Here is a 112,831-nt window from a genome sequence, read left to right as displayed (position 1 = left end):
CAAGAAAAATTGAACAGGAAAGCGCCTAAAACAGAGACATAAGTTCTCGGTTTTTATTTTTCTTTCAGGGTTGTGAAGGAGGAAGGGATTTACGTACGGATAGGGCGTAGGTGAGAGCGGAGAACCGCGGCGCCGAGAAATCGTATGCCTGTCGATCGTCGTCGTCATCGCCGCAGTACTCGGTTTCTCCTCAGCAGCCACTTCCGTCTCAAATACCAAGGCTTTGTTTGTGAGGGAGTCGATTTCTTAAGCTTTTTCTTGTGCTTGGAGAAGAGGAATTAAGAGGAAGATCTTTGGGGGTTAATGAGAATGAGAGCGAGAGCCGAGAGGGAAATATATGAGGTGGAGGAGTTTAACGTTCGGGTCTCCAACGGTCGAATTTTTTTAATTTGGGGAGGAGCGCAAATCCAACGGCCAGGATAGCAACGCTTCGGATGGGTGCGTCTTCGCCGTCTTGTTTCTGATGGATCATATTTCATGGTCTGAAGTTTGAACGTCCTTAAACGGTATCGTTTTTTTGGGATAAAATTTAGACCATTATACAAGAAATAATCTTTTTACAGGTCTTCTATATCTATGGTACATTTTTTAAAATTCAATCATTAGATCTACAAGGCCTACACAGATTTAATTGTTAATTAAAAAAATGACAAAAATTAGTTCCAAACTGGTTCTAAATTTTAAATATAGCATAATTGATTTTTGTTTTCTACTCTTAATTTCGGTTTTTTTTTTTTAATTTTTCTTACTCAAATCCGTAGCACCCAAGTTTTCCAGCAATCTGTGTTCAAGCGCATCATCCTTGCGCTCGAGCCCTTCCCTGCCAATAGTACGCTGGAGCGCACTCTGCAATGCAATCGAGCGCACCAATATGCTTAATTCCAGCAGCTGCAGCATTTGAATTCCAACACTCCTACAAGTTGTTTGTGAGTTTTTAGTTTCTGTTTTTATTTCTATTTTCTTTTAGTTTATGTTGGGACATCGTTCTTTATCATTGCATTTAATTTCTTGTGACCCCGACATTGAACGCACTCTTAGACAACTTAGATTCGAAAGAAATTCTGATTTGCTAGGAGAGATTCCCACTGAGACTATGGGCGACGATAACCCTATGACTGCCTTACTGCGTACACTTTTCCCACATGTCTCAGACTGCCAGACATTACGGCAGCTCACTATGAGATTAAGCCTAGCACTATACAAAGTTTAACATCTTTCTTAGGACTTAGTACTGAAAACCCTTACAAATTCTTCGGTGAATTCCTAACAATCTGTTCTACCATTAAATTGACCGGGTTCATCAAGGACGCCCTAAGGATTCGCCTCTTTCCATTCTCCTTTAATGAATGAGTCAAACATTAGTTTCATTCCTAAGCACCAAACTCCATTACTTCTTCGACTCAATTGTAACAAGAATTCCTTAATAAGTGTTTTCCCATAGGAAAGACCAATGACTTTAGGAGACCTATCACTAGTATCTCCTAATACGAGGGTGAACAAATGTATGAGACCTGGGAAAGACTTAAGGACTTACTTAGATCATGTCCACACCACACTGTCCTGAAATAGCAGCTAGTGCAAAGCTTCTAAGAAAGCTTGACCGAGCCTGATAGATAAACAGTAGATGCATCTTGTGGGAGGACATTTATGATAAAACGTGAGGATGAAGCATGGACCTTGTTTGAAAACTTGAGTAATAATTCTATTCAACATGCATCCATTAGACGTAGGGCACCTAAAGCACCAAAGACCGAAGGTCTTTTTGAAATAGGGCATTCTTCGGATGTAGCTACCCAAATAGTTGATGCTATCACTAGGAAGTTATATCAATTAAATGTTGCTGGTTTTGCTCCTAATTCTGCTCACATACACACAAAGCACGAACCATGTTCATTATCTTCTAGTCCTATGCATCACGTAAATGATTGTCCTATTGCTATAAATTTTTTTGATGTTTCAAATGAGCAAGTCAATGCAGCATTTTCACGTCTGGGTAATGATCCGTACTCCAATACTTATAACCCAGGGTGGAAAAATCATCCAAACTTCTCATGGAAGGCTCAAGCTTCAGGTAACTCAGCCTAGGGATACACAATCAAGCTCAATCTAACAGGTAGCCCTACCAACCTTATTCCACATGCCTGTCATCCCTAAGTATGGATTATCTAATTCTTTGATAGGATACATACAATCAATAGAATAGTATAACACATTTTCGTTTGGCACGGACCGTTTTAGTTTAAAGGTATTTTAGGCATTAACTAAACAAATGTCATGATAATGCACACATAAAAATATGCGGTAATATTACCTATCTATGTTTAGAAAAGCATTAGTAACTATAATAAATTATTTTGAAACCAAAAGTGGCAAAAATAATAAAATAATCTTCTTAACATTTTGTACTAATTTATTATCGCATGAACAAAACTATATTGCAATAACTACGTGTGTGGGAACTCTTTGGAAGCAAGAAACTGTAAGTATAAATTACTTACTGAGTGTGATGCTGATTTCCATAATGAATTGATTGCATATTTGTTTTTTTATGTGTGTGAATGGAACATTACATATTATACTGTTGTGACTAATGAATTTACTAATGACAAAGTTGGAAGTGACAGTTGCCAATGAACCAGGGAGTAACAGTTGCCTATGCCAAAAACAATATTAAATAAAAAGTTGGTAGTAACGGCTGTCAATGTACTAGGAAATTATGGCTACTAGTACAAAAAGCTAATAAATAAGACAGGGGGCTCAAGTTCCACGACAATTAATAAGACTAGGGGTTTTAGTCACACTGCAAATGGTGAGGGAGTAACGGCTCTAAGAAATCCACTAACCGGAGTAAAGACTCTAAACGAGAAGAGTGCAAAAAGGAAAATAAATAAGACTCTACATATAAAACTGTCATTTCCTTATATCATTACATTATGTGTTTCTAAATAAATCAGTAATCGTTATATTATTGAAAATAGTTGACTCACTTATTTGTATATGGGATTTTGGTAATTCCCACAATCTTATAGATGATTGTCCAGAGGTGGATAAGGAAAGACAGGACTGTCAGGATCATTATGCCGATCCTAATATTTATGGATGAGGCTATTTATTGTCTCTTTTGTATGATAGACTATTTAGTTTAGTCTATCTTTTATATATGCTGAACTTATCTTTTATACGTTACTTTAATATGTAATATTTTTACTTGATGTTTGTATTAGACCAACATTATGGTTACGTATTATCAATACCGCATGTGGCACATGTGTTACTACTTTAGTATGTATTTATTATGTAAGAACACGTTCATTTTGATTTATATTGAGGTATTTTAAACAAGTTCTGATGTGTTATAAAGGAATTGTCCCTCTCTTTAAAAAAAAAAAATAAATAGATATAAATATTTTCCGCTGCTAAATTTATCGTCTCTGATATAATAATGTGACGTAGTTGATCAGATATAACCACTTACGCCTTTCTTTGTAAAAGATAGGGCATTAAGTTACACAATGCACCCAAATCCCATTCTTCCCGTAGTTGAATCTAGGGCAGCATCCCAGATAACTTTATGAACTCATAAGGGTGGTGGACTCCATCTACTACCCCAGATGAGACTTGTATATCACTTGGTTCTCGCACCACAAGATAGCAATGCTTCGGATGGGTGTGTCTTCGCCGTCTTGTTTCTAACGGGTCATATTTCATGTTCTGAAGTTTGAACGTCCTTAAACGGTATCGTTTTTTTGGGATAAAATTTAGACCATTAGCCTACCTTTTGTACAAGAAATAATCTTTTTACAGGTCTTCTATATCTATGGTACATTTTTTAAAATTCAATCATTAGATCTATAAGGCCTACACAGATTTAATTGTTAATTAAAAAAATGACAAAAATTAGTTACAAATCGGTTCTAAATTTTAATATAGCATAATTGATTTTTGTTTTCTACTCTTAATTTCGGTTTTTTTTCTTTTTTTTGTTATTTTTTTTAGTTTTTCTTACTCAGATCCGTAGCACCCAAGTTTTCCAACAATCTGAGTTCAAGCGCATCATCCTTGCGCTCGAGCCCTTCCTTGCCAACAATACGCCAGAGCGCACTCTGCAATGCAATCGAGCGCACCAGCGCCAATATGCTTAATTCCAGCAGCTGCAGCACCTGAATTCCAACACTCCTACAAGTTGTTTGTGAGCTTTTAGTTTCTGTTTTTATTTTTATTTTCTTTATGTTAGGTCATCATTCTTTATCATTGCATTTAATTTCTTGTGACCCCGACATTGAACGCACTCTTAGACAACTTAGATTCGAAAGAAACTCTGATTTGCTAGGAGAGCGTCCCACTGAGACTATGGGCGACGATAACCCTATGACTTTGAGAGATTACGATCTCCTTACCGTGTACACTTTTCCCACATGTCTCAGACTGCCAGACGTTACCCCAACTCACTATAAGATTAAGCTTAGCACTATACAAAGTTTAACATCTTTCCCAGGACTTAGTACTAAAAACCCTTACAAATTCCTAGGTGAATTCCTAACAATCTGTTCTACCATTAAATTGATCGGGTTCATCGAGGACGCCCTAAGGATGCGTCTCTTTCCATTCTCCCTCAATAAAAGAGCCAAACATTAGTTTCATTCCTAAGCACCAAACTCCATTACTTCTTCGGCTCCATTGCAACAAGAATTCCTTAAGAAGTGTTTTCCCATAGGAAAAACCAATGACTTTAGGAGAGCTATCACTAGTATCTCCTAATATGAGGGTGAACAATTGTATGAGACCTGGGAAAGATTTAAGTACTGAACAGTGTGGGTTCATGCGCACACCACACTGTCCTGAAATAGCAGCTAGTGCAAAGCTTCTATGAAAGCTTGACCTAGCCTAATAGATAAACAGTAGATGCATCTTGTGGGAGGACATTTATGATAAAACGTGAGGATGAATCATGGACCTTGTTTGAAAACTTGAGTAATAATTCTATTCAAAATGCATCCACTAGACGTAGGGCACTTGCACCTAAAGCACCAAAGACCGAAGGTCTTTTTGAAATAGGACATTCTTCAGATGTAGCTACCCAAGTAGTTGATGCTATCACTAGGAAGTTAGATCAATTAAAGGTTGCTGGTTTTGCTCCTAATTCTGCTCACATACACACACAGCACGAACCATGTTCATTATCATCTAGTCCTATGCATCACGTAAATGATTGTCCTATTGCTGGAAATTTTTTTGATGTTTCAAATGAGCAAGTCAATGCAGCATTTTCACGTCTGGGTAATGATCCATACTCTAATACTTATAACCTAGGGTGGAGAAATCATCTAAATTTCTCATGGAAGGCTCAAGCTTCAAGTAAGTCAGCCCCAGGGATACACAATCAAGCTCAATCTAACAGGCAGCCCTACCAACCTTCTTTCACATACCCGTCATCCCTAAGTATGGATTATCTAATTCTTTGATAAGATACATACAATTAATATAATAGTATAACATATTTTCGATTGGCACAGGCCGTTTTAGTTTAAAGGTATTTTAGGCATTAACTAAACAAATGTCATGATAATGCACACATAAAAATGTGGTAATATTGCGTATCTATGTTTAGAAAAGCATTAGTAACTATAATAAATTATTTATAAACCAAAAGTGGCAAAAATAATAAAATAATCTTCTTAACATTTTGTACTAATTTATTATCGCATGAACAAAAGTATATTGCAGTAACCACGTGTGTGGGAACTCTTTGGAAGCAAGAAACTGTAAGTATAAATTACTTTCTAAGTGTGATGTTGATTTCCATAATGAATTGATTGCATATTTGTTTTCTTATGTGTGAATGGAACATTGCATATTATATTGTTGTGACTAATGAATTTACTAATGACAAAGTTGGGAGTGACAGCTGCCAACGGACCATGGACTAGGGAGTAGCGATTGCCTAGGCCAAAAACAATATTAAATAAAAAGTTGGTAGTAACGGTTGCCAATGTACTAGGAAGTTATGGCTACTAGTACGAAAAGCTAATAAATAAGACCGAGGGTTCAAGTCCTACGGCAATTAATAAGACCAGGGGTTTTAGTCCCACGACAAATGGTGAGGAAGTAATGGCTCTAAGAAATTCACTAACCGGAGTAACGGCTCTAAACGAGAAGAGTGCAAAAAGGAAAATAAATAAGATTCTACATATAAAACTGTCATTTCCTTATATCATCACATTATGTGTTTCTAAATAAATCAGTAATCGTTATATTATTGAAAACAGTTGACTCACTTATTTGTATATGGGATTTTGGTAATTTCCACAATCTTATAGATGATTGTTCAGAGGTGGATAAGGAAGGACAGGACTGTCAGGATCATTATGCCGATCCTGATATTTATAGATGAGGCTATTTACTACCTCTTTTGTATGATAGACTATTTAGTTTAGTCTATCTTTTATGAATAATGATTCACTGCCACCTAAAGATACAACTTTTCACCACCTTGCCACATTAGCAAGGTGGTCCCCCACTACTTTTTGAATTTTTTTTATTTTTTAAAAATAAATTAAGGTGAGGGACCACCTTGCCACATAGGCAAGATGGTAAAAAGTTATATATTTAGGTGGTAGTGAATCATTACTCATCTTTTATATATGGACTTTTCTTTTATACATTACTTTAATATGTAATATTTTTACTTGAGGTTTGTAATAGACCAACATTATGGTTACGTATTATCAATACCGCATGTAGCACATGTGTTACTGCTTTAGTATGTATTTATTATGTAAGAACACGTTCATTTTGATTTATATTGAGGTATTTTAAACAAGTTCTGATGTGTTATAAAGGAATTGTCCCTCTCTTTAAAAAAAAAAAAAAAAATAGATATAAATATTTTCCGCTGCTAAATTTATCGTCTCTGATATAATAATGTTACGTAGTTGATCAAATATAACCACTTACGCCTTTTCTTGTAAAAGATAGGGCATTAAGTTACACAATGCACACAAATCCCATTCTTCCCGTAGTTGAATCTAGGGCAGCATCCCAGATAACTTTATGAACCCGTAAGGGTGGTGGACTCCATCTACTACCCCAGATGAGACCTGTATATCACTTGGTTCTCGCACCACATTATCCTGAACCAGAGCAGCCCGGTAAGCCTCTATGGAACTAGACGCAGCAATGATCAAATCGTTGGGTTGTAGGAATTCCCCTCTATGGCTCTATGAACAACCGTATTTCGTCTAAACCGGAGAGCAATTTCTGCATTTAAAAAAAAAAAAAGTACATATATCCTCCTCAAAACCACTACTGAATTGTCAATGTCCCTCGAACTACCAATTGTGCCAATGTCTCATCTCAAACTAACAAAAAATGTCAATATTTCTCCTAAAACCAACAAAAATACAAAAATGATCCTAAATTTTTTTGAATAAGACAAAAATGTCCTTATAAATTAAAAAAAAAAAACTAAAATTAAAAATGAAATAAAAAAGATAAAGAAAACTAAAAAAATAAAAATAATAATAATAAAAACGATTTTTTTATTAAAAAAAAATCAAACAAACAAAAAAATTACTGAAAATTATTAAAATGATTTTTTTATTAAAAAAAAAAAGACCAGTTTTTTATTTTATTTTATTTTTTGTATAAATTTTTGTTACTTTATATTTTTTTTAATAATCTTTTTAGTTTTTATTTTATTTTAATAATTTTATGAAGGGTATTTTTGTCATTAGGGGGACATTAACATTTTTTGGTAATTTAAAAGTAGACATTAACATAATTAGTAGTTTGGAAGAGACATTGACAATAACATAGTAATTTGAGGGGTTATGTGTATTTTTTTTCCAAAAAAAAAAAAAAATGCTTTTCTAAATCTAATATTTTCATCCCATATTATATATGGCACTCAGTGTTCGTCCTAGAAGAAAATTTTATAATTGAAATTCCTTTCTTTCTATTTTAATTTGTCAAATCGAAATTCCATTTGTAAATGTTTAAAAAATGTGGAGATGCCATTCACTCTAAAAAAGGAAAGATGCCAAAAATGAGCGGCTTTTAAAAAGGGCAAGCTTCTTGGAGGAAATTTCTGTCCTAATTGGCTCTAAATTTTATTCCAGAAAAACGCCACCGTTTAAGGACGTTCAGACTTCAGAGAGTCTTCGGACCATGAAATATGACCGTTAGAAACAAGACGCACCCATCCGAAGCGTTGCTAACCTGGCCGTTGGATTTGCACTCCTGAGCCTCCCCCGAATTCAAAAAATTCGACCGTTGGAGATCCGAACGTTAAACTCGTCCACCTCATATCTTTCTTTCTCGCTCTCACTCTCATTAACCACCAAAGATCTTCCTCTTAACTCCTCTTCTCCAAGCACCAGAAATTGTTAGGAGCTTAACTATTTGAGAAACAGAAAAAGCTTAAGCGACTCCCTCACAAACAAACAAAGCCTTGGTGTTTGAGATCTCATATGGCGGAAGTGGCTGCTAAGGAGGAACCGAGTACGGCGGCGGCAATGACGACGACGATTATCGACGAGGAGTACGAGTTCTCGGCGCCGCGGTTCTACGACTTCGTGAAGGAAGAGACTGAAGAGGAAGTGCGAAAGGCCGAGCTCTGGTTCGACTCCGCTCTCGCCTACGCCCCGTCCCGTACGTAAATCCCTTCCTCCTCCTCCTTCACAACCCTGATTAAAGAAAATTAAGAACAGATAACTTGTGTCTCGGTTTTAGGTGGTTTCCTGTTCAATTTTGCTTGAATTTACTTGTACTTTTAAGTCGGTTCTTGGATTCTGTCTTGGTAGGGAAAGTAATCGAGGATTTGCCTCTCGGTTTTTCTCGTTTTTCTTTACAATGTAGGAGCGCTAACTTTCTTGACTCTTGTTTTTTAGGGTTTTTATGCTTAATTCTTGGATATGATCCTGCTATGAGATTTTGTTATGTATGTGTGTAATTTTCTTCGATTGTTAGGATTTTTTTACTTCGATTTGACCGTAAATAATGTACTCTGAGTTCTTCATTTAGGTTTGGTTTGGTTTGGTTTGGTTTGGTTTGGTTCGGTTCGGTTGGAATTTGGGGGTTTCTTTGTGGATTTTCGTTGTTGAAATTTTCCGCCTTTTGCATGGGGTTTTAAATTCGTAGGGTTTGGATGTCATTTCTGTATGCAGAAATTTCTTGCAATTTCAGGATTTGTGTGATCCTTTTTGGAACTTTCTAGGGTTTTGGATTTGCGTTTGGTGATTTGAATATCATTTTCCTGTGGTAATTTCACCGAATTTTAGGGCTTGTGGAAGTTGGAAATGTTGGAAATGCATTGCCTCTGTTTGGTTACTGTAGGTTTCAACGTATATCTTATGGAAATTTGTTAGGCTCTGTTTGGCTGTCGGGAAAATTGAGGAAAAGAAACGAAATCCGAATTTTTGAAGCAATGCATTTCCAAAACTGAATTATTATGGTCTCTTCGGGTACAATGTTGAATGTCTGTTTTTCAGAATAAAATGGGTTCAATCAGAGAGAGAGAGAGAGAGATCTGAGTTGGTAGTTCTTGTGATCAACATACTGTTTGGTAGGTGAGAAAACCTGAAAGGATCTTCAGGTTTTTAAATAAGTTCTATGTTAGTCTACGAAAAATTAATGCAAATTAGGTGATGACGGTTTGAAGTAGGATCAGATTTTCCAGGATTCCAAACGATAAATAATGTAGCAATGCAAAGTATTCATTCCCTTCTTCTGTCGTTCATTCAATTGGCATTTTCTTTTGAGTTGGATAGGATTTTAGATTTTGGATTTTGCTTGCTCCAAACTCTTGTTGGATTATGGATTTTCTTTCGGCTCTCAAGGCCTGTAGGGTTGTATCAATGAAATAAAGTTGTTGCAATTATGATATGAGCTTGAAAATCTTATGTTTGTTGCCTATTTTATTATTCCTGGTTCAAAATGTTTGATTTTTCTGGTCTTAAAATGCAGCCTGTATGCCTAGAATCAGGACTGGTAGGTCTTTTACAGTTGAGAGCTTATGCAATTTCAATGAAGCAGACCAAATGCAAAAGGTGGTGTGATCTTTTATATATTTCTCATTCCTCTTGTTCAAACTTGGCTTACTATAGCTCTCTGATTTCATTGGCTGTTTAACTTTTTCATGCAGAAATCAGAGTCATCAGATACAGAAGCTACTGATAATAACTTGGAAACTAAGCCTAGACTGGAACCTATGCCTGCTAAATTCAAGGAACAAGAAGTGACACCCAGTGAGGCCAAAGAAGAAAGCAATGCCAATGTGGTAAATTTTCTTTCTTAATCCAAGACATGTTCAAATTTTTCAATTGCCTTCTTGCTAATTCAAGCATCTCCCAGGTTTCTGCTGATAAGGTTACAATTGAAGATGACAAAGGGCAGGGTGCATGCACTGAAGAAAATGGAAGTTCAAGCATCTGCCAGGTTTCTGCTGATAAGGTAACAATTGAAGATGACAAAGGGCAGGGTGCTTGCACTGAAGAAAATGGAAGGTTTGCTTTTACTCAGTCTTGACTAGTTGGCAGTGCATAGAATTCTACATGCTAACACTGATTCTCATTCTCTTGCTTGTTTGCGTTTATTTTTTCTGTGATTTCAGGGTTTCTGCTGGAAGAACCTCTTCCAGTGTGAAGATAGTAGAAGTGAGTGACGATAAGTTGAATAGCAAATCCAATTTTCATGTAGGAACCGATGCTTGCTGCACACCTAAGCCGACAATGACGTCTCAGAAGGGAGGCCGGGTGACGGATTCCAAGAAGCACCAGACAGCTAAAAAGATAGCTAGTTTGGTTAGGAACCCATCAGCGCTGAAGCCTAGAAGTCAGTTGCCGTCATCGCAAGTCAAAAGCATCAAACCATCAAGTGTGAAAAGGTTGGTTTTTTTCCCGAAGTCTGATGTGCGTTGAAATTATTTCCCCGAAATCTGATTGTGCTACTAAAAATTTATAGGGACACAAATGTGAAAACTGGGACTCCCAACCTAGCTCAAGATAACCAGGCCATTAAGCGGCAGAAGTTGGAAGGAGGAAGAACTAGACAGGTGAATGTTACGTTACAACTTCTCTGCTTAACTAATGCTGTTTCCTTGGTTTGTTATAATCTTTAAAGCGTTCTTCTTATTTCTTTTTCTTAAAATTTCAGATACTAAATGTCAAACCTCAATATTTTCCCCACAAGTCAAAACTTGGTCTTACCAGTGGTACTTCCAACTTATGCTCTTCAACTGCTAATAAAACTAATAAAGAAGACAGAAAGGTTTGCTCTCAAACTCCGGAAAAATTGTTAATGTTTTCCCTACTTCAGGATGTCTAACTCATTTGACTCTTTTTTCAATCAAAAGGTTTACGTACGGGAACCAGCAAAACCATTTGTTTCAATGGCAGAAATGATGAGGAATTTCCAATCAAGTACCAAGGACTTGTCACTGCCACATGTAAATGACTCCTATATTCTCCAGTTACACAAAATTCTAGTTCTCCCCTAATTGCTTCATTTCCTATTTTCTCCACTTCAGGGAAGTTCCCCTAATCCCTTCCATACAAATTTCAGGTTGATGCTGCTTCTAAACTAACATTGACAAGGCCTAAGGAACCCGAACTTGAAACTGCCCAACGGGTTCGCTCAATTAGGGTAAAAAGTACTGCGGAGCTTGAGGAAGAAATGATGGCGAAAATTCCAAAGTTCAAAGCTCGACCACTAAATAAGAAGGTAGAATTTTTAGCCATTTGTTTTCTTTATTATTTCATCATGATTTCTATATATGTAAACACAACTGTTTTTATATCTGTTTGCATTTTCCTTTTTGTTGCAGATTCTCGAAGCTTCAACACTACCCACAATACCAAGAAGTACACCGCAGCCACCAGAATTTAAGGTACACTAGAGGGCTAGATTGAGGAATGGATGCTTTAATGCGATATTGGAAATTTGGACTAATATTTCCTGATTGCTGCAGGAATTCCGTTTGGAGACCATGGCAAGGGCCAATCAGAATGCAGAATCAGCTTCTGTAGCTTCAACGGAAGTGTCCCATCAGGTTTGGCGTACTTCCAAAATTTATTCTGTTTACTCACTATATACTTTATTGTTTTGTGTACTTACATTTCCTTGTGTTCATAATAGAATAATCCATGGAAGCCTCATCTGACTACACCTAAAACCCCTGTACTTCATACATCATTGAGGGCCCGTCCCCCCAGGGTGAAAACCTCTTTTGAACTTGAGCAGGAGGAGCTTGAAAAAATTCCTAAATTCAAGGCTAAGCCTTTGAATAAGAAGGTATGAATCCACCTTTTTTGTGGACAATCATGTTGGTCACATTACAAACTTAGGTATATATATCCCTAAACAAATATGTTTATTCCTCTTTATTTAGATCTTCGAAAGTAAAGGGGAATTGGGGTTGTTCTGTCATGCAAAGAAACATGTAACAATACCTCAAGAATTTCATTTTGCAACGGATGAGAGGATTCCACCGCCTGCCGCTGTTGTTGATTTGTTTGACAAGGTAATCATTTAAAGGAAAGTGTATCTTTTTTGTTTTCTATATCCCTAATCACAAACAAATAAAAAATAGGGAGGCAATTGCAGTTTTTCAAATAATTCTCTTTTGCAGCTTTCTTTGAATTCTGAACATTGCCATGAAAATCCGATTATAAGAAACACTACTCCAAATCCATTCCATCTTCACACGGAGGTGAGCTTGTTAATTTATTTATTTATATTTTTTTTTATATGGGGATCAATATTCATTTGAGTTACATTTATAACAAACTTTGTTGTGGCTTTATGTTATTAGGAAAGAGGGGCCCAGAAGGAGAGGAGATTTGTTATGGAGCTCGTGCATAAGCAGTTGGAAGCGGAAAGAGCTAGGATTCCAAGGGCTAGCCCATATCCTTATACCACTGACTATCCTGTGGTACGGAACTTAATTAGTTTACCTCTAATTTCAACTATGATAACAATGACGAAGATGGTACCATGATAACTATTCATCATATATGCAGATTCCACCAAAACCAGAGCCCAAGCAATGCACAAAACCAGAGCCTTTCCAGTTGGAAAGTCTGGTGAGGCATGAGGAGGAAATGCAGAGGGAAATGGATGAAAGAAGGAGGATAGAGAAAGAAGCAGCCCAGATGAGAATTTTCAAGGCGCAGCCAGTTTTAAAAGAGTAAGCAGCAATTGAACAAACACCACCTTCCTTGCATTTGTCTCGCTGAAGAAATACGAGTGACTCATTCCTTGGTTTTCATTCATGGCTGTCTCATGCAGGGACCCTATTCCAGTTCCAGAGAAAGTGCGCAAACCCCTCACTCAAGTTCAGGAATTTAATCTCCATGTAGATCATCGAGCTGTGGATAGAGCAGATTTTGATCAAAAGGTACCTAAAATTATCCAAATTTTCCTGGGACAATAAAAGACATGGTATTTTCAGTACTGATAAAGTTTATTTACAGATTAAGGAGAAAGAAACGATGTACAAGAGATACAGAGAGGAGAGCGAGGCAGCACGGATGGTAAGAATATATATAGTTGTTAGTGCGTTTGCAATATTCTTGTTGTTAAAGGGGGATAGATAATAAAGCTGAAACTGTTTCCAGATTGAGGAAGAGAAAGCCTTGAAACAACTGAGAAGGACATTGGTTCCCCATGCAAGACCAGTTCCTAGTTTTGATCGTCCTTTCTGTCCCCAAAAGTACGAGAATAACCTACTTTCTACTATTTCCTTTTCTTTGTTTTTACAGCCTTCTTGATAGATTGGTTCTTCTTCTCTACAGGTCTTCCAAGGAAATAACAAAAGCAAAGTCACCAAATTTGCGTGTGCTCCAGAGAAAAGAAAGGCGTAAAGTGGTCAGAGCCGTGGCTGATGCAGTTTCGAGTGCCGCCTCTCATATGAGATGAATTCATGAGGGGGGGTGGGGGGACAAGTGTTCAAGAATTCTTGAACCCCTGTATAAGGTCTATACAGGTTTTAGGTACTCCACTTTTGCCAATATGTACCATTCATTCAGATAGATGTATCAACCTTGGAAAGAGAAAAAAGGTCGTTCCTATTGAACAATTCTGGTAGTAAAATAGGATTTTTTTTTAAATGTGTGAAATAGTTCCTTACCACATTTCTTGACAATTCCCGTCCCCAATGTACCATTCATTCAGATATAGAGAAAAAAGGTGGTTCCTATTGAACAATTCTGGTAGTAAAAATAGGATTTTTTTTTTTTTAAATGTGTGAATTCCACATGTCTTGACAATTCCCGTCCCAATTTTCATGTAAACAATTCATTTATTTTTTGGCTTTGGCAGCGCCATATATGGAGAGAATGCGTAAATAGATTACACTACGAGAATTATGATACTCTAGAATTCTTTTCTTCTTCTTTTTTTTCTGAAAAAAATTACCTTTCAAAGGAGGTAGTTGGCCGTCATTTTCCCACTGCAGGAGGATATTTGCTTGGCCAGCGATTTTTCGGTAAAATTACTACAGTCCATCTTCTGGCAATTTGTATTTGCATGTCAGGTTTGAATCATGTTAAACCACACTATATAGTATTTAGTCAACACGCAAAGCTAATAATATATATAAGTCAACTCTAAATGTCACCTCCAATAGGATTGTGTTGGGTCACAAATCAAGTCAAAAATTGCACACCGTCCTGCGTTTTGTATGTCACTGAAAAGAACATTTGAAACAACAGTAGTGCTGGAAATTACTTTGATGGCCCTTGAAAGCCGCTGCCTAACGAAATAGTGAATGATAATTAATTAATAGACAAAACACGACAAAATGTCTCAAAATTTGTGGTCAAACGAACCCACGAAAAAAATAAAAATAAAAAATAAATAACACTATCTAATAAAATAAGCGGGGTACATCAAACTGTTATGTTTTTTGCATTCTTATGGTCACTACTTCACACTATATAGATTTACATTATCGACAATACAATAGGAAAAGTGCTTCAATTAGGTTCAATTCCATCCTGTGACCTCTCTCCTTGACCATCATCTACTGTGAGCTCTCTCTATCAACAGCAAATGCAATGAACTTTCGATTTTCTCCAGAATGCCAATGGCAAGTCTTTATGAAGTTGTTAACCAGTCTCCTTCCGCCGGTATACCAGAATCTGAAAGAGCAGAAGAAATATAATTTCAGTGAATCAGCGGAAAGGAATTCTGTATCAATCTCCTGAGAATCTAAAATGGAGTCGTGTCCTTAAACTCTTTGTAAAAAGAACATGAAGAATTTACAGTTTTTCTCATAAGCATGTGAATATAAATGAGTTTATCTCAGTATTTGGTAAAGTAGACTGCCATATGAGAATATTTTCAATGCTTACTCACCAAATGGTTCCTGGTGGAAATGCAGTTGGCTTTAAGCCCTGCCAAAGTTTCTCTCTCTTCCAAAATCTGCAGCTGGTCCTTACATGGATCAACCAGCATGGGCACACGATCTGGATCATCTGCTGCATCTTCCAAAATGTGATTGGCTTTAAGCCCGGCGGTGGCCTCTTGCACTTTTAGAGCTAATATTTCAATTTCTTCAGTTTGCAAAGGCGTCTGTCGAGCAATGTACTGTATCATATGCATTAAAAAATAAGACGAGCACCACAAAAGTTAAGGAGAGACAGCTGAATGTGTGTCAAAGAGAACATAAGGAGAATTATGCTAACATTGTCATGTGAAGAAAGCTTTAGAAGTGCTAATATGACGAAATTAAACAAGTGCATGTCATTACAAATAATATGCATATTAGAAGCGGGCAGACCTATCATATGCATTAGAAAATACTTATAATCTAGCTCAAGCTTGGCCAATCACAAAAAATAAAAATAATAATAATAGTAATAATAATAATAAATAAAAAAAACCGGAGAAGTTTCAGAGGTGCATAGTTGGGGTTAAGGGTTAGTCAGCAGCTATAAGCCATGAATTGCTTTGTGGCAAGTTTTGAACTCCCTCAACTAATGCTGTGACAGCTGCACAGTTATGGTGCTTGCCAATCATCTATTATTGTCGAGTTAATCGTTTTCTTCTTGTTCCCAGTTTGGGGAGGTGGGCAGGGCTAATTTTTATCTATATATATTGATAGAGAGGGTCTAACTCGTGTCAAGCGTATCTTGGACCTAAATGTATCCCACTAAGCCTAGGCAAAGTAGCAGTAGGGTCAGATTTTACCTGCTTTACATAAGTTGCTACTTTCTTTGTGGCAGTATACTACTACAAATAGAGAATGCATGACATCAAAATGAAATGAGGCATGTCTAGTGAACTTCACAAAAAGCAATTTCTCTGATATAAATGGAAGGGCTTTTGATGGTGTTGAGCTTTCTTGGCATGCATTCGAGTCCTTATTTCAGATACAATTATATGATTGGATGACTACTTTAGGCAGTATCCATTCCATGTCTTTTCTTGATTTTTTAGATCTTCTCAACTGTAAATTGCAATTCTTTTAAGAGTTGTTCCAATATACTAACATATTTGGGCTTCCTCCTTTATCTAATAAATTTCTTTCATTTTCAAGAAGTATGTCTCATCTCAAAGTAGCAAAAGTTTTATACGATCTTTTTTTTTTTTTTTTTCCTTTTGATAAGTCGCCAAAATTTTATAGGATCCTAACACAAAATTTTCCTTTTACAAACTACCAGTCTAGAAGTAAGGTACTGAGACAGAAATCTTACTTCACATAGGTGTTTAACAGACAAACTTGGTCGACAGCAGAGGTGTGGATGCTGCAAACTTGGTGTACTTTGTTTGTCCAAAGAAATAAGCATGAGATGAACATCTAACTGCAAACAAAGAAGAGCTTTAATAATGGATGTGAACCAACAAGAAAAAAGTAATAGCAGCCCAAATTCGGTCATTAGGTGCTCAGTTGAAAGCCAGTGACTTCACAAAATTTTATTTTATCACTTCAACTCCAACCTGGAAGCTAGCACTTCCAGACTCCCTGGATGTATTGTTTAGCAATCCATGGGTGGCACTTGACACCCATGGACCTGTACATGACTCAAACAAACAGTGCAACAGACCCTTCTCTACCTCATTGTTGTTTTCCTCTAAGCTCCGGAGATAATCAACCAACTTGGACAACCGAGTATTTTGGGAACTCTTACTGTTGCAACCACTAGGATTGCCATGCCGTGTGTGACTCCGGGTACCAGCCCGGCCCCAAGCAAGCAGTTCAGGGTTCCAAACAAGCCCAGGAGATATTCCTCTGTTTTCTCTGCTGATTTCCAAATCATTTTCAATGCATCCACCATCTGAATTGGCTGCTGATGAAGAAGGCCCGGACCGGGTTCCTGCCCGTCTCTTGCGCCTTCTTTGCCTGACTTCTGTACATCTTTCATCAGCAGAAGATGAATCTTTATTATCATTTTCATCCTCATTGTCCTCAGATCCTTGAAGTTCATTGCCTCGGCAGTTTCTTCTCCTTGAATGAGTAATTCGATTATTGCGCTGCAATCTTGTCATAAATGGACTCGCTGCATCTCTACCCAGTGTGCGTCTTTTAACTAAAGCTTCTGATTGTCGTTGAACAATTTGGGCAATTGAGGCTTGAATCTGTTCAACAAAGCATTAGAACAACACATTGATAACAAAACTATGAACTGATCCACCTATCCTGAAACAGCAGGAGGCCTTTTTGGAGTCCATTTGTCCGTTAAAGTACGCTTAAAAGTAAAATCACATTATCAGAAAGTGAGATGGACAAAGAAAATGTCAAGCAGTGAACAATAAATGTTTGGCAAGGTCAGTGTCTACTGTCTACAACTAGATGTTCCTTATAGAGAGAGAATAAGGGCAAGGTTTTTAATAAGTAGAACATCCATGTTACAAGAAGCACTTCTCTTGTGATCCAGAACTGATAATCTCAGCAATAATTATATGAGTATGATCAATGTGGAAACCCCATTTAAATATCCACACAGAATCTGCAATAAGTACTTTTTCCTCAATTTAATATTATTGATCTACAACATGTACTCAAGCAACACAGCAACAATAAATGCACATGCATCTGCAAGCAAGATGCAGATATACATTCACCAAGGAATCTGACCTGCTTATTGCGCGTCTTCTCCTCTTCATGAAATGCTAATTCCTGTGATTAGATACTCAGCAAGTTACTGCTAGATTTGGGGAGAAAAATAAAAAAGAATAAAAAAATCTATCAGATACATTCAACCACAAAGTCAAACTAATAAGCTGGTACCTCCTCTTCATACTTCTCAATATCTGGATACAAAGCTGCAATGAGGGTATCATACTTTGGATCATCTCTCAATGAACGTCGACTGGCACAATGTGTGCGGCAAGCAGGACACTCATTATTTCTGAAAAATAAGCATCAATTTAAGCAATACTATCTCTACCATACATTTAAATGTACAGTTACTTGCAAAAGGAAACCAACAGAGGCATGTCAATTAATTCCGGACGCTATTACTACCATGAATCAAATAAAGATGAGACTTACTTACCCCAGTCGCATTGATTTGTCAATGCATTCCCGGCAAAAGCGGTGAAGGCATTCCATTACAGTCCGTGTTTTCTTAATAATCCCTGCCCAGACAACAGACATGCTTAATGTTTATTTTACCAGATTAAAAAATAATCATGGATGATAAAAAGAAAGTAGAATTTGAAATCTAAGGATATAATGAGCTACAGAGGTCATGGTTTCCTTCTTTAACAAAAACTGGCTGCTCAACCAGAATATAGCATGCAAACCAGTAACACAGGAAGAAAAAAAATGTTCATATAGCTGCTGAACTTCAATCAGAACTTCTATAACAAGACTCCAAATAGATACACGAATAGTCTTAAATAAGTTATGAAGGAAATCCGTGTGAGTATGAAACTAAACTAGCATACCCTTTTAACCTAGAGAACTCCCCGTTCTATGTATTTTACTTTTTCTTCAGTCACCTTTTCCTTTCTTTCACTTTATGCTAATTTAAAATCTATCTCATCACATTACCACTTTGAGCTTGGCATGGATGATTAGAATTTCAGAAACACATCCATTTTATACATATTTTGAATAAAGACACTAAGCAAGATTGAGGAATAGAACTATGCACATAATGGATATGACCAATCGCTACACAGAGCACATTCCCTCAGTTGAAAATTTGATCTACAATATGAACAATCTCCCAAACACCTCCTTCACATGATAACATTAGGTTTTCACTACAAAAAGTAAATAGACCCAGACTTTCTTAATTCTCTTTATATATCCTCGCCATAATTCTTGGCCAAATTCCCTCGTGAATTCCAGCTCCAACAATCCTCCACCCCACTGCTTCTATGAAAGACTGACCTCATTTAAGTTCGACGACACTGACATGAATCTTCTGCAAGCTGCTTAACTAAAAGAAATTTATTCCTAAAGATCCAACATAAAATTCTCACAAATTTTAATTATCTGGAGTTGAATGCTCCTGTTTCTTAAATTATTTAACTGAAATTAGCGAATTTGTCAAGGACGAAATATCTTCTTTTTATGAGAAAGGTCTTCATGAATTATTACTCTGTCAATCTGCTCCAGGAAAATTGAGAAACTACATTCTTCTGTTAATTCTTCTCTGAAAGACCAAGAAAGGTCTTTTTTCTTTATTCTGCTTTAGAAAGCAGTGTAGTTTTTCCTTCCCTTGATATAGTTAATATTGAGCAACTTGAGTGACAAAGAAAACTTAAAACAACTCAAAAATATCATTTGATTCGTCGATCCCCCAAAAAAGAAATAAGTAAAGTTTCATTCTTTCTTCCGCGAAATGAAAATTAGGTAAGGCGAATAAAACGAGAATTTCACATTCCCTTCTTATGCGTATATAATTCACATATAGAAAATTGAAAAGTATAGAAAGAGGCAAGATTCTATATTTTTTGGGAATCCCCAGTTTTTTTGGGCAACGAAGTATTTGAAATACGGGAAAGAAATACCATTAGGCAATATTTCCAAAGGAGTTGCAAATGGATCTGCAGGTTCACCAATCATTGATGGTTCTAGAACCGCTAAGCCTATGTTACATGCAATAGTGCCTAGAATTACTACTGGAAAAAATATATAAAAGATCACAAAAAACCAAGATCTATGGTAATGAGATAAATAAGTGAAAAAGCAGGAGCAAAGGAGTAAGACTGCCATTCTGACTTTACACACAGACCAATCAGAGCTGATCAGTGGCTGTGGCTGCTTCCAAGTGGGTGAAGGCGCAAGTAATTGTCAGGTTTTGTGTGTTGCATGTGTTCTGAGCCAGTCCAGGAAATCATAAAACCTTTCAGTTAAAAGGGTCTCTTCATTGAAATTTTATACATAAATATATTAATAGAACAGTTCCCAAATTTTGTTCAAGGCAACTACAGTTCAAATATGTCAAAAACCACCACCTTAAACTTCCTCAATCTCTTAGACCTGCAAAATAAAGTTTAATATATACTTCTAAAAAGTAACTATCCTGAACTTCTCCAAACATGATGTACCACACAATTATGAGTCAGATCTCCACTTGGATTATCAACCTGACGTGGGTTTTACAAATTTCCAATTGAAAAAGGAAAAACATATAATTAGCCAACAAAAATAAAAAGAAGAGAAAAGTCCATTTCTAGATTGTTTTTAACTTGATTAAAAAAAAATTTAAAAAAAATAATAATAGACTTGAAAAAGGGTGAAGAGATATGAGAAAGAAGTCCAAATCATTATCTTACCTTTCAAAATTGTTTCTGATGACTTATGCTTGGGAGGTCTCCATTGTATAATGCCTATGTACCAGGGAAGACCGACCAAACACTGCTTCTTTCAAGTTCATTTTTAGGTGACTATATGCTTTAAAGATTAATCTATAGTTTTCATTCTCTTTTTGAGGGGTCTCCTTGCATACTTCCCATGTACTTGGGATGCACCCCTCTCTGCTTTGCCATACAAATTTATTACTCAAAATCAAAGCACAAGGTGGCATCAGAGATAGAAGGAAAAGCCAATGGCCTTTGGAATAAATGGCATCTCCACAGACTCCACCCACCATAAGAATTGAGTGGTACTGTTGCAGGTTCAAGTTCCATGGGGTGCTTGAGTTATTGACCTATCAAAAAATAAACTAGGGGTAATTTCTGCAAACATCAGGCCAAGCACAACTAGGGTATGCAGCACAAAGTCAACTGGAGGGTGGCTCGGGGAGAAGAATAAGCGCAACTAGACTTCCAACTGGAATGGGATACAAATTCATACCAAATTAGACTCAGTTCATCATTACATCTAACTAAATAGAGTAACTCAAATTCTAACACCATAAAGTTAGTTACAATCTCCCTCAACTTTTCTGTTCTGCCAAGGCCACACACACTTGGATCTTGCCCTCCCCCATAGATCCTACAACTCCTCCCTAAGATCTAGCCTTCCTCCCTTTTATGTAGCTCCGCTCCCTTAGATCTGCCACCCCCTGGCCTTCCTCTGTCTCCCAGGGTCTAACCTCCCTCTTTTGGTTGTGTTGTGACTGTGCCCAAGCTACAATACCAAATCTCAATAGGGCAAACCACTGCCCTTTTTGGACAGTGGCAAATAAAATATATTTTATTCTATTTCTAGTTTTCTTGTCTTTCTGCATCAGCCGGTGTCCTTGTCCTTAATGTAAAAGGTACCTTTCATTCATGACACCCCTTTTGTGGTAGTTTCCCCTCTCAATGGCCCAAGACCCACTCATCTTAGTGCGGCCAAATCTGTTGCGATGAACAAGCTTCTCTTGCTCACTCCTGCGGTGGTCATTTTCTCCTCCAGCAATCCAACTGAGGATCCCATCCATGTGCTTTCAAACCACTAGTTTCATCAGCGGCCTTGTTCTTGGCCTTCAGGTCAAGAATTTTATTGAACCGGGTCTTTGCCCTATTTCTATTTGTTTTGTTTTTCACTGACATTGTACTTGCTGGTTTTCCTATCCTTATGGTATGTCTTACTTTAATTATTGTTATCATTTTCTTTCTCACGGTATCAAGTCATGCCCTAGTTGGCCTTTCACTTGATTACATATAAAAAGAACCATACGATTCCTTCTTCAAGTTAGTTTTGGTTTGAGTTAAACACACTTCTACATTCAACTTGAAATTTTCCAACCAATGTTTTTGAATCAAGATCATCCTTTACCATAAGCATGGTTCACTGTAGGAATGGTTGTGTATACCAAAGCAAAATGATTAACCATATGGTGGGCACCAAATGGTTGCACTAGATGAACATTGTACTTACCTGAATTTGTCCTTCACAAAGTGGTATCTTAAAATAGGAATCCAAAACAAGTGACCATTGGCTACATATGTAACTTTCATTTGCCACAGAGGCTGAGAATGATTCTTTTTTTGTGATCGGTAAAATAAAACTTTTATCAGAAATTAAATAATAGGGGAAAAGACACTTTGCCCCCCTGATTTATCCACGTTGTGGCAATATACCCCCCAATGTATAAAAATTTAGATATGACCCCCCCGAACTTGCCAACACGTGGCAAAAAATACAATCCGTCCATTTGCCCATCTGTTTGGACGGAAAGTCGGTCACGTGCAACGCACATGACCGTTTAATGCATTTATCCTTCCAAAAATACCCCCATCCCATCAGCTCTTAAATGAAACGGTGTTTTGATTTTAAAACAACGTCCAACAAAGACCACACTCGCATGGCACTTTCACAGAAATGCTTTGGATAAAGCTCCATCAATGGCTTCCTCACTCCGTCAATGCTTTGGGTGAAGATTTTCGACCCAGTTGCTTTGCTTCCTTGTTCGAGAAAGCCACGGATTCTATTGGTTCATTGCAGAACCGTATTGCAGAACCGTCCGAGACACACATTCAAACGTCCTAACCTCATCGTCCCTGTTAAAGAAAACTTTCCCGCCTTCACCATAAACCCGAACCAAGACCTTGCTGACAACCATTTTTTTTCTCTTTTGTTAAACCTCCTCAGTCATTGCACCACTTAATCGGATCACACACAAGCCCCCATATCATCGATCACTTCAGCCATTGATCCAAGCACTTTCTTTAGTTCCTCAGGAAGACAACCTTTGACAAACCCATTTGTCTTTCTAACCATGGTGCTTCGATACTATGAGGGAATTGTAACAAAGTTCAGCCTAGCTATGACACAAATAGAGAAGATTATCATTTCTAAGGCTGTACAAACAGAAAATAAGCTAGCCATGCAACCCATGGTTTTGTTTGCCGGATCCGTTGTTTTGTTTACATGGTTTTCATGTGCCCACGTAGCATAATACCAAGATCTTTGACTGTATGATCTGTGCCTATTCCATCTGTACAAGCTTTCATTGCTGCAGCTGCACGTGTAGCCTTGATTATTTTAGTTTCCTTATCTGTAGATTGCAGCTTGAGGAGCAATGCTAAGATCAATGACAACTTATTCCTCAAGTGCAGTAGCTCTTGATGAATCTGCTGCTCTAGGAAAACTTACCTTGACATAAAAAAACATTATCCACGTCCTCTGTTTCATGTTCAAAAAACAGAGCATGACAGATTGCTGTTGTGTATAGTCTGGTTTGCAGCATTGTTTGTATTTTGACTATGTAGATCATGTTGCTGCTCAAAATTAATATTTTCAAGGTTTGGCTGATAAAATATATTCACTCGGAAGGAGGGGTCCTGTTGTATATTAGAATGTCCGAGGGTATGCCTTTCTTCGGCATATTCATTCCAAAAGCCACTGGGATGAGATCTTTTCAAGGAAAGGTCCAATGCGGCAAAGAATCAAACTCGCCTATGCCTTCACTACTGCCGTTTGGATAGTTACGAAATGCTCCAATCAAGTCAATGGCTTCTCTAGAAGAGTTGACAAGGGCTTAATTATTGTCACAATCCTCATTGCCAAGAGTAATTGTGATATATATCATCCTTGGAGGTGTCCACCACTGACTTAGACATGTTCAAATGTTAGATGCATCCCACGGGACAGAAAGATTAGAGATATTTACCCCCAGCTTCACTCTCATGCACAAGCAATTTCTGCCACTTCCACGTGTTTGGATTCTTCATGCTGGTGAGGGCGGTGGCAATGGGCGAGACACTAGTGTACGTTGATGGAGAGGTTCGACTTCAAGGGTATGCTGAGGGCCGTAGAGAAGTATCCAGTCTCCTACATGCCAGTGTCGTCACCGCTCGTCGTGCCGCTCACCAAGTCCGAGCTCATCAAGAAGTACGACAAATAATCTCACTGTTATTTGTCAACACGTGTCTTTTTTCCCATACATGTGCAAATATAAAGGTCGAAGGGGTGGGGGCAATTTTGGAAGAAAAAATATATTAAAAGGTCACGTGCAACGCACCTGATCGACTTTCCGTTCAAACAGACAGGCAAATGGACGGATTGTATTTTTTGTCACACGTTGACAAGTTCGGAGGGGTCAAATCTAAATTTTTGTACATTGGGGGGTATATTGCCACAACGTGGATAAATCAGGGAGGCAAAGTGTCTTTTCTCCATAATAATAAGTACTGATAGAGAAAATATGTAATCCCCATAAAAAATTACAACTGAAAAATCAGAAGAGCAATAAAGTCTAAGAAAGAATCACAATAAAAATTGCCTATAGTGCGCGTCCAGAAAAGAAAGATAATAGAAAACTGGATCTTAAGGAGAATACACCATTTGCTGATGTTGGTAGGAAGGACACCCAGGTCAGTTTATATTATCTTTTGATATGGTACAAGCCTTTGCTTGGATCCTAGCAGAGGACAGAAACAGATTCACAACTTGTTGTTAGGAAGCCAAGTAGGTATGAACCGCAACAACTAGCAGCCTCAGCATGAAAATGTTGCAGCTGGAAAAGTTCGGTACAGTTATAATTGTTATAGTACACTGATCGTTCCTTTAAACTACAACATCTAAGTTCTGATTCAAGTAACCAAGGCATACAAGATCAACAAATAGAAGCACTAATAACAGGACCTATGTTATTCATAAAATAATAATAATAATAATAATAATAACAGGACCCATTTCTATGTGGCATGTCTTAACTATGATATTCCCTCAATTTTAATTTCATATTTCCATATACAAAACTATCTGTGGGCAAAGTGTCCAACTTTATAAATTGCATCTAGTTGAAACACTTCTTTTTTTGGTAAGTATCACGTGGAAACACACACCAACATATATGTCCTAAAAATAATTTTTTTCATTTCACAATGTTCAAAGCAAAACATACCAAGACAAATAGGACACTGCACTTCTTTCCGAATGTCTGCCAATTGTACAAAGACAAATCTGCAAGAGAAACAAAAAGGACACTTAAACAAAATCCATACAGGTTTGATTATAAACAAGCCTTTTTGAAGCAAAAGCATATGTAAATCTCTTAGCTGTATCTATAAATTACAAAAACAAAAACCGTTCAAGGAAAATTCTGTATTTGTAATATGGCAGGATTTTCAGAAAATTGATGGCTCATTGATGATGGAGTGTCAGATGCTACCATTGCTACCAGCCTCCAGGTCCATACTCCATCATCCAAACATTCTAAATTGTTCATCGGAAAGGATCTTCATCTTCTCCCCCTCTCTCTCACTAAAGGCCCTAGGTTTCTGAAAAAGGCACCCGTTATCCCGATCTTGACTGGAAAGTTCCCTCATGTCAACCTTCTACGGTGCATATCTTGCAAAATTTCTCAAGTTATGATCTTAAGGTTCTTGTATCTTGTTCTTCTTAACCCAAATTATTTACCAATAGGCTACAGTGCGTAGAAGATTGTCATAAGCTATGGTTAAGGAATATCAAAATATTTCTAATGAGCTTACCATGGGTCCAAACTTCAAGCTTGAAATTAAATCAATCAACTACAACTGTAAGAACTTCCTAATCTTTGCTTCCAGTCAGATTTGTATTGGATCATAAGTATTCTGTTTCCAACGTCAGCATTATCGCGAAATGCCTAGTGAAATCTTTCACATATATCCAGATATATCTCATTACCTAGTGATATAAATTACTTGGATAAAAACAGCTACGGATTTTGTTACATTATCGAGTTATATCTATTACTTGGATAAACAGCTACTGAATTCTTAACATCATGTTGACTAGCCAATCCAGATGATTTGACTTTGAATACAAAAAAATAAGCACTCCAGATAAATGAAGAAACAGCAGCATAGACAGACATATGGCATAATTGCAAAAGTGGGCACGAACATTAAAGATGACACAAAAACAACATATTCCAAATCTTAATTAGCCCCATTAAACCAATAGATGGCATGGAAGTGTTTCTGAAAAGTCAGTTACAAGCAGGCCCAGCAAAAAAATAAAAAATAAAAAATTGGTTACAAGCATATATGCCTATTAACTTGCAAGCATGTCACCGATCAGAGTTCGTCGCCTCATAATAATAACTGGGTATCATTCTAAGAGTACACGATCAATCAAAGACGTAAAACCTGTACCTCTAACAAATTAACTAAAACGCCTTTAAATAGTTCCAAACGTTAGCTTCACGCTAACTAGATGGCCGAGTAACAGGTAGACAAGCAAGAAACAGATCGGACATGCAGCAATCTCTCACGCATTACACCGAGCAGAACCAAACCACAAACATCAATGCCAAATTCAATAACATTCATCTTCATCAAAATACATTGTTCCCCATAAACAAGAAGAAAACCCATCAATAGCCAAAAAAATAAAGGCGCCTAAATACCCGTCGAAAGTTGCGTAACAAGCAAAATCTATCACCAACAAGTACCCAAAACATACAAACACAATCATAATACGAATTACACAGTGAACAAGAAACAGAAGAAAATTAAAGCAATGAGAGAGAGAAAGAGAGAGTACTCGGGCTTTTCTTGGGAGCTAGAAGAAGGGCTGCCCTCAGAATCTGAAAATACAGCAGCAGCTTGAGCTAATCGTGAAAACAAAGCAAGACCCAGAAGACAAAACTCAATTTTGCACCAGACAAGCCCATATACATAAACAAAGCAAAATATAGAAAGAGAGAGAGAGAGAGAGTTAAGATACGTAACCCTCTGCTTCTTCCTCATCTTCCTCATCTTCTTCTTCTCCCTGTCGCTGCTTTTGTTGAGGTCGCTTATCTTCCACTTCATCATCATCATCATCATCATCTTCTTCTTCTTCTTCTTTCTCTCCTTCTTCATCTACCTCTTCTTCTTCATCTTCATTTTCTTCCACTTCCTTTCCTTCGTCTTGCTGTTTTTCTTCTTCTTCACCATCCTCCTCGTCTTCTCCTTCGGGTCGAGATTGCTTGGCATGGTGCTGATGATGCTCTTCATCGTCCAGATTCTCTGACAGAGAACGCTTCTGTGCAGGCATTGATACTACCCCAGAGAGAGAGTGTCTGTATGTGGGAGAGAGAGAGAGAGAGAACGAGAGAGAGAGAGAGAGAGAGAGAGAGAGAGAGAGTTCTCTTTTCCTCTTTTGATGCTTGTGTTTTTGTTGGTAATAGAGGAATAGAGAGACGAAGGCGAAGATCGAAGACTGAGATGGGAGATTTTGGGCTGCTTTTTCTCTTTTTATATACCAAATTACGTATATATATATATATATATATATATATATATATATGTATATATATATCTATATATATATATATATATATATCTCTGTGTGTGAGAGAGTGTTTGTGTATAATACATATATATATATATATATATATATACACACACACATATAGAGTCAGATGTTACGGCGAGAGTCAGATGTTACGGCGAGGGTCAAGAAAAAGCGGCACATGGTGGCTCGGTGGAAGCCCTGCAAGAAGAATGCTCTTCTGCATTTTCGTCATTTTGTAAAAAATAAATAAAATAAAAAATAAATAAAATTGTATAGGCCACGATAGGCACTTAATGACACAAACGGTGCGGGTAAAACTCGTTGGAAGGTGCCCTGGCAGGACAAGTAACCCGTATGGCCGTATGTATTTGTCTTAGCGTAAAATAGTTTTTTTTTTTCTTTTTTTCTTTTTTTCTTTTTTTTTTTGACATATCCACACAAAAGGAAAGAAGAGGAATTCGAACAAGTGGCCTCTGTTTCATAAGGCATGGTCCACAACCAATTGAGCGTAAAATAGTTTTAATATATATATATTATGTTTTTTTTTGATAAATTTCACTTAGTCCCTATGAACTTTTATTACTTTTGTAATTTTTTTTCAAAGTTCAAAAATCATTAATTTAGTATATGGAACTTTTAATTTTTTGTAATCTCACTCCTCCCGTGACACCCTTAATAAAAAAAATATATCTTTAAATATATAAAATGAATTTCACTTATAACCCTTGATCTTTCATAACTTTTGTAAAAAGGTGGCCAAACTTTAAAAAGTGTTAATTTAGGCTATCCATCTTTCAATTTTTTTTCAATTTCAACTGTCCGTTAAATCCTATCAAAATTTTCAAAATACCCTTGTGTTTATTTTTCGAAAAAAAATTATAAATTTTTTAAAGATTCAAGCATGAGTATTTTTATAAATTTCGTTAAATTCTGATCAACACTTAAATCCCAGCAATTTTTTGCTTTTTATTTTTCCAAAAAAAAAATAGTGTATTTTGAAAATTTTGACAAGATTTAATTGAAAATTCTGACGAATGGTTGAAATTGGAAAAAAAAAAAAAAAAAAAAAAAAAAAAAAAAAAAAAATTGAAAGATTGATACTCTATCAACACTTTTTAAAGTTTGAGTACCTTTTTACAAAAGTAATGAAAGATCAGGAGTTAGAAGTGAAAGTTCATTTTATATATTTAAATAATTTTTATTATGGTTGGCATGTGTCCTTATATAATTGGATCTGACTTGACACACTAACAAAATCCATCAAGATTTTGGATAGAAATTGATGAAAGGGACTTACTTATTATTTTTACATACCAAAAAGAGCTCTCATAACATTTTTATACTATATAGAGCTTATTGCAAAACAGTATAACCATATATACTGATTTTACATTTTTTTTTTCTCTTTTATTAATATTTAATTGCGCTATGAAAATTTGATCGATCAAAAACATTAATAAACAACTCAAATCATAAAACACTCACAAAATACTCAAATTATTTTCATTTTTATGTCACATCAGAATATATAAAATAAAATAAAACAAAAAGCACCTTCTAAAAATCATTAACAAAAGTAACTTACTTTTTTTATCAATCATAAAACCTCCTTTTATTTTCATATATATATATATATATATATATATTTGTTTTAAACCCATGAAAAATATTAACAAAAACGTATCAATCATAAACCTCTTTTTATTTTCATAAAATTGTTTTTGTTTTTGTTTTAAATGCAACCATTTTTACACACCCCAAAAATCTCTCCCATCGACACGATCTTTGTGGAAGCCACGCCACCAGCACAGCCTCCATGAGGGCCACTGTTGGCCAACGCAACCCTCTAATGTGAACTAAAGACCAGCAAATGTTTGTAGGAAAACATTTAAGATTGGCAATCAAACATCAAAACATCAATAGTTTTTTGGAAAATATTTGGGTTAAATATAGTTTGTCTCCCTCAACTAACAACCATTTTTTATAAAGCCCCACGAACTAACAAGTATGACATTTATACCCATCAAACTACTAATTTGTTGCAACTAAACCATTTTTCTGTCATCCTTCCAAAAATATCCATATTTTCTTAAGAAAATAATAGTTAAATTTATATAAAATAAAATTGATTAAATTCTAAAATACATAAAGTAAGGTTCGATTAGCATGGAAAGAATTTACATGGAATTTTGATTATTATTTTTTTGATAAATGATTTTTGCACATCTCTTGTACATTTTTTGTACAGATACATGTGGGTCATATAGATTCAACAGTTGATTTAGAAAAATTATATATAAAATATATACAAGAGATATGCATATAACATGTCTCTTTTTTTAATTTTTAATTTTTTTAAAATAGGGGTATTTTTAGAAAAATTGCATAAAAGCTATTTATTTGCAACAAAATGTTAGTTTAAGGGTCTAAGTATCACAATTGTTAGCTCTTGGGGCTTTATCAAAAATGGTTGTTAGTTGAAAGTGTAAAAGTATATTTAACCGAAAATATTTTGTGTTGGTTAAAACAGACGGAGCTAACTTGCAAAAAAAAAAAAAAAAAATTGAAAATGAAATTGCAAAAATTGTGAATAATAGTTTTTGATTCCGTCAATTTTTTTACTTTGCTTAATTCCTTAGCCCAAACTCACACCTATGTGAAACCTGTTAGAATATATGTAAACATATTGCTTAAACTAACATGTGCAGCGAAAAACAAAGGCTTACCTCTAGCCATATTTGCTCAAGCGTTTCCACGATCCATCTGAAGAACAATAAAAGATTATCTAAGGGATTTTCTAACCTATGCCTATGACTGTATTGCCGTACTGATGATGTACACAGGCTATTAATTTATAAGTTAGGTCAGGGACCCTCAAATATGGTAAATACCGTATTGTTCCTCCCATCAAGGAAACAATATTATTAATTGATTTTTAAATCAATTAAATGATTCCATTACGGTAATCTAAATTAATAGAAATTACCATAACCATAATACCGTATATTATATTTACAATAAATATAATAAACACCGTATATGTGGCATATAGGCCATATATGGAGATAATATCTTACATTCTCCCACTTGGCCTTTATGACACATGACCTTATGGTATTAGGTTCTTTAGTTTAGCCAATCACTTATGGAATCCTCCAACTCAGATAAGAAATGTTTCACACGAATCATGGCGGTAAAACCATTATAAAATTAGGTCGTCCCTTCCATGTATCACAATGTAAAACACTCATTATATGAGTACCTTATGGATAATTAAGCTTTATGAATGAACTTCCTATAAGTCATTCGGGTCCAACTTTATTTATCCTCATGGATAAAATAACAAATGTGCACAAAATCTTTATTATAATAACTTTATGTCTATAGACCAAAAAGAGACAAACCAAGCAAAAAAATGAATTAATGAGTCTCATATATTCCGCATGACTTTATTCTTTATTTACCGGTAACTTTAAGTCATGGGATCCGCAATCATTAATTCAGTACTTATATGCTCAATAGACCTTTTATGTCTCTTAATGTTATCTCTCGTACTGAGATACTTGATGTCGATTTACTTCTACTTCTACTCTTTATTCTTATAAAAGAAGATTATAGTAGAATTACCGCAGAGTATCTTTATGGTCTAACTGTGAAATCGACAATATTGAGACTTTCAACAAAATGTCTCATCCATCATGTCTGTGTACTAAATTCATAGCACGCTAGAATTTTAGCTTTCTTGGTAGACTTAGCAACCATAGTCTGCATACTGCATCTTTAAGATATATCTCTCAATAAAAAGATATATACCCTAAAGTAGACTTTCTACTATCTACATAATCAGCAAAACAACTAACCACCTTCAAATGGAAAGTGTATCCTTAGGTTAAGTTGTACTTCTTGGTTCCTTGCATATACTGCAAGACTTTATTTGCAGCACTTTATTGACTCAATATACTTATTGTCAGTCATATGGTTATGTATAATGCAGACGCTTAAAACTTTTCATCTGCCCTTATTCCAATACCTTTTGGGACATTAATTTGTATTTAATTGGTCCCTCTTAATTGCTACTGAAGGTACATAATCCTTCATTCTAAATCTTCCCAAAACTTTTTCAATGTAGGCCTTCCGAGACAATGTTAATATTCTTTATGTCTCTGTGAATCCCTATGTCAAAAGACATAAGAGATTTCACCCAAATCCTTCATTTCAAAGTTTTGTGAAATGAACTTTATGTAGCAAACCTAAATCAGAACTTGCAAAAAATAATATCCACATATAGGACTAGAAAGATTATTGTACTCCCACTAACCTTTAGGTATATATACTAATTAACAAGGTTTTTCAATAAATAATAAAATAATAACCTTGCAAAAAGTATATCACCGATGAGAAATCTATTACAGCCCATAAATAGAATTCTTTAATTTGCAAGCTTTCTGACTGTTATTTATAAAACCCTTTTAATCGTTTCATGTAAATCTCTTACTTGAAATCTCTATTCTCGAAAGTTGTTCTCACATCCATTTGATGTAGCTCTAGGTTAAAAAATGAGCTACTAATGCTATGATTATCTTGGTGAACCATTCTTAGACACTGGAGAGAATGTTTCATGATAATCAATGCCTTCTTTATGAGTAAAACCATTGGCTACGAGTCTAGCTTGACTTTTGAGCCATAGATTTATCTCTTACTTCATGGCATTGAATCACTATGTGGAGTTTTCTCCACTCATAGCATGTGAAACAATTTTGGATCATCTTTATGTTCAATGTCAACATCAGACTCTGGGAGATATACAACATGATCACTAAGAATTGTTGATCTCCTTATTCTATAGGATTTTTCTTAATTCTACTTCCTCTGCATTTTGCAATGGGAGAATAGATTTTGAACCTGTTCTGTATGAGTTGGTTGTTCTAGAAGTGATTGTGTCTCAGGATAATCAATCTGATTTTCCCTTAATACAATCAATCATCCTCTATGAGGAGGAAATTTGGCTAACTCTAGTGCTTCCTCAAATTCCAATTTATGTGAATGAGCACTCCCACTAGGTTCCGCATCCTCTAGAAATTTTACAATCAACAACTCTAGGATTATATGAAGGATAATAAAACATTAAAACCCTTTAAAATTTACTAGATAGCTTATAAAAGATCCGCTGGTTGTTCTTGAATCTAATTTTCTAAGGTGGGGATTATAAATCCTCTCTTTAGCAAGGCGACCCCATATGTGTAAATAATTTAAACTAAGCTTCCATCTATTTCATACTTTAAAAGGTGTCTTAAGGACAACCTTAGATGGAATCCTGTTTAACATATACACAACGGTCTTCAAAGTTTTACTCTATAAGGGTAATAGCAGATTAGTATTACTAATCATTTCCCCTTTTGTGTGTACCTACCTTAATACTCTATGCATATATTAGATCTTATAATCTTCATATTGTTTCTCTTCTTCTTCCTTATAGGTATTGAAAGCATTCAATACCCCAGCTTTAATATTTAGAAGATAGAGATACATAAACTTTATATGGTCATCACTAAAAGAGATAAAAATATCTCTGACCATTTAGGCAATGAGTATGAAAAGATCAACACCTTTCAATGTACATGATCTCAAGAATCTCAAAAGGCTCTCTTTGGCACCTCTAGTGGTCTTGTTGGTATGCTTTCCCTTATGCAGTCCACACAAGTACCAAAGTCAGTAAATTGCCAACTTTTATTTTCTATATGGAGATATATTTCAATCTCCAAAACCATAACAAGAGCATTTTTAAATTCTCAAAGACTCTACTTTACGTCAACATCAGTATGCAGAAATAAACAAATAATTTTGTTTCAAAAATTGGGATGTAGGTCAATTTTAAATAGACTTTAAATAAACCCCAACTAATATTCCACCAAAAATAAGAAAAATTTCAAATTTAAAATAAAATTGAAATTTTTAACAAGCCAAACTAGAAAAATAAATTTCTAAAAGATTATGGAATATAAATCATTTTTGAGGTAAAAATTATAACTGAATCTCAAAATTAACCTATAGATTCCAACAACCTCAAATTATAAATACGTGTTATTCATTTAAAAAAAAAAAAAACTCTGCATTTGTGTTGACAACGTGGATTGTTAAACCATAAACAATCCACAATATATTTGAATGAATCACTCAAAGAGATTCACGACATACCAGATATATGAGATTATCCTTATTTTCAGTCATTTCTTATACTTCATGCAATATTTCTTTATATGCCCTTAATTTTCCTTATTGCATGAGAAATAAGTATCTTGATTGCCATAATACTTTATTGGCACCTTATTCTCATACTTTAAGTGTTGGACATGATTGCATTTATTGGTCCTTCCCTTGACATGAGTAATCATGTGAACACTTGAATTCTCTCATATCCTTGAACACACATGGTTAGAAGTTTATTTACTAACCATTTATCTTTACGTGTGTTACAAGAAAAAATTATGTACTTAGAAGAGAGAATTCAAAAAAAAAAAAAAAAAGAAATAAAATGACCAATAATGACTCAAAAAATCTCAATCTTTAGGGACTTAAGCTAAACTACAATATCCTTCATTCCCATAATGGAATTAGAAACACTCAAATGAAAAGGCATATTAATCCTTTTCCATTCAGAAAAATATTACCATAATGTATTGGAATATAAAACTACCAAAAGATAGAGTAACAGGAATAGCTGCAATCACCAAGAATATTAAAATAAAAATACTTTAATGCTATGAAGTAACTTTATTTTAAATTGGCCAATGCCAATTTAAATAGTAAATAGTAAATTTCAACCTACCTGTGGGCAAATGTTGCATCACGCATGAAATTTAGTCTTTATTAATAAGACTAAAACAAATTTAAATATTAAAAAATAAAATTCTTCGGAGAGAAATTTTACTTTTAATACTAAATTTGTTATCTTATTCTAATTAAGCCATAAAAATAAAAACTTCCCTATGGGGATAAGTAATTAAATTTATGAATTAATTACAAGACGATGTTAACTTTATTTTAAATTAGTCAATGCCAATTTAAATAGTAAATTTCAACCTACCTGTGGGCAAAGGTTGCATCATGCATGAAATTTACTCTTTATCAATAAGACTAATAAATTTAAATATTGATAAATAAAATTCTCCGTACCTGTGGGCAACCAAGAGAAAATTTTACTTTCAATACTAAATTTGTTATCTTATTCTAATTAAGTATAAAAATAAAAAACTTCCTTGTGGGGATAAGTAATTAAATTTATGAATTAATTACAAGACGATGTTAATTTTTCTATATGAAGTTCATGTGTATGATCTTTATGCAATTATTATAAAATCGAGATGCTGTGGCTCTCCCAAAAATCATAATAATCACTCTGCAGTTTATGAACATCTAACAAAATTCTTTATGATGTTCTTATGTGTAATCCTGATGTAATTACATTAAAAATCGGGATGATGTGGCTCCCCAAAATCATAATGATAATTACATGTGTGTAATCCTGATGCAATTATCATCCAAATTTGGGATGCTGTGGCTCCCCAAAATCATTATGATAATTGCGACTTCATTAACATCTAACAACTTTATAGATGCCCCCTTAATAGCCCCAGGAGTATAACAAACCAATACCTAAATGAGGTAAACAGTATTTTCCAAGGTGCAACCAGGTGAGTTCCCAGGAAAGTGAGGGGGGTCACTTGGACACACTTAAATCCCAAGACTTTCCTAACCAGAACTTTTCTAGACATTGCATTCTTGGATATTACTGTAAACACACCAGCGTATATAGTATTGTTAATTATTCTTAAGTCTAGGCATCAAGCAATTTATATTTAAACAATATAAATTTAACAATTAAAAAATAGTCCTCAATTTATGTATTAAAGAAATAATAATTTTAATACAGATCAATGCAAATCATAAGAGAAATAAAATTGCAACATGAGGACATAATAAAATACATGGCTCAATGGTTTAGTAAATGGCCTTAGCCCTTTACACTTGGTCAACCTAAGTTCTAAATCCCACATGAGCCTACTATTTTTAATTTTATTTAAAATCTACTATAATGGGCTACTATATTGGGTTGGGCTTTTGGGTCACAAGACTCCAAATGGGCTACTGTATTGGGCAATTAGGTCAACCCACTTAATCGGGTCGGGCCTCTGGGCCTATGTATAGTGCTGGCCCATGGGTCAGCCCACTTAAATGGCCCAAAACTGCATGGGTTTTAAAAAACCCTACCCGAAATATATCCAATCCAGAAACCTTAATGGGTCGAAACCCTACCGGGTCACCAACCAACCCGACCCGTAATGTTCCAGATGGGTTGAAAACCCTAAAAATTGGAACCCTAGCCGCCACCCCTTTATGAAAATACCCATATCAAGATTACGGCAACTCAAAAATAGGCAGTATATCACAATACACAGAATAGTGATAATAATAAAAAAAAAAAAAATTGCCATATTAAATTTATGAGTTTTCAAAAGTATGTGAACAACAAAATTTAATTCTATTCACAAAACATCTACTGGATTGAACAAAAATATGTTCACAAAACTATGATTTAATAACCGAACATGAACAATAAAAAACAGACTATGTTCACAGAAATTATGGATTCAACAAAAACTTATTGCTAAGCAAAATAGCATAAAAGTTGGCTCTGATACCACATGTTAGAATACATGTAAACATATTGCTTAAACTAACATGAGCAGCGGAAAACAAATAAGACAGAATTCTGGCTTACCTCTAGCCATATTTGCTCAAGCGTTTCCACGATCCATCTGAAGAACAAGGAAAGATTATCTAAGGGATCTTCTAACCTATGCCTATGACTGTATTGCCGTACTGATGGTGTACACAGGCTATTAATTTATAGGCTAGGTCAGGGACCCTCAAATATGGTAAATACCGTATTGTTCCTCCCATCAAGGAAACAATATTATTAATTGATTTTTAAATCAATTAAATGATTCCATTACGGTAATCTAAATTAATAGAATTTACCATAACCATAATACCGTATATTATATTTACAATAAATATAATAAACACCGTATATGTGGCATATAGGCCATATATGGAGATAATATCTTACATACTATCCTTGGGAATTTGGGAGGAAGCAAGTGGAAACCAATTCAATTACCCCCATCAAGCAATCCCTAAGCCCATGGGTTAAGACCTTGATTTCATGAACCTTAATCCACTATGATTGCCCTCCAAAGCCATTCCATAATCCTCCACATCCTATAATCCTCCACATTCTCACCAAAATTCAAATCTACAAGAGTCCATTTTGAGGAACATTCTTTGCCTTATGTTTTCGACTCACTTTTCAAGACTTTTAAGGACTTTTAAGGATATAGAGAAGTTTATTCCTTTGGGTGTGAGATTTTTTGTATTTTTTTATTATTATTTTCAAAATTGAGAATATCGAGAAAAAAAAAATTTAAAATTATATTTTGATGGTTTAGAAAACGAAAGGCAAAATTGGGGAAAACATGTTTGAAAATGTGAATTAACTTGAATATAATACAACATTCATGTTTGGGTGATAATGGTTTTTGGTGTTTTTTTCTACTCTTTTCATTTTTTTTTTTTAAAAAAAAAAAAAATTCATGTTTGGCTTGCAACGTAACTCACATTGGAATTCACATTGATTTGGGTTGAAAAAAAAAATTAGGAAGGTGACCAAACATAAATTCAAAAAAAAAATTAAAAATAGTTGAAAAAATTAATACATCGAAGCCAACCAATTGCTTGTTTGAGTGAGTGATTTTTTTGTTTTCTTTTTAAAATTGTGAATACTGAGGAAAAAAAAGATTTAAAATTAAATTGAATGTGAATTAAATTGAATATAATTGGGAAAACAAAAACAAAAACACAAAAAGAAGAAAAAAAAAAAGAAAAAAAGAAAAAGAAAAGAAGAATGGTGGTTTTCAAACCAACCTCAAGTGACTGGGATGGTCGAGGGGTGGTTTGAATACCTGTAGAACTTATAAGGTGTGGTTGAGTGACCTAAAAAAACGTTCGGGGATGGCTCAGTCACCCCCAAACACTTGGAGGTAATCTGGTCACCACCCCCGAGGTGTTGGGGCCCTTGGGGGTGATTCAGCCACCCTTTGATTTTTTATTTTTTTTTCCCTTTTGATTTCATTTTTTTTTTTTTTTAGTTGGGTGTAACAAAATTTGGTCTGTTCCAAAATAAATTAAAAAAAAAAAGAAAAAAATTTAAAAACAAAATGCTTCCAAACATGGATGCCACTAATACTTTTTTCCAAATTAAGGATTATAGATTTTTATTTTTATTTTTTTTTTCCTAATGTTAAGTTGTGTAAAAGCATTTGCATCCTACTCAAAAAATATTTAGCTAAATAACACTTTTTTATTATTATTTTATCTACCCACTTTTCAAAAGTACTTACATGTGGCTTAACATTTTATCTATCTACTTTCACTTTTTCATTTAAAATATATTCTTTTATCTACTTTCACTATTTCCAAAGAAGTTAAAGAATCATATTGTAGTGCCACAGGTCATTGATAGGATTAAGTAGGTCTTAATTGGAAGTTTAGACCTTTTTTTATTTTTTATTTTACTTTTTGCGTTGACCGAACGTTCGCTAAGAGTCACAAAAGTTTGCTCTTGCCTCATGAACGATCGTAGTTCCCACCAAGAATGATCGAGGTCCCCCCACCGAGAATGTTCAAAGTCTCCACTGTGAATGATCGTTGACGTGTTGTATTGTGTGTCGGAAAAACTACATCACATGCCTTCAACATGTGTGTCAGACCGTACTCCGAACGATCAAAATCGTACGTCGAACGATCGCATAACCCTAAATAGTACATAAACGTTCGAAGTTTGCTTGACGAACAATCGCCAATGGCCAGATCAGTTGATCCTTATCCACTCCAATTTTTCTCCTATAAATACCCCTACCCTCACCCTTTTCACCTCATTTCCGCTCATTTATTCAATGTAATCATAGAGTGAAGGTGAAAGAGTGTTTTGGAGAGAGAGAATGAGCTCTCTTGATTCTCGTTCTTCAAGGTGGTAACATTCCTAATCTAACTCGTTTCTTAAATTGTTGTTATGTAGTTTAGCGAGTTTTCATGCCCTAGCTTATGGTTTTGGTATCCCTAGTTGGTTTTTAGTTTTAATACTATATTAGTGTTTGATTAGTAGTTTGATAAGATTTAATATACCAAGTTCTACATAGAGATATTATTGTGGCTTATGACTCTATTAGGGATCATGTTAAGGCCTTAGGACTTGCTTAGAAGTGGCATTGTGGCTTTTAGGTTCAGATTTGAGATTCTGCCCTAGCACCGAACATTCACCCTTCACTGACGAACGTTCGACTCTTCTGTCCGAACATTCGACCGACGAGTAAAAAGCCTATTTTGAGTTGTTTAGGATTTAAGGCTTGTATTAGCTCGGGTTTAAGACTGATGATAGGTCTTTTCTCAGATTTTGAGATTGTAAAGTTTCAGGATAACTTTTTGGAGGAGCCTTGCGATACAAGTGAGTAAAACTCACATGGATACTTGTTATTGTTATTTTTCCGCATAACATGATTATTTTGTGTATCAAAACTTGCATGTTTACAAATCACATGAAATACCCTTTTGATTACTGTGAACTCTATTTTGTACAAATGTGTAATTAATGGTAAGGTAATAAAATGATGAGATTATGAAAGCATGCATGTAAAATACGGTGAAGACTAAGGGCTTGTTTGTTAAGATACAATCCAGTACAGTGTAGTGCGTCCGGGTCCCACTCCACAGCGTAATTCAGCCTTTCAATTCAACATTTACTTCCATCACGTGATGCTCCTTCTTTTAAGGTGTTCTTGCAACGGTCAAGTAAGTTGATTCCCATTTCGCCCCTCAAGTCAAAAAACGCACCTCTTTTTCTTCTCTTGTCTGCTGTCTTTGTAACGACCCACCCCCAATGACACAATATTGTCCGCTTTTGGCTCCCCAAACAGAACTTCCCAAGAGGTCACCCATCTTGAGATTGCTCTTGCAGCAGCACGCTTAACTGCGGAGTTCTGATCGGTTCATGGCCATCACGGCTTTAAAACCCATTGTGTCATATAGGGTGCATTTATACATATAAGCACATCATCATTCCCAAGCGATGTGGGACGTCACAATCACCCCCCTTTGGACCCAGCGTCCTCGCTGGCGACCCTCATGGGCTTGTGCACGCTCCCACCATCTCAGGCTGGGCAATGGTTCTGATACCATTTGTAACGACCCACCCCCAATGACACAATATTGTCCGCTTTTGGCTCCCCAAACAGAACTTCCCAGGAGGTTACCCATCCTGGGATTGCTCTTGCAGCAGCACGCTTAACTGCGGAGTTCTGATCGGTTCATGGCCATCACGGCTTTAAAACGCGTTGTGTCATATAGGGTGCATTTATACATATAAGCACATCCTCATTCCCAGGCGATGTGGGACGTCACAGTCTTCTTCAACACATGCGTACAAAATTATTTGGCCCACGAAGGAGAATAGAATTAATACAGGGGAAACGTGTGAATACTTACGAATCCGTATCCCTTAGATTTCTGAGTATGTTAAGTGGAAAGCTTGGTAATGGAAGAAGGAGGTCTTCAGTTTACATGTGCAAGATTTCTAACAGTTAGGCTGAGGAGACTTGTGTTTACAGAAGAAAGTTGAAGAAGATAGCAGACAAGAGAAGAAGAAGAGGTGCAGAAGAAAGTTGAAGAAGATAGCAGACAAGAGAAGAAGAAAAGGTGCATAAGAAAGTTGAAGAAGACAGCAGACAAGAGAAGAAGAAGAGATGCGTTTTTTGACTTGAGGGGCGAAATGAGAATCAACTTACTTGACTGTTGCAGGAACACCTTAAAAGAAGGAGCATCACGTGATGGAAGTAAATGTTGAACTGAAAGGCTGAATTACACTGTGGAGTGGGACCCGGACGCACTACACTGTACTAGATTGTATCTTAACAAACAAGCCCTAAATTGCATCGTATGACATGGACACTGTTTCGTACGGAAAAATGTCATGGGCTTACTATTATATGAGTTATTCTTTATGGTAAAATATTTATGATGTGTTATAATGGGCCTTGGATCCACTGGTTGTTTTGTGGCCAGCGGACCATGCTTAAATGTAGGTTGTGGTTACGAACGTTATTAGTAGCGTAGGCTACTAAGGTCGGACTTGGTCAATCTGTTAATGATGGATGGTAGCGTACATATTCGGGGCACCGATGTTGTATTACAGGTCCTTCGGGATAGCGCCAACCCTGCCGGGAAGGGGTTAATATCATGAGTAGACCATCTAAAATTGAAATATGACATGACTCTAGCTTATTCTATATATATATATATATATATATATATATATATATATATATATATATATATATATATATCATCATCATCATCATCATCTTGTATAATGAAATGATACTTCAATGTATGTGATTACAACCTAAACTGAATTCACCATATGATAACATGTGTATTATGTGTATTATTACTCACTAAGTTGTCGAATTATGCTTGTATCTTTCCACCTATGAAACATGTATGTTTTATAGATAATTTTTCTAATGGAAATTTCGGAGTAGCATATGATCCTGCTGGAAGGTGTGCTCAGAATCATCTTTGAAGAGTTAGATCCCATTTGGTTGGTGCTGATGTGGAGAGGAGCAAGTGAATCCTGCCGGAATATGCTAGATATTATATTTATGTTTTATCTTCTTAAGTGTATGATTTGACTCTTGATGTTTGTGACTCTTAGATCTTTTGGTTTTGGATCTGTATCTATTTTGATGACTGGCCTTTTGACTGTACTTTAAGAGCTTCAGCTATCTATGTTATGATATTTTAGTTTACTCTAACTATTCTTATTGTGGTTGTGAAATTTATAATGCTTTTTTTATCTTTTAAATGAAAGTCTTCCGTTGCAGACTCTCTTTGGAGAGGATAAGATCCTTGTAGTCTTGTCCTACCATGAACGATGAAGTTAACTACCTATAGAATCTCTAGTAAAGCCTAGTTTATCTAGGCAATGTCGTGCAAACACCCATGAGACGAGCATGGGTGGAGATATCTCTAACACCCCCCCTCAAGCTAAACGGTATAGGGATAACATTGAGCTTGTCCGAAAGTAGGCTAAAACATGAAGATGAGAGGGGTTTAGTGAATATGTTCGCAAGTTGGTCTTCGCTAGAAATTTTGATGGACAGGGAATTCTCGGTCACCATGCCCCTTACGAAGTGGAAGTCAATCTCGACATTTTTTGTTCTTGTATGGAAGACTGGGTTGGAGGACAAGTATGTGGCTCCAATATTGTCACACCTAGGGCTGTAAACAAACCAGTCCGTCCAACTACCCACTCAGTTAAGCCCGGTCCGAACTTGAGCTCAACACTGTAGAAATCCGCTTAATTAGTAAGTGATACATACCCGACTCGCTCGATGAAACTCGACAGGGGCTCTCGAGCTTGACTCGTTTAAAGCTTGACCCGACCGACTCGCCCGACTTGTTTAGGGTTTGCGAGCTCAATTTTATATATATATATATATATATATATATATATGTTAGTTAATATTTATATCAATATTATCATACGCCATTACTTCTTATATAATATTATCATGTGATATTATTTTTAAATTTATAAGTTATAAGTATAATATTATAACCATATAATGTCACACAAATATACTATATCATACAAATACAATATATAGTTCATTGATGTATGTATGAATATATGTAAGTACAATGACAATGTGATTTATATATTCTCAAATTAAGTGATTAATATTAAAGTAACCAATGTGTTTCTTATATTCGCAAGTAAAAAGTTTATCATTTGAATTTAGATCACGTGATCTTATATGCTTATATTATATATATGATCTAAGCATTATCATTAGATATTTATAAACCGCTAGTTGATGGTTCACATAATTCAAAATTCATAAGTGTAATATTATAGGCACATAATGTCACATAAGTATAAAAATTCATACTAATACAATATGTAGTTTCTTAATGTATGCAAGTGCAACAATGAAATTGTGATTTATATAATATCAAATTAAGTGATTAATATTGGAGTAAACAATGTATTTGTTCTAATCACAACTTAATCATTATCATAAGAATGTCATTACAATTTAGATTATATCATTATAGTTTTTAGATCATACAAATTATTATTCGAATCAACAATGTGAATATAATATGATCATATGAATTATAGATCGCATCATTATATCGTTATCATTTGAATACAACTATAACTCGTAAGCATATGATCTACGTATTATCATTAGATACGTAATAACGTGATTCATGTAATCTCAAATTAAGTTATTAGTATAATAGTATTAGAATCACAATTAAATATTATCATAAGTATTATCAATTTAACATTATAAACTTATAGTTTACTAACTTAGTAACTTAGTTAATATATATTAAATTAGATAACACAGAATATAAGTAATAAATGAATTAGTTAATATGTAACTATGTTACTTGTTAGTTGTTAGTGTGCGATATTATATAAAAACTATTAAAATTTAATGCTTTATAAATTTTTAACTAACATTTTTTTTTATTGGAATCAACTATCATTGTTAATGGTGTTAAGTATTAACTATTAACTTCAAAATACTATATGCTATATGCTATTAGACAAAGGATGGCAATAACACAAAGTCAATAGAAGAGCTACGCTGATAACTGAAGGTGAGCACTAGAGTTTGAGGTAGGAGATCAGGTGTTCCTAAAGATATCCCCAATGAAATGAGTAATGCAATTTAGCAAGAAGAAAAAGTTAAGCCCTCGATTCATTGGACCGTGAGGTAACCCAAAGTGTTGGGAAGTTAGCTTACCAAGTTGCCCTACCACCAGATCTGGCAGGAACGCATGACATTTTTCATGTGTTGATATTAAGGAAATGCATCCCTAACCCCGATCTGGTAGTAGAGTACAAACCTTCAAGAATATAAGAGGGGCTAACTTATGGAGAGAAGCCTGTGTGAGTCTTGGATTGCAAGAATCAAGTTTTGCGCACTAAGACGATTCCCATTGTAAATGTACTATGGCGCAATCATGGAGTAGAAGAAATCATCTTGGGAAGTCGAGCAGGACATGAGAAACCGCTACCTGCATTTGTTTGATGATCATGTGCGTATTCTTTAGATTCTTGAAGATTCTGTTGGGATTGATGGGAAAAATAACTAAGATGATTGTTTTCCTACCCAGGGAGCATAAGGGCTATGACGAAGATACTTACGGACCTAGAATGCGTATGAAATTACTCTTTTTGTAATCTAATGGATTTGGGAGTCAAGAGAGATGAAGATTGGTACAATGTAGGCAACATCAACTACGATGCTCTCAATGACCTACGAGACGATTACCCACACTTGTTCGAGGACGAAGCAGCGAAAATACCAGCAAATGGATGGGACGAGATTACTGAGCATGAGGACGATGAGGCTTTGGATACAAGATATTATTCCTAATTCTCCTTAAGTATGTCTTTGCGAAATTTCGAGAACAAAATTTGTATTAGGAGGGGAGAATGTAGTGCTCCAGATAATTATGGAGAACTTCACTTATAACCCCTGATATTTCATTACTTTTGAAAAAAAGTACTCAAACTTTAAAAAGTGTCAATTTAAGGTATTCATATTTCAATTTTTTCCAACTTCAACTCTTAGTGAGAATTTTTCGTTAAATTTTGTCAAAATTCCCAAAATATTCCTCATATTTTAAGGAAAAAAGAGAAAAAAAATTGCTAGAATTTAGGCGTTGGCAAGAATTTAACGGAATTTACAAAAATACACATGCCTAAATCTTTGAAAATTTTTATAATTTTTTTAAAAAATAAACATAGTGGTATTTTTTGAATTTTGATAGGATTTAACGGAAAATTCTAATGAAGGGTTGAAATTGAAAAAATTAAAAGATGGATCTCCTAAATTGACACTTTTTAAAGTTTGGGTACATTTTTTCGAAAGTGATGAAATATTAGGGGTTATAAGTGAAGTTTTCTCAGCTAATTATCAAGGATAATTAGGCCTTAATTAGGAATTTGGAACTTTTGACTTTTAATTTAACTGAACCAGAAATGTTAGCGGTTTTCCCTATGAACGATCGTGGTCCCCACCACGAACGATCGTTGATGTGTTGTATTGTGTGTCAGAAAGTACATCCCACGCTTTCAACGTGTATGTCAGACCGTACCACGAATGATAGCGGCCGTAAGCCAAACGATCGCCTAATCCTAGATTTTACATGAATGTTCGTGATACGCTTGGCAAACGTTTGCCTAAAGGCAGAACAGTTGATTATTATCAACTTCGACCTCTTCACCTCATTTCCGCCCATTTTGTTAGTAAACCCTTGAGTGAGAGAGTGTATTGGAAGTGTTTTTGAGAGAGAATGAGCTCTCTTGGTCTTTCATCTTCAAGTGAGGTAACCTTCTTAACCTAACTCGGTTCTTAGATGATTCTTACATTGTTTAGTTAGTTTTCGTAACCTGGTTTACTGTTTTGATGATATCTTCATATATTTTTACATCCTTGCTTAGTTTTTGGTTTTAATACTAGATTAGTATTTGTTTAGTAGTTTAAGTAAGGTTTAACGTACCTAGTACTGCATGGAATTGTTATTAAGGTTAGAACTCTATTAGAGATCATGTTAAGATCCTATAACTTGCTTATAATCAATTTTATGACTTTTGGGTTCGAATTTGGGATTATGACCAAGCGCCGAACGTTTGCCCTTCACTAGATGAACAAACAACGTCTAAGACGAACGTTTACCATTCGCTAAACGAACGATCGCCAGACGGATAGAGAGCCTAATTTGAGTTGTTTAGGACTTAAGATCTGTTTTAGCTCGAGTTTAAGGCTGATGTTAGGTTTTCCTCATATTACGAGGTTGTGGAACCTCGAGGAGATTTGTTAGAGGAGCCGTGCGATAAAAGTGAGTATAACTCACATGGATACTTGTTATTATTATTTTTTCGCATACCACTAATATTTTATGTATCAAAACATGCATGTTTACAATTCACATGAAATGTCATTTCTATTACTACGAACTCTATTTTTGTGAAAATGTATGATTAATGAAATGATGAGATTATAAAAACATACATGTAAAATACGATGAAGACTGAGTTGCGTTGTATGACATAGTACACCGTCTTGTGCGGAAAAACGATTATGGGCTTGCTATTATACATGTTGTTCTTTATGGTTAAATGCTTATAATGTGTTATGATGAGTTTAAGATCCAACTGTTGTTTTGTGACTGGCGCACCATGCTTGAATATGGGTCACGGTTACGGCTTTGCTAGTAACGTGGGCCACCTGAGGCCGTACTCGGTCAAGCTGCTAGTATATGACGGTATGCATATATATTCGGAGCACCGGTTTTGTATTACAGGTCCCTCAGGACTGCGTCAACCTGCCGAAAAGAGGTTAGTATCCTGGGTAGACTATATAGAATTGAACTATAATATGACTATTGTTATAAGCATATATACATTATATCTAAATTGCATCCATCAAAATCTTGTACAATGAGATAATAGTCTCTTGCATGTGATTTCAACTTAAACTGAATTCAATAAATGATAACTTGTATATGATGCGTATTATTACTCATTAAGTTGTGGACTTATACTTGCATCTTTCCACCTATGAAACATGTATTGTTTCATAGAAAGTTTTTGTATGACAGGTTCGGAACAACTTGGTCCTGCTGGAGGGAGTGCTCATGATCATTTTTTAGGAGTTAGATCTCATTTGGTTGTCATAGATGTGGAGATGACATGGTGAATCCCGCCGTGATATGATAGATATCATCTTTATGTTGTATCTTCTTAAGTGTACGCTTTGACTCTTGTTGTTGGGGACTCTTAGACATTTGACTTTGGATCTGTACTTACTATTTTGATTACTGGGTCTCTTGACTGTATTTTTTAGAGCTTCAGCTGTTATTATTATGATGATGTTCTAGTTTACTCTGGCTACTCTTGTGATGATTGTAGATTTTAGAATGTTATCTTTATTCTTTTAAGTAAAAGTTTTCCGTTGCAAACTCTCTTCAGAGAGAATGAGATCCATGTGATTTTATTCTTCTAGAATAAGGCTTAGAGATGAACCATGAAATTAACTATCAGTTAGTTAATTCTACTTGAGTGTTGCATGGCTCGCAACCACCTCTGGGGATGGCTCGAAGGCTACCCCATTTTCTTTTATTTTTAAATTATTTTTTAAGTTTTAATATTTAGGTTTAATATATTAATATTTTTTTATTATTAAGAGTGACACGTTATACGTGCCATCATTCTATTGGTGTTGACGTTGCATACTAACGGAATTCGTCAGGTGCTTTGACGGAATTTAACAGCAGAGACTAAATTTTTATTTTGGCATATCCTTAGTATCTTTGAATTAATTTTTATATTGCTGAGAGCGATTTATAAATTAGGCCAATTAAATATATTGATTTTGCATTTTTATTCCTAAAAGTCGACGAATTCAAAAACAAAACCATTAGCCCGCTTCTTTTTGGGGCCGAGATTTTTTAAACTTCACAGTTGACGCAGACACAGATGCCATGGCTGTGATCTTCCCGGACTCCCAGCTCACCATCTCTGTTCCTGACAGACCTGATCCCCTTTTGCCCTGGCTCTGGTTCTCTCTCTCTCTCTCTCTCTCTCGCACACAAAAGCACACTGGCTTTCATTGTGATGAACTTGTTGCTGTTTGTTGTGGATCCAGGTCGATCAAGAAAGCTCTCGAAGAAGACTCAAGGTCAGGGGTAGATCTCAGCAAGCTTCTCTCAGATTGCATCGTCACATTCAAGGACAATGGCCAGTACCGGAATGATGGCAGATTTCTCAAGATTTGGTTCCTCTATGTAATTTCCTATTCGTCGGTTAATTTTTGTTTCCGTAATTCGATTGCTTGAACTGTGTTTACAGTTTTGGCATGTCTTCATCGGTTATTAAATTTCATCTTTGTGTTGTTGGGCTTAAAATGTTTAATGGTTTGCTTGTTTGTCTTCGTAACTGACATTCCCTTCAGCTTGAATTGCTTAGTTTTGTTCGCGTGCGGTAGCTATTATGGGCAATTGTTTTTCATTTTCTATTGGGCTTAAGATATTTGAGCAATTTTAGCTTTATTTGCTTGTTTTATATAGTTGGTATTAGATTTTTGGGCTTAGTATTTGAGGGTTTACTTGGTTTCTCTGTTTAATTGGTAATCCCATTGGCACTTACTAATTATTTTTTAATCAGTTTGTGTCACAATTATGTTGCTTGAAATTGATCTGGGTTTGTGCCTTTTGGTGGCTATGAAGGGTTTACTTGGGTTGCCATGTAATTATTGCTCCTTCGACAGTCTCTATGTCATTTTGTTTCCCAATTCAATTAATTGGGTTTTGTTTTATATGTGGTACTACAATTGGGTGGTTGATTTTCTCAATTGGGTTAAGATGTTTGATGGGTTTACTTGGTTTTGGTAGTTTTTATGGTTTGGTTAGGACTTATTTGATTTTAGGTCCTTTTGTTTCAACGTTCAATTGCTTATATAGTGCTCGTGTGTTTGGTATCTGTGATGGTTGAAATCTTTGATGGTTTAATTTGGTCTTGTTGGTTTTTGTAGATGGACATTTGTAAAGATTTTGAGCGTGTTTTCAGAGAAATGGTGGAGAGTGAGATATGTATTGGCAATTCCTTGCTTTATGTATGCTATGCATCCATTCTTGAATCGAAGGGGAAGTTACATGACGCTCACATGGTTTATCAGTCTGGAGTTTTAAGGTCTCTCTTTCTCTCTCCCCAGTATGGTTGTCTATATGTGTTTCTCTCTCAGATAGGAGGTGTCTGGTTGATTGGGTGTTTCAAGTTGTGCCATAACACTTGTACTGTTGCTCTGCTACTAGGAATGCCAAACCGGTCGAGTTGTTGAAGAAGGCGCATGCCTTATTTCTTGATAGAATGTCTGAATTAGTGAATGCCTGTTCATTTCAGAAGGTGTGTTCACATGGCCAAACGGTGCAGCTCTTACACATTTTTCTATGGTCTTGTTTCCCCCACCCAAAAAGGAAAAAAAGAAAGAAAGAAAAGCCCTCCTCATATGCTTTCCAGTGTCTTTGTAATAGGGTAGGTCAATGACCTGGGGATGGACTTCATTAAAGTTTGGGATATGACAGCAAAGAAATCATGTTAACAAAGGCACACACACAAGACACATGTTTAATGACATTATAATTACTGCTCAAATTTTAAAGTTTTGAAAACATGGTAATTAGTTTAGAAAAATATTTTCATATCAGCATGCCTGCTTTCATGATTGAATTATTTGTTCTATTATGAAACATGTCCTTCTATAAAGTGGCTAATACTGTATAAATTAGCCGAAGTTCATATCTATAAATCGTGTAAAGATTTATCCTTTTGCATTTCCCCTTTTGCATTTCCATCTTGCAGATTGATGATCATGAAGCCATTATGTTTGGCAATAGTCAAATTAACCCATGGTCCACCTCTACTATTGAAGACCTATTGAAGAAGCTGAATCCTCATATTGTGAAATATGATGTGAGACAGTACAGTTAGTATCTTTTGTATAGTTTTTCATTTATCAACCTGGCCAATAGTTGGTGTCATAATTGCTTTTTGACATACTTTTCAGGGATACCATGCAAGTACAAAAGCTTACCCAGGAAAAGTGGCTCTATCTTCTTTGCATACTTCATCAAGGAATAAGATTATTGAGATAGGTAAAACTCCATATTAGATTAACTTTTTTTGTTATATTCACATGAATGTATCTAATCATCATTAAGTTTCTAGTCTTGTTTAAGACTTTGTATTTGTTTAATGATTTTCAATGTAAATTTATATGTTCTGACCAAAACACATTACCTTTTGCAGTTGGTATGTTATAATTGCTATATCTAACAAAATTAACTGCTGATTTTGTATAACGTTTGTTTAAAATAACATCAATTAGATAGATACAAAAGAGATTCACAATATTAAGTATCCAATTTTCTTAAAATTTTAATATCATTTTATACAAACTTCATTTGATTTAAAATGCTGATATTTTATCAATAAAAATAGCCACTCTAATTTATGGCTTTTAAATATGAGAAATACGTTGGTCTCTAAAATTATTAGATTTGACTTTCTTGAATTGACTGTAACCGAGTAGAAATGCACATAGCGTCTAATCCAGATTGAAAAATCTGGAAAGAACTAACTTATTCAATTATACTATGGTAGAATGAGGTGGAAGAAAGAACAACTCTTGCCCTCCTTCCCTGCCCTGTAAAGGAAATGAATGGAGTCAATTCTATCAATTCTTGCTTCTCTTAATATTCAAGTTCCAACTTTTTACCAGTAACGTAAGTGAACCCCCTTAAAGTTTTGTCCAATATAAATCTTTTCTTGTCACCGTTAATATATTGCAGTGAACACTGATATAGATATATATTTTTGTCTATACCATTCTGGAAGAAACATATGTGCATGTCACTTTTTCTTCAGTTTCTACTTCCTATCAATATTGTAACTTGTATAGAATAATAGAAAGTTTACATTTTGTTGCAGAAAACCTACATTCATAATGATGAAACGTGTTCTACAGAATTATTGATTCACTAGTGCCTCGTGTGTGACTAAATCTGAATATCCTTTTTATCTGTCATGTTTCTTTTCATTCCAAGTGCATATAGAAACCTTTTGATTTCTAATTGAAATTAGTTTTTCCTCACTATAGCCAATAGAGAGTGGTGTGGTGGTGTAAAGGTTAGAGAGTAAGGGTTGAGTTGGGTTTGGATTTAATTCTTATTTCCGAAAACGAGAGAAAATAGAAAGAAAAAGGATACTGAGGAAAGAATGGTGATAATTGTCTTCACACAATAAAAGTTAAAAACACAGTCTAAAAGGAGAGAGGTGGAGAAAGCAGCATTCTGCTTTATTTAAATATCCATTTTCTATATCAACACTCTCACAAATTATCTCATCAAATGTAAATCTTCTGATATATGCTTGATATTGAATGCACTAACCTCAACCAATGCATAAATTTCTCTATCTTAATAAAAAATCTGCTTTTTAATACGTCATTATGTTGTTTTTCTTTTTTCAAATTTCCCCTTTTCAATATTTGAATTTAGGGGAAAAACAAAATTTAGTCACTAGGTTTTTATGCGATTTCAATTTAGTTCATGGATTTCTAATTTTGACAATTAGGTTTTTAGGTTTTATATTAGTTTCAATAGGTCCCTTTGTCAACCTTTGTTCAATTAATTAATAGAGTGTCACGTTAGACAAATAAATCGATGCCATGTGGCTTGTGTTTGACATATCATGTGTCAACTGTACGTTCTACATTGCAAATTTACTTTAAACTACAAATATATCATAAATAAAAAAAAATTAAAATAAAAAAAGGGGTGGCCGGCCTCCACTCTTTGAGGTGAGGCTGCCTCCCTCACAAGAAAGGGGTGGCCCCCCTCACTAATTAGGGGCGGCTGGCCACATTTTTCTAAATTGAATTTTTTATTTAAAATAAATTTGTCCATGAAACCTACAATTGGCAAATGACATGTCAAACATGAGTCACGTGGCATCGATATATTGTCTGATGTGGTACACTGTCAATTAATTGGACGATAGGTGGATGAAGGGACCAATTTGAAACTAAGATAAAACCTAAAGATTTAATTGTTAAAATTGAAAACCCAAACACTAAATTGAAATTGTGCAAAAAACTAGAGACTAAATTTGACTTTTTCCTTGAAATTTAAGAATTACCCTAGCATCAACCCCACGCCATGGGCACTTTAGCTAAGGCCGGTAGTACATCTTTGAGTTTAGGGAGGAAGAAATATATCTTTGAGTTACCGTTCTAATTGTTAAATCACTTCTTATCCCAAAAGCTTAAGTTAATATGAAAAGATGAATCTAATTATTTAATTTATATTTTAACACTCCCCCTCATGTATGGACTCAAACTTAACCTTAATTAGTGAGGCCCAATACGTGAAATATTTAATTGAAATGAGAGGTAAATTTTGAAGACATGGTTCAAACTCATGATCTCTGCTCTGATACTAAGTTAAATCACTACTTATTTCAAAATGTTAAGTTTATAGGAAAAGATTAATTTAATTATTTAATTTATATTCTTATACTTAGGGGTAAAGATTTAGGTGGATAATAACCACCCGCATTTGCTATCCGAACCTAGCCGCTAACCGTATATGCGGATGTGGTTATTAAAATCCATATTATCCGCATATGCTGATGCGGGTAGCAGTTTTAGGGTATGTGGATGCGGTTAATCCCCTTTATATATAATATATATTATATATATTTAATTAAATTCACTAAAACGAGGTTATTTTAAATTTGGTAAGTTTAAGACCTTTAGGTTATGCTAGGTTTTTTTCACTATCATCTCAAAGTCATATATTACTGCATTTACTTTTTTTTTTCTTCTTCTTTTCTTTGGGTAATTCAAATCCCGATTACTGTATGAGACAATGACCTTCTATGGTTGATAATCGTGAATTGTGTAACAAGTAAAATCTTAATTTATTTAAGCTTGTATATAGTAAGAACCGCATTATTTAATCTTGCATATAGATTTAGATAGCAATCCAAAATGCCCATTGCCTCACACGTAGATAGCGGATAATAACAGCATTTAATAGTTGCAACAACTATGCGGATGTGAATAGTAATCGCATGATGCGGATGTGGATACCTAAAAGTGATAACTGCATTATGCGGATGTGAATATTACTAATATCCGCATTCGCATTTTCATCGTCTACATACCCTCTCCCTCATCAGCTTAACCTTTTGGATAAGTGGTGATTTAACACTAAAAATTCCATTTTATAAAGTTTAATAGTTAGATACTGGGACTCTAGGGGGCCAAATTTTTATTATTCGTGATTGTGCTTATTGTGATCTGAAAGGTGGAAAAAAGTACCAGATCAAGGGTTGTGCTGGTCAGGGTGGTTTTGCTCAAGTATATAAAGCATATGTCAACAGTAATCCAGATGAAGTTGTTGCGCTAAAGGTATTTACTATTGTAGTATTCTCCCTCGTAAATGTCGACTAGATGACTTGTAGGATTATAGCATTGTCTTTGAAATTTCTTGCAGATACAAAAGCCTGCTTTCCCTTGGGAGTTCTACATGTATCGTCAGCTAGATCAGCGCATCTCAGACAAGGAAGTATGTCCTTTTCTGGTGGTGTTCCATTGTTTATCAGCTGTTTCTGGTTTTGTTAATTACTTATTCTTGCTTTCTCATTTTATCAGAGGTCAAGCTTTGGATTTGCTCATAGACTGCATCTCTACTCTAACTGTAGCATACTTGTCTGTGACTATCTATCCCATGGGACTCTTCAGGTTGGCTTATCATATCTCACATCTGTTATATTACTGGGTTTAGTCTTCTGTCATACTTGTGCTCCAATGAAAACCTTGTGCAGGATGCGATAAACTCTTACGTGGTCACTGGCAAGTCCATGGAAGAGGTGTTATGTATTTACTACACAGTAGAGATGCTCTACATGCTAGAAACTTTGCATGGTGCTGGCCTCATTCATGGTGATTTCAAGCCTGATAATCTGCTTATTCGTTATGCTAGGTAACAGACTTTTCCATGTGGGTCGTTACTGTGTGTCACTGTTACCTCTTCTAAGGAACTTCCGTGAAACAACCCAGTGCAATTTGTACAGGTTGATGACCAGAGCTTGTTCAACTTGTTATATGTCAATCAGAATGTCAAATTTCTATTTCTTTCTTCTAATTGTTGTTGTTGTTGTTGTTTTTTTTTATTTTTTTTATTTTTTTATAAATTATTTTCCTGTTATGTTCGCGTGTGGTTTTTGTAAAACTGCTTCTGTTCTTGATGTATGGGAGAAAATTCATCTCTAAAAAGTGGCGATTGTGTTTTCTTACCTCAGTATTTGGATATTGTTGCGTCGTCAGACAACACTTTCCTAACCCATAAAAGACCATTGTTTTTCAAAATTTACTCAATAGCTGTACAAAGTTGTTTTCACTTTTTCTTCACATTTACTTATCAAAAAAAACTTTTTCTTCACATTCACTGCATTACACCGTTATACATCATCTCAAAAGCGGTTCTTTTGGTGTCGTTAAAGTCTAACCATTATAGATGTGATTGGTTTTCCAGCATTGATCTCTTTTAGTTTTGGCTTCTTTGTTTACTTTCTACTCACTGTACAACTTATATTTATCCATGACAAATGTGGAAGATTTTTGTAAGTCAAAGCTTGTTTCCATGCTTCATGCAAAGTAATGGTGCCTCGTTTGGTAACGCTTTTTAGGGTAACTTTTTGCTTTTTAGCAAAAAAATAAAAGTATTAGCAAACAACTCAAGACACAAAATATTTCAAATTACTTTTACCTTTATATCACGTCACAGTCAAAAAGCAAAACACACTATAAAATTTTTTGCCAAACAAATATATTTCTCTAATGCTCATTTTCTCATTATTAGCACACTAATGGTCTTATACAATCTGCAATTTGTGGATAGTGTCGTTCAAAAGATAATTGCCTGACCTTTTGGCAGGGGTGACCTTACAGAAGATGGGTTTCATGACCGAACTGGTCCTTGGCATGATCAGGTTACTTCCGTTTTAATCAAAGAGTAAATTATGGTTTAGTTGTTTATGATTGCTCAGTGTTCTGTCTTCCAGGGCCTTTGTCTTGTTGACTGGGGAAGGGGGATAGATCAACGTCTCTTTTCGGACAATGCGGAATTTAAGGGAGATTGCCGGACTTCTGGCTTTCGTTGTATTGAAATGCAGGAGGATAAGCCATGGACGGTTCAGGCTAGTCTCCACTTATATAGCATATCCAGTGCAGTTGCTAGTACTATTGACTAACTTCATATTAATGTCTCTTTAAATTGCCTCCAGGTAGACACATATGGCCTGTGTGTTATAGTCCATATGATGCTGCACAATTCTTATATGGAGATAGAAAAGAAAGCATCATTTGATGGTGGCTACATTTATCTACCCAAATCACCTTTTAAACGGTATTTGCCAAGTTCTGCATAGTCTTAGCCATTTGTTGATCTTATTGAGCTCTGTTCTCTAATATGTTGGAAGAGGGTGCCAACAGTTAATTTCTCTCAAGTAAAGGTCAATTCAGAAATTATGAGCATATATTTTGTTATCTCTCTTAACTTTCACAGCATGATTCTTATTCAATTGACTTCAGATACTGGAACGTTGATCTCTGGAAGAATTTCTTTACCAAGCTGCTTAACATGAGCCCTGCCAGTGATGACAAGAACTTGTTGCAGAATTTGAGGGAAACATTCCAGGATTACATGTGCTCTAAACCTCAGCTCATAAAGAAACTAAAGGAGTTGCTTGTGAAACAAAGGGCTTCCTTGTGTTCCTCTTAGTGTCTCTGGCCTTTTCTACTGAATTTTAATTTTAATGGTCATGAAATTGTCAAATTTATGCATGGTGCAACAAAAGAAAAATTAGAAGGTGAAACTCTGTGTATTTCAACTCGAAATATATACATATCCTTGTGCCCCATATTAAGAATTCTAGTTAAATTATGGTGAGGACACCAGACACAGACCACCGATCACTAGTGTATATGGACGTTAACGTCGGAGGATGTCCCAACCCATGACTTTGTGGTCGGGTGATTGGGAGATGGACATATTATTACGGGCACTTTTGTTTTGTTTTTGTTTTTGTTATTTTCATTTTTTTTTTTTGTTATGTTATTTTATGATTTTAGGCTTTATGTTATTTTAGTGGACTGTCACTCCAAGTATCACTAAAGTTAGGGTTAGAGTTTAACCTTTAGTCTATTTAACCATGATATTGTACTATAGTAATTAGCTTTCCATAAATTAAAACTTAATCGAATGTTTGTCGTCTTCTCCCGCTTTTCTTCTCTCATGGCTTCTTTCTTCTTCATTACTAGCAGCAATTTTCCTTCCATTTTTTTTCAATTTAAGAAATAAAATTATTTTTTACTTTCCCATTCAAATACATTTTCCAATAGGCTATAGTTTTCCTTATTTTTCTTTATTCCATTAAATTATTATTTTTTTACAAAATCTAAGTTTCTTACCTACTCACCTTTTTTACAAGAGAAATGATAGAGGGGGACTTTTAACTGGCCCCCCTCCCCCCATTTTCAATAAAAAAATACAATTTTATTCATTAAAATATACTTTTTGATTGTTTTATTTTTTGAATAAAATTGTATTTTTTATTGAAAAGAGGGGGCGGTTAAAGGTCCCCCTCTATCGGTTCTCTTTTAATAATCCCAATACAATTTTCAATATAAGGCCAAAAGATGAGAGATGATTAAAGATAAAGATATTTTGTATTAAAATAATATATAAGTAAGGTAAAATGCCAAATGTTTATTGAAGCAATAGAGAAGCTGTAGAGATGACTTCTTATGTTTTTTTTTTTTTTTTTTTTTTTGAAGATTTTCCTTATATTTAAGAAATAGAAGAGGCTATAAAAAAACTGTTGCTAGTGCTCGCTTCTCTACTTCTACTCTCTTTTCAACTTTTTTTCTCAAATTATTTTTATCTCGCATCAAGTTTTGGTATCAGAATCAAGTTTGATTGTTTTCTATAACAATCGAATGATCACCGCAGCGCGACTCCAACACAAGCAGAAGTTTTTTCATCCCCTACTTTCAACCAACAACACCACCAATTCTCTTCCCCATTGAACCACCACCACCACCAATTCAAACACCCACATTCCGCGAACAATCACATGCTAACACGGCATGTCTTAGAGGATTGTTGGAATCCATCCAACCTGAGGGAAGGGGTTTATTGTTTGTCTTAAACCAAGTAACCACGCTTATCTAAAAAAAACAGATAAAAGAAATCACAACTATTTTATAATTTTCTGCCACATATAATAATTGTTTTAAAAGATGACAGGAAATCATAATTTTTTTTTTTTTTTTTTTGTTTTCTTAAAATTTGGCAAATTTCAAATTTCCAAAAATTCTTTATAAATTTTTTTTCATATCCTTCGCCACAAATTTCGAGAGATTGGGCATTGGGATCTCTCTCTCTCTTTTCTCATTGTTTTTCTTTCTTTCCCTGGCAGTGGCCGAAACGATTCTCCGAGTTTTCAGACTCTCTCCTAAGACCACTCTCAGTGGCACAAGTGTGATTTGAACTATTCGTCGAGGTCAAAACTGCCACTCCCTCACAAACCCTAATTGTCCCTTGAGCTTCCATGTGTATTTTTTATATGGATATATATATATATATCCATCTTCGTTCGTCAGCATTGCCATTTCCCTCACTGAGGTAGTGTGCGTGAGAGATCTCTCTTCCTCTCTCTCCCTCTGCGTCGGCGACCTCTTCAGGTCGGTGTTTCTTCGATCTCTTAGATCTTCGCTTTCGCTTTCTCTGCTTCTCTTAACTCTTTCTTTTTTGGTTGCTGAGAAAATTGAGCAAAAGAACTGAAACGAAATGTTTCGACCCTGTCAAGTTTTCAATTTCTTTGTTTTGCGTTGCTAATGAGACGTGATCTTTGTGATTTTGCTTTCATTTCTATATCTCTGTTTCGTTGCTGTGAAATTTGATTAAGTAAATGGAAATGAGAAACGGGATTATGCAGCTGTGAAATTTGGGTTCTTGTTTTAGTTGAGAGGCGATCCTCGCGATTTTTATTTTTATTTTTTTATGTTGTGCTTGTGTGGGGATCGTTGTGATTTTGCTCTCATTTTCTATATACGCTGTTTGTGGCTGAGAGAATTGGGCGACAGAAAGGAGAAGAGGATTTCGAGCTAATGTATCTTTGGACCTTTTGCTTTTTATGATGGCTATGGCTGGAGATTTGTGCAGTTGTTTCATTTTCATTTGTGTTTGATTTCTGCTGCCGAAGATGTTTATGTTTTCGGGTTTCTTATCTGATTCTTTTATAGATCAATTTTATATCTCCCTCTCGGGGTGCTTGAAAATTAACATCTGTACCCTTTTTGTTTAACCTATGGTTGGTTGCGAAGAAAGAGGAAAGGATATGAAATGAAATTTGGGTCATAACGTTATATTTTTGTTGCTCTAAAAGTGATAATTCCATGGTAATTGAGCCTAATACCTGAATTAGGCTCAGTTTGGTGGGACCTAGTGGTTATTTTATGCTCATTTTCCTTTCAACATTTCTTATGCAACCAATTATGGTGTATATGATTTAATGGGAGGGGAATGAAAAGGAGAAATGATTGTCATGCGTTGTTAAAATGGGTTTTTAGTATTTTGTTAGTTTGTATGGTATTGCTCTGAAAGAGCAATGCTTTAGAGATGAACACACTATGAAAAGCTTTTACAAATCATATAGCTATCTTTTGTTATAATGGGATTTTCCTCCTTTTTTTTATTTTATATATATATATATATATATATATATATATATATATATTTGAAAACAGATTTCTTATTCTGGGTTTGTTAGTAGCATTCCGTATGGATAATTTGTTTTGACTGAGGGATATCTTGATGCAGTTGCTAACAGCCATGATTTTCACCTTTTTTTTTTTTTTAAAAAAATAAAAAATAAAACAGTTGTGTTGATGCACCTGATTATTGTTTTCATGCTTTATTTGCTTCTATGCTCTTCATATGACTTGCATCATAAGAGTGTTTTCTTTGACTACATTTTGAAGATAATTGATTACGAAAATAATGGTGATGCCTTTGATAGTGTAATTTACTACTCTACCCTATCTGTCAGTGAGAAATAGAAAAGGAATTTCACCTTACTGTAGTGAAGGGAAAATAAAGTGGAAAATTTTCTGTTTTGTGCTGTTGTATGGAGAAATTCGCTTTGTTTTGTGCTGTTCTTTTGCGATATGAATGTAATGCTTTGGCATTGGTAGTTGAATTCACAAGTTGTATGTTTTATGCGTTTGTCAGTGTACAATATTGTGGCAAAGACCCAATAGTGTTTACAAACTGATTTTGATTTTGGTAAACTAAATGAGCTGCTTGCTTATGCATTTGTCACTGTATTGATATTATGTTATTCCTTTGCAGGTCACCATTTTGAGCAGTAACATGGTGGATGGATCACAGCATCCGTCAATATTTCAGAAGATACATGGGCAGTCTTACCTCGTTTCTAGGCTTTCCCCCAACTTGCATGCCAGGAATTATGGTGTGAGTGATGCGTATGTAAATGGTGGTTTGCAGAGCCCTCTGCAGCTGGCATGCCAGGGCACTGGCCTGGCACAAATCTCACCTTTGTCTACCGTGTTTGTACAAGCTCCTTCAGAGAAAGGTGCTAAAGGATTTTTTATAGATTTTCTCATGGGAGGAGTTTCTGCTGCTGTTTCCAAGACAGCAGCAGCTCCAATTGAACGCGTTAAACTATTAATTCAAAATCAAGATGAGATGATCAAGGCTGGTCGATTAAGCGAACCATACAAGGGAATTAGTGACTGCTTTGCCCGAACTGTAAAGGATGAAGGCGTCATTGCTCTTTGGAGAGGAAATACTGCTAATGTTATCAGATACTTCCCCACCCAGGTCAATTTCCTTTCTCTTGTTGTTGGCCTCTTATTCTACCATTTCTTTGTCTTTCTTTTGGTATATGTTTGGTGGAAATGTTTTTGTTGTATAATTCTTGAGTGCAGTGTAGACCGTAGCTTCTACAATTTCTCTTTTTTTTCATGCTCTTCACAGGTAATGCTTATATCTTTAAACTGCGTGTGTACCAGGCCTTGAACTTTGCTTTCAAGGACTACTTCAAGAGGCTCTTCAACTTCAAAAAAGACAAAGATGGATACTGGAAGTGGTTTGCTGGTAACTTGGCATCAGGTGGTGCTGCTGGTGCTTCATCTCTTCTATTTGTCTACTCACTGGACTATGCCCGAACACGTTTGGCCAATGATGCAAAGGCTGCGAAAAAGGGTGGTGGGAGGCAGTTTAATGGTATGATCGATGTTTACAAGAAAACTCTCAAATCTGATGGTCTTGCTGGGCTTTACCGTGGATTCAACATCTCATGTGTTGGAATTATTGTTTACCGTGGGCTCTATTTTGGAATGTATGATTCTCTGAAACCTGTGGTTCTTGTTGGTGGGTTGCAGGTATGTGAAACTTTTGAAATTGCACTCTGGTTCTTGTGTTTGTTGGGTTCGTGATACACATCACATCTTGTCTTCTCTCTTCATTCTCTTGATGGATTATATGTTAAATGAATCTCTTTTGTGTATTTATGTCTGGTCTCCTAAATATTATAGCTCCCTGCGGGCCAATGTTGTTTTCCAATGCTTTAAAGGATGTTGTTTGTGAATTGTTGGTAGGCATGTTTCATGTTCACTGCCCACGTTTGGTGTTTACAGGATAGTTTTCTTGCTAGTTTCTTGCTGGGATGGGCAATCACCATAGGTGCTGGATTAGCTTCTTACCCCATTGATACAGTACGTAGAAGGATGATGATGACCTCTGGAGAAGCCGTCAAATATAAGAGCTCTTTGGATGCATTTAGACAGATAGTCAAGAATGAGGGTCCTAAATCACTCTTCAAGGGTGCTGGTGCAAACATTTTGCGTGCTGTTGCAGGTGCTGGTGTGCTTGCTGGTTATGACAAGTTGCAGGTCGTTATGTTGGGCAAGAAATATGGATCCGGTGGTGGTTAATTTGTGATGATGACGACAATAAACGGTGAAGATGATTGCGTTCCTTCTCTTAGAGAGTTGAATAAAATTTTGGAAGAACAATATTTACGGACTTGATATTATTAGAAATTATAGTTATGAAGACATTACTTGAATTTTGAATGTTTGCTTTTCTCTAAGGTGTAGTTTTGTCTCCCATTTGGTGAGAATAATTAACGTGTTATGCCCATATCCATGCTTTAGTTGGCATTGTACTGAATGTTTTATAGATATTGCAATGATCTTTATTTTCTCATCTGCCTATTTTTATGCTGTGGAGAATAGGATGATTGTTGATATGATCGCACATCCTGGTATTGTAACTTGTAAATGGTTCAGAAGTTTTCATTGGTTCTCTGTTATCTTACTGTTTTTATGCAATGTATCTGTCGTTATTTTTTATTTTTTTACAAAAACTTTCTACAAATCAGGAACTTTGAAAGTGTACTGTATTTTTAGAATGGTAGAAGCCCGTGTTTTTAATAGCATTAATAAAAGAGTGTTTTTTACATTCTTAATCGTATACATCTTACTTTTAGAGACGGATTTGTAGGAGTTTTATACGGACCAATTTAGAAAAATTTTGTGGCCCTTATATTTTTGTCAGGGAAAAATCATATTTACCCTTTTAGTTTTCATCTGATTTGGATTTAGTCTTTAAGTTTTCAATTTTAAAAATAAGATCTTAGGTTTTGTCCAATTTTCAAATTGGTCACTTTATTACTTACAATCAAAAGTTAATAATTTTTCACTTCTCAAATGTGTCTCATTTGACACGTTAAGAGTCTATGTTAGCACTCAATATCAATGTTGAAAATAATTACCAACTATTAGCATAACGTGAATTTTTGGGAGCTCGTTGTGACCTATAGTGGTTGATGCAAAGATAGCTGAAGCTATGGCAGCTCTTTGGGTGGTCCTATTTTGCTAGGAGACTGGATTTTTTGAGGTAATCTTTGAAGGGGATGCAGCACATGTGGCGGCCGAGATACTTTCGTCTCCTCCATATTTATCAAAGAATGGTCATATGGATGAAAGCATAGTACGGGAACTCCATGGCTTCCGGTATGCAAAATTTGTTCATGTTCATAGAAAAATGTAATAGTGTTGCACATGTGTTAGTAAAGGATGCCGCACTCGCAAATTGACAGAATGTTAGCAAGAGGAGGCTCCGGATTGTATTACTAGTATTATTCCTAAGGAACGTTTGTGTCCCTAGACTCCTTTGTTTTGGGATCAAGTGTTTGTTTTATGAATTTTATCAATGAGATGCTGAGATTTACCGTCCAAAAAAAAAGAAAAATGGGGCTTGGATTAGATTGACAGATTGGGATATCTAACAAGTAACAAGAGCTTGTAGAAATCATAACAATATGGTCCTAAATCATACACCAAGCCAAGTTCCCCCACCCAAAAAAAAAAAAAAAACAAAGCTAATTAGTCCGTAGAAATTAATTAAATTTCCTCCTATACATTCAATTGGCTGATCAAGCTATTAAGCTTGCAAAAAGAAAAAAAAAAAAAAGAAAAAAAAGAAAGAAAGAGAAATACGCCCCTTCCCTTTTCCTTTAATGTTTATTTTTCCTCTCTCTCTCTCTCTCTCTCTCTCTCTCTCAAGTGACTCACCTTTGTTCATAATGGATAATGCTCCAAACCACTTTCTCATTAAAAGGGAGGAGCACAACTAATTACAAAAGCTGGTAGTATCTTCCAACACCTATATATATATATATATTGTTCTGCAATATAAGTATATTCAGAATTTCAAGATTGGAGGCTAGTGTAATGATGATAATTATGTGCCAACACATAAAATTCTGAGGCAGTGGAAGGTGTGGCTTTCAAATGTGAACATTTGAAGCTAATCCCATGTAATCTGTGGATCACCCTTAAGATCCTTTAACACAATACTTGTCTATCAGTCAATCCCTTCAATCCCAAGAAATCCCCTCATTCCTGTGTTGCTGCTGAAGCTGTCTTTCTCCAGTTCCACTTCAAACAACTAAGAAAACTACATGGAAGGAGGAAGGTCTTTTTCATGCGCATCATCCTCCCCGTCAACCTTCTAGGCCAACCTCATTTCTCTGCAACTAATGTCTAGACTAATCTTAACAAACAGCAGTACAATATAAGACAGTTTAGATTTGTTCTGCGCCTTTGTAGCGGTTAACTGTCGCTGTAATGGGTCATCGTTTTTTTGAAAAAAATTAAACAAATTGTCCATGATTATGCAGAAGACTAAAGCATTTCAGTTGAAAGGGAAAGAGCTCCTTACTTAAGCAAACAAGCTTCACTACCATTAACCCACAAAGCAATGGCTTCATCTATGGTTTCTTCTTCCTTCTCCACCCGTGCCTTAGTCCTTTTACTCCTGCACATATCTTTCTCATTCAACAATCTGGCACTGGCAGCAAAACACAGCAGCTTTGCCGCCGCTCATCACCACCGCCACCGCAGCCACTCCCCCGCATCAAACTCGAGACTCCACCAAGCCTATATCGCCCTCCAAGCGTTGAAATGCGCAATCTACTCTGATCCAAACAACTTCACCGCCAACTGGGTTGGTCCTTCTGTATGCAGCTACTCAGGTGTGTTCTGTACAAAAGCTCTTGATGAACCCAGAACCTCTGTTGTTGCTGGCATTGACCTCAACTTTGCCGACATAGCCGGGTTCCTCCCTAAGGAAATAGGCCTCCTCACTGACCTTGCACTGATCCATCTCAACAGCAACCGCTTTTGTGGCGTCATTCCTGAAACTCTAGCCAACCTTTCACTTCTCTATGAGCTTGATCTCAGTAACAACAGATTTGTAGGCCCTTTTCCTAAGGTTGTGCTCTCCCTTCCCACCCTAGGCTATCTTGATATCCGCTTCAACGACTTCGAAGGGCCATTGCCTCCTGAACTTTTCAGCAAAAAACTCGATGCGATATTCGTTAACAACAACCGCTTCACTAATATGATTCCGCCAAATTTTGGTTTAGGCACGGCCTCCGTGGTGGTTTTTGCTAACAACAACTTTGGAGGCTGCATTCCACCGAGTATATCCAACTTCGCAAACACTTTAGAAGAATTGGTATTAATCAACACCAGTTTGACAGGGTGTATGCCACAAGAGCTGGGATTTCTCTACAAATTGAGGGTGTTGGATCTGAGCACTAACAATATAGTTGGTCCTATACCCTATAGTTTAGCAGGTTTATCCCACTTGGAGCAACTAAATCTTGGCCATAATATGCTGAGTGGGATTGTATCAGATGGAGTGTGTCTCTTGCCAAGCTTGGCAAATTTCACATTCTCTTTTAACTTTTTCTGTGAAGAGGAGGGAATATGCCAGAATTTGACATCAAGACGAGGGATTAAGTTTGACGATCGTCGAAATTGTTTGCCAGATAAACCGTTTCAGAGGAGCAAAAAGGAATGCAATGCTGTGCTTGAGCGCCCTGTTGACTGCTTCTGCTGTGTTGGTGGTGCTGGTGCTAGACCTGCTTTTGCTCCTGCTGCAATGCCAGCAGCAGCAGTGCCTGTGTCTACACCTTCTATCGCTCCAAATTACACATAGACGGCCAGACAATTGATAGTTACTTTCAGAAGCAAAATAAAAAGTACAAACTTGGGGTAGCAAATGACCTTGTAATTACTGTGTGAAGCTTGTAAATTAGTAGAAATATCTCCATCTTCCTTATATCTAGAAAAACCATGTAAATATATCTTTCAAAGAATTGGAAGTGGCTTCTCAGAATGGCCGCTAGATTTGATCAATGCAAATAAAAATTACTGCTTTTTTACAACTATCCAGCTCAGGCACGTAGCAGCTAGCAGGTCGTATTCAGTAGTTTTCCCTCTAAGATGGGCTCACGCAAGACTCGAAAAGGTTGGACTTTATTAAATGATCAAAACCCTAGTTTACCTACAAGAAGTGATCTGAAAACTAGCGATAAAAATAAAAGAAAAATAAAAAAAAAATTTAAAAGCCTCTGTTTCCCTGAAATACAAATCCATCAACTCAAAGATTTTGGTGGTGTAGACCAAGTTTTTTTTTTTTTTTTTTTGGTGGGGGGATTTTTTCTTTCTTTCTTTCCTTAAATCATTTTCCCAGCATTTTCGTCACTTTCTTGGACAATTTTCCACCAATCCATTCTAATAAATTGACATTTATCCTTATATTAATTTACATCTATACTTATAGCACGCTATTCACACTTGCATTTTCTACTTGCTAGCCCTGCTTCCTCTCTCCGCCTTCATCCACCTCTGCCGTTGGTGGTTTCTGGTCGACTTTGACGTTCCCAGCCATGGAGAGGCCTTCTTGTGTTGGCGTGTGGACTACACGCACCATCATAGTAGGCTCCCATCCTTGACGATCCATTGTGTTGTGGTTTTTGTTCTTTTTTTTGTTGTTTTTCTGTTGATTTCCCACACTGTTATGGGTGCTTTTTTGTTTTTGTTTTGTGATTTGGGTTATAGTCTCCAAGTTCTTCTGATTTTTGTTCTGTTTGTGGAGACTATTGTAATTGGGTTTTGTTCTTCTGCAACGGATCCTCTCTAGTCTTTGACAGTGTTTTCTCAGCAACCACCACCTCATAGTGGTGGTTGCTTTTACTGGTTGGAGCTCTTAGAGCCCTTTTGCCATTTAAAACTGCCTTGTGCGATAGGTTCGACTCGTTTATGGTTCTTCTAAAACCATAGATGATTACCATTACCTACTGTTGCTTGTTTGTGTTTGAGTTTTACTGCCATTTCTGTTGTGATTCGGTTGATTTGTAGTTTGATCTCATTCCTCTTCCCCCATATTTGAATAGAAAAAGAAAAAAGAAAAAAAAAAACGTGAAAATCACATGCTCTAAGGACATGTTAGTTTAATAGACTAAGTTTGAGGACATTTCTTCTCGACCTAGCCCAAAGAAAAACTCTCCCTTTTCTATTCCCTCAAGAAAGCTAATGGGCCAGACTAATAGCTAGAGTCACTATTTAGGCAAGACATGAGGTTCTTCGGTGCATTATGCATGACAACATTTTTCACCATCCACGAACTAAGCACAAACCCAACATAAAATTAGTAGATTATGAAGAAAATTTTGACACATTTAATTAAATTGGTCGGTTAAAGTTATCCTATATCGTCTTATATCCATACATCAACACGACTTAAACCCGACACACGACACAAGAATCGACAATTTTTTACACAACCTACAAATCTAATACGAACTCAACACCAAATTAGCGTAATAAGTTTGAGGGATCTAACCGGTTGAATTAAATGAGTTGAGTAAGGATTAATCTATATAATCTTATACCCATGTCTCGACACGACTCGAAATCCGATACGCAAAGATCAATTTGCATCCAAGTGGTGAGGAAGAGGAAAAAAAAAAAACACACATGGGAAACACACATACTCCCATCTATCCTTTGAGACTATTTCCTTTCCATCATTCCTTTCACGACGTTGAAGATAAGACTAATAAGGAGTTCCAAGCAAAACAAATTTCTTGAATTGACAGCATCAAATCAAATGCCATTTGTTTTGCATCATTAGACTAGGACTATTGCTCTCTCAACCCCCTCAGAAATAACAAATAAACGTTCGGTGGGAGGCAAAGATTGAATTGAGAGGATTTACACCTGCTATAAAATTGCTAAATGTACTCAAATATACAATATACATTACATTACAAACAGTACAAGAATCATTGGCTACAGACTGATACAGCATCTGTGACAGTTTGTGATTGATTATGTTGTATCTCACCCTTCTGAAGGTGAACTCAAGGTAAAAAAGGCAATTCTATTCCCAACCTGAGAAAAGGGAAGAGGCGTGAATGATGGGACAAACACCAATTAACATGTTCATGTCAACAGTGACAAATTATGGAATGAAGAATGTGCTATAATAACCTTCAAGAAATGAGGATTTGAATGGACAAAGAAGAAGAATTCAACAGGAAGCAATGCAAGTATGAAATAATTAAGATGGATTTAGAAAACAAAAGAAATAAAGCTTTGATTTCCAAAATTAATGATGCTTACTATTTGCAAAAGCACATGTGAAAATTGAATTAGAAATGCTATGCGACAGAAAAAAGTCCTCAGAAATTCAAAAATTACCAGAATTAGCAAGTCGGGCAATGTCAGTTGGTCCTATATGATATAGACATAAAGTGGAAAGATGCTCTTATGCTGGTGGTAGTGGACGCCGGCAAGTTGGGCACTCCATCTTTATGTCCATCCACCTTTGTAAACAACCAGAATGGAAAAAATGATCACATGGCGTCACCTGTAAAAGATATTGCAAATTGATTTCAGTCCAGTGTTCAAAGAAAGAAAACCTAACCATACCAACTAATTACAAGAAAAAATCCCATCAGAATACCATGCAATCATTAGATCGCTGCGTAATATCGATGGCAGTCATGCAAATGACACAATCTGTAGTATGATTTGTGACTTGATCAAACCTTCTATAGTAGCTATATTTTTCAGGAAGAATCTGCAAACCATTACACCGAAAGTGAGATTTCCATATAAGCACTCATAGCAATTTTAGCTAAAAGTAACGTGCTGTGGCAATGTAAATACACCTCTGCTAAGAAATCTAGTTGCAATTTGCACACCGCAAAATCAAAATTATTATTTAAATAGGTATTAACGGTTTCACGCAATTTTCTCCACATGAACTGAAGCCGATTAAATGAAGAAGCATTAACCAATTCAATAATCTCGTTGAGTTGAACTAGTTAGAACCAGACGAGCAAAGCCCAAAAACATGGGAAGTCCACACAATTTTTAATGCTTTAGATGTATTGAGGGAGAAGCACCATTTATGTATTACAATATCAAGATTCCAATGGGAAAATAAATCAATTAGCAGGTTATTGCAAGTAGTACTCAGGACTAATGCACAATAATGCAACTCCTTGCTTAGCTAGTTCCACATAATTTTTCTAGTTATGAGTAATCACCATATCTTCATCATAGAGCAAACGGATGGTGTGTGGTTTAGAGGATATGTGTGTGCTATGCATCTCAATGCCATCAATTACAAAAAAATAAAGAAAAAGAACAAGATTTTGAGAGAGGACAAAAAGGAAGAGGGTTAAATCCAACCTGACGAGGAATAAACCAACGAGATCCAAGGTAGTTCTGGAGAAGAAGAATTGATGCTTGGAGTCCAATAAATACAGCCAAACAAATACACCAACTCTTGTCAGGCTCAATACGCATGAAGTTGTTAGGGCAGCCAAATATATATAATGGGATTGCTAGCCGAGTAACAGTCATGCCTAAGATGTAATGAGGATGCAAAGGTTTTCTTGAATCACGAAGAACATTGGTTATTATTTGAGGTATCCAAAAAGAGTACAAAAGCAGAAGAATAGGTCTCAGAAAATTATGAAACTCATACATGACCAGAATGCCTCCCAAAAGGATCCCATCTGCAGATAGGGACAACAGTTAGAACAAATTAGCAGATCAATTTGATACAAACAAATTCTATTGCCCAAACATAATAGTGAAAATACATAGTTAAAGTGTAAATAAGGCTAATAAGCAATCATTTATCAAACAGGGGAAATCATTGAGATTTGGAAACTTCTAAGATTTATTGTTCCATCATTGAGACTAAATACTAGAAGAGAAGAACCATTCATATCTTGACATTGCACAACCAGCATGGGGAACTTGACAGATGAATGTAATTTAGAAGTTCTAAAGGATTACTTTAAGGTGATTGTAATAGTAATAGCTAATATCCTAACAGCAACTTGAGAAGAGAATACCATTCAGAGGAGTTTGAAGTAACCTGCAACTATCAAGTCATATGAAAGAACTATATGTGACTATTTTCACGTGGTATTAGTCATCACTCATCACATTAGCTTAACATGATTTCATATGGCTACAACAATGAGGATATCATCTGAAATTTTTAAATCTCCAAGTCCAAGCCTAGTGATATCTATGACTTCAGGATGTGAAAACACTACACTATCTTGTGATGTTTACTTGGAATACCTGAGAGATTTTTCCACATTTTTTTTGGACTACTGCCGGTTTGTAAGTAATAAAACTCATTACCACCTTCTAAACTCTTGCTTGGGATGTTTGCTATAGATGATTCTCACGCCTAGAGGAGAAAATGTTAATTGAAAAACCCAAACCTGCCTGGATAAAGTCCATGTGAAAATACTCTGGGCTCTAGAGATATTCGTTAATAAGATAGATTAGCCTGTAAATGAACTCACTTCATATTGCTAAGATACTAGGGAACCTACGATAAAAGAGAAAACTTGTGCACATGGCAAAAACATAGATTTTCTGATGTGCTCGCAACGGCTAAACTATTGATTCAATATTGCAGTGAAATTATCATAGTGGGAACACTCTGAACAGCTACATACAACTTTCATTCTAGTTATCTATCTCAAATATTCTTCAATGCGAGCAGTAATAAGCTTGCAGACTAGTGAACATTTAATCTGTTCATTTCTAAGGTTACTAAATATTTATTAGAGGAACTTCATCATGATATACACCAGCTGTCATTTTATATCTGACAGCCATATAATTTCAGATTACCATATCGCTAGGAAAAATTCTACCACATAATCTATCTTGAAACTTGAGGCTTAAGTGACACAAGTATAGTGGAAGATAAGTGTCATTACACAATATTTTGCATCTAATCACATTTTCAGACAAAAAGAGTTCAGTCAATATATGTTCAAGAAACAGTCAAACTTAAAGGAGGTGAACGTGCATGAGTATACATAGGGAGTTGTCTGAGTGTGAAACACCTTCAATAGATCTTGGAAATGGAAATTGCACTCACAAATGAAAGAGTGGCATTGAAAAGATAAACACAAAAGTTGCATTTCATAATACTTACAAAAACGACTATATAGAACCGAAAGCTCACGCCTCATAGTCTCCCAACCTTCTCCATTACTCAAGGGCCTACTTGCCTTCCATATAGCAAGAAGATATCTCATCTCAAAAATTGAGAAGACTACGAACTTGAAAAAAGCCGCAGTTGCAAAAGCATTAAATAAGGATTCTGTATGCACCAAAGAAAAAAAAACCCACCTCTGGTTAAGGATGAATATGAGGTAATGAACAAACTTGAAAAGCCACAAAGGTCATCATACAGGATGCAATAATGAACATATGCAGAAATAGTTGCACAAATAAGGTATGTGGTATGTAAACAAAATGAATTACACACTCCTATATACAAGTTATAAAAAAGACACCAGCACAGGTATGTCCATTTCCCACGAAAATGCTGATATTTGACTGACATTCTACCATCATAATAAATTTCCAAACAAAAAGAAATGCTAGAATGCCACTTTCCTTGTTGTGTAGCAAACATACATTTAAATAGCACGATATTGATGCAGACAACTTGGATCGTCCAAACCCAGATCTGGCACTACTATTTTCATCCAAATTCAATTCAATCACCAGCCAGACCAGACCAGTCAGATTGTGTTCCATATACTAAACTCCGTAGGATGACTTTCAACTAGCTGATTCACAAAGCAAAACTGAATTTTATGTATAAATATGGTAAAAATCATGAAAATTTACCACATTTTCATAAAAATGTGGTGGTAACATGTTACGCACCTATGTTAGGCGTAACAAAACCCTAGCAAACCCTAATGCTAATCACAGTGGCGGCTGAGGCAAATATGGAAGGTTGGGGAGAAAAGTCTGTGCTGGAGGAGCACGACTTTTTGGTAGGAAATTCCTAAGAATAAGGGGCTGTGTTTCCCCAGTTGTAGCCTAAGAATAAGGGATTATATTTCCCAATTAGTAGCTGATTTGTAGGAAGCAAATAAAGGGAATTATACTTTCCCTAAAACTGGAAATCTAGCAATTACTGCTGTATTTGTAATTCACCCTATTTATATGGGGTTTTGAAAGAATAAAGGATCCAGAAAATTATCAAACACAACTCCAGAAGTTGTTAGGAGGCAGAGGTACCTCGAATACCTCATTATCCCTTACCCCACCTTTCACCATAGGTAAGCTCAGGAAGATAGACCTTGCGGCTTTACCTCTATAGCCAAACCAGTCACTCGATCACAGACCCGGGTCCATAACATAACAGTTTTTCACTTATGCCATCACCATATAGTCAAGGTGTATTAAAACTTATTACTCTATGTAGTGGCTTGCAAATGCTACTGTGCCATCACCATCATTTATAAAATACATGCAATAGCCACATTGTAAATGGACAGAGCACGTTTGTGGTCTAAAGGTGTCAACTATCTCAGCTGGTAAACTCTCAAGGTGTCACACTGAATACCTAGGATCAAATCCCACTTTCATCGAGTTAAGGGGTAATTTGACTGGGTTCTCAGTGGGCTCCAGGGATTCCGAGGCCGTAGTTGTGAATCACCTGCTGTTTGCGGATGACACTTTGATCTTTTGTGGCGCTCAAGAAGAACAGATTCGACATCTGAGATGTATTTTCTTATGCTTTGAGGCAGTTTCTGGCTTGAGAATTAATTTAGAAAAATCAGAAATCGTCCCTATTGGTGGAGTTGAGGATGTCGAAAGGCTGGCTAATCTTCTTGGATGTAGGGTTGCTTCTCTGCCTATGACTTATTTGGGTTTGCCGTTGGGTGTGCTTCTTACAAGTCCACCTCTATTTGGAATGGTGTTATTGAAAAAATGGAAAGGAGGTTGGCGGGTTGGAAGCGGATGTACTTGTCGAAGGGTGCTCGGTTGACTCTTATTAATAGTACGCTCTCCAACATCCCCATTTATTATTTATCATTGTTTCCTATTCCAGTGAGGGTGGCTAATCGTCTTGATAAAATTCGAAAGGATTTTCTTTAGGGTGGCATTGGTGACGAGACCAAATTTCATCTAGTTAATTGGAACAAGATTTGCACACCTTTGCCTACAGGTGGGTTGGGAGTTCACAATTTCATCCAGCTCAATCGAGCTCTCTTGGGTAAGTGGCTGTGGAGATATGGTAGGGAGAGAGAGGCTTTATGGCGTTTGGTGATTGATGCCAAGTTTGAGAGTTTAAAGGGGGGGTGGTGTTCGAAAGAGGCTTCGGGTTCATTTGGAGTAGGTGTATGGAAGCATATTAGGAGGGGGTGGGAGGAATTTCGTAATTTTGTTCGGTTTGAACTGGGGAATGGATCAAATATTAGCTTTTGGCAAGATTGGTGGTGTGGGGATAGATCCTTGGAGCAATGCTTTCCAGCTCTTTTTAATATAGCAAGGAATAAAGACGCGACGGTAGAAGATAATTTGGTGGTTCATAATGGTGTTATTCAGTGGAATGTTCTATTCACGCGACATATTCAGGATTGGGAGTTGGATATGGTCATTTCTTTCTTCGATCGTCTATACTCCAGTTCGGCTCGACATGGGGAGGGTAACAGGTTAGTGTGGAATCCCTCTAGAAAAGGTCTATTTGAGGTGAGATCCTTCTACAAAGAGCTTATTAGGAAAGGTGGCCCTGTTGTCCCGTGTTTTCCTTGGAAGAATATTTGGCGTGTTAAGGCTCCAACTAGGGTGGCCTTCTTCGTTTGGTCAGCTGCATTGGGCAAAATTTTGACGCATGATAACTTGCGTAAGAGGAAGGTGATAGTAATTGAGTGGTGTTGCTTATGTAAGAAGAGTGGGGAGTCTATTGATCACTTGTTGCTTCACTGCGAGGTAGCCCAGGCTCTTTGGAGCTTTGTCCTTACTTTATTTGGGGTCGAGTGGGTTATGCCACGTACGGTGTTGGAGTTGCTGAATAGTTGGGGGGCGGCGCTTGGAGGTGGTCTTGCTATTGAGGCTTGGCGGTTAGCTCCTTTATGCTTGCTGTGGTGTATCTGGAGGGAGCGGAATGCTAGGCTGTTTGAAGATGTAGAGACATCCATGGTGGAGCTTCGGAAGCGGTTGCTCAATACTTTATATTTTTGGATAGCGCCCCATCATAGTTTGAGTTCTTTTACTTATGTAGAATTTTTAAATTTATTCTCTGTTCGTCCCTGTTAGGGGTTCTCTTGTATACTTCCCGTATATAAAGGTTGCGCCCCTCTGCGCTTTTTATATAATTGCAATTACTTATCAAAAAAAAAAAATGGCCATCGCCTCTATTTGGGGGGGGGGGGGGGGGGGGGTCGTGACCACCGCGACCTCTATCCTAAAAAGGGGGGAGGGGGGGGGGGGGTTGGCCCCAAAAGCCACCCCTCTATTAGGGACCATTTTGTAATACCGTCCCTTAAATTGTAGGTACTTTTGGCAGAAGAAACGGCTCATACGCACATGACTGGCACGTGTAACGTTTCCAAATTAATGGCCAGATTTGACACAAGGGGGCAACTCGAAATACTTTTGTAGCTTCTTGGTTCGAGTTGCGCTGAGTTGTAGTTTGGAGGTGTAAGCGCAATTGAAGTGGTAGTTTGGAGGTGTAAGTGCAATTGAAATGGTAGTTTGGAGGGGTAAAGTATAATTTACCCAAAAAAAGAGAAGAAAGAAAAAGAGCACTCGTGTTGGAGGGTCATTGTTGAGACAGATTTCATCTTTTAGAAGTCTGTAGTACACTTTGCAAGTGACACAATTTAACATGTGGAGGGTACAAAAGAAAAAAAGAATAAAAACTCAAAACGAAAAGTCAAAAGGCGTTTACATTCTCCAGCTAAATGGAATCCTTTAGAAATTATGTTTCTGAAAGGTTGGGCAAATTAATGAAATAGGAAAAGTTAGTATTTTTTTACCACAGTTCTATAATCATAAAAGAATTTGTTATTATTTGTAACTACAGGTTTGTCAAAAGTGAATAGCTGATTTTACAAGTCCCCCAATAACCCCGTAACTAAGATGATTATAATAACCTTGTCAAAAAAATATATATGCATATACAGAAGCTTCTGAAATTGCAGAACAGGGAGCTATTATGCTTACCAACTAGTATTCCAGCTGTAAGATGTAGAAGGCAAAGATAAGCATCCATGATTGCTTGTTGGCCAATCATTAAAATTGAAACTTTGGCAGCTCCCTGATAGAGGAAAATCAGAACCATGATTACTTTTGTGAAATCACAAAGCTGAAAGAATATTGACATACGTCATATATATGGAAACTATGGCTTTTATTCTCAAGTATGTTTTACACAAGTTCTTACGGATTGAGTGTTGCCATGTTCCATCTGCCGAATTAATAGAAGAACTTGAAGGAAAGAGACCTGATGAAAACAGTTAAAGAATCCACCCAAAAGAGCCTAATAACATTGTGTTGAAACTAGAGTAATGATATTTAAAGGATACAAAGGTGACCATCAAAGTATAGTTCACAGCCTTGTTATAGTAGACCCCAATGTTGACAGAAGTAACATTTAATAGTAAGGGTGAGAAGCAATCCCCATCATCATCCACTGCAGGACTTTCCATTAAACCTTCCATATGATAACGATCGTGATCCCCATCTACAGGAGTGTATGTAATAAATAAGCAAACCAAAGAAAGGTTTATTTTATTTATTAAGAACTGTTTTCCAATTATTTCTAGACATACATCAGGTCAAAAGAGAGGGGGAAAAGCAAAAAGAAAAGAATTCATACGCTGAGAGAACTCAAGTACCATTTTGGGCGGATGAAACACGCGAAATTTGGGCCGCAATTTCAATATTACAATGTTTCTCCATTTCATAAATTGGTGCTGCAGTAAGTGAAAATAGAAATTACTAGCTACATCATAAGAGCAAGGACATAAGTTACAAAACAGGATCAACATGGGCATAAGTTCAAAGTGAAGAAGATGAGATTACAATGCTTTCTTCTCCATATCTTATCTCGTGGAGATTCTTGGAACACCTGGGATGAGAAAACTCCAAGCTGTACGAAGTTGAAAAAGTAGAAAGTATTCAGAACCCCCATCAACAAATATTTTCTCAAAGATGATAACCGCTAGTTTTCCAAGCAATGTCACCCACATGATTCAAATAGTTGTCAAAGAAGAGCTTCTGATTTTGAGAACATACAACAAGATCAGGTAAAGATTTAGAATTCAAAATCTCAGCCCACTAACATCCGTGGCCAGATCTAAAATTTCCCATGGAATATTTAGATGTCTCTAAATCTATTTTTTTTTTGATAAGTAATGATAGTTTTATTGAAAGATGTCTCTAAATCTATGATTCCTTGATATGGTTATGGTAAGGATTCAATATGATATGGACATGGTGATACATCACTTCTTGAAAATCCAAGATGTGATACAGCAAGGACATGTTAACTTATTAATATAAAAAAGAATTTTAAAATATATGGTATAAATTTTTTATGTTAAAAGATGAATAACAAAAACCAAAAGGCATAAAATATGTATAAATGATTCAGCCATTTTAGAAGCTATATATAGAGAAATAACAAATCATTCATATTTGGTATTCATTACACTTAGTAACTGGAAGGTTTTTAAATATATATTATAGAAATTTTTAGGTTAAAAGACAAATAACAAACATCAAAAGGCATAGAATATGTATAAATGATTGAGCTAATTTAGAAGCTACATAAAACATCGAAAACTCTTAGACAGAGCTTTTGAGGAGAGTGAGGCTTTTGATGTGGTAAGAGCCCTGAATGGTGATAAGGCCCCTGGGCCCTGATGGTTTCTCCTTAGCTTTTTCACAGACTTGTAGGGAGGTTATTAAAGAGGATTTCATGAATGTTTTCCAAGAGTTTCATCTTCGAAGTTTAAAAAGAGCCTTGCTTCAACTTTTATTTCCCTCGTCCCTAAGATAGATGGGGTTGTGGATATTAAGGACTTCCGTCCCATTAGTCTTGTGGGTGGTATTTGTAGAATCATATCTATAGTCCTAACGAATAGGCTGAAAACGGTGATGTAAAAGGTTATTTCTAGTTTTCAAAATGCGTTTGGAGGTTAGAAATATAGTTCAGTTTAACCGAGCTCTATTGGGGAAATGGCTGTAATGTTATGCCATTGAGATGGGGGCTTTGTGGATATCAGTAGTGGAAACCAAATATGATAGCATGAGAAAAGGATGGTGTTCCAATGAGGTTGTTGGGCCCTTAGGGGTGGGGGTGTGGAAATACATTAGAAGGTGGGGGTTTTTCTAGATTTGTCAAAGTTGAGGTGGGAGACGGGTCCAAGATCATGTTTTGGCATAATATGTGGTCATCCACTGAAGGCAACTTTTCTGAAAATGTTTAGTATTGCTTGCTGTAAGGAAGTTTTGGTGGCGGATCATATGCAGTTTTTTAAATGCAATGTTCAGTGGAATATTTCTTTTCCGAATCAGTCCAAGATTAGGAGGTGGACTCGGTCACTTAGTTCTTTGATCTCTTGTATTCTCTCAAGTTGAGACAAGGTGGTGGAGATAAAATCTGTTGGATCCCTTCTAAAAGGCGGAGGTTCGAGGTCAAATCATTTTATCATGCGCTTTGCACAACCGCTGGATCCCTATTTCCTTGAAAGAGCATTTGGAGAAATAGGGCTTCTTTGAGAGTGGCGTTCTTTGTATGAACAACAACGTTAGAGAAGATTTTAACTTTGGATAAGAAGAGGCACGTCATAGTAGTGGATTAGTGTTGCATGTGCAAGAGTGGGGAGACCATAAATCATCTTCTTCTCCACTGTGAAATGACTAGAGAATTGTGGGGTTCGATCTTCTATCTTTTTGGTGTAGAGTGGGTCATGCATAGAAAAGTAGTGGAGTTGTTGGCTAGCTGGAGAAGTCAGTGAAGAAGCAATTGCATTTTAGAAGTTTGGAGGATGGCTCCTCTATGCTTAATGTGGTGCATTTGAAGAGAGTAGAACGCGAGAAGCTTTGAAGATTATGAGAGATCGGTGTTAGAGTTAAAAGCTGACATGGTCAAATCTCTTTATGCTTGGATGGCGACTTCAATAGTCCTCGTTTTTTTTTTTTTCTAGTTTTATTGAATTTCTGGAATTGTATTATCATTTTTCTCCCTAATTGGGGGTCTCTCTTGTATACATCTTATACTTAGGTTGCGCCCCTCTGCGCTTTCTATTGAGATATTCATTAAATTTAGAAACAAGAATTTTGCCTCACTTTCTAAGACACTAGATCTTGTACTTTACAGTTGAATCTTTTTTTTTTTTTTTTTCTTTAGGAAATTCAACTTTGACCACCTCGCCCAAGAAGTATCCATGTTGTATCCTAGTTGTCTCCTGCTACACCCGAGTTGTAGCCATGGAAAAAAAAAAATTTGATTTTATTATTTATTTAAAATTGCATATCCAATGCGTATTTTGCTGCATCACAGCGTATCTGTATTCGATACAAATCAGATAAGATAAGGTATGACACCTTTGAAGTGCAAATTCTTCAGAAAAAAATTGTGTCTTCCACAATAGAATCTGATAAGTGAGATTTCGAGTAAGTGTTTACATAATCTTCTTCTGTCCGAAGAAATGATTCATCGAAATAATGAGTCACCATTGATATTGACACATACGAGATCGCCAAATGTTCGGGAGTTCCTCTATTCAATCCGTGGACGATTTCTAGCAGCTAGGAAGAAGAACAATGGACGATTTGTATCATGCCACTAGCTCAAGTCCCACAGCTTCATGCGCAACCTTTATCTTATTTGGACAGATCAAGTCTTAAAGGCAAATTAAAGCATCTTTACTGGAGCCTATTGTCCTCGTTGCTTGCAGAAGACTCACTAAAGGTATTACCTCATCCCCAAGGATTAGGCCCACTTTTAACAGGTAAGTGGAATCTTTATGTGCAAAACCCCAATCCGAGTAGTCCGTACAATTACTAGTACGCCTATTGCGATTCCCAATACAAGGGTCAAAAGAGGAACAAGCACCCATATAATTTCATAGACCTCTTTATCTGTACTTCCTAGTCCCAAGTCTAATCCCATCCCAATAAAGACGGGGCAAATGACGGAATAAATCAGATAAAAATGTTGATACAGATTTCATGCGTGTAATGAAATAACAGCATTATCTTTCCTAGGTAATACCAACTCACACATGCTGGATTGAACCTGTGAAGCATGATCTTACCCTTCACCCCTGATTTAAGATTAATCTACTGAACTAAATCCTAAGTCAACTTTATGCCGCTCCATCAAACCCAGATCGAGAACAAAATTAGAAATTTTTGAAACACAATGATTAACCGACTCTACAACACTCTAATAAAAATTTTAGGACAGATTACAGCAGGATATGACAACGCAGCATCAAGTAAACAGGGAGACCAATTGCATAATACAGACAGCTAAGGAAAAAATTTGCATAAAAAAGACAATAAGAGGTCATCCTAAAATAACATACACTAAGGAATCACAATCAATTTCAAAATCATAGATGAGTCGAGTAAGAAGCATTACCAAATGATATGGATTAGATAAAAGATAATCATCTTCCTGATTCAGCTCTCCCTCTTTTCCACTGCAATATCATAGTGTGTGAAAGTTGAAAACAATTCAAATGCACAAATAACATTGAAATTAGAAATTAATCACACCATTTACCGTAGGGAAAAATGGACATAGCAGCAGAGTAATGTGCAAACAGATATTGTTAACAAAACAGCTAATTGTTCTAAATGCAGTTCTTACTTCAAACTGTCTATCATCTCACTATGTTCCAAAAACTGTCCAGAAGAATATGAACAATTACATTAGAACAGTGGGTAAATCCCCTATATATTCTGACTTTATATTCCTTAGAATACCCTTTATTTCTCTATCACCTTCTGTGCACATTTATTTTGTATGTCATCCAACATTTACTTGCATTTCTTGTCTTATTACCCAAATCTTCAAACGTCAAATTGAGCATATGTGTGAAGAATCAATTGATGATTAAATTGAAATTGCTTAAATTGAAAAATCAATTTAATCATTATGAAGGTTTCCAAGGTTTTGATGTGTTTCTCAATTTAACTATCATTATCAACAAACTGGTTGCTATACATAATTATGTATTTTTCAAACCGCAAGCAAGTACAATCACATAAACTTGTATCTTTTATTGACATCTTGATTACTTGCTAAAAAAAATAAAATAAAATAAAAAAACCTTGTATCACATCTAAGTTTGGTGGGAGAGTATAAAAGATTAGCATTTTAGTACATATTTTTAACCAACCACAAAAAAGACCTACTCAAAGAAAGAATAAACACCAAGAATAAATATAGAATGGAGAATAACAAAATGTGTATACAGGAACTAAAGATGTAGGGGCGACATTTTAAGGGTAATGATATTTACCTATTAGCTACCATTCGAAGTTGTCTAAAAGGCCATATATATACACCTTCAACCCTGATTTGAGCACCACCAACATTGTGTTCATTGTCAAACACATCATGGAAGATAATTACCCCCTGCATCAGCACCATGAAAAAGAAAAAAACTTCATTTGTAAACAAATTATCATAAATGAAAAGCAAACAGTAAAGCAATTATGTTATTCCTATTAACTCTTTTAGAAAAAGAGAGCTAAAAATACATGTTCCATCATCTATGATGAGGAGATACCAAATTCAAGCTTTGTCGTTGATCATCATACTTTGGGGTTCTGAAATATTCAGATCCAATCACATGCATACTAAGGAAATGACGCATGTACCAGAAATGATTAATAGAAAATCAATGTCCTACTACTGGCTTTAGCATCAGGAACAGATTGTGCAAGCATAAACACCCTAGATGCGTACAATATCTGTTGCCTGTGCACTAATTAAGAATAAGGATGCCATTCATAAATGCTGACTTTCCTAGAACATGACCGTTTTTTACCCACAAATCAACCTACTCACCTGAACATAATGTACACCAGTTATTTTTGTTGGTGTACTAACTAATTCAATAACTGAATTGCCAGTGGATTTCCTGAAATCTGGAAACCTGGAGGAGCCATTTGTGGAGTCTAGAAACCTCCATGTCCCTGCAACTCAGATGTCCAGATTGTAGGTAATCAGATCAAGATATAAGTACCCAACCATTCGATGCACTGTAATAAACTGGATGATTAAGTTCATAATGCATTCAACTGGAAGTTGAATGCATTCACATGGTCCATTGAAAATATTTTGCACAAGTTGAAACATGACAAGGAAATTGTGGATAAATATTTTTCTGTAATATTTGTACAAAATTCCAACAGAAAAAAATGCACATGCACTCCACAAGCAAGCATTATTGATAGATTTACATCTCAATACATGTGACAATGAGTAACATCTCCACACTTCCTGATACCAAGAAAATTTTTAAAGGTTTATTCAGGTATAGACCCTGATATATTTCTTTATCAAATATGGAGTATAGTGCTATAGTGTCTCATGTGGACCATATCGCAGAAGAGAAATAGGCAGAATATCAAAGGAATTAACCTCCCCATCAATAGTGTCAAAATTTTGCTTTTGAGATTGTTCTAACATTGGATGCCTATTATGGCAATAGCCCATCTTCTTCGTTGGATCTTTTAGATTCTTTACATTTCCAATTGTAATACCAGTGTTTTTTTCCTCAACAAATAGCCTGTGTACTTTAGTTATCACCCATCAGGCATGGGCTTCGGCAGGTCCCTAGTGAAGTGCATGTTTTAATACACAATTCCAACTTACCACCAAACAAACCCTGACCAGTTTTAGCCAAAAAAGTATCAATTCACAATATACTTGTCTATTACCAAGTATCTCATTTCATCTCACTCTAAGTATCAGTGTTAAACATGGAAATCCTAGCCATATAGTTTTCTCATTTTTTTTTCTCACTTAGTTTTCTTCATGATCGTGCTCTGTTTCACTCCAAAGCTCTCTCTCTAATGGCAGTCAAGCAGAAATATCAAGCAAATACGCAACAGATGGAAGTCACAAGGTCCATGACTCCATGTAAAGCAGAGTCTGCAAATCAAGCAGAATGCAAATGCATGCCCAAGCAAAATTCTGAGTCGTTGCATGATTCTAAGTGTGACCACGTCAGTGTGTAATTTCAGAGTCACTTTGTGACAAACTAATTCATGTTGGTAATATTATCCTAGATGAACATCATGCCATCATGATCTAAAAGCTCGCAAGTTTTTGAATAGTGCAGCAAAAAATAAGATACAGACCAAAGATTTCCTAAGCTACCCATATATAATGAGACATGAGTAACAAATAGTGATTAATGATATCATAAGGAAATAAATGTAATTGGCAGCAGACAACTTTTGCAAACAGCCTGATGACTATAACGAAGAGATGATCAATTCAACGTATTTATGTTACAAACCTCTGTAAGTTCCTGTTATGTTCCATGAAGAAAATGGACCCATCTCGCTTTCATCTTTTCTTACAAATAGCCACTGCAAAAAAGCAATATCAATTACAAGCAAAAGTCATTATGTCTGATTCAGAATTTATGCAAAATCAGAGTCACATTTTAGCGACAAATTAAGATAAGGTTGCCCACTTCCTTTGAAAAACTAAAATTCAATTTAGTCAAATACTTGACATTAAAAAACAGCTGAGTATTGAAATATATTGAAAAAACTTTTAGGTTAATGAAGGCCAAATAAAGTTGTTCAGTTATTTCTCTACTTGTCCAGGTTCTGCACATTGGGACAACTTGAGAGCTAGGAATTGCTCAATTTTGATGCATTTGCGTCAATTTCCACCACCAATGGCTACCATCGCTAATGATTACAAACATGGGTTCTCCCCCACTTTCCAAGTTTCACATTTCTGGCAACCAACTACAGAAGCAGGCTCTAATTTTGTTTCCCATAGTACTTATTTAACATTGACAACATATATGGTTCTAGGTAATTCTTGTTGCAGAAAGTACTGTTCTTTGTAGTCCCGTGCTCCATTTGCTCACACAAAGAAACATTAACTTCCTCCTTAACCATCATAACACAACCCATGGGCTAAGATAAGCATTTGGAACACAACAATATCAGTCTAAGATTCTTCTTCTTCTTAGTAAGCAATGGAAAGTTATATCTGACAGAAAAAAAAATTTGTACCCATTAAAACTTAACACTCCTCTGTCAATCTCACTCCACAAAGATGATATTAATTCTTACATCTATACAGTACCCAATAATATTCAATCTCGCTCGACCAATGGATCAACTCTAAGTACATGCAAACCACAGTAGAATCCAACAAGGTTCCCTAAATCCCTTCAGATTCGCCAAAATGCACAACATATATATAGCTATAGCCCATGTAACGGATCAAACCATTAGCTTAACCGAACAAATTTACACTTTAATATTTGAATTCACATTCTTTATCTAAATTGCCATCAAAGGCACAATCAAAACATCAAACAATACCATAATTGAGCAACAATAGAAGATGAAATTTGCAATACCAACCTCATCGCCCCACGACCGAGTCCTCTCCCTCAACGGTCTTAAACCTGCCACCGGCCGAGTAAGCAAGAAACCAACCCAAAATCCAAATACAATCCGAAGCACAAACCCTAATCCCCTCCTCCCAAACCACAAAAAGCTTGAACTTTGGCCAATACCCATATCAGAACTCAACCGCACCATCCCAAAATTCAACTCCAATTCTTCAGCAACCCAGTTTCTTGCTTAAACTGATAACTAAGAATCCAAACAAATAATCCAAAACCCATAACAGAATAGAGCTTAAGAAAGACTGGGGCTTGCTTCAAATGGAGTCAAACGAAGGAACAACCAGCCCAGAATATCAGATACAGAAAATGAAAGCTTAACAACTAATAGACCACAACCAAAAACCCACAATTTTTCTTAAGCAAGAAGGCCTTCCTTCACCCCCAAAACATTACAAAAGTACATATTCCTTGCACAACATACATAGAACACAAAGATAAATACATACGCCAATAGATTATGTGTTGGATTTTGGGAAAGTTAACCAAAGAAATGGGGTTCTGTATGTGAAGCTGATTGGAGAGGTGGGTGTGGTTGTTGACATGTCTCTTGCTGCTTTTGTTGTGTGTTGTGTGAGAGAGAGTTCTGGCTTTTGGTAAACGGAGGTCAGAGAAGGGAGGCACTGGGTAGTGGGTGTGGAGGATGGGATGGGATTGGATACCACTCGCTTGGAGGGAGGTGGTAGCCACGCTCCAATCATGGGCGGTGGAGTCAGTTCTTGGCGTCACGAGGTAGCCTGATTGTGATATGCGGGTGGTGACTGGTGACGCTACATTTTGCTACAATTGAAAAGCAATATACTTTTCATGTAGATTAATGTTTTACTTGGATTCGGCAGAACAAATAATCTGTACGCTAACAAAAATACACTTTCATTTTATTTCACTGATTTGTTTGTGTTTATTAATTTTTGAATTTTTTAAATAAAGAAACGGATGATCACCTAAAATATCACATCAGCTAACTGGGATGAGATAAAACATTGGTATAGTATATGGAAAATGCTATTTTTTATTCTAACGCCAATTTCGTGTATATTTTCATTGAGTTTGTATGCTTAATTCACTCTTATGCTTCGTTTGTTTGGGTAAAAAATACTTTTTGTATTTTTTGATGTTTGGTAAAATTGAAAATGATAATTAACGAAAATAATTTTTAGTTTGATCGTAAAAACCTCTTTAATTTTTGAAGAACGATTTACGGTTTTGAAAACTATAAATCATTTTTTAGATTTAAATTCTTCATTTTTGCACTCACATTTGTAGGAATTCGCAACCGCCGGGTATTGGAGTTTGTCGGTAGCCCAAATCTAACGCCAAAGGTTCCCGAATTTTGATATCCAATTGTCGAAATCTAGAAAGTTCTCCAAGAATCTTGCGACGTCCAGCCGTCTTCGCCGGATTCCGGCTGTACTGTGCCAGATTCCAGCAAGTTTTGCTAGAATATGGCCATTTGTGCCTGATTTCGACAACCTTCACCGAAATCCAGGTTTAGAATCTGGTCAGTACGGCTGGAAAATATTTTACAGCAAAAAACATTTTACGTCGAAACAAACGAGCATTAATTACACAAAAAAGAAAAGAAAAGAAGATTGATAAAGAATGCCAACTCAACAATAATGTACGCGAGATGAACGTTATAATGCAAAGAAGCATTTCTCGTAGCATATAGCTTTACTCTAATAATATTGGATACCTTTGATAATAGTTTTGAAAAATATTTGTTGGTGATTTTAAAAAGTATTATTTTAATTTGGGTATGAACCAAAGAATGCCTGTGAAGTGCTTAGTTGGTAAACATATTTATGGATTGTTTTATGATAAGAAGATAATATTGTTTCATATAATCCATAAAATATGATCCATGCATATTCATGCGTAGCAAAGGGTAATGACATTTTTTATAAGATTTTCCAACAAGTATGATACCTTATTGTAAGGGCATATATAAGAGTTGACATCTCTAAGAGGGGTTATAAAGAAGATACCCTCACCGGTACCCACCTCCCTAGCCTCTTCCCTTTATTGCACAGACAGCTCAAAAAAAACGAATAAATAAAAGAATAAAAGACGTGTCATCATCTCATGTGAATCATGTCTAATGTTTTTTATTAACATTTTATTTTCCAGGCCCTCTGGCTTAAAAGCTATTTATTGTGTAGTTTATGGCAACAAACAAGCATAGGTAGTAGCTCCTGTATCTCGTGTTTTTGTGAGACATACTCTAATCAAATTAAAGGGAGTTGAGTTTGTTTCCAAATCACGTTTCCTTTGAAAATGGCTTAATTAGAACAGTCGGGGCTTGTTTGGCAACCACCCTCATTTTTTTCTTAAAAAATTCAACTTCAAAACATTTTATTTTTTATATTATATCAATCACTTTTTAACAAAATTTTTTTTTTTTTTTTTTTTCACTTTTTAACAACCTTTTTCACTTTTCCTTACAAAAAAAATTTAAAATCTATTTCTACTTTATATCACATCAATTACTTACTACAATTAAAAAAAATAATTCACTAGCAAAAACTTTTACAAAACACCCCCTTAGTTTCTAGTATTTTTGGTAGTAGATAGCCGGAGACAGACCTATGGGCTTGGGCTTGGGCCGAGCACTCAAAGATCTTGCAAAAAAACAAAAAAATTAACGTTAAATGTATTTTTTGTGTTCTCTTAAAATTAACATGATTTATGATATATTACTATTAGATTTTGATTCAATAATAATTTAAAAAGTCATATCAATTTTAAGAGGACATAAGAAAAATCCTACATTTAGCATTACTAAAAAAAAATAAAAAGAAAAAAAGAAAACTCATTTTTCAAAGATTTAAAATAATAAGCATGCCTACATTTTCTTAGATTCTGCTTTCTTGTCATTAGAAACAAAGATCAAGAGTTTTTATTATAGAAAAAATTGTAAAATTGGTCTCCTTGGTTTAACTTTGTAACAAATAAATTCTTATGATTTCAAAATGGACTTCTACATCTTGTAGTATGCTTTGGCAACAAAATGATTATTTCATATAAATTTCAATCATTATTTTGACAATCTTTTATGAAATGAATTTTGTTGATACAAATTTCCGATTGATGACGTGTCACCCGCGATTCATCTAAATTTTCCTTCTCTTGGGATCTGAGAAAAAAAAAATAACTGCGTCGGGGGATGCCGACAATCCCACTTTGATGTTTAAGTTAGCACAAGATTTGAGAGATAATGTTTAGAGTAATTCTATGGAGATCAAAAAAACCTCTTTACCAGGAAAACCCTTGTATTAATAGAGGTCTTAGATGCAGTTGAATAACTCTGCACGTCCCGAATTCCTGGGGATCTACAATTAGTGGCGACGTGGGTTCGAGACTCCGCACGTCCCGAATTTTCGGGGATCTATAGTTAGTGACGACGTGGGCTTAAATATGCAGATTGTTCAAGGTTCGTGGTGCAGCCCTGGTTGCACATCTGGGGGCAAAATATTTGGGCCTCTCGGAGTTTCTTAGGAGGTTTCGAGATATTCATGAATTTAATTTGGGCCATCCTGAAATATCTGGAGTGGTCCGACTCGAGTTCTAGGATACCGAGGTGCTTTGTTGAAAAATAAATGACTTTTAATTTACTCTGTGTGTGTGCACAATGTACAACAAAATATTGTAAATACGAAATTTAAAGAGCACAAATATTTTGTGAACGAACTCAATTAAAAGGAAAACCACTTTGGGGCATCCAAACTCAGGAAATCTACTATCAGAAAACAAAGCTAGTATATAGACAGTAACACTCATATACTCGATGCAGCGATTGTATCTAGCACTTCCGCACGTAACCTAACATGAACGCCTCCCAACCAAGTTTCCTAATTGAAGGAGTCTTCTATGGATTCATTTACCTTAGGGCTCATTCGTAAGATAGACTTCAATTATGAGCATAACAACAGCACACCAGCAACAGCTTGAGAGCTAACGGATCTTCACAATTTCTCCATAAAATATACTCTCTAAGTTATGAAGAATTCAATACCGAATTCTGTATAAAATACATGCCTAGAAGTCTCTATTTATAGGCTATAGAAGACCTAAATCGACACTGATTCAGTTTTCTCTAGGCGGCGTCCGGACTCAAGCTGAGTTTGTCTGGACAGACAACTGTGCAACCGGCTTTCCATAACGCGCTTCACGTGATTCCATATCAGGGCCGCGTCCGGACAGTGTTTCCCTAGCTTCCGAACGGTTGCACTTCTGCTGCACGTAATAACCATAATAAGGACCGTGTCCAGATGGAGTTGCCCTGACGTCCGGACGGTTGTAATTCTTCTCCACATCTTGCTTTATCAAGGATCGCGTCCGGATGGTGTTGCCCTGCCGTCTGGACAGATGCAGCTATCTTCCCATATATGTGTCTAAGAAGGAAATTCGATTTCTTGTCGAACTCTGATGAGCATCCGAACGTGTTGCCATGACGTCGGGACGGATGCAACCTTGAACTGTTCGAATCTTCTAGACAATGATGGGCGTCTGGACGCATGTCTGGGCCATCTAGACAGAAGCTTGGGATTCGACTTCTCTGACTTGGAATCTGCACAGAATCTTCTTTGAGCATCTTGAACCACTTTTCTGAAATAAACGGCATCCCTGATTATGTAGCAACATTACATAATAGTGATTTTGTCAAACAGAATGCAGCCAATCACAAACAAACATTTGTGTTTATGGAGTTTCAGATCCCAGATACTTCAACTCCGAGAAGGGCTTTGATCCGAGGCTTTATAATATCCGAAGAGGTTTTTATCCCATAAGGTCTTGGTAACCCCCGAGGTGGTTTATGATCGAGATGACCCAGTCAGATTGATCCTTTGGGTTTGGCCCCTAGATCCGACTTTTGGGCCTAGGTGTCCTCGGGGCTGATTATTTTCCCAAGAGTTACTCCTCAATTCGCTTATTTGAATTTAGAAGGTAAGGGGATTAAGTGTTTATTTTGAATTTTCGCAACCCCCTCGGTATCCGCGTCTGTCACCTGTCAACCGCCAAATCTCTAAAGCAATAAATTACCGAATCTTCAGGGTTAATTGATGGCGCCGATTTTTGAATCTCACCTTCAATTTTCAAGGAGCCACATTGATGGGAAACCCGGTTGTTAGGGTTTTGATTGATGGGTGCTTCGGATTTCGGGAATTTGCAATAATGACATCCCTTCGATTCTCGGGCAAGTGATCATCACGCCCCTTCGATTCTCAGACGTGTGTGGGGGCATTAAAATTACCCCCTATAAATACTCATACTTCTTACTTTCACTTTCACTTTTTTCTTTGAACTTCTTTCCTCAAACTTCTGGTGAGCCCAACAACTTCTTTTTCTACTCTTTTTTTCTTTTTCAAGAAATGGTTAACGTTTCGAATCCAACCGGGTCCTCATCAACTCTGAGACCTTAATAAGCCCGTAACCGTGTCGTGGCTGTTTCGGCACTAAGACCTCTGGAGAATCGCCAAGAAGCAGTTTTTTTGAGGTGCACAAGGACGTGCTCCGGTGGAACTTCGACATTCTGTTGTCCGTCCGACTATTTTTTCAAGACCCCACCACCTGGTCAATAAACGACGGTGACATCACTCTGTTCTAGAGGATGTTCATGGCCAATCTACGCATTCCCTTCCTCGAGATTGCTCGAGACTTCGTGCTTTTCTTAATGGTGGCTCCGAGCCAAATCATGCCCAACACCTGAAGGTATCTCTTTGCCTCCTACATCCTATGGAAGACTATGCTCAAGACGGAGATGAACATCAACCAATTCTTCAACATATACCACCCGAGGTAGAAGCCGGATGGTACAGTTGAGCTAGCGGTCCGGTATCCTCCTATCTTCATATGGCTGAAAAGTGGATATTCGAATAACAAGTTCTGGGAGCAGGACATGTTCCGAGTCTCTGGAGAGTGGGAATACTCTGAGTCTATAGTTATCTCCGAGGACCGAAAGATACCTTAGGATTGGAGAATTTTGGCTAGCGATCGCTGCGAGATTCCTTTTATTGACGAGGCTGCCCGAGCCGAGGTGGACAAGATAGTTGCATGGTCTGCGAAGAGGTCGAAGGCCAAAGTGTATGACGAGATCAACTTCGACCAGATCGTGATGGACGCGGCTATGAGGGATCATCTCGAATACGACGTTCCCGACAACAAGACCTTGCTCAATATGAAGGGCAAAGTTAAAAGGACGGAGGGTGTTGTACCTGGGGCCTCTAAAAAGCCCTCCAAGAAGAGGGCAGCAGATCCCGAGGATGTTGTCATGGAGAAAGTGGCGAAGAAGAAAAAGGCTACCCCTCTCGCTGCTTGTCTTCCGAAGCGCATTCCTCCCATGAGGGCAGCCAAGCAACCAATTGGGGACATCTCATAGGAGGAAGTGTCCGAGGCCGGAGCCGAAGATGTTTTTGAAGACATTGACGGTTAAATTCTGAAGTGTTCGCCGACATGCGAAACTGCAGCTCTGCCAACTTTTCGATTGGTAGATGAACAGACTCCGACCACGGCTCAGAGTTCAAGCTCTTCGGGGGGCAGAATGCAGAAATCAACTGAAATGTTGATGAGCCCAAGGTGGCAAAAATGGCAACGGAGGCTGCACCGAAGACGATTGCTCGTAGAGTGAAGCACAAGGCAAACCGGTAGAAGTCCTTGAACCGATGGGTTGGGGCGATTGCCGAGGCTGAGTTGATTATGGGTCGACCGATTATCATTCCCAACAAAGAGCCTAGGCTCCAAGCCGATCTGTCCTTGGATGATTCTGAAGAGATGGATGAGGAAAGAAGTGTTCATTCCTCAGAGGGTCAGGAACTTCCTGAAGAATCTGCTCCTAGGACTCCCTCAATGGAACGTCAAGCCATTCCTCCACCCCCCAGAGTGTGAGACTGATCTCGGGCCTCCCGAGTGCAAGGTAAATGCCATGGAAACAACCCTGGGGTTGAATGGGTATTCGTCTTGGAGAGACGAGGAACAAGTCGAAGGGAGGCAATCTCCTTCTCGGAGTGAGGAGGGTCACCCCAAGAGTGGGAGATCGGCTAGAGCGAAAGTTTCGGGAAGATCTCAACCCGAGGACGTTGAGAGGGGAAATGTGGGGGACCAAAGGCCCATCTGTTCCGAAGATTGCCACGACTCTCCGGGTTCGAGTGCTAAGAGGCCGCGTAGTTCTTCAGCTAGACCCCCTTGAGAACTTGGGTGTGAGTTTGCTTGGCGATCCTTTGGCGGTAGTAACCGCTTTGATTCTCGAGGGTTTTTTGGGCGACGCAAGAGCAACTTCGCTTGATAGATTTGCTGGATGCTTGATGCACGCCCATTATCAAGTGACTTAGAACTTTGAATTCTTCCTTTCTACTTTTGTAAAGAAAATTTGGTACTAATTTTGTCTTGCTTGTTTACTTGATTCAACAGTTTTTGGTGAAGACGACAGCGCTTTGACGCAATTTTCAAAGGTTCTTAATGAATAACCCTCATTCCTCTATTCCCGAGGCACATGCTCGGATAAAGAGCCTTGAAGGTGAGGTCGCCCGATTGATCGAGCTGCTGAAATTCTGCGATGAGGATATTCGTGCTCGGGATCAGCTTCTGGCCGATGAGAGGAGATTGAAGCAGAAATTCAAAGAAGAGGCTCAGGAGGCCACAGTTTGCTATGTTCAAGCTGTCGACGATTTCACTAAGGAGCTAGATCTTCGAGATAACTTGGAGGCAGAGCTTGGCGCCTCTCAGGCTTTTGCTTCAATCTTGTCAATGAAGCTTTCGGCTTCCGAGGCTGTGAAGGAGAAGGCCGAGGTCGAGAAGGAAGTAGTAGTGGCTGAAAAGGTGAAATCCAAAGAGCACTACGAGAGTCGGTATAAAAGGCTTCGACGAAAGTACAATCACTATAAGAACAAGTCAAAGCGTCTCTTAGGGCAGCTCGCCTTTGTTTCGAAGTTTAGAGATTTCACCTAGGGTCGGGACCACAATTAGGGGTTTGAAAACTTCCGAACCTTGGAGTTGAATCCCACAATTTACACTTATGACAAGGCCACCATTAGCCCCTTCCTGGTTGGAATATTGGAAGAAGTGATAGATGAAGTCAAAGAGTTAGGCAAGAATCTCTTCCTAGGCATTCCCGACTGGAGTGCCGATGCGCCCAACCCTTGGACAAGTGTGGTGATCTCCAAGCCTTCTACTTTTGAGCCTCCTATTGAAAGCGACTGAGAAACTACCTCGGAGGACTTATCTTTTACTTTGTAATTTTGAAGTTTTTTTTTTTTTTTGAATATTGATGTACTTAATGAAAGGTTTTTAAATGGATGAATCTTGACTTTATCTATTTGATTTGATTTTGACTTTATATATTTGATTTGATCTGGTTTGAGTTTGACCAAGCTCCGAGGAAGACAACTTTGATTTGATTTGATTTGAGTCTGACCGAGTTAGAGCCGGTTGTGCTTTCAAACCGAGGAAGACAACTTTGATTTGATTTGAGTCTGACTGAGCTACCCCCCAATGACTTAGACAAATTTTTGATTTGTTTGAGTCATTCCCAAGGGAGATAGTAGGAGTGACTTAGTTGTCTTTCCGAGCCAGTTGTGCTTTCAAACCGAGTAAGACAATTTGATTTGATTTGAGTCTAACTGGGCTACCCCCTAATGACTTAGACAAATTTTTGATTTGTTTGAGTCATTCCCGATAGAGATAGTATGAGTGACTTAGTTGTCTTTCTGAGCCGGTTGTGCTTTCAAACTGAGGAAGACAACTTTGATTTAATTTGATTTGATTTGATTTGAGTTTGACTGGGGTACCCCCCCCCCCCCCCCCCCAACAATGACTTAGACAAATTTTTGATTTGTTTGAGTCATTCCCCAAGGAGATAGCATGAGTGACTTAGTTGTTTTCCGAGTTGGTTGTGCTTTCAAACTGAGGAAGACAACTTTGATTTGAGTTGAGATGATCCATTGACAAGTTAAAATCTGTATGCATTCCCAAGCAATTCACTTTATTGAAATAGAATCCGGTTACATGTGCTTCACATGAAGTACTTCTTCAGATGCTTGACATTCCAGGTTCTCGGTAGCGTCTTGCCCTCCGTATCGATCAGATGGTATGCTCCTTTGTCGTGACATTTGATTACTTTGTAGGGGCCTTCTCATTGGGGTTTGAGTTTCCTGTCATTTGGATCCCTAGTGATTGGGCTGACTTTCCTCAAAACCCAATTTCCGAGTAGAAACTTCCGGAGATTCACAGCTGTATTGAAGTAGCGGGCTGCTCGGCTTGGTATGCGGCCTATGTGACTTGTGTTTCATCTCTTCTTTGTTGTAGCAAGTCCAGATGGAATTTGATTCCTTCATCGTTGAGTCCCGGATTGTAGTGTGACACACGTAAGCTCGGGGATCCGACTTCTGCTGGGATTATGGCCTCTGTACCATATGTTAAAGAGAATGGAGTTGCTTTGGTCAGGGTTCGAGTTGTGCTCGGTAGGCCCATAGTACCTCAAGGATATAATCCACCCAAGCTGCCTTCTTCTTGCCAAGCTTCTTTTTCAGTGTCTTCAATAGGGTCTTGTTTGTTGCCTTGACCTATTCGTTTGCTGGGGGTGGATCAGAGTAGAATAGTAATTCCGGATTCGAAGTTCGGCACACCACTTGCAGAACGGTCCGCAGTCGAACTATTTTCCGTTGTCGGTGATAAAGGTGTAACGCCCTGCTTTTTACAAAAAAACGTAAGTGAAAATTTCGATTTCCACATGACATTATGACATCATCAGAGTTAAATATTGATAGCGGAATATATATATTTTTCTTTACAATGACACATCAGAGCTGACTGAATAATCCCAATATAAAATAATAACCTTTCGTTCTGATACAATATTTACATTCAAAATATGATAATATACGTGCCACAGGCGGCACTAATAATACACAACCATTTATTATTCTAATACAAACTAAAGGTCTCTTCCTTAATCAACCTAGCAGCTGCTCCATTCATTCCTGCAAAAACTCGCATATGATTGTGGTTAACACCACAATCTCATGCTATGGTCGAGTTAGTCAACGGTCTTCAACTACATAGTACACACTGATTTATCTAACAATATACAATGCATCCAAATGATGACAGTTATATCCACATACAATCATGCTCGTTCTTTTACTTTAACTATTTACTACTCAAAGCCATATCTCTACTTATCACATTATTAGTGCCATATGTTGTAACGCCCAAGAAAAATGAACTACTTAAAATAAAAATGTATTGAAATATTAGATAAATAAAAGTTTAGTTAATGCATATATATATGTATATATCTTTTGATAAGCACGAATATGCCCGTGTGTGAATACTAGACTTAATTGATTTACATATATATAGATTTGTTTAATTAATTCTTGTAAGAAGTTCTAATTATAAGGTATGTTATATATATATATATATATATTTGAGTGATATATATATGTGACTACCCGGATATTAATAAACACCAACATAAAGAAGATTGCTCCTAGAGCCACTGATTTTCCAGCTTAAGTAGACTCGGTAAGAAGCACTAGCTATTAAGGTATTTTTATATGTGAGAATCACCATCATAGACACCATAAAACTAAGCTTAAATAGAAACAAACCTAGGCCATACAATGGACTCGGCAGGGGGCTGAACCAGAATTTGTTGTTGAAGAATGCATGAGTTAACAAGTTGGAAGTTACTGAGTAAACAGTACTGTATGCATAGCTGGAAGTGATTTTTGTGTTAAGTGATCATCATTGCTAATAGGATATTTTGGAGTGATATATGAGTTTAAAAACGAGTAAGAGAGGTCTTAGTTCTCGTGAAACCAGAAAATAGTTAGTTAGCTCAATTAGTTGGAATTTAAAGTATAGTTAGAGGGGATAAGAGATATTTAGAAAAACTAATGATGGTTTTCTATTCTAATCAAGCATTCACCGAACACTTGTTTACTCCCTAACCGTAGATCATTTTGTTTGAGTGAATCCGGACCCCTCACGTTCTCTATAGATATGAATACAAGCTTCTGCCACTTTTAGAAAGATCAACCGAAACTCCATCCTTGTATTGAAGTTTCTGCAACCTTCCCTGCCTTCGGTTAAAGCAGAAAAACCTGGAAAGAAACTATCCATTCCTTATCATTTTTGCTATTGAGACATGGAGAAGAGTTCAGAGATTTGTACACGTCTTTTCTTCCTTGTAATATGAATCGGCCAGTAGCAAAACAAACAGAAAAACAGAACTTCAATTCTCTGTTTTATATTCCTCTCCTCCTTGCTATTTGAAGTTTTTGAGAACAAGTGATACACTTTGTACCTTGTTCCTTCACTATGTGTTCGGTATACAATAGAAAAATGAACTGTGAAACTCAGTTTTAGTTTCCTTCCTCACTCATTCAGTCAGTAACTTTTAAAAGACAGAGAAGAGCTCAACTTGAACTCTCAATCCAACTTTCAATTTCCGGACAGCAACTCCTGGTTTATCACACTCCGCAGTAGGTTCTCTCTTTACTCAGTTGAACAGAGGAATCCTCTCTTTTACACCATATAATCTTGCCCTCACTTGTTTCTCTTTTATAAAGTCACTAAAGACTTTTGAATCCGGTTGACAGCAACAGAAAAAGGGATAAGTGCAACATTTATTTCATCCAAGAAGGAACTGGTAAGCTTCCTAAAACAGGAAAAAATAACATGATATGTATATGTAGATAAATGTTTAGGTGAAAGAGTGATAGGCATGTTTTATTATATATATATATATATATATATATATATATATATATATAGCAGAACCGAGATATGGTATGTGTGTGTGCTGTGATGAAACAGAACTAAAGTGCTAAAAACCGAAACATGAACGTGTGTGAGTTGGAAAGTATGAATGACTAATAGGTTTATGTGTTGTGGACGTGTATAAGGTGCTGAAACAGAAAAGGTGTGCTTTCATAAAATAAAAAGTGTGTCCGTGTGTGTGTTGTGTTCAAAAAGAAAGAGACGTGTGTGCTGTGATAGTGTACAGGTGTGTGTTTATATGTAAAGTACTGCATGTGGGTGTATTTTAGATAGACGTGTGCTGTGTTTTGTGGTGAAACGTGTATGTGTAGGATTAAGAGATAGAATGTATATATATGATGTGCACTTTGTTGTGGAAGTCGTGTGTGTGCATGTGTAGTAAATATGTGGGCCTATTTTAGATATGCACATGCTGTTAGTGTTTGATAAAAGGTGTGAGTGTGATCAGTGTTAACAAGAGAAGTGAACGTGTGAGAGTGTGGGTGGCAGTGGGTGAGTCGGTGTAAGTGTACAGAAATTGAGTGCGAAACAGTGAAGAGAATTAAAGGAGGTTAGAATGAAATGGGTAGGTAAATGCCAAAGATGCTTTATGGTATGTGTGTGTTCGGGTAGTGCAGTGATTGGGTGATTAAATATGAACCAAATGAATAAAAGAAAACAAAAATGGCAGTGGGTAAAGAGTATTAAAGAGGATAATTAAATGGGCAAGTCCACGAGTTATATGACTAAGCACTAAAAAAATGATATATATAATTATATAAGTAATATATATATATATATATATATATATATATATAATTACTGTTGTTACATGTATATAAATATATATGAATATAGGTATGGTGCGCTACATAGAATATATATGGGGATAATTGCACCATTGGTCCCTGTGGTATGCCATAATTATTTTTCACTCTCTATGGTTTAAAAAGTTCACAGGAGGTCCTTCTGGTAAGCAATAATTACAAATCGATCCCTGGCGTCAAATTCCGTTAAATTTTTTGACAGATTCTGTTAAATGTCACGTCAACGCCACGTCAGACCAATAAGAATGCGACACGTGTCAATTTTAATAAAAAAATAAATAAATAAATAAATAAAATTATTTTTTTAAAAAAATTAAAATTAAAATTAAAAAAAAAAAACAAAAAAAAGGAAAAAAACAAAAAAGCAAAGGGGTGGCCGCGCCACCCCCTCGACCACCCCTTGGTTTTTTTTTTTTTTTTTGAATTTTAATTATAATTTTTATTTATTTTTTAATAATTTTTTTTATTAAGACGGACACGCGTCGCATTTTTATTGGTCTGACGTGGCATTTAACAAAATATGTCAAAAATTTTAACAGAATTTGACGCCAAGGATCGATTTGTAATTATTGCTTACCACAAGAACCTCCCATAAACTTTTTAAACCATAGGGAGTGAAAAATAATTATGGCATACCACAGGGACCAATGATGCAATTATCCCAATATATATGTAAGTACCTATTTATTGTAGTGCCAAGAACAAGCAAGTTATTGATTCAAAATGTAATGCTAAAAAGGAACATATTTAGATCAGAAAAAGTACGTAAATATTATCTCATTTGTTAGTATAAAAATGATGAGGTTGTAAATAAAATGTAGTTATTGAAATATCCAAACAAATAATGGTTCCATCTAATAAAGGATTAGAAGAGATAGTGATAGATGATAATTTTCTTAGCACTATTTGCTAACCTAGTATTTCATGATTATAATCCTACAGTTGATATTTTTGTGGACCCCGTGGAAGCAAAGGACTGTAAGTATAAATTACTTACTGAGGGTAGTACTGGATTTCAATAGTGTTGTGTTTATGTTTTATTTTAATTGGATGTGTGTGACTGATTATTGCATACTGTTAATAATCAACCTATTAATATTGTGAGCAATGTTTCCCAAAGGTTCAAGATGGGAATAGTACCTGAAACCGAAAACCCAATAATTCATATTGATTGGAACGTCTTTCAAAGTACTAGCGGAGTGACGTGGAACGTACTATGCTAGTGCGAAAATAAGCTAATCAAAATGTAATGTAGAGGGAACGGCTTCAAGAAAGACGTTAATCGGGTGATGGCTCTAAACGAGTGGAGTGCAATGACTATATTGAACTGTTAAACTTTGCATAGAAAACTGTCATCTCATCATTATGTTATCTATGTTCCTTAAATAACACATAATCCATTGATATTATTGAATAACAGTTAGCTCACTTATGAAACTATGGGTTTGTAGGAATAACCACCATCTCATAAATGATTTTGCAGGTACTGACACTGATGAGTATCAGTATTATCAAGATCCTTGTGATGATCATGATTTTATAGATGAGACTACTAATGTCTCCCTTTTGTGATGGACTTGCTGAATAGTCTATCTTCTATGTTGATATTAGGTTTTACTTTATGCACTTCCTATACAACTTATGTTCTATCTTATGGTTTGTAATATGACTACAATTACGTAGGATACGAGCCGTATGTGGCTCTTATGTTATCGCTTTTGCGTGTATTTATTTGTAAGACCTTTTTATTATTATATGCAAATCGAGGTATTTCAGTCAAAGCTCTATATGTGTTGAAAATGAATTGTCCCTGTTGGTTTAAAGAAAAAAAAGAAAAGAAAAGATATTCATATTTTCCCCTGCAAGATTTATTGTCTTTGAAGTAGTAATGATACGTAATTATCCAGATATAATTGTTACGTCTTCTTGTAAAAAGCGTTACCACTAATTACTGAGCCATACCTCCTATATTGGAGCATACCTCCATTATTGGAACCATACTTCCCATACTGGAGCCATACCTCCATTGCTGGAGCCATAACTCCATTACTGGAACCATACTTCCAATGCCAGAGCCATAACTCTACTTACTTACCTTATCTCACTATTAGTCCTTCAACCTTTGGTTTATCTGTTGGTCTTATCAGTGTATTGATGTCTTGGTACCTAAACTTTCGTTTATCTGTTGGTCTCCTCAATTCACTGACGCCTTAGAACCTAAACCTCCAGTCTTTTTATTAACAGACTCATATCATACCACAATATATTCATGCAGACATCATATACATAACTTCAATTAAAACATGTTAAATATATTAAATGCCAAGCATCACGCATACAATTAGATAAAACAGCAATCACTACATTGCTAAAGGCTAAACCACACGTATTATCCTCAATGAGTAAGAAATACTCACAGTAACTCACAGTAACTCTTATAGCTTCAGAAAATGTTCATAGACATAATCACTGCAATATAATTTAACACAGCCAATAGTGAATTAACATAATTCACTAAAAATGCATCTTAACACCATTCCTATTTCTGACTTTTAAATCTTAACTAATTTCCTATTTTTGCTTAACAATTATCAAAGCATATAAAATTAGTCTAGTTACATTTTATTACCATCTTTTCTGCGGACCTTCCCACGGTATTTATTGAAGCCTGTAAACATCTTTTTATTATTCAAACAATTTTCATAATAACATAATTTTATTTTTATCGCTTTTGATCTCTAACTAATATAATGTTGTTTGGACATTATAACGGCATATAAATGGATTAATTATAATGCCACAGACATTATAATAGCATTTATAAATAATAACCAAAATATCAATTTTAGTTAAAATAGCATTATAAAAGCTTTAACATTAAAAAGTATATATATATATATATATATATATATATATATATATATATATATATATCAAATAAACATAATAGCTTACCAAATATAAATAATGAGCTTTATGTTTCAAAACAAGTGAATAAAATAATAACCTTATTTTATTCTTATAAAATCCGGGCAGAATAACGGCATTAGTATCAATAACGCCAAAAATACTTTAAAATATTTGGGCGGCGTAACGACTATTTTGTAAAATAGTCACTTTTTACTCGGGATTATAACGGCGTGATTTATTACTTAAATACGTCACTTGGAATACCCTGTTAAAACACAACTTAAAACATTAGATACTTGAAATAATAAAAACTGTAAAAATCACAAAATATTAAAACAAAGTTAATAATTTATAAATTACATAAAATAAATCAAAGCCGTAATTAGAAACTTACCAAATATCTCAAAATTGTATTTTGAGATATTAAAACCACTTCAAAAACATTTTCTTTTATCTATTACTTTTTCCTTAATTTATTTTCTTGTCCTTTTCTAGAGTTCTAGCTTTTGTCCTTATCTTTACTCTTCTTTTGTTTTCTTTTGCTTTTTCCTTTACTTGACCGAAAGAGAGAAGGGGAAGACTTCCTAGAAAGCCCCCCCATCCTCTCCTTGTTTCCTTTTATGCTTATATTTCCACCTTTGTCTTCTCTTTTCTTTTCTTTTTTTTTTTTTTTTTTTTTTTTCCTTTTTATTCCACCGAACACATGTACACAAAACAGAGAAAAGAAGAGAGGAAAGAAAACTTACCAAGAGAGAAAGAAAACTGCTACTGTGTTTTCTTCTTTTCTTGCTGACCCGAAACAGAGATGAAAGAGGGCTGAATTTTCTGTTTTCCTAGAGAAGAAGAGAGAGTTTAATAGCTCTCTTCTTGCTATTCTTGCTACTAGACCGAGAGGAAATCATAGGAGAAGGAGTAACTTGCAGAGACAGAAGAGAGTTTTTGGGTTTCTAACTTGCTGTTTTTCTTGTTTTTCTTTTCTTTGATGTGTGCAAGACGATGGGTGCAAGCTTCAATTTATAGAGGCTTCGAAGGGCTGGATTTCAACTGGGCAAAAGTGATCAAGGGTCTGGAATCCAGCAGGTGTTCGGTGACTCACTAACGCAGCCAAGAAACAATCATTAGTTTCATAATATCTCTTATCTCTAAGGAACTACTTGGTTGGATTCTAACTAATTACATCTAAGCTTGACTTTGTTATCTTGTAGTTAGGTATTGATGGTTAAGATTGCTCAAGAACTAATCAAGGGCTGGAGATTAAACGTGGGGAGCAAGTTTGAGAGATGAGATATTTTGGTTAAAAGTCAATGAAGGGGAAGAAGGAAGAAGCCATGCATGAATAAGAGCTTCACTTGGGCTCTAAGTTTTGTTCCACATGTGTGGGCTGCTGGGTTGGTTCCATAATTCTGGGCTGTTATGTAGACTGGGCTGGGTTCATGTAGGACAAAATGGGCCCACAAATTATTAATGCTAATTTTCGTCCAAATCATGGGTAGTATTTTTCGCGGTGTTTTCATACTCTTAACGAAGTCCAAAAATTATGAAATTTCGAGGGTAGTTAAAGGACTTCGACAAGAACGTTCTGACTTTTGAATCGACCAAAACGGAGTTTGTTTGACCCTGTTTCCATTGTTCCAAAGTTTATAGTCTGTTTAAACTCTTATTAAATTAAAACTATAAACGCTTCTTAATAAATGAATATTTATTTTTATAAATACTCATATTTATTTATTTATTTCCTTATTATTAGGTCTTAAATCATATTTTAAGATATTTTATTTAATATCTTAAAATACGGGGTATTACAAAAGGCGTGTGGGATGTCAAACCAGCGTAGGACCGAGCTCCACAAGAACTTTGTCATGTTCTCGGTTGTGATGGTAGCCAGGGTTTCGGCTTCGGCACATTTGGTAAATAATCTACTGTGAAAAAGAGAAACTTTTGACTCCCTTTGCCTGGGGGCATTGGGCCGACAATATCAACCCCACATTTCGCAAATGGCCACGGGGAAGTGATTGGGCTGAGCTTTTCGGGAGGATTCTTCATTACACGAGCAAATCTCTGGCACTTATCACATTTTTGGACCAGCTTGACGGGGTCTTTATTCATTGTAGGCCAATAATTACCTGCCCGCATTGCCTTGTGCGCCAGCATCCGAGATCTTGAATGGTTTCCGCAAATCCCTTTGTGTATCTCCCTAAGCACGTACTCGGCTTCGGAATTTTTGAGACATTTCAGGAGGGGCTCAGTGTGCCCTCTTCGATACAGTTTTCCTTCTATTAATGTGTACCAAGCCGAGTGCATCTTTACCCTGCAAGACAACAGCTTGTCTTTGGGAAGTGATCCGTTCTGGAGGTATTGAATGACTCACGTAGCCCACTCGGGATCGATTGATTCTTCTTCGATTTCCATCATTTCTTGCTTCGGGATGATGGAAGGTTCATTTTGCACTATCACTTCATAGGCAGAGGTTTTGATCTCGGGCCCGGTCCCGGAACCCATTTTAGAGAGAGCGTTGGCTCGGATGTTGTCCTCCTGATGAATCTTTGTCAGCGCAACCCTGTCAAAGTTAGATTGAAATTCATGTACCTTGTTGAGGTATCATATTATCTTTTCGCCATGAGCCTCGGATTGTCCCTGGATATGACCAACCACCACTTATGAATCGCTTCTGACTTCCAGGTTTCAGGCCCCCATTTCTCGAGCTATAGAAAGCCCTGCCAGAACAACCTCGTATTCTGCTTCATTGTTTGTAGTGACGAAATCTAACTTGATTGCGTACTGGAATTTTTCTCCTTCCAGGCTGGTAAGCGTGACACCAACACCGCTTTTCCGATTGGCCGATGATCCATCATAGGCCACTCACATGTCTTCTTTGGGTAATTCTTGACTCTCGGGAGTGTTGTTGAGCTCTATGAGGAAGTCAGCTAGGGCCTTGCCTTTGATTGCAGTCCGAGGATGAAACTCTATGTCAAATTGCCTTAGCTCGATTGCCCAATTCACTAACCTACCCGAGAGGTCCAGTTTCTGTAATATTTTCTTCATAGGATACTCGGTTAATATCTGTATTGCATGAGCTTGGAAGTACGATAGTAGCCTTCGTGTCGAGGTGATCAAGGCAAAGGCTAACTTTTTGATCCGAGCATATCTTTCTTCGGCTCCATGGAGCGCCCTACTTGTGAAATACATTGGTCTCTGGATTCCCGGGTCTTCTCAGACTAAGGTCGTACTGACAGCCGAAGGGGATACTACCAAGTAGAGATAGAGTATTTCACCTTCTTTTGGACGGCTTAGGAGTGGTAGATTCATCAAATATTCTTTCAGTTTACCAAAGGCTTCCTCGCATTCGTTACTCCACGTGAATGCTTTCCTCAAAATTTTGAAGAAGGGGAGGCATTTGTCGGTAGACCGAGAGATGAATTGATTCAAAGCCGCTATCCTTCCGGTCAATTGCTGCAATTGTTTGATGGTCCGAGGTGATTGCATTTCTAAGATAGTTTTTACCTTCTCGGGATTAGCCTCAATACCCCTCTGTGAGACCATGAATCCTAAGAACTTCTCAGAAGAGACTCCGAAGGCGCACTTGGCAGGATTCAGCTTCATTCTGTGATCCCTTAATGTCTTGAAGGTTTCCCTTAAGTCCTTAATATGGCTCAGGGCTCGAGTGCTTTTTACCAGTCTTTGGTAAGTGGCCCCGGCATTTGGTAGTCGACTCGACTACGTGGATTTTAAATTTATATGTTTTACTACTTCGCAATAATACGAATCAATTGTATTATAGTAAGGGTTATCGAACCATAGAGATATAAGGTTGTTTTGTGTAATGAGATACTTATAGAGCGTATTTAACTTGACTTTGAGAAAGAAAACAAAAGTAAAGGTTGTAGAATTGAAGCTACAACAAGTAAGTGAAGAAAAGCGGAAAATGAAAGCGAATGTAAAAGAAAACTTAGGGTAATGATCTTATCCAATCCTCAACCAATGAAATGCTTAAAGTCTATACGGATCTTCCTTACATGCATGATATGAGCGCGTAATGGGCGTCAACCATTACGACAACCTCGGCATGAAAATATTTTAGTTAAGACGTAATGTAAAGCACCTAGTTTTACATTAAACAACTCCACGTAAAGATTTAAATTACAATTGAAAAACGTTTACACTACCAAAGGTGTGAAGTGATTAATGCTCCCTAGCTTACTACTCTATAAAACATCTTAATAAGCATACATAATACGTGAAAACCCTAATTAGGCCACAATGATAAAATATCTAGTTTCACACCGATCTTTTCCATATAAAGATTAAACTACAATGGAAAGACGTTTTACACTACCAAAGGTATGAAATGACTGGTGTTCCCTAGCATACCCTATAAGGTGACTCTAATAGGTAAACACACATCATGTCAAATAGAACCATTGCAAAAGACATCGTTCTCCTTCAAGAACGTTGATTTTACTCATGAATCCAAGAAAACTTATAGACAAGCAAATTCTTTTTTCATGAATAATTAGATTAGAATATTGATAACAAAACCTTTTAGCATGAGTTTTGATATCCTCTAGCCTTACACAATCATCAAACATATCAAGAAAAACTCAAGAACATCTAGAACACTTCATGGTTTTTGGAGAGGATTTTAATCAAACCCTAAGAACTAATTTAGCTAAGCATAATTGAATCGAATCTAAGCATGAAATCTATGGAAAACATTAAAGAAACAATAAGAAATTGAATTAAAAACAACTATATTAAAATTATGAAATTCGGATTACAAAAGGAAAATAAAACCTAAGCTAAAACATGAAGAATAAAGAAGTAAAAGAAGAAAAAGTTGATTTCTGGATTTTGGCTCAAAGAACATGCATCATAAGAATTACAAAACACTAAAAATTAAGTGATTCACCTAAAAAAATCCAAAACCCCCAAAAGATGCATAACTTAAACCTAAATCCGAATTCCATATATATAGGAAATTGGATTTACAAAAAGACTACAAGAGTTAATTCTAGCCAAGTATTCAGAGCTGGTCGCCGTCCATTTCTGTCCATAAAATCCAACTTTCAATTTGGATAGCACAAAGATTTGGAAATATCTGGACCTTCTGGAAGATGCGAAGTCGATCGATCGAAAATCTGCTGCTCTGAAAATCGATCGTTCACATCTGGATCAATCGAAGTTGAGTCGACTAAAAGTCGATCGATCGAATTATTGGCTGTACAAATAATCGATCGATCGAAATGCCTTGGACGATTTTTCATCTTTTCAGGATCAACCTCAAACTCTGGAAATGACTAAATTGCGCTTGATGTATTTTCAGGTCTAATTCAAGTGTTTTGAACTAGATTGCAACTAAGACTTGAAAATAAGACATAACACAAAACTACAACAAAACATTATATATACAACACAAACTAGGTCTAACAAATGCAAATTAAGGGGTCTTGAATTGAATAATTCAAGACTTATCAGCATGATTTTATAGCAATATAAACCTTGGTCGGTGATGAAGGACGTCTTCTCCTAGTCGACCTCGTCCATGTGTATCTGATTGTATCCCGAGAAGGCATCCATGAAGTTGAGGAGTTCCTGCCCGTACGTGGAATCTACGTGAAGGTCTATCAGGGGCAATGGAAAGCTATCCTTGGGACATGCTTTGTTGAGGTCGGTGAAGTCGACGCACATTCTCCATTTCCGCTCCACTTTTTAACCAAAACGACATTGGCCAACCATTCCGGATAATCTACTTCTCGAATAAATCCGACTTGTTGTAACTTCTGCACCTATTTGGCTATGGCTTGGTTTCGTTCCAGGGCAAAGCTTCGTCTTCATTGTTTGATCGGCCTATGACTCGGGTCAGCCATTAGTTTGTGGACTATTACCAAGGGTGGTATTCCTGGCATATCCTCATGACTCCAAGCAAACACGTCTTTATTCCACTTCAAAAATGCCACCAGCATTTCCTTCATTTCCTGGGGGAGTTGTGAGCCTACTCGGATCTTCTTCTTTGGATCGCCAATCTCAAAATTTTCCAATTCTTCGACTGGCTCCCCTAGCTGTGATTGCTACCTTCCATCCTCCTTTGTCTTTTCACCGAGGCCAACAACCTCGGGTAGCTTTTTCAAGCTCATGTTGTAGCATTCCCGTGTCATTCTCTAGTCACCTTTCTCGACACTGACTCCTTCTTTGGTGGGGAACTTCATGCTCAGATGATGTGTCAATGTTATGGCTTTGAGTTCATTCAGAGCCGTCCTTCCAAGAATGGCATTGTAAGCCGAGGCCCGATCTATTATTAGGAACTTCACCATGATTGTTCTCTGTCTTGGGTATGTTCCTGCCATGACCGGGAGCTTAATAGACCTGAGCAGGAGCACTTGTTCTCCTGAGAAACCCACTAGGGAGTGTCTAGCTGGCATAACTTTGCTCTGATAAATCTTTATAAGTTCAATGGTTGACTTATAAAGGATATCAGCCGAGCTCCCTGTATCTATCAAGATTCGGTGTATCTTGTGATTGGCGATGGTCAAGCTTAACACCAAAGCATCAGTATGCGGGAGAGACACTCCTGCATAATCATTATTCAAGAACCCAACGATCTAGGTCTCGCACTTCCTCGACTTCGAAGGTTTCTGCACTGAGTACACCTTGAAATCCTTTATTTGCTTAGCATAGGCTTTCCGAGCCAAGCTGGACTCCCCTCCTCCTCCGAAACCCCTTGAGATTGTGTGAATTTCTGGGAGATTTTCTTGTGGTGCCTATTGTGCTCGGCTTTTGCTCCTTCCTCTTCTTTCTCGATCATCCTGATGATTTGGCTCCCGGCCCTATCATGGCCCCTTTCTCTATCATCCCGAGAATTATTTTGATTTTGGTGGACTCGGTGGCAGTCTTCTCGGGGACAATTGTCACCCTCGAGATTCGTCTAGTTCCTCTAATCGGCAAGGAATCGAACGAGCTTACCGTTCTCAATAAAGTGTTCGATCAGAATCCTCAGGGAAAAGCACACCTCGGTCCTGTGTCTAGTGGTATCATGGAATGCACAATACTGGTATGCGAATTGAGAATTCAATTGCCCCAATATTGGCATAGGCTTTTGATACATCCGATCTCTCTTTATTTCCTTCAGAATATCCATGACTAGAGCGTTGAGAGTGGTCCAGTTGTGATCTTTGAGCGACTTTCTGTCTCGCTTGGATCTGGATCCTTCTCCCTTCTGATAGTCCCTGCGTTCTTCCTTCCGAGAATCCCTTTTCTTCTTTCGAAGTTCGAACGTCGAGGTGCAGGGCAGCTCGGATCCCAGAAGAGCTCAAAGCGTCTCCTCTTGGTTGATGTACTTCTCGGCTTTGCTCATGAAGCCATCGAGATTTTGAGATGGCTTCCAAGCTATGTCCGCCATGAGGGCTCCGTCCTTCCTGATTCCTTAGAAGGGGCACCGTAGATGAAATCATCGGTTGTGCTCTCCACCCTGAGCCTCGCCTGATTAAACCTCATGAAGAAGTCCTTCACAGACTCCTCGAGACCTTGATGCAGTGACATCAAGGATCCAGAGGGCTTCCTCCTTACCCTAACAGCCATAAACTACATTAGGAACATTTTGCCGAGTTCATCTAAGTTGCTAATAAAGTTCTAGGGGAGCTTTCTAAACCAATCTCGGGCATTACCCGAGAGGGTGAGAGGGAAAGCTCGACAGGCCACCTTCTCCGGCGTCCTGTGGAGTTCTATGTGAACACGAAAATTCTCTAGGTGCTCAAGAGGATCTTTAAGACCTGTGTAGAAGGGGACATCCGAGACTTTGAACTTCTCGAATGGACGAAAACCGGCTAGCTCCTCGGTAAAAGGGGATGCAGTCTTTTGCTTTCATGTGCTTCTTCCTCCCATTGCTCGCCAATGTTACTATTGCGAGCTTCTCAGTTTTTCGTAGCTGCTCGAGAATGTTCCAGAATCTGGGCCTAAAGGATGGCATTCATGTTTTCCAAATCCTTAATGCTCTTTGCCATTTGCTCCATCCTCTCATTCAAGAGAGTAAGTTGGGGATCGTTAGAGGTGCCCTCTACCTAGACATTACGACCATTCCGAGGCCTTCTATTCACATCTGATCTCGTAGTCTCCATATAGGATTTTGTTGATGGAAAAAACGATATAAGTCGTTCCCACAGACGTCGCCAAACTGTTGATACAGATTTCTGATTGATGACGTGTCACCCCGCGATTCGTCTAAATTTTCCTTCTCTTGGGACCTGAAAAAATAATAATAATTGCGTTGGAAGATGCCGACAATCCCACTCCGATGCTTAAGTCAGCACAAGATTTGAGAGATAATGTTTAGAGTAATTCTATGGAGATCGAAAAAACCTCCTTAATACCTGGAAAACCCTTAGATTTATAAAGGTCTTAGATGCAGTTGAATAACTTTGCATGTCCCGAATTCCCAGGGATCTACAGTTAGTGGCAACGTGGGTTCGGGACTCCGCATGTCCCGAATTTCTGGGGGATCTATAGTTAGTGGCGACGTGGGCTTAAATATGCAGATTGTCAAGGGTTCGTGGTGCAGCCCTGATTGCACGTCTGGGGGCGAAATATCTGGGACCTCTCGGAGTTTCTTGGGAGGTTTTGAGATATCTGGGAATTTGGGCCATTTTGAAATATCTGGAGTGGTCCGAATCGAGTTCTGGGATACTGAGGTGCTTTGTGTTTGTGGAGTTTCAGATTCGAAATACTTCAATTTTTATGACCGATATGACCTGGTCAGGTTGATCCTTTGGGTCGGGCCCCTAGATCTGACTTTTAGGCCCAGGTGTCCTCGGGCTGATTATTTCCCCAACAAATTTTACTCTCAAATAAAAAATATAAAGAATCAAAATAGTATGGGGTGGAAGTGATTGACCACCCTTATAACCAACCACTAGGGTGGTTTCTAACCATGGAGTTGTTCAGCCACCCCCATAATCGGCCAAAGGGGGTGGCCAACTACCCCTAAGGCCTTTAGGGATAGTTCGGCCACCCCCAACAGGCAACAGTTGATTTTGAGATGGTCAACCACCCTTACCCAAACTATTTTTCTTTATATTTTATTTTAATTATTTATAATTTATTATTTGAGGACAAATTTATAATTTCATAAGGACTCTATGACCTCGTTTGGCTCGCAAAATAAACTCCTGGAATGGAAAAAAAAAAAAAATCATTATTTTCTATTTCCTCTCATTTAGGCTACCCCCAGCTTTTATGTGGTGGCCGACCACCCATTACCCAATTTTCAATTTTTTTTTTTATTATATAATTTGAGTTTTTTTAAGAAAAAAGAAAAGAAAAGAAGAAATAATATGAGGGTTTCTAGTAATTTTGATTTAATTCCAATTCGAATATATGTGTTGTTACCAAACTAAGGAATATGAATAGCTATTCAATTCCACTCTTTTTTATTCCCAGTAATAATTATTCAATTTTTCATTGGCATACTTATTTCGCAAACCAAACGAGGCCTATGTAACACCACAACAAAACAGAAGGCAATTAATTTTAAATAATCATCAATTTACAAACCCCAAGACTTTTTAAATAGTTTAAATTATTTAAATGCAAAATTCTCTTAAAAATATAAATAATATGTATGCATGTACAAGTAATTATTTAAAACCTAAAAGAAGCCATCGATCACACGCCGAATGATCAATGTGCGTGGTTGTCACCGATTAAACGATGACTTAGTCGAACAATCGATGCCCACTTGCACATAAATTTTTAAGTTTTTTATCATTTGATGCATGAGAGGGCTATTTAAGGAACTAGGATAAACCATATGTCCCATTTTCACTTTATTTCAGAGACTCATCCACACAGAGAGAGAGAGAGAGAGAGAGAGAAAGAGAGAGTTGGTCATCTTTGAGGATTGTTCCTCAAAGCTTGGAGAAGATTCTACTTTGTGGTAATGAACTTAACCCAATATGTAACCTTTAGTTTTTATGCATGTTGTTATTATAATTTTCATAACTAAACATGCTTAGCTGCTTTTCCTAGTCGCACGAAGTAAAAGTTTATATTTTTATAAAATGAAAGCTGATTTTTGCATGAAGATTTATAAAACCTTAAAGGCATATTTCCTTTTATGTGAAACGGTTTTAATGCATCTACATTCCAGTACTGTAAGACACTTTTCTATGGTTGATTAGCAATTGATTATGGTTATGAGAATAAAAGCTAAGTACCTTTAATGTTTTAAAGCTATATATGAAACTATACTTGATTAGAAGGTATGTGTGCATGATGTATGATGTATACTAAGACTTATGAGATCATTAGGAGTATTATTTAAAGCTTGAGATTAGATTTTGGTAGGTTTTTTTTAGTGATTATTAGCTTATGGTAGTCATCGAATGATCGACCCTCAAATATTGATCGATCGATGGTGGCAGAAAGTGTAATGTTAGGTTAATTACATAATTATGATTTTTGTACACATGGTAAAGTTTCACGAGTAACATTATGGTTTTTAGTATGGATATACCTAATATTATGGTATGATTTGCAGTGACGTGAAGTTAGTCTCTTAAGATGTCCGAGATTAAGGATGAATAATCGATATAAGTAAATGCTCACAAAAGGGTTTAACAGCTTTCATCATGCAATATGTTTATTAAATTGAGTATTATTTAAATGCATGCTTCTTATTAAATAACTATGTTGTGAGCCTAATGATTTCAACAAACGTTTATAATTGCATTGATAAATATATTTTATCTACTAAATGAATTACAATAATTGAACATACGACGTGGATTGTCATGTATGGATGGCGGGCACATGGATATAAAGGATTGATGTGATGTCCCACATCGCTTGGGTATGGGAATGGAGATGTGCTTATATGTATGTTCGCACTAGTCTTGACACAAAGCGTTTTAAAGTTGTGATGGTGATGAATCTATCAGAACTCCGCAGTTAAGCGTACTTATGCGATAGTAGTACCAGAATGGGTAACATCCTAGGAAGTCTAATTTAGAATAACCAAAAGCCGACAATATTGTATCGTTGGGGACGGATCGTTACAAATTGTATTAAAGCTATTACCCAGCCTGAGATGAAAGGAGTGTGCACAAGCCCATGAGGGTTGCCAGTGGGCACTCGCTAGGACGCTAAGAATTAGGTGATCCCATGAGGGTTGCCAGCAGAGACACTGGGTCCCAAGAAGGAAGTGATTGTGACATCCCACATCGCCTGGGGTATGGGAATAGGGATGTGCTTATTTGTATATTCACACATTTTTTAACACAACGCATTTTAAAACTGTGATAGCCATGAACCTATCAAAACTCCACAGTTAAGCATGCTTATGCGAAAGTCGTACCATGATAGGTAACCTCCTGAGAAGTCTGGTTCAGGGGAGCTAAAAGTAGACAATATTGTATCGTTGAGGGTGGGTCGTTACACTTGACTTTATGATCACTGGTTCACTTTTATGTTGTTTGGCCTATCTAATAATTTTATAGGTGACCGACGCAACCATGTAAGGATGATGATTACATAGACGGCATCGTTAGTAGTGTGGATCACCAGATGTTTTATATGCAATTGAGCTAATAGTAATGATGGTATGCATGCTTCATCAGGGCACTAATGTCGTACTACAGGTCCCACGAGACAGGGTAAACCTTATTGAGAAGAGGTTAAGGGCTTGAATGGACCATATGGATGAAAGTTATGGAGTATGAGTAATTATGAATAAAGTTGTAAATATCTTATTAGCGTGATTTATGCATTAAAATAATATGTGAATTGTCCATGGGATTATGCAAATCCCGATTTCAAACTAAAACCATTTTGATGCTAGCATACTTATAGAGATAATACTTACCAATTTTGCAAAGCCCATGACATTCTCAACTCTCAAAGTCAAATGCTTATATTTTGTAAATTGAAGTTATTGTGTAACAAGTTCCGTGTTAATTTACTTATTGGGTCGTGAACTTAAAGCATTCCTAGTAGCCTCACAAAATTTTACTAGTCAAAATAGCTAAAAATCATTTTTCTCTATTTTGGTGAGCAATTTTTTTAAAGCACCCCTAGTAGCCTCACTATTTTAACTATTAACTATTCACTATCATTATTCCATTTAAATAACACTTTTTCAGATTTCTTTATTCTTTCTCTATCTAATCTTTTTTGAATGTTTGTCTTTTTCTAACGGTCATATTTTTGAATATTTGTCTTATTTTAATAGTCATATTTTTAAAAATTTGTCTTTTCCTAATGGTCATATTTATGAATATTTGTCTTATTCTAACAGTCATATTTTTGAAAATTTGTCTTTTCTTAGTGGTCATATTTTTAAAAATTTGTCTTATCCTAACGGTCATATTTTTTAAAAAATGTCATATGCGTACACTATAAATAAGACCATTTTCTCTACAATTATAATTCACCTCAGCTAATATTTATTTTTCATTCAATCTCTATTTTTACTCTTATGACTCTTTTTTCTTTAAGAATCGCTATGTTCTTCCCAAAATCCTTTATGATGACTTTGATGATGATTTAGAGATAATTACGGGTGCTATGGAAAAAGAAGATCAACATCGTACCGTGGGAGAAAGAAAAGAGAAAAGTGGTGTTGTGTTGAGACTGATTCGTGTGAGAAAGAAATAAGAGAGAGAGAGAGAAAAAATGACAATTTTTATAGTTTTTAATGATTTGGTGAGTGAACAATACTCACCAGTTTTTGTGAGTACTGTTCACTCACCAAATTTTTTTGGTAAAATTGGTAAGGCCGTTGGGAGTAGTTTTTGGGTGTTTTCACCAAATTGCCTCACCAAAATAGCTAAAAAGCTATTTTGGTGAGGCTACTAGGAATGCTCTTTATACATTTACTTTTTCCCATGTAAAACATCTCGGTATTTTACAGTTTAGCAGGTTATCAATGAAATAAACTGAAGCGATTCGTAAGACCGAAGATGCTATGCAAAAAGCTTGTGTAAACAAGCTTGCATAGTGTAGTTTAGACGATAATTGTGAATTATATTCTCTTGGAAGCTATGTGTTTATGATTGATGATAGATGATAATGTTGAAATCATTTAATCTCGGCTCATATCATTATTTCAGCTTTCCGCTATATTTTACTATGATAATTAGTGTTTAAGGTAGTAATTTCATCTAATTACAAATCAATTAGTGTGAAGGTACTACGAGTAACACTCCGAGTTAATTACTATAGTTAATTAATTTTGGTGGTGTTACACTCTATCATAAAAATTATTGGGTGATCATTTTGTTACATAGGCATACCATAAGGATTTATAAATTCATTTTGAAACCATTGGGGATTTATTTGTTACAAAGTTAAACACATGAATCACTTTAGAACCTTTTCCTTTATTATAATGTTGGTAGTTAGACACCTTGCAAAAAAAAAATTCACCTACAATTTTCTGGGGGAAAACTACACTTAACCCTCTTCCCTTTCCCTAAACTACCACCAAGATTTGTAATCTACCCCAAACTATTAATTTTTACAATATACCCTACTTAACTACAAAGGGGCTACAATGTCTCCCTTTCATCCAAATTGGATGTTAAAAACTGACGGTAGCTCATCATGTGCCATGCACATGCAACAATTTGACCATTATACCATAACTTTATAATTTCATTGCAACCCATTTGGTAGATCACTATGGCACATCAAACCAATTGACAGATGAGAGACATTGCAGATGAGGTGGCAGAGTAAGAGGACTAACTGTAAATTTTATTTTTTAGCTTTCTTAGAAGCAAGGGTTTAGGTTTATTTTTCAAAATTTGATGGGAGATAATAGTTAGTTAGATTAAAAAAAAAAAATGGCACGTGATGGGCTTTCGTTATGATTTAATAGAAAAGAGAAATGCTATATATTGCCCAAGTATCTATCTTTTATCCATAAAATCTCATGTGGCATGGTTCCCCGTAGCATCTGGTGGATGAAAATGGTTTTTTTTTTTGTTGGAAAACCACGCTCATCAAATTTGGTGGATGAAAATAGAAACTTGTGCAGTATTTAATATTTCTCAATAGAAAACCCTAAGGAAATAGGAACATTGCAGCTCATTTGTAATTAAACATAATACATTGTAAAAATTAATAGTTTGAGGGATATTGAAAATGTGATGATGGTTTGGAGGCTAAATATCATTTTCAATTTTTTTGTTTGTTTGTTTGTTCATTCATGATTTCTTTAAGAGTATTAACAACAACTTCCCTTAGATTTTCCTTAAATTTAAGAAACCAAATTACTTTTTGCTTCCATATTTGAATCAATTACACAATGAGATGTAATACATTGCCACCCCAAGACACAACTCCTGACCAATTTGCCCACGTGACAACTTTTACTTTTATTTTATTTTTTTAGAAAAAAAACCCTAAAGCTAGCTAGGGGACCACCTTGCCACATGGGCAAGGTGGTCAAGAGTTGTGTCTTGAGGTGGCAAAATATCATGGGCTTGTTTGGTAAGTGATTGTGAATTGGAATATTTATTTGAATAGTAGTAAGAAATGATTGATGTGATAGAAAGTTTGAGAATGTTTTATAGAAAAGTGAAAAAGTTTTGTTTTGTAGTGGGTTTTTTTGGTTGAATAATAATAAAAAATTATTGATGTGATGTAAAAAGTGTAAAAAAGTAAGAATGTTTTTGATTTGATATTTTTGGGAGAAGTAAAATGAAAATGAAAATTTTGTGGATGATTTACCAAACAAGCTCCATATCTCTTACACAATAACTTCTCTTATCATTTTCCTATACCATTTAAATATAATTTCAAATAAATACTAGAAGAAAGAGAAAGCATTTTATATTAAAATAATGTTAAGGGAAGTAAAAGTATTACCCTAGATTTATGGTAGCACTTTTAGTTCCATTGGTGTTCCTTAAATCAAGGGAATACGAAGGGAGTCTGTTGCAGGTTTTTTTTTTTAAAAAAAAATGAGTTTTCCTAACATTTTTATGCCCCATTTGGTACGTAAAATTCATATTCTATTAAGAAAATGAATAGCTATTACTTGGAATGAAATAACTAATCATATTCCGTAATTTGGTAACAACACATATGGTCTCACATAAATTGCACCAAAATTACTAAAATACCTAAGATAGATACAAAAAATATAATAATAATAATTAAAATAATTGAAAAAAATTCTTCAACCATGGCAGAATTCGAGTGATGGAAAAGGGAAAATAAGTAATTAAGTAGGGCAAAAAAGGAAGAAGCTCTACTAGTGACAGAATATGTCATATCTAGAGTTTTCGAGTAATTCTACATGTTATATAAATGTCCATCAAGTGTCCATCAAATAATGATTTGGCTTTTAAAATCACCATTGAGCATGTGATTGATCAAATATTGAATTTGATCAAATGGTAATTTTAAAAGCCACCTCGTTATTTCATGGACACTTGATAGGCATTTATATGACATGAAGAATTACTCAGAGTTTTCTTAGAAATATTTGAATGCGGGTTGTGGGCATCATCGGCCATCTCTCGTTGCAGTGATGAAGTTGGAGACTCC

At 36.3% G+C, this 112,831-nt stretch overlaps 6 protein-coding genes across 8 annotated transcripts; 4 read left to right on the top strand and 2 right to left on the bottom strand.

The window, feature by feature from the left end:
- Nucleotides 1-8,324: 8,324 nt before the first annotated feature.
- Nucleotides 8,325-14,232, top strand: LOC133859498 (protein TPX2). Its single transcript, XM_062294914.1, has 20 exons — nucleotides 8,325-8,649; nucleotides 9,964-10,046; nucleotides 10,142-10,276; nucleotides 10,351-10,502; nucleotides 10,610-10,882; nucleotides 10,960-11,050; nucleotides 11,152-11,265; nucleotides 11,351-11,443; nucleotides 11,560-11,718; nucleotides 11,822-11,884; nucleotides 11,966-12,046; nucleotides 12,133-12,288; nucleotides 12,386-12,517; nucleotides 12,626-12,706; nucleotides 12,809-12,928; nucleotides 13,017-13,183; nucleotides 13,285-13,393; nucleotides 13,470-13,529; nucleotides 13,614-13,708; nucleotides 13,791-14,232. Exons 1-20 carry the CDS (start codon nucleotides 8,469-8,471, stop codon nucleotides 13,912-13,914), a joined length of 2,469 nt encoding a protein of 822 aa, XP_062150898.1. The 5' UTR covers nucleotides 8,325-8,468; the 3' UTR covers nucleotides 13,915-14,232.
- Nucleotides 14,233-14,839: 607 nt separating this feature from the next.
- Nucleotides 14,840-27,552, bottom strand: LOC133861379 (putative E3 ubiquitin-protein ligase RING1a). Its single transcript, XM_062297163.1, has 10 exons — nucleotides 27,049-27,552; nucleotides 26,861-26,903; nucleotides 25,236-25,294; nucleotides 18,498-18,579; nucleotides 18,230-18,350; nucleotides 18,077-18,118; nucleotides 17,056-17,577; nucleotides 16,695-16,802; nucleotides 15,355-15,585; nucleotides 14,840-15,137 (listed from the first exon to the last, which is right to left on the bottom strand). The coding sequence occupies exons 1-10, from the start codon at nucleotides 27,353-27,355 to the stop codon at nucleotides 15,105-15,107; spliced, it is 1,548 nt and encodes a 515-aa protein (XP_062153147.1). The 5' UTR covers nucleotides 27,356-27,552; the 3' UTR covers nucleotides 14,840-15,104.
- Nucleotides 27,553-47,217: 19,665 nt separating this feature from the next.
- LOC133861053 (mitotic checkpoint serine/threonine-protein kinase BUB1) lies at nucleotides 47,218-55,453 on the top strand. 3 transcript variants are annotated; one of them, XM_062296749.1, is made up of 14 exons: nucleotides 47,218-47,358; nucleotides 47,446-47,584; nucleotides 48,331-48,488; nucleotides 48,611-48,701; nucleotides 49,158-49,268; nucleotides 49,363-49,450; nucleotides 52,667-52,770; nucleotides 52,856-52,927; nucleotides 53,014-53,103; nucleotides 53,187-53,344; nucleotides 54,299-54,353; nucleotides 54,426-54,560; nucleotides 54,648-54,769; nucleotides 54,955-55,453. In XM_062296749.1, the coding sequence occupies exons 1-14, from the start codon at nucleotides 47,282-47,284 to the stop codon at nucleotides 55,142-55,144; spliced, it is 1,590 nt and encodes a 529-aa protein (XP_062152733.1). In that variant the 5' UTR covers nucleotides 47,218-47,281; the 3' UTR covers nucleotides 55,145-55,453. The 3 variants fall into 3 exon arrangements, with proteins under 3 accessions (XP_062152733.1, XP_062152735.1, XP_062152734.1); XM_062296751.1 differs by lacking the exons at nucleotides 47,218-47,358; nucleotides 47,446-47,584 and adding an exon at nucleotides 48,129-48,186; XM_062296750.1 differs by lacking the exons at nucleotides 47,218-47,358; nucleotides 47,446-47,584 and adding an exon at nucleotides 48,165-48,203.
- A 1,499-nt stretch (nucleotides 55,454-56,952) lies between these two features.
- Nucleotides 56,953-60,658, top strand: LOC133860916 (ADP,ATP carrier protein 3, mitochondrial). The gene is made up of 4 exons (XM_062296582.1): nucleotides 56,953-57,108; nucleotides 58,778-59,269; nucleotides 59,461-59,832; nucleotides 60,088-60,658. Exons 2-4 carry the CDS (start codon nucleotides 58,799-58,801, stop codon nucleotides 60,382-60,384), a joined length of 1,140 nt encoding a protein of 379 aa, XP_062152566.1. The 5' UTR covers nucleotides 56,953-57,108; nucleotides 58,778-58,798; the 3' UTR covers nucleotides 60,385-60,658.
- Nucleotides 60,659-62,679: 2,021 nt separating this feature from the next.
- On the top strand, nucleotides 62,680-64,175 carry LOC133861310 (leucine-rich repeat extensin-like protein 4). Its single transcript, XM_062297061.1, has one exon. It carries the CDS (start codon nucleotides 62,717-62,719, stop codon nucleotides 63,959-63,961), a length of 1,245 nt encoding a protein of 414 aa, XP_062153045.1. The 5' UTR covers nucleotides 62,680-62,716; the 3' UTR covers nucleotides 63,962-64,175.
- A 1,699-nt stretch (nucleotides 64,176-65,874) lies between these two features.
- On the bottom strand, nucleotides 65,875-82,420 carry LOC133860915 (transmembrane E3 ubiquitin-protein ligase FLY2). The gene is made up of 15 exons (XM_062296580.1): nucleotides 81,751-82,420; nucleotides 80,658-80,730; nucleotides 79,199-79,326; nucleotides 78,648-78,763; nucleotides 77,762-77,822; nucleotides 74,191-74,257; nucleotides 74,004-74,081; nucleotides 73,692-73,849; nucleotides 73,550-73,609; nucleotides 73,330-73,423; nucleotides 69,293-69,460; nucleotides 67,510-67,838; nucleotides 66,776-66,892; nucleotides 66,511-66,679; nucleotides 65,875-66,201 (listed from the first exon to the last, which is right to left on the bottom strand). The coding sequence occupies exons 1-14, from the start codon at nucleotides 81,928-81,930 to the stop codon at nucleotides 66,578-66,580; spliced, it is 1,731 nt and encodes a 576-aa protein (XP_062152564.1). The 5' UTR covers nucleotides 81,931-82,420; the 3' UTR covers nucleotides 65,875-66,201; nucleotides 66,511-66,577.
- Nucleotides 82,421-112,831: the final 30,411 nt, after the last annotated feature.

This window comes from Alnus glutinosa, chromosome 2 (assembly GCF_958979055.1).
Source record: "Alnus glutinosa chromosome 2, dhAlnGlut1.1, whole genome shotgun sequence".
NCBI lineage: Eukaryota > Viridiplantae > Streptophyta > Magnoliopsida > Fagales > Betulaceae > Alnus > Alnus glutinosa.
The sequence above is the reverse complement of the archived record's forward strand: the minus strand, read 5'-3'. Positions and strand labels throughout refer to the sequence as shown.

What these genes read in the sequence shown, in the direction of transcription:
- LOC133859498 (XM_062294914.1), top strand. Translation starts at nt 8,469, where the DNA reads ATGGCGGAAGTGGCTGCTAAGGAGGAACCGAGTACGGCGGCGGCAATG. An exon ending in AAGCAGACCAAATGCAAAAG is followed by an intron (nt 10,047 to 10,141) that starts GTGGTGTGATCT and finishes TTTTTCATGCAG; the next exon opens with AAATCAGAGTCATCAGATAC. An exon ending in GCGCAGCCAGTTTTAAAAGA is followed by an intron (nt 13,184 to 13,284) that starts GTAAGCAGCAAT and finishes TGTCTCATGCAG; the next exon opens with GGACCCTATTCCAGTTCCAG.
- LOC133861379 (XM_062297163.1), bottom strand. Translation starts at nt 27,355, where the DNA reads ATGCCTGCACAGAAGCGTTCTCTGTCAGAGAATCTGGACGATGAAGAG. An exon ending in AGATGAGGAAGAAGCAGAGG is followed by an intron (nt 26,904 to 27,048) that starts GTTACGTATCTT and finishes CTGTATTTTCAG; the next exon opens with ATTCTGAGGGCAGCCCTTCT. An exon ending in GACAAATCAATGCGACTGGG is followed by an intron (nt 18,351 to 18,497) that starts GTAAGTAAGTCT and finishes CTTATTTTTCAG; the next exon opens with AAATAATGAGTGTCCTGCTT.
- LOC133861053 (XM_062296749.1), top strand. Translation starts at nt 47,282, where the DNA reads ATGGCTGTGATCTTCCCGGACTCCCAGCTCACCATCTCTGTTCCTGAC. An exon ending in ATGAAGTTGTTGCGCTAAAG is followed by an intron (nt 52,771 to 52,855) that starts GTATTTACTATT and finishes AATTTCTTGCAG; the next exon opens with ATACAAAAGCCTGCTTTCCC. An exon ending in CCCAAATCACCTTTTAAACG is followed by an intron (nt 54,770 to 54,954) that starts GTATTTGCCAAG and finishes AATTGACTTCAG; the next exon opens with ATACTGGAACGTTGATCTCT.
- LOC133860916 (XM_062296582.1), top strand. Translation starts at nt 58,799, where the DNA reads ATGGTGGATGGATCACAGCATCCGTCAATATTTCAGAAGATACATGGG. An exon ending in TCAGATACTTCCCCACCCAG is followed by an intron (nt 59,270 to 59,460) that starts GTCAATTTCCTT and finishes CGTGTGTACCAG; the next exon opens with GCCTTGAACTTTGCTTTCAA. An exon ending in TTCTTGTTGGTGGGTTGCAG is followed by an intron (nt 59,833 to 60,087) that starts GTATGTGAAACT and finishes TGGTGTTTACAG; the next exon opens with GATAGTTTTCTTGCTAGTTT.
- LOC133861310 (XM_062297061.1), top strand. Translation starts at nt 62,717, where the DNA reads ATGGCTTCATCTATGGTTTCTTCTTCCTTCTCCACCCGTGCCTTAGTC.
- LOC133860915 (XM_062296580.1), bottom strand. Translation starts at nt 81,930, where the DNA reads ATGGTGCGGTTGAGTTCTGATATGGGTATTGGCCAAAGTTCAAGCTTT. An exon ending in GGTTCTATATAGTCGTTTTT is followed by an intron (nt 67,839 to 69,292) that starts GTAAGTATTATG and finishes CCCTATCTGCAG; the next exon opens with ATGGGATCCTTTTGGGAGGC. An exon ending in GTTGGTTTATTCCTCGTCAG is followed by an intron (nt 66,893 to 67,509) that starts GTTGGATTTAAC and finishes AATGGTTTGCAG; the next exon opens with ATTCTTCCTGAAAAATATAG.